At 38.9% G+C, this 140,883-nt stretch overlaps 11 protein-coding genes and 1 pseudogene across 23 annotated transcripts in view; 4 read left to right on the top strand and 8 right to left on the bottom strand.

The window, feature by feature from the left end:
- LOC113687079 (polycystin-1-like protein 2) overlaps nt 1-1,382 on the bottom strand; it is a 14,122-nt gene extending 12,740 nt beyond the window's left edge. The window contains 2 exon segments of the mRNA XM_089193848.1: nt 1-690; nt 1,358-1,382. The exon segment at nt 1-690 is cut by the window's left edge and continues 73 nt beyond it. Coding sequence (XP_089049974.1) covers nt 1-690; nt 1,358-1,382 — 715 coding nt within the window.
- A 904-nt stretch (nt 1,383-2,286) lies between these two features.
- On the bottom strand, nt 2,287-5,148 carry LOC149034163 (uncharacterized). The gene is made up of 2 exons (XM_089193847.1): nt 5,080-5,148; nt 2,287-3,174 (listed from the first exon to the last, which is right to left on the bottom strand). Exons 1-2 carry the CDS (start codon nt 5,146-5,148, stop codon nt 2,287-2,289), a joined length of 957 nt encoding a protein of 318 aa, XP_089049973.1.
- A 15,166-nt stretch (nt 5,149-20,314) lies between these two features.
- LOC149034162 (uncharacterized) lies at nt 20,315-26,088 on the top strand. Of its 2 annotated transcripts, none has more exons than XM_089193120.1 (6): nt 20,315-20,430; nt 21,452-21,507; nt 22,505-22,758; nt 23,275-23,419; nt 24,296-24,420; nt 25,046-26,088. In XM_089193120.1, exons 1-6 carry the CDS (start codon nt 20,387-20,389, stop codon nt 25,250-25,252), a joined length of 831 nt encoding a protein of 276 aa, XP_089049246.1. In that variant the 5' UTR covers nt 20,315-20,386; the 3' UTR covers nt 25,253-26,088. The 2 variants fall into 2 exon arrangements, with proteins under 2 accessions (XP_089049246.1, XP_089049247.1); XM_089193121.1 differs by lacking the exon at nt 20,315-20,430 and adding an exon at nt 21,119-21,309.
- A 606-nt stretch (nt 26,089-26,694) lies between these two features.
- LOC149034161 (uncharacterized) lies at nt 26,695-27,231 on the bottom strand (annotated as a pseudogene).
- Nucleotides 27,232-36,943: 9,712 nt separating this feature from the next.
- Nucleotides 36,944-59,118, bottom strand: LOC149034160 (uncharacterized). The gene is made up of 18 exons (XM_089193115.1): nt 59,008-59,118; nt 52,188-56,900; nt 51,765-51,874; nt 51,114-51,169; nt 50,426-50,568; nt 49,096-49,858; nt 48,201-48,603; nt 47,655-47,852; nt 46,842-47,012; nt 46,258-46,383; nt 45,871-46,068; nt 45,276-45,530; nt 44,653-44,922; nt 43,719-44,168; nt 42,950-43,186; nt 40,805-42,229; nt 40,167-40,335; nt 36,944-39,798 (listed from the first exon to the last, which is right to left on the bottom strand). Exons 2-18 carry the CDS (start codon nt 56,860-56,862, stop codon nt 37,946-37,948), a joined length of 11,502 nt encoding a protein of 3,833 aa, XP_089049241.1. The 5' UTR covers nt 56,863-56,900; nt 59,008-59,118; the 3' UTR covers nt 36,944-37,945.
- A 2,159-nt stretch (nt 59,119-61,277) lies between these two features.
- LOC113687084 (uncharacterized) lies at nt 61,278-66,705 on the top strand. 2 transcript variants are annotated; one of them, XM_089193117.1, is made up of 5 exons: nt 61,278-61,403; nt 64,004-64,263; nt 64,821-64,965; nt 65,633-65,757; nt 66,372-66,705. In XM_089193117.1, exons 2-5 carry the CDS (start codon nt 64,006-64,008, stop codon nt 66,564-66,566), a joined length of 723 nt encoding a protein of 240 aa, XP_089049243.1. In that variant the 5' UTR covers nt 61,278-61,403; nt 64,004-64,005; the 3' UTR covers nt 66,567-66,705. The 2 variants fall into 2 exon arrangements, with proteins under 2 accessions (XP_089049243.1, XP_089049244.1); XM_089193118.1 differs by having other exon boundaries at nt 61,363-61,412.
- A 4,599-nt stretch (nt 66,706-71,304) lies between these two features.
- LOC149034159 (uncharacterized) lies at nt 71,305-72,759 on the bottom strand. Its single transcript, XM_089193119.1, has 3 exons — nt 72,612-72,759; nt 72,050-72,170; nt 71,305-71,618 (listed from the first exon to the last, which is right to left on the bottom strand). Exons 2-3 carry the CDS (start codon nt 72,144-72,146, stop codon nt 71,377-71,379), a joined length of 339 nt encoding a protein of 112 aa, XP_089049245.1. The 5' UTR covers nt 72,147-72,170; nt 72,612-72,759; the 3' UTR covers nt 71,305-71,376.
- Nucleotides 72,760-74,315: 1,556 nt separating this feature from the next.
- Nucleotides 74,316-94,782, bottom strand: LOC113687080 (polycystin family receptor for egg jelly). The gene is made up of 18 exons (XM_089193116.1): nt 94,681-94,782; nt 89,340-92,519; nt 88,897-89,006; nt 88,153-88,208; nt 87,477-87,619; nt 86,135-86,897; nt 85,183-85,585; nt 84,363-84,560; nt 83,533-83,703; nt 82,965-83,090; nt 82,630-82,827; nt 82,052-82,306; nt 81,431-81,700; nt 80,435-80,884; nt 79,657-79,893; nt 77,485-78,909; nt 76,849-77,017; nt 74,316-76,505 (listed from the first exon to the last, which is right to left on the bottom strand). Exons 2-18 carry the CDS (start codon nt 92,428-92,430, stop codon nt 74,653-74,655), a joined length of 9,918 nt encoding a protein of 3,305 aa, XP_089049242.1. The 5' UTR covers nt 92,431-92,519; nt 94,681-94,782; the 3' UTR covers nt 74,316-74,652.
- Nucleotides 94,783-96,078: 1,296 nt separating this feature from the next.
- LOC113687085 (endoplasmic reticulum lectin 1) lies at nt 96,079-117,315 on the top strand. Its single transcript, XM_089193114.1, has 17 exons — nt 96,079-96,293; nt 98,128-98,229; nt 98,691-98,768; nt 99,089-99,166; nt 99,989-100,055; nt 100,922-100,977; nt 101,622-101,762; nt 107,862-107,944; nt 108,719-108,775; nt 109,536-109,593; nt 112,035-112,151; nt 113,027-113,092; nt 113,699-113,746; nt 114,080-114,120; nt 114,775-114,852; nt 115,834-115,909; nt 116,646-117,315. Exons 1-17 carry the CDS (start codon nt 96,153-96,155, stop codon nt 116,718-116,720), a joined length of 1,362 nt encoding a protein of 453 aa, XP_089049240.1. The 5' UTR covers nt 96,079-96,152; the 3' UTR covers nt 116,721-117,315.
- LOC113687086 (ATP-sensitive inward rectifier potassium channel 11) lies at nt 102,508-106,680 on the bottom strand. Of its 4 annotated transcripts, XM_089193113.1 has the most exons (5): nt 106,241-106,680; nt 105,999-106,116; nt 105,381-105,446; nt 104,586-104,932; nt 102,508-103,493 (listed from the first exon to the last, which is right to left on the bottom strand). In XM_089193113.1, the coding sequence occupies exons 3-5, from the start codon at nt 105,442-105,444 to the stop codon at nt 102,675-102,677; spliced, it is 1,230 nt and encodes a 409-aa protein (XP_089049239.1). In that variant the 5' UTR covers nt 105,445-105,446; nt 105,999-106,116; nt 106,241-106,680; the 3' UTR covers nt 102,508-102,674. The 4 variants fall into 4 exon arrangements, with proteins under 4 accessions (XP_089049239.1, XP_089049238.1, XP_027060594.2 ...); XM_089193112.1 differs by lacking the exon at nt 105,999-106,116 and having other exon boundaries at nt 106,241-106,631; XM_027204793.2 differs by having other exon boundaries at nt 105,999-106,352.
- A 1,936-nt stretch (nt 117,316-119,251) lies between the features above and the next one.
- On the top strand, nt 119,252-125,619 carry LOC113687091 (von Willebrand factor A domain-containing protein 7). The gene is made up of 5 exons (XM_027204798.2): nt 119,252-119,569; nt 120,320-120,435; nt 121,735-122,032; nt 122,605-123,423; nt 124,139-125,619. Exons 1-5 carry the CDS (start codon nt 119,350-119,352, stop codon nt 124,753-124,755), a joined length of 2,070 nt encoding a protein of 689 aa, XP_027060599.2. The 5' UTR covers nt 119,252-119,349; the 3' UTR covers nt 124,756-125,619.
- A 394-nt stretch (nt 125,620-126,013) lies between these two features.
- Nucleotides 126,014-139,357, bottom strand: LOC113687081 (REST corepressor 1). 8 transcript variants are annotated; one of them, XM_027204789.2, is made up of 17 exons: nt 138,911-139,357; nt 137,900-137,935; nt 137,365-137,424; nt 135,771-135,857; nt 135,153-135,205; nt 134,932-135,010; nt 134,169-134,251; nt 133,845-133,966; nt 132,955-133,012; nt 132,192-132,245; nt 131,548-131,663; nt 131,057-131,201; nt 130,514-130,693; nt 129,370-129,427; nt 128,695-128,964; nt 127,841-128,004; nt 126,014-127,170 (listed from the first exon to the last, which is right to left on the bottom strand). In XM_027204789.2, the coding sequence occupies exons 1-17, from the start codon at nt 138,918-138,920 to the stop codon at nt 127,000-127,002; spliced, it is 1,746 nt and encodes a 581-aa protein (XP_027060590.2). In that variant the 5' UTR covers nt 138,921-139,357; the 3' UTR covers nt 126,014-126,999. The 8 variants fall into 8 exon arrangements, with proteins under 8 accessions (XP_027060590.2, XP_089050083.1, XP_089050084.1 ...); XM_089193957.1 differs by having other exon boundaries at nt 131,078-131,201; nt 138,911-139,345; XM_089193958.1 differs by having other exon boundaries at nt 131,057-131,144; nt 138,911-139,345.
- Nucleotides 139,358-140,883: the final 1,526 nt, after the last annotated feature.

The raw sequence follows: 140,883 nt of genomic DNA, 5'->3' as shown, positions 1-140,883 counted from the left end.
TTGTAACGATGAGCTTGACGTCATACATCTCACCAACAGTCATCTGACTCGTGTCCAATTTCACTATTGAACCATTGGAACTTAGTTTTCCAACACCGGTTCCAAAACATCCACCACTACCAGGACCCAGAGAGTTGTTAATCACTGGTAGCGAGTGCAACGAACCATTGGGAAAGTGCTCTTGACGTTTCTTGCACAGCCACGTGAAATGCATCGATGCATGGTTACCAGGCTCTACGTCTGGATCTCTAGAGGCTGATCCGTCCAATGAAATGGGATTTCCCTTTCCTCTTGTGACTTTGTTCCCTCCTGCAATGTCGGCTATAAGTTGAGACTTACTAATTGTAAAAAATCCTAAAGCACTGCTAATCACAGAAGGTTGGTTTGAGTAAGTTGCTCTAACATCCACGTAGTACTGCCCGTAATCAAGCATCCGTTTCTGCAAGGTCCACTCTGTAATTCTTGAATCCAAGAGAACTGTCTCCTGTATCTGGACCTTTCCTGAAGCTCTTACCTCAAATTTAAATAGATACCACGCAAATTGTAGTGCTTGTGAAGAGTTACACTCCGCCTTTCCGACATAAGCCTGGATAATAAAATCTTTGGAACGCAAGATGGAAACAGCAGATTCTCTCGCTCTTCTCTCTGGTAAATTAGTTATTTTGACTTCTGGAGGACTGCAAGATTTATCTGTGAAATAATAAGGTATGCTAAAGAGTTTTTAAATATTTAATGTGTGGTTAAAAGGTTACGAGCAATTTATATTGTAACAGCAACAGACACTTCACAACAACATCTCTGGGTGAAAGGGGGTGCTCCTTTACATAATATATGTGAAATCAGCTGCCCAATAAGGTCTAATCCTTGCGTCGTCTTTTGACTGGAAACAGGTTCAGTGCACATATTTTGGCCATAATGGCTACTACTACAAATCATGTTTGGTTCTCAAATGAACGAGAAGAGATCGTTGAATTAACGGTTAAACTTCGCCAAATTTGACTTAGCATTGGTCTCCAACATAGAAGGGGTTTCAGAGGCCGGCTCTGAACGCAGATGTGGAAAACAGCATGCCTTGGTTGAAAACAAGATCCTGATTGAGAAGTCCGGGGATCGAATTTCTTCTAGAGATTCTTCAGAATCCCTGCACAAAGGAACCACTCGAGCACGTCAGTAACGCATAACTGTATTAGCATTGACCGAGACTAACACTGATATCCCCAAATGATAGACACTGACGCAAGATCGTGATCGTTCTCTACAGTTCAATTAGCTGAAAAGCCTAGGTCATCCTACTAATCAGTTTAATAAGGATTGGCTTAATTTACTTAGTCAGTTACCCATAAAACGATTTTATTACCTTTTATTGGCCTGAATGCACGCATGTTTATACCATCGGTTCACACCATTAACGCTTTGTAGCGATAATTAAAGAAAAAGCTTTGAAGCACTGTTTGAAATACCAGCCCCAATCCTTTGAAATTTCTATCAGAAATAACGCATAGCATGAAATTTTATTCATCTTATGCCTAAGGGAAAAAGAAGTCAACAAACCACATCCCTAACTGTCCTCATCTATCTTTATGACCTCCTCAGAACCTAGACATGGGCGATATAATTAACGTCAACGTGACGTACAAAAAAACAAAGAGAGATATTTCCTATAAAAAAGACGAAGATTTAAGGGACTTTGCCGTCTTTTTCTGAAAGTCTTCTCCGATGTGTTATTAGGCCAGGTAACGCTAATACAAGTCAAGTTTCTACAGTGCGATGACAAAATGGGTCCGGAAGACTACCAGGAACTTCAAAATAGCGATAAACTTGATGGTAAGAAGAAACTCCTAGCATTCATATGGAAAGAGGAAGAGATAATGAAGGTAAAAATACAGAGACGGTGTCTTCAGCTGTCAAGTGTTTCGATCGACAGTAAAAATTGTTAATATGGAAATTTGTTGACTTGAAATTCTACTCTTATGTTTTTCGTATATATTTGTTTTTTTTTCTCTTTATCACTACGGGATCAAAATCGAGAATTACTCATGTAAACATTTTAAGTCCCAAAAATAGAATGCCGAGTCATCGTGAAATCACGATCCGGTAGTGATGACTGACGTTTCGATAACCTGAGCGGAAGTCATCATCAGAGTCAAGTGAAAGTTTATTGTCAGTCGAATGTACTTAGTCCGGTTTGTGTACACCGATTGGTCAGTTTTGCCGTGATGTTATTGGCTGTAAGACTCAAGTGGCGTAGGTCAGTCGTGATTGGTCGGTTTGGATCCATTAGTGAAGTTAGGTCGTTCTGTTCGGTTCGTTTGTAATGTTAATGTCGTGGATGAGTCGTTTGTATGGTGCCGGTAGTAGTTGACACCTGTTGATGGGAGTCTGTTCCAAGTTAGTAAACCAGCTTTCCAGGGTCAGTCGTTGAAAGTAGTTGGTGCTGTAAGTTAGGCATTGCGTAGAGTCCCAGTCAATAGTGTGGTTCGTAAGTCGGTGATGTTGAGCAATGTGATTGTTGACATCGTCTTTCCTCGTCGCTCGTTTGTGTTCAGTCAGTCTAGTTGCGAGGTTTCTGCCAGTCTCACCGATATAGGAGGCGTGGCAGTCGGAGCAATTGATCTTATATACTGCTCCTTGTCTGTTCCTCGGTTCGTCTCTGTCTTTGATGTTAGTCATTAACTGACGTAGTGTGACAATAGGTTTGTGAGCGACGCGGATATTGAATGGTTGTAAGATGCGTGAGATGTTCTCAGATATGCCCTTTATATATGGTATAGTAGCTGTGGTCGTAGGAGTTGCCTTGTCGTTAGCTTCGGTAGTAGTAGTAGGTCTGTGAGTGTTACGTTGGATGAAGTCTTCGTTGTAATTGTTCTTTGAAAAAACACGGTTAAGGTACTTGTTCTCGTCGGATAAGCTGTCTGTCGTATTACATACTAATTGCGCCCGTCGGGTAAGAGTCCTGATAGTAGTGGCTTTGTGTGTTGTCGGGTTGTAGGATGACTCGTCCAGTAATCTGTCGGTATGTGTCGGTCTCCTGTAAACTGTTGTCCGTAGTGAATTGTCGTCACGGCTTACCAAGCAGTCTAGAAAAGGTAGTTTACCATTACCATCACTGTTGTTACCTTTACTATCATCATAATAGGAATTACTCTTGTGCTTAGGGTGTAAGAAATCTGACGTCTAAGTAATTATCACCGTGAGATTAATAAAGTTAGAAAAACTCATTCATTTTATAAACGGCTACGGTATTAATCCTAGAAACACTTGGAGTGGCTTGCATCAAATTCTCCATACTCTATCAAGCCAGAATCACACATTAGGGTCATGAGAATTAAGGAACTGATCACCAACTAAAGAAAAAAAATACATGTTGATATTAAGATGTAAAGATTTATACAAGGATTTCCTGCCCTGGGAAAAGCCAGAACAACACACGCGAAAAAGATAATACGATAATTTTTGACGTGTCTTTGATATAGCCAATCAGCTGCTGGCATGTGACTGCTGACACGACTTTCAAATCGGGTGATGGCGGACATCGCGAGAGTCCTGGATCGAGTTGCATGAAAACGAGGCCAGAGAGGCCACACTATCGCGTCCCTCTTCGTTTGTTATGGCGAGCACTTCGAATATTTCAAAATGCGAAATTTCTTACGGAAAACGATATACCTGGCGCGTCTCTTCTCAGAAGAAAACCTGAGGAGTTAAAAACCTCAAAGATTAAATTTTGGCTTAAATGTTGTGGAGACGCGGTGAAGCGAGTGCATGACTACATACGAAACTTAGTTTCTGGGCCGAACAAGGGCGGAAACTGCTTTCTTATTACCTTGAATATTTTATTAAGTTCGCGTAAGCAAAGCTTTTCAATTGAAATTGTCTGGCAAATAACAACAATGATTGTGAAGTCTTGTGAACAGATACATCTGGTTGACCCTGTCATCCACAGTTTTCCTGCAAAAGCTATTTTGCTATGACATCTCCGTTTTTTATCAACGGAATTGATAATACCATGCTTCTACATTCAAATATTCTTAATTGTCGTGAATTTACTTGTTGACTGGCAATTAATACCTTAGATGAATAAATTCTTATTGTTTTGTAGCTTTAATTTGTTGTGGGTTGAAATTTTTCCAACCAGTTTGATTTTTAATCTCCTTTGTTTCAAAGTATGCTAAAGAATACAAAGGAAAATTAAAACCAAACTGGTTTAAACATTTTGCACCAAAGATAATTTAAATACAACATAGACAACATGGTCTTTACAGACAGAAAAGAAGTCACTCAATTATGATGTAAACCTTACAATAAATAGTCAGAACAGAGGGGAAAATGTTGCCTTTATCTGAATGACTAATTTGTAGCCCCTTACAATCTAGGGAGAGAAGAGATTTGTAGACAATTTATGGGTTAAAGAATTCATTCATGCCTCACATGAATGTGATATTTTGATATTATGTTAGGTTGTGCATTACAACAGAATGCACACACTGCCCACATGTGGTTTTCAACTATTCCCATTTGATGTAGTGGAACAACTCTGTCCCAGATGTGAAAATTCTTAATCTTGTTAAAGGCAGGTTCAACATGTATCCGTAAAATTGCAATTTCCTGTGTTTTTACCACATCTTCTACAGCTATCTGAGAAGATGCTCCAAGAAAGGGTAGCAAATTTAAACTGACTCCCAAAGGCAACAAATCCTAAACTATGAATCCCTTATCTGCCATAATGGAGTCTTTGTCATCAAATGGTAGATTTAAGAATCCACTCCATCTCACAATTTCCCGATCAGAGATAGAACCTGTATACAGTTGACTTCTGAATGTCACTGCTCCACTGGGAGAAATACCAACGAAACCTTTCAAAGTTGTGTGATTTTTGTAAGCTCTGAAAAGTTGTCAATTCAACTGCAAGCTGTTTGGGATTTGACATCTAACCTCAGTACAGTCAATTATGACTCAAGTAGATTTGTACCTTCCCTTAAAAGATTTGGGCATTGTATCAATTACTTTTCTGGTGGGCCAAATGTTTATTTGTCCAAACTTAAAGGACACAAAATTGACCCATGTGACAAATATTCTTCTTACTGTGGATGCTGATACATTAAATAATTGAGCCAGATAGTCCTCTGGGAATCCTTGCCTTAGTCTACACATGACTATAAAAAATTCATCAAGGGGCCTTAAAGATCTAGCTCTCCCCTTTTTTGTTAGTAGTCTGCTTTCACTGTAATCAGACTCAGTGATGTTGTCAGTTTTTGACCGCCAGTAGGAAATGATAAAGATACTCAAAAACAGCCATTAAAGTCTCCCAGCTTTGAAATCCAGTATATAAAGCAGCATTGGAATCTTTTGACTTACAGTTTTCAAAGTTAAACAATCTTTTATTGAGAGCATCACGTTGCCGCTGGGTATCTTGCATTTGGTGCTTAAGTTCCTAAATTTCCTGTTCGAGTTTATGAATCTTCTCGTTATTGTTGTCAATAATTTCTCTCAAGTAGGCCTCCTGGTCGGTAAAATCGGTCTGTGTTTCGTCTTCGACTTTTAAGCTACAATCTGGTAGATCTAGAACCATTTCGTTTGATAATTCGTTTGACGATTCATTTGATAATTCTTCAAGAACAACAGCTGGGGTAGACAATTTTCGTGATGCACTTTTCGAAGCTGTCAGCTCGAAGTTTCTTTCCGCCGGCTCCTTTCCCTTGCGTGGCGATGTTCGAATCCATGAAAACACAGAAGGGACAACTCCATCTCTTAATTCATTTTTGACTACGTGACATTTCTAATATAACCTTTCCTGAAATGCTGGGAGCATATCTTTGTATTTTCAGTTACCTTGAAGTGCTTTCCTTCTTCTCTTCTTATCGCGTAGAGGCATTTCTTCTTAACGGGTTCTCGGTCGGAAATTAAAAATAAGACTCTTTTGTCCCATCATCTATCCGGTAGCATTTCTTCGTACATTCTGGAACACAACAATGAGTCGGCATTTCCTCTTCTTGTAAATAATTCGACCGAATCGAGTCAAAACAGATCACCTATTCAATCCTAGTAGACCTTTTGTTTACAGTGATGTCCTGAAGTGTGGCCTTTCTGACCTCGGTTTTATGTTTAGGAGTGTTTGTCAGTAAAAATCAAACATATCACGGCAAGGGTGGAAAATTCGATTTCTTTCTTATTTTAATGTTAGATAGGTTAGACTATAACTAAAATCACCGGATACTTTTTTTGGCAAAATATCTTTTTATTTCAGAGAAAAATACAAATAACGAAGTTCCGTTAAAATCGTCATTTTTAGCAGCAAATTATTGCACTAGTTTGAGAGCTTCGCGTGCAAAAACGAATCACTTTCTCGTCTTTTAAACACTCAAATCTTCTTTTTCGATCTCATAAGACCTCACAAAATGATTTTTGTAAACATTGCGCTCTTCTCTGCCCTTAAAATAATTTAATTTCGAAAGCATGCATTTCTCTTCAGTAAAAATACTTCGTGAATAAAATTAATTTTCACCATGTGCTAAACCTTCAAATGGATTAAGCTTTTGGTGATTGAATTTCGAAAAGATGTTCTCAATATTACTGTAAAAATTTGTTTGGGCAATTGATTGAAAGCGATACAAAAGCTTTTCAAAGTCCGTTAAAATGCAGTTCTTTGACCTTTTGCGGTCAACATTCCAGTCGCGAGTCACACATATTTTAATATGTTTCAACCCATATGAGGCCGAAAAATGTACATAGAAAGATATTTCCAAATGCTCTGACCTCATTTGCCGCAGAAGACCGATCCAGAGACCATTTTAGTGTGATTCTCTTGTCGTTCGTCGTATTCTGTCATCATCATTTAACCATCAACCCTGTCGAACACCATCTTGGGTAAGTACTAAAACAAGGAACGACCTAAAACCACCTGAAACCACCTAAAACCACCTAAAACCACCTAAAACCACCTAAAACCACCTAAAACCACCTAAAACCACCTAAAACCACCTAAAACCACCTAAAACCACCTACAACCATCTACAACCACCTCAAAAGTTTCAACAACCACCTGTTGTGTTGTCGAAATTGTTATAGTTTGTACTTTGTACCGAGTCACGTGACTGGGAGTAAAAAAGGCACTTGAAGTTCTTGAATGAATGGCGTCGTTTGGATCTTTTACGCTCGCCGATAAATAACACAACATGGTGTCAGAAGTGGGATTCTGAGTCCCTTGGCGAGAAGAATAACTGGATAGTCGAGGCCTTTAGAGGAAAATACAGGAGAGTTCTTCGAGGTCACTCGAGCGAAGCTAAATATTGACAAAAGAGAAATTGTTCGCCGCGACAGCAGAAGAAACCCGGGAAGTAAGCGTACTACTGTTCTGGAGGAATCATGGCTAACAAGATTACTGCACCCGAAATGTTCGATTTCAAAAAGCCAGACGAGTGGGAGAAATGGATTCGTCGGTTTGGTCGGTATCGGATGGCGTGTGATCTACACAGAAAAAGCGAAGAAATCCAAGTAAACACGTTGCTATACGCGATGGGCGATGCCGCCGACGATGTTATGACTACATTTGTGTTTGGCGATGAGGGAGACCGGCTAAAATACGACAAAGTAAAGGAAAAGTTCGACCAGTATTTCCTAGTCAGGAGAAATGTCATTTACGAACGAGCGAAATTCAACCAGCGAACCCAGGCTGACGAAACTGCCGAGGAATTCATCACATCGCTTCATTGCTTGGCCGAGCATTGCAATTTTGGCGCCCTGAAAGAAGAGATGATTCGGGATCGTATTGTGGTGGGAGTTAAAGATGCTACACTAAGTGAAAAGATGCAGTTGGAATCGACTTTGACTCTTGAAAAAGCTGTGAAAATGGCCAGGGAAAGCGAGTCAGTCAAGAAACAACAAGAAGTCATTAGGAGTGGTCAGCGGTCGACATCCACCGAAATCGATGAGATTGGAGCCAAATTCAGAGCACAGTTGCAGAAGTTTCCACCAAAGAAACGTGGAGGTGTCGTTGGTGCTAGAGATAAGTCAAACCCCAGTGGCTGTTTACGATGTGGATTATCTGCAAATCACACCAGAGGGAATTGCCCTGCACTTAATTCTGTTTGTCATAAATGTTCCAAGAAAGGTCATTATGCCCGAGTATGCATGTCCCAACAGGTTGAAGAAGTTGTAACCGAGGATCAGTTTTCTGAGGATCCAGATTCCAGTGTGTTTCTTGGAGAAATTGGTGTTGACAGCATGCATGCACATCCGTGGAAAGCTGAAATCCTGGTAAATGGTTGCCCAGTTAGTTTCAAGCTTGATAGTGGGGCTGATGTTTCTGTCATATCAGAAAAGACTTTTGGTCTTTTGTCAATTCAGGAAAAGCTCCTTCCACCCGATAAGAAATTGTATGGCCCATGCAAAGTACCACTGTTTTGCAAAGGTAAATTTACAGCATCCCTTACGCATAACCTGCAATGCTGTGCTGACGAAATTTATGTGGTTCCTGGCCTTGAGCAGTCCTTGTTGGGAAGAAGCGCGTGTAGCCGGCTCGGGACAATTGCTAGAATCTCTGGTGTTGACTCAAAGGACAGCAACTATGAGAAGAGATTCCCCAGCTTGTTTCAGGGGTTAGGATGCATGGATGGTGTTTACGAGATCAAGCTGGATGAATCAGTCACTCCATTTAATCTGTGTACCCCAAGGCGTATTCCTATTCCTTTACTACCTCAAGTGAAGAAGGAGCTTGAGCGCATGGAGCAAATGGGAGTGATAGAACAGGTCGATCAACCTACCCAGTGGTGTTCTCCGATTGTTGTTGTGCCCAAAAGGAATGGCAGTGTCAGAATTTGTGGTGACTTTGTCCAGTTAAATAAGGCTGTTCAGAGAGAGGTCCACCAAATGCCAACAACTGAACAAACTCTAGCCAAACTGTCTGGCGCAAAGATTATGTCTAAGCTGGATGCAAATAGTGGATTTTGGCAGAGGAAGTTAGGTGAGAATTCAAAGCTGTTTACCACTTTTATCACACCATGGGGAAGGTACTGTTTCACAAGACTACCCTTCGGTATTTCTTCAGCACCCGAGCACTTCCAGAAAGCGATGCAGAGGATCCTAGAAGGTCTCGATGGGGTGGAGTGTCAAGTTGATGACATCTTAGTATTTGGAGAGACCCAAGAGCAGCATGATAAGAGGTTGATTGCAGTACTGGAGCGGTTAGCAGATGCTAATGTTACCCTTAACCTGGAGAAGTGCAAGTTCTCAACAGATAAAGTGGAATTTCTGGGGCACGTGATCGGCAAAGATGGAGTGCAAATCGACCCCACTAAGGTGGAAGCTGTCGCACAGATGGGGGAACCAACTGACATTGCACAATTAAGGCGGTTCCTGGGCATGGTCAATCAAGTAGGGAAGTACATTCCTAACCTGGCGGACATGACAAAGCCACTGAGGGATCTTCTGAGTAAGAACAATGCATGGCTCTGGACTGGGGCTCAGCAGGAAGCATTCAATGCCGTAAAGAAGGCCCTAGTCTCTACGCCAACACTAGCCCTCTATGATCCAGCCAAAGAGACAAGGGTATCATCGGACGCTTCCTCGTTTGGTCTTGGAGCGGTTCTCACCCAAGCCCAAGAGGATGGCGGTTGGAAACCCGTTGCATTCATATCCAGGGCATTGACGCCAACAGAACAGAGGTACGCCCAAGTAGAGAAGGAGGCCCTAGCAGTGACATGGGCATGCGAAAGGTTATCGGACTACCTCATCGGTAAGCCATTTCATATTGAAACGGACCACAAACCATTAGTTCCCCTCCTGGGGTCAAAGAACTTAAATGAGATGCCCCCAAGAATTCAGCGTTTACGAATGAGGCTGCTCAGATTCCAGTATTCCATCTCACACGTTCCAGGCAAGAGTTTGACAACAGCAGATGCTCTCTCAAGAGCTCCGATAAACCAAGAGCAGCAGTCAGGCTTACAAGAAGAAGAAATAGCCCTGTATGCGCACAGTGTTTTGAGTGAAATTCCAGCCAGCGACAGACGTCTGGAAGAGATAAGGGAACGCCAAGAGGAGGATGAAGTATGCCGACAACTTACAGCCTACTGCCAACTTGGCTGGCCAGAAAAAGATAGAGTTCCGGAGGCACTAAAAGGGTACTGGAGTGAGAGAGGAGAAATTACCTTAGTTCGTGGATTACTTCTGAAGGCTTCCAGAGTCATCATACCGTCCTGCATGAGGATAGAGATTCTTGATCGCTTGCATGAAGGCCATCAGGGCATCACAAAATGTCGCAGCCGTGCCAAGATGTCTGTGTGGTGGCCAGGCCTTAGTAGGCAGATTGAGGATATGGTTCAGGGATGCCGCAAATGCGCAGAACACCGATCTTTCCGAGCAGAACCCCTTATTCCTTCAGTGGTTCCAAACAGGCCATGGCAGATCATCGGAACAGATTTGCTTCAGCTAAAGGGCCGCACCTATTTGCTGGTCGTAGATTACTTCAGCCGATACATTGAGCTGGCCTTGCTTTCATCATCCCAGACTTCGCAAGATGTCATTCAGGCGCTGAAATCTATGTTTGCGAGACATGGAATTCCAGACTCTGTCAGATCTGACAATGGTCCTCAGTATAGTTCAGCTGAATTCATCAAATTTGCAAAGGAATGGGGATTTGCAAGTGTGACAAGTAGTCCAAAGTACCCCCAATCAAATGGGATGGCTGAACGGGCGGTGCAGACCGCAAAGTATGTCCTGAAGAAGGAGGATGATCCTGCTAAGGCGTTGCTTGCATATCGCTCAACACCATTAGAGAATGGTTACAGTCCAGCTGAGCTTCTGTTTGGTCGAAAGATAAGATCCAGAGTTCCAATTGCTGCGGTGGAGCTGAAACCCGGTTGGCCTGATTTGTCTATAGTCCGAGGTAGAGAGGAAGTTCGAAAGCAAGAGCAAAAGGCTTACTTTGATTCTCATCATGGCGCAAGAGATCAAAAGAAGATTCCTGTGGGAACCGAGGTTTGGATTCGAGACATGAAAGTTCCAGCGACCGTGACTCAAGAGGCTGAGACACCTCGTTCATACATTGTTAGCAGCCCCAGAGGAACTATCAGACGGAACCGGAAGGACCTTACTCCGCTGTACCCTAGCAGTCCTGATCTGAGCAAGCAAGGTCCTAGCTTTCCTGATTCGAGCAAGCAAATTCCAGAGGCGATCAAGTTGGATGTTCCGGCAGCTGCTTGTGCAGCTGGTGCAACCACAACTAGATCTGGGCGAGTAGTCAGTGCTCCCAGAAGATTGGACTTGTGACTGTGTGGGATAAATTTATGAATTGAACAGTCCGATCTCTATGTTTTATGTTATAAGTTAAATCAAACTTTATTACGTTCATGTTTAGTAGTTTTGGCTTCTCCCCGTAGATTTTAAAGGGGGAGATGTTGTGTTGTCGAAATTGTTATAGTTTGTACTTTGTACCGAGTCACGTGACTGGGAGTAAAAAAGGCACTTGAAGTTCTTGAATGAATGGCGTCGTTTGGATCTTTTACGCTCGCCGATAAATAACACAACACCACCTACAACCACCTCAAAAACATCTACAACCACTCGCAAACTATCTAAAACCATCTAAAACAAGGCATAAATGTCTAAAATAAGGCGAAACGACAACATGTCACGTACACGAAATACGAGAATCGAACGAAACCTCTACCTCCCACTGAAATCTTACTCTCCCTGGTCCCATGTATAATCAACCATCTCACGAAATGAAATGCGATAGCATGCTAATTATTGTATATTCCCTCAGCAAAAGACTTAAAGAATTTTACGAAATGAACTAACAAGTTACAAAAAATAATAAATAGGAAATAATACATTGGCGCGCGTAGATATGGGATTAATCTTCGAGTGTTTAACTCGATAGCTCACGAGTGAGCGCAGTGAACGAGTGAGATGTCGAGTTGAACACGAGAAGAGAAATTCCATATCTACAAGCAACCATGTATTATTTTGTTTATCATGTAAACACAATAGCCCTTTTCTGGGAAGAAACTCCGACCTCATTAATGAATGCAAATAAATGAATCGACAATCCTCGAACAACAATCGTAGAGTGCGTTGGCGCTGACTCTTAAGATGGAAAATGCTTTGAATCATGATTACAAAAACTTCCATATATACGCGCGCCTATGTATGATTCCCAATTCAACGGTTCAGTTGACTGCGAGTATAGCTCAGTTTACAATGCACTAAAAAATTACATCTGACAGTCTCATTCAATGCTAAACTGAGTTGACTACAAACATGTACGCCCTTTGAGTATTTGGGGTGTCACGCAATACCGGTGACAAAGGAACTTTAGGGGGTAGGTGAAGGGCAAAACTCCATATAATTAGGCACTATCAGAATTGAATTCTTGGAACCTACAAAATATTTTATTCTGTAAACATTTTTGTAATAGTGTCATCTTTGTCTGGTGACAAACAGTAAAATATATTTATTTATTGCAGGGAATAATTCTTGTTTTTTTGGCGCTGTGTGCCTGTCGTACTTATTAGGGGTGTTTTTCTTTCGTCTAAAATTGCAAGGAATACCCTAATAGCATGAAAGTGAACCTTTTGTACATTTTTACAACACCATGCTACAAAACGCAGTGGTGGGGATGTGTGACTTATGTGAGGCTGGGGTGCTATGCTCCATGGCCAATGGGTGAGGCTTGCATAAGGGAGTGGTATTATTAACCGCTGTTAACAGACCCAACTACCGTTTAAAACCATAAACTACAGAGGGGCCGACATATGTGCGCTCGGCACAAAATAAGGTCGATCTCATCTTCAGGACCGGTAAATTTGAAAGCCGACTGATGACTGGCGATATTCTTGGTGCATGAAAGTAAAGGAACAATTTCCGTTTCACGCATTCGATCTCTAGTGTTGTAACCACAAACTCCGTCAATAAGCAACTTAAACGAACAACAACCTCCCATTTTTTTTATGTAATAAAGTTGACTGTATAAGTTAGTGTATTTGTGAAAAACAAAGTCCGAAGCCCCGCCTCTAAGCGAACAATAGGTATCGTGTAATTACCATAAACCAGGTTTTGTTTACTTAGGCTTACTATATTTAGCAGGTACTAAATTAAGCTTTCCAACGAGTATTAGCCAAAGGCCCGATCTCCGCGACTTACATGTAAGATATTTCGATGTTCACAACAACAAAAAAGCTTAGCAGCAGAGTGACGTCTTTTTTACTTTCCCCTCCCCCTACCCCCTAAAAAATAACTTTCCATTGTATCATTTGCATTGCGTGACGACTCTCCGTAAACAAAACTACGTTGACTGCAACATATGTGTAGTGCCACTTTTAAAAGCATCGATCAGATCTACTGCACCCCAAACCGAGCAACACTCACAGTCCACTGAACCGCTGGATAAGATGCCACAGTGCAGAAAGATGTCAAACGTTTTACAACGAAGGTTGGTGACAGTTTGCAGATTGACAGGCAGTTTCATCGGATGTTATAAATACGACGAGCGACAAGATAACCAAAGTAAAATTGTCTTTGGATCTTTCTTCTGCGGCAAATGAGGTTAAAGCATCTGGAAATGTGTACCCATGTACATTTTCCGGCCTCATATGGGTTGAATCATATTAAAGTAGATGTGCGACTCGCAACTGGAATGTTGACCGCGAAAGGTCAAATAACTGCATTTTAACGGACTTTGAAAAGCTTTCGTATCGCTCTCAATCATTTGTCCAAAGAAATTTTTATAGTAATATTGAGAACATATTTTCGTAATTCTACCGCCCAAAGCTTAATCCATTTGAAGGTTTAGCACATGCTTAAAATTAACTTTACTCACAAAGTACTTTTAGTGAAGAGAAATGTATACTTTCGAAATTAAACTATTTTACACGCAAAGAGGAACACAGTGTTTACAAAAATCGTTTTGTGAGGTCTTATGAGGTTGAAAAAGAAGATTTGAGTGTTAAAAAGACGAGATTGTGATTCGTTTTTGAATGCGAAGCCCTCAAACTTGTGCAATAATTTGCTGCTAAAAATGACGATTTTAACGGAATTTTTTTAGTGATTTTAGTTATAGTTTAGCCTATCTAATATTAAAATAAGAGAGAAATAGAATTTTTCACCCTTGCCGCGAAATTTAGAATTTGTCTGATTTTTACAGACAAGCGCTATTAAGTAATTACCAATCTCGCGCTCCGCGGCCATTATGAAAGTCGTGTATGTTGCTTAATGAATGGCAAAGTCTTCGCTATTCTCAATTGGAGGTGGTTTTTGAAATAATCCTGGATTATGACTGCTAAAGGCCGGTTACTATTTTTGTAGTAGATGGGGGTAGGGGTAGGGATAAAGGAAGTGGCGGGGGGGGGGTGGTTAAGGCTATTTCAGATTGGCAAGAATTAAGAAAAGAAACTGACAAATTTTTATAAAGAAGTTGAGAGGGGCATTAGCAAGTTGAGGTACAGTTTGAGAGTGGTCCATCGCCCAAGGTGGGTAAAACAGTTAAGAGGCGATCTCTGTAAGAGCGGTCCCGGGCATTTCACATCGGAAAAAAGTTTTCCCTCAAACTTTGCCCAATAAACTATTTTTGGTAACAACTAAATAAAACCACATTAGTTTCTGGAAATACCTCAAAATAAAATTTTTAGAGCTCTCAAAAGTCAAAGCTGCAAAAGGCCCTTTTTTGATCTCTAGCGACATCGAAAATTTCAAAAGTTGAATAGCCCTGTCCTCGTATCACACCGCATGCAACAACAAAAAATTTTGTATTCTTAAAGTGTGTGATATATAAGGTGTATAAAATGCATTTCAATTTTGATATTCGTTTATTTAGAGGCTCGTCATAATTTATTTAAAAACACTCGTTGGACAGCTTTCTGAAATTGGTTAAAAGTACTCTTTCTTTCTCGATTGATATTGCTCAAGTCCAGACCAGACCATTAAAAACTCCGCTTTATTTCTGCTAATAAGATGTTTGGCTGCAGAAAAATATAAAAACATCTTGCACTTATTGATTTTCTTCGCCGAGGTGACTTCGAACTTTTAGCGATATTGCTAGCGTGACAGCCGATTATGCAAATTAGTTCATTGAGCAAACTCCGACCGTTTTATGTGAGTAGCTCAATAAATCTTAGATTTCAACCATTTTAAGTAGAAAATATAGTAGGACAGAGCTTTAAAACCACACCGATTAATACCTTAAGTATTTTAAAAAGCCAAAATTTGACAAATTTTATTATCTCGTGACGAAAGACGTCAACAACAACGTATCGAATATCATAATTTGATTAGCGCTCGCAAACTCTTTTTTACAAATTTGGCTTCTGTTATTTCATATTTGAGTTCTGATGGCTTACGCTATTCAAACCTATATGAACATTTCAAAATTAAACTACAGGATTCTATTTAGTGTAACCGGCGATAACAGCACACACCGAAATACGCCGTGACCAGTGACTCTGTCACGTAATTCCATCGTGTAATTGTCCTGAATACTTCTCACGTCTAAATAAAGCAGCGATTTCTCGGATTTCTAGCTGAAAGGGAAAAAATTATATTTGGTCGTCACATCTGTCTGCATAACAGTCTCTGTTCATAAGTTTGAAGAGTTCTTGTAAAAAAAGATATCGCATTCGCATAACGGGTGGACGTCATAACTAGATTGCATAACAACTGCACTCCGAAATCATTTCCTCCATTTTTGCAAGAGGTGCTGCATTTGTATCTTGCATTTTGAATGCGAGCTCAAAATGTTCGCATATGTCTCTTAGCATCTTGACTTTGAGACTAGACAACCTTGGTTCTCTTGCCAACGAGCACACATCATAGATATCAAACATGATTGGATGTTTCAATCTATCTCATCCATTACTGTGTTCCTCGCCTCTCTCAAACACCCTTCGTCTACATCAGACGCGGATGCTTCTATCAAGTGGTCGTCTGCGTCGGTGGCATCATCCGATTCTTGTTGTATTTTCGATCGCTGTTTAAGGCACAATCTCGAGAAGAAACCCTGAATCTGTATGTTGGATAAGCACTCTGTTCTATCGAACATTCTCTCTCCATCTATTGTGCAAGCAGTTCGCATATCCTTTGCTACTTTCTCTGGGTTTGGTTTCTGCCAGTGTCTCATCCGATATTAAATTTCTGTTTCAAGTACTGCCTGAAGTTTTGCGAAAGCCGTTCACTTGCACCTCTCTTATGAAGAGCCCATCCCATGGGAAGCTTTGATGTAATATATCAAACACGAGGAAGAGTGTTTCATCCGATATCCAAAGACCGAGAAGTGGTTGAGAAAACGAGGCGCAGCCGAGTTTTTTTTTAACCAACTTCAAGGTGTTTGGATATCGGATGAAACACCCTTTCGAATGTTTGATATAGCTTCTCAAACCATTAATAATTCTTGGAGAAAATCAAAGCAAAAGTTCACCAGATTTTATGATAATTAAGATCACATATCCAAACCTCCTTCACGGTTGTAATTTCCTTTGTTTTATCAGCATGAATTATTAATGAGTTTGAGAAGTACTTGTCAAGGGTTCTGTGGCCACTGCAACCAGTTCAGTCGAACTTTCACCCTCTAATGACAATGGCTGAAAGTAATGAACCCACTACCTCTTCACTTTGTCATAAAGACTTTAAGTCATGCTCGCAGGCACAGGACTTACATGATGAACTAACTAGATCATATGGAAGTCAAGGTCGGCCTGGGTCTTAAAATCTTCATCGCAACCAGGTTCAGGGCATTGATAGGAACGTCGTTGCCATAATTGCTTTCTCCTGCTGATGCAGTTCGTCAAGCAGTAGTGGGGAAAAATGGAATCTCCTCCACCAGATCCATCATTTTTTCTGTGGAAAAATTGCAATTTTAATTTTACCGAATAAACTTTCCAGGCTCAACATTAAACGCTCTCCAAACGCGCAGTCCCTCTTGTGTAAGTTGCTGAAAGTGGTAATCTTGATGTCCGAGCCCTCGTAGAGATGATACCAGCTTACTGTTGTGATAGCAACCTGTTTCATCCGATCTTAGAAATGCCTTTTTTATTCCTGAATTTCGTAACTTTATGGTGACAAAGAGATTTTCTAGGGCTGACAGCACTGAAAACCAGTCTTTTTCTACAGCTGTTAAGAAGGTGTACGTATCAGGTTACTTCCAGGCTTTCCTCCAGTCTTACAACTACGCTACTCACATGCCAATTGATTTCTCTCTTGGGAAACCATTCTGCTTGCTTTTCCCGGAACTTCATCGCTATGAACTTCACTTTCCAGTCAACTATTATAAATGCTTCATCTCCCTCCAAAGTATCGACAATTTGCTCTGAGGATATGCCCTCTCCATTCAAAGATCTTAGCGGCAGCATTTTTTGCTCCATACAGATATTCTTCCACTTGAAACCTACCCAATTGCATTGTGTACTCAGAAATAGCGCCTTTTACTTCTTCAAGAACACTCTTCAGCATCTCACAATCCTCACACTTCACGTTGTGACTGTGACTGCATACTTTCTGAACGTCAGTGTCACCAGCATGGCTCAGTGCAAAGACCCTACAGTGATCGGCACATTTGCTATCGTCCTCTTCGCAGTGATTACGGTATGTAGTCTTCAAATACAACTTGCTCTCCTGAAGCCTCTTCCAAACTTCTTTACACTAGTCCTTTTCTGCTCCCGCGCTTTCCAATTCGTCTATAATTTGGAGAAAATCCTTGAAACCATCCGCTCCCTCAGCTGCAGTATCGTGTAAACCTCTATAGAACGCCATACATCTTAGAAATAGCCTTTGACATTTGCAAATTGACAGAATGCCGGCTCTTTATCCCTTTGGAATCGCTACCAGGGTGTGTCGGATACTGGCACGCTGAACTTTGGCGCCAGAACTTCCATAAGTGTGCCTATGCTTTGCGCAGACCCACATTTTGCCATAACTGAGTCTTCTACATCGAACAGGCCAGCCCTTGCAAAAGATAAGCTCTCCTTCTGTGAAACTCTCTTTTGACAAATGGATTAAGCAGAGATGACTCTTTATTGAGTCAGTACTATGAGGCAAGTTAAACAAACCGGAAACTCCTCGTGAGTCTCCGAACGAAGTTTCTGAGGAACGCGACTGAAAACAGGACTTCTTTTGGCGAATACCGCTTCAAGAATTTAAAGTTATTAATCCCAAGCAAACCAGTACCGAAGGAGACATATGAATTACAGCTAATACAATTACGCACTTTACAGTATAGATATAGCTAATTGTTGGAAAAATGAGGTCACACGTAACGTAATAATTTATTTCCTCAAAAATCGCGAGGTCCTTTTCCACAAGAACTCCCTAGAGTTCTGAATAGAAACTTTCATAACGACAGGTGTGCAGACAAAATTTCTTTTATTCCTGCCGACCAGAATTCGGATCCAAAAGGCGATGTTATCGCTGCTTTATTAAGAGGGGAGAAGCAAGTGAGGATAATTACACATGTACAATTGAATTATGTGACAGTAGTCACGGTGTATTTCAGTGTGTGCTGTTATCGCCGGTTACACTAAATAGAATCCTGTAGTTTGGTTTTGAAATGTTCATACAGGTTTGAATAGCGTAAGCCATCAGAACTCAAATATGAAATAACAGAAGCCAAATTTTTAAAAAGGGGTTTGCGAGCGCTAATCAAATTATGATATTCGATACGTTGTTGTTGACGTCTTTCGTCACGAGATAATAAAATATGTCAAATTTTGGCGTTTTAAAATGTTTAAGGTATTAATCGGTGTGGTCTTAAAGCTCTGTGCACTATATTTTCTACTATATTTTCTACTTAAAATGGTTAAAATCTATGATTTACTGAGCTACTCGCATAAAACGGTCTGAGTTTGCTCGATGAACTAATTTGCATAATCGGCTGTCACGCTTGCAATATCGCTAAAAGTTCGAAGTCACCTCGGCGAAGAAAATCAATAAGTGCAAGATGTTTTTATATTTTTCTGCAGCCAAACATCTTATTAGTGGAAGTCAAGCGAAGTTTTTAATGGTCTGGTCTGGACTTGAGCAATATCAATCGAGAAATAAAGAGTACTTTCAACCAATTTCAGAAAGCTGTCCAACGAGTGTTTTTAAATAAATTATGACGAGCCTCTAAATAATCGAATATCAAAATTGAAATGCATTTTATACACCTTATATATCACACACTTTAAGAATACAAAATATATTTTGTTGCATGCGGTGTGATACGAGAACCGGGCTATTCAACTTTTGAAATTTTCGATGTCGCAAGAGATCAAAAAAGGGCCTTTTGCAGCTTTGACTTTTGAGAGCTCTAAAAATTTTATTTTGAGGTATTTCCAAAAACTAATGTGGTTTTATTTACTTGTTACCAAAGATAGTTTATTGGGCAAAGTTTGAGGGAAAACTTTTTTCCGATGCGAAATGCCCGGGACCGCTCTTACAGAGATCGCCTCTTAAATAGTAGATTGTAACAATATCTCTGAAACAGCAATGTGAAATTGTACAATTTTGTGTCAATTCTACCTTTTTTTTTGGTTTAATCACCGCTCAGTTTTGTACAACTTAGTGATTTTTAATGACTGTAGATATCTGAAAATTATTTATGGTGTGATTTAATTGTTAACTCAAATTTTAGTTATTAAAGAATCCAGACCCACCGGTTTTGATGAGTTAAACATGATATAACGAGAAGAGAGAAGTACTGATACAACTGTCGGAAAATCATTGGAAAATTATAATTTTACTTGGTTATTATACATATTCGTTCACCATAGAGGCATAATTTGTAATTATCTGACAATTTTCCAAAGTCAAGAAATAATTTCCTATATTTAAGAAAATATCGCTCTCGGTAATTTCATAATACTGGTATCATCAAAAGATGTCAAGAATTTGACGACAAACTGGTCACCTAATCTACACAATTTTCCGAGTTTTTAATTTAGTAGGTGAGTTCGCTGTTATGCAAAGTAATCATCTTATGGTTAAAAGTGACATGAATTATAATAATTACAAGGCATGTAAGATAAACTTGTCACTAAATATTCACGATACGCCGATTTTTTTAAAGTTAATTGGTTGATTCCGTTGTTATGCAAAATCATCTTATGTTTGTATGTGAAATGAATTATAAAAGTTACCAAGCATGTAAGAAGAGATATCAGGTGACGGGGGAGGGATATTGAATAAAGAAGAGAAGGGGAGTCACTTGCTATTTACAGAAATCTTGATCTTGCCAAAATATCCCCCCCCCCTCTCTTCCCCGTTCCTCTACGTAACTAATGACCGGTCTCTAAAATACTGAAAAATTCTTATAGCCTATAGACAGTGACGCTAAAAATTTCGTAGAAGACAAAGAAAACGAGTGAGCGCAGCGAACGAGTAAGATGTCGAGTTGAATACGAGAAGAGGATTTCCATATCTTCAGGCACGCATGTATTATTCTCTATTTAGCGAAGTTTTCAAGCTGAGATTATGGTAATTATGTGCAAGTTGTATTGCAATTTTTTAAATTTCCGTCATATAATATATCCGACTGTGCCCTATATATTTTTCCTGTTCTGTGCAGGATTTAAATGATTGTATGCAATTCATTGCATCAACAGCTTTCTGTTAAGAATTATCAATTATTTTTCTTTCTTTTCTTTTTATAACCTACCAACACTCTTTCAAATTCATTGTGAAAAAAATGCATATATTCCCAAATAACGTGCATATATACATGCGCTATGGCTCATATCAAGACAATCCAAGCTAATACCGGGCCTTAGTTTGGTTTTGGCATTAGTCCATTGCGCAAACCATTCTAGAAAATGGCAGGAAACGTAAAAAGCTTTTTTTTAGAACAAAACATTTAATTTACAGAGAGAATTAAATGGTGGAAATTTGCCCAAAGGATTAAAGTCTCGTACAGGACTTAACTAGAATAAGTTCGCGTGCGTTGTTTGTTCCTATCCAAGCTAATACTGAGGCTCATCTTAGTTTTGGCATTAGTCCATTGCGCTAACCATTCTAGAAAATGGCAGGAAACATAAAAAGTAATTTGTTAGAACAAAACGTTTAATCTACAAAGAGAATCGAATGGTGGAAATTTGCCCAATGGATTTAAGTCTCGAACAGGACTTAACAAGAATAAGTTCGTGTGCGTTTTTTTCCCTTTCTTTACGCGTGTTGAATAGAATAACCTCTTAATTCGAAAGAATAATATACTTAAAAGGACTGAAGCCCATGCAATAATTCTTTTACTTCAAACGTGACCCTAAGTTACGTTTGGCAAAAGCAAAAGCAATCCAACAGGCACGAAATATCAATTCAAAGTTGACTGGAATTTTCCTATTTTAGACATTATTATCATAGGTTTGTTTATTCCTGTTATTAGCAGAGTTAAGATGCTTTTTGTGAGAGCGATGCAAGCGATGACAACTTCACTGCTGTGTCAGAACATGTGGAAGTACTTACTGTTATAAATACTTGTGTCTTTGATTCCTTCCATAAACAGTTTTTGTCTTCCAGCAGAGGTGTATTTGCAAGAGCTTAGAATTGGGCAAAGCGAAGGTGAGCAGGCATTGCCTTTAGTTAATCTTTAAGGAGCAGTTTTCCACAACATTAGGAATCCTTTACAATTCAGAGAATTGCTTTTGAGGTTAAAGCCAAAGAAAACTTTGCTTTTTTTGATAGAGCTAGAGCGTAAAACTCAAAAGGAAAAGGCAAAAATTTAGACGGTCAGATTTTGAGTAGACTGAATTAACACACAATTATGTGTCTCCGTTCCGCCCTCGTAGACATATGTTTACCTTTTCTCGAAAAATCCTCGTCTGGTGATGGATATTTCCGTTTCTAACATAGGGTCAACAAGCATTCAGTTTCCGTTGTAGCCGCCAGCTTCACCATAAACTTATTTCCTCACACAATTTCAATATCACAGTATCAAACAGACGGGTTGTGAGGTAAATTGCCTACACTAGACAAGCTGGCATGGCATAGGATTTGATATAACATCACGTTTTTAGCTAACAGAGTCACTATAAGGAAATAATTGCAGAAAGTCTGGACAATATTTAGTTCTCAGCAGATAAAGATTTAGAAACCATGTCACGCAACACGTTAACAGTTTAGAATCATTTGGAACCATCTATACTAATGTCGGCAGGGTTCATTAAGAAAGAGCTAAATGCATTTATCTGAATAAGTAATTTCTTTACTGAAATGAGAGGCATAGTATTCCTACGAGGTCAGTTTATAATAAAATACAACAAAAATTTTAGTTTATTATCGCTATAAGAAAAGGGTTGGAGATGAAATAGTCTTTATGGACAAAAATCCAGGTACAGCTTAAAACTCGTATTTGCATCGAAACAGTTTCAATTACTGGACCATTCCCTGAAAGAAAAAAACATGAAAAACAACATCACTTGTGATGACCATAGGAACCTTGCAGTTTAACCCTGTAAAAGTACAATATTTGATCTAATACATGACAAATGACGACACCATGTAACATAATTACCGTCATGATGCACTGATATATTCTTCTCAATTTTCCAAATTCTAGAGATGGCCGATCAGATTAATATCCATGTGACCTACGAGGTTACGAAGCGAGTCATTCCCTGTCCAAAAGGAGAAGTTGTCCAGGGTTTTGCCATTCTTTTTCTCCAGGCCTTCTCCGATGTGTTACCGCGTGAGGTGGAGCCAAGTGATGTCAAGTTCCAGCTTTACGATGAAAAATCTGGTCACTATAGGGACCTCCAGGGCAACGAACCGCTTAAAGATGGCATGAAACTTCGAGCTCTAATTCTACGACAGGTTAAAAAGGCACTTTCTATTAAGTAACGAGCTTAAAGTGGCTTATTTTTGATTAATGATAAGTCTCGCATGCACGTGTGTTACACAAGTAATACCTCAATGCGAGTAATCGGCAACGCCCGAACAAATTTAAATGTTGGCAAAGTTGTAGTGTAACAACGATCTGTGGAAGCAGCGAGTGTTGCGTATCAAAGTACGAACGCTTGATAAAGAATGAACGAAAAGATAAAAGCACACAGAAAAGGAATCCGATTCTTGTTCTTCTTGCTCTTTGGCTTCGAAGTAAAACTAACATCTTCTATCGTTAAGTGCTGCACACTCATGTTTTTTATTTATTTATTTATATATACATTTTCTTTTTTTTCACTTGCGATAAGATCGCAAATGAACGAATGAGAGGTTCAAGATACCAAGAAATAAGTACCAGAAACGCCAAACGCTAATTCGCCTCAAATAAAAAGAGTGTTAGTGGTATCTACAAATTTCACACATCAATTTTTGTGTGATTTTTTTCAGCCACCTTCCAAGCCTCATCCCATCCATCCAAACACCATTTATCGACTGTGGAGCCCCGTCAGCAAAAAGAATGATGGTGTTATGATGAGGAATCCAAGCACTAACATTGTGAAATGCGATGGAACTTTTATCTCCGGTGATGACAGTACGTACATCATTCTGTGAATTTGAAAAATAATGTGGGCTGTTTGCAGTTTCTACCCAAATTTCCCTGAATAACTGAAAGCTTCGCAATGTCAGTGTATGTTTTTTTGACAATTCCTGTCCATTCCCCCTCATCTCATCATGACCGTCTTCCATCTCCGTCTCATTGACACGACTACTGTGCAGCTGATATTAACCCTTTGCCTCCCTTGAGTGACCGAGACAGAATTTCTCCTTACAATATCAATACAATATCAAGCATCGAAGTAATGAGAATAACGTAAAATATCACATTAGGGGTTATTAGTCGATCCAATGCCAAATTCTGCTAGTTTACATCGCAAGAATTGTATATCAGGTAATGAAGAGAATTGCTAGTGAGATCTTGGGAGTGAAACGGTTACCCTTCACGTAGAAACAACTCTCATTAACTGACCTTACTGTTCATAGCAGATTGAAACAAGAGGCGTTTTCCATAAGAAAGCGGCGAGATGAAATTACTTTAGCATACTAACAATGATCAAAGTAAGGAGCATATTTTTGTTATTTCTCATAAATGCCAAATGACGCGTCCCATCCAACAGTCCAAAATTTAAAGTGGATGAGAAATTCCCCAAATTTTGTACCTAAGCTAACAGTCTACTAATTAAGTAATTTTAGCAATTTGATTAGAATCTCCTAAACATTAATGATTTCGCAGCGCCCTGGGAGCGTTGATAAAATTACTAAAAATTGCTAAAACGTTTGTGAGTTAAGTAACCGGTGTGACTTCAGCTGGTTGATTTAGGAACTCGTTTAAGATGACCGGCCCCCTGGACCCTTATCATAGGAATTGAAATATCATCTAACACTAAAGCTACTTTATGTCCCTTTTAAGCCCTTATGGAGACCATTGATGAAACAGATGGTCAGACGCCAGCATTTTCCCTTTTTTTCAAAGATGGAGCAAGCACAAAGCTAGCACTGACTGCACATGGAAAAGGAAATGCTGTCACAGCCAATGTAACTAATGGCATATTCTGTCTTACTGACCTCTCTCTACTTCATTTGCCAGTTCCTTTATCTTTTTTATCTAGTAATTAATACACATAGAATCGTTCTCATTCAATTGCTTTCAAATTTGTCATAATCAATTTATTCTTTTTATTGTTTCATCCATATATTTTTCCCAGGGTCCTTTTTAAATAATTGATTTCTCCAACTAAAAAGTATTTTCCTCCAACGCCAAAATTAATACGTGCTCTAGGGAAAGCTTGTCTCTCTAACTCGAAAGTGACTTAAACCACTCTTTGATTGAGTGCTGTAGCTAAAACCAAGACTAGCTGAAAGCCGGGAATCGCAACGGAAGGGACCAAATCATGATTGGTTTTAGTTTTGCATCTGTTGGTTGAGAGAGTGGCGCGAGTTTTCTGGACCAATCACAGAGCTGAAGCAAAACTTGAGCAATTCCGGATTAGTTTCGACACTCAATAAAAAATTGTTCAATAAAGGGACTACTATAAATTACCTGAAAAATGTCAATTGTGTCTAAGGTTGTAGCTAGGAAAAGTAGCAAGGGAAAATAGCGTTATTTAGCCATGAGGAAAAAAAAAACATTATTGTTAATTCAAAGCTATTTTTGATTAAGGTAATAGCACCTCCAGTGAAGACCCCAGATGATTCCATCTTTGAACCTGAATACTTCTGGAGCTACACGATGTTCAAACAACGTAACAGTGACTACTACCTGGGATGTGATGCTTCTGGAACTCTGACTTTGGTTGAAAATTGGAACCTCGCGTATCCGAATCCTCAAGCTCTTTTTATTGCTAACAAACCTAAAAAGTCCACTTAAGATGGCAAAAGTTTCATTGACTTTTCCTTGTTGATACTTTGCTTTTAAGAAATACGAGCAATTTTTTTTTAATTCAGAACACAAATAAAGATAGAAAGAGTTGGAAAAGCATTGAATTTTCGTATGCTTTTTCAACAGTAATCAACGCATTAAACTCCAATAATCCGAGGCTTTTCAAGTCATTTCTTGCATTGCAGAAATAATTTATCGATAATTTTTGGATGTTTGTCGTACGCCATCGTATGTAAAGCAACTTAGAACGGATAATCAGTCCGGGATGGTTATCAGTATGATAATACCAATATCCCTTGCTGATGAGGTTGGCGTGCAAGTTAGCTGCCTCAATACTTTGCTTTTTTAGAAATACGAGTATATTTTAATCTTCATAGAATTAGAAAACCCTCAAAGAATCGGAAAAATATTTACTTTTCGTAAGTTTTTCAAATGGTATTTAGTACATTAGCTACATGTAATCTCCTTTAAATAACAGCAGTGAGAGGCTCAAGTAAAACAGTTTTTATGCATTGAGAAGAATGGAATTTGACAATGACTTCTTGATGTTACAATTAATTTTACCTCGTCATCTTGTTGCAGCAAGGAAGAACAGATGATATATTCAATTTGTTGATCATTGAAAAAATGATTTCTCCAGTGAATGAAGCCAATATCAGTAGATAGCTTTTAACTCTTAAAATTGTTCGAGCCCTGACCTGACAGCTTATTATCATTTTTTTTCAAATTTCTGCATTTTAGTCGATAAAATCTTAACAGGTGTATAAGAGCTGTAATAACCTTTGAAGTCTCTAATTAAGCCATTAAATATTTTAAGATGTTCAGTTTTTGTCCATTTCTGTATCATAGGTTAAATGACTAAAACTACAATTCCTATTCTATTCAAGGAGTAGAAGCGAAAATATAGTTCGACGGATTAAAATCTGAGATAAGGTCACTTTTCTTCCCGAACACAAATGCTCTTATATTCAGGAGGTGATATATGCGCAAATATTCATTTATGTGATTCTTATTAATGTCGGACTGCTAAGTGGTCACTCTCCTTAGTAGTCAAAAGTGTAAAAAGCCGATGTCCGCACACACGTTGACAGACTAAACACAACTAAACTTATGGTGAATATGAAGCCAAACATTGATAAGGTGACTTGGAAAACTGTGGCCTCCGTCATTGAATGAAAAAAAAAATGTTTTTGAATTTAATTATGCGTCGACAGAGCACAAAAGTTAGCATTCATTTATACACACAACGCTATCTAAGGGAAAAATAATACGACAGACATTGAAGAAAAACTCACTTTTTACACAATGTCCTAACTGAGAATAGAATAAACAACTCCTCGGGATGGTAACTTAAATTAATGTTTTTAATGTTCATTGAAACGTTGTCTTTCCACGTACTTTTCTGTGTTAAGCTCAAAAAACCTGCCAGTACATTTGCTACACAATCTGCATGTTATATCTTTCTGAGTTGATGCTCCAGTCCTGAACGCCTAGAAGACTTAATAGGGATAAGCTGTTCATATAACTCTATAACACCAGCAGTGCAGTAGATTGGAGCACTCATCCACTTACTTAGATGGTTCTTTATCTGCTGTCCCTCGATCCTTGTCTCAGGCTCTTGCGTAGGACAGCACGATGGTTCACGGGAGCTAAGTTTGAAGTTATCCGAAATTTCCAAACTTGTCCGCACCACTAATAAGCGAGGAAAACCTTTTGTCTACAGCTCGTTCTTCAAATTGTCGGACTGTTCTTATCATTGGGTCCGCATTGCTGTACAGCTAGATGGCAGACCTACTCTTGATAAGTTTGCACTCTTCCTGAACGGAAAGTAGACCACGTCCTCCCGTTTCTCTTGCTAAGTACAGAATGGGCTTGTAGCTAAGTGGGTGTCTTCCTCCTTTCTCGCTGATGACCTTTCTAGTCTCTCTGTCGATGTTGTGTAACTTATGAGCGGCCAATGCACATAGGATATGTATTCCACATAGGATATGTAATCACCGATAAGGCAAACTGGCTAGTAGCGGTCATGTAGTTGAAACAAGGAGAAAATGTACTTCCAAACGTTCATCCAGTTTCACGGCGTTTTCTTTTCCTTTCTCTTCTGTTCTTTTCTCTATCTTTTTTTTTAACCAAGTGATTTTAGAGACTACGTATTTTTGAAAGGAATTTAGCCCCTGTCGTTTGACTATCCCAAATGATTTCCATATGGAATTGAAGAAGCCTCCGAAGATTCCTCCAAGCGTGTTTCTTGGTAATTATTGTGTGCGTGTGTCGTTTTTGAGGGATGCTCTTTGCATCCCTTGCTGGTTGTGGGGCTGTTGGATGTTTTTCTTTCATCTCTGCTTCTTCTGCTTCTCTTGTACCGAAAAGATTAGCAAGTCAAAAGGGATTTTTCTCTTTCGGGAAGAGATTTCAAAGATATGCATAGGTGATCGAGCGCTTTCTACTGGGTTTACCGGTGTTATAACCAGTGTAATATGTTAGCATAATTCTCAGAAACATTGCCAGTCGCTAAAGATCTTTTGGAGCTTTTCCTCAGCATCTCTGGAGGGTTACTATGCTAGTGCACCTGCGACATTTGCGCTCTATTGTTATAAGATAGTTATGAATTTACCGCAACAATGGAAGGCATTTTTTATCATTACTTTTTTTAATCATTTCAAATGTAGACATTTTTAAATCTCACTGGGACGATTTTTCACTTCTCAATTCCGATTATTTCTTGCACTTTATTTTAGAACAAATGACGAGAAGAGTTTTAATTCTGGATGGCATCACGAATACCACTAGTTTTAGATAAATGTAAGGAAATAATATTTCAAGACCGAAATGCAACGCCATTTTATTTCCCTCTTTTCATACTTGCACACTGAATTTTTCTGACAATAAATTCGACTTAATCCTTTTCACCAAGATGTTTAAAGGCACAATCACTTCTGTCCATATCTTCTAAATTCACATTTTTGTGCAAAAATCTGCAGAAGAATCCGCTCATTGTGGAACATTCCCGTGATCCCTTGCAAGCAACAAAGGGACAGTTACACCCTACTTTGGTAGGGAAGTTTTCACAGTTATTCCACTCGCCCCTGTACTTGACTCTGTCATATATTTTTGATAAAGTTTCTGTATCTACAAGAAATTGAAATGATGAATAAAGTTCTTGTTAACGATAGTTGGCAAAGCATATCGTAGTTTGCACAAGCATAAACTATTTTCTTCAAACTCTGGACGTACAAATGTGCAATGTATGACACGTCGCCAAAAAAAGAAAAAGATAGAACCAATAAACAATGAAGGGAGTAGGTTACTACAGAAACGTTGGGGCTTCATTGGCAGAGAGTATTGCCAAATAACATGGTTTTATCAAGTGATTTTACAATGTAAATTGGCCACCATAAAGAGCTTCCAAAGTTGACGTTTCGAGTGTTAGCCCCTCGTCAGAGCGGAGAAAATAGGAGCACGTCCTTTCGTTTTCAGAAAATTCTAAGGCTTTAAGGCCAGATTAAAACTGGTTAACATAATTAAGTAACTCAAATCGAAATCAGAGGTTTTAGAATACTTTATCTTGTATCTCGCTTTTGTCTTTCTTGAAGTGTTTGGCAGAAGCCAAAAGAAATGCCAAAGACAAAAGCAAAACAACACTTGTGAGTTCGAAACTCATCTTAGAAATAGAACACACTGGAAACTGAAAGAAAAGCAAACAAGAAACTAAAAAAATCAACGAGAGTAAGAAATTGTTACTTAACAACAAAGATTAAATGAAAAACTAAATAAAAATATACGAGCACGGTTGTCCCATTGGGCAAACTCTTTGCAAGGCGAGTGTATCACTGTTCTTTTAACTCATAGTTCACATTACACAAAAGGCTTTTGTAGAACTTCTTCTCGCATGATGCAATAGAAAAAAGTCAAACTTTCACTTGAAAAAGCGTGGAGTTCATGATGAAATCCATACACAAAGATAACCAGCGGCACACAGGAGAACAAAACGAAAGAAGAGAAACTGTTATACAGTCAAATATTAGAAACATTTGTTAAAGAAAAATGTAATATAATTTTTTACATTATACTAAATACCACAAAAATAGCAAATTTTGTGTGATTTCTCTACTTGTGAATTTGAAACTCATCTTAGAGATAGAACACACTGGAGACTAAAAGAGGAGCAAACAAGAAACTAAAATGAATCACCAGGAGTAAGAAATTGTTACTTAATAATAAAGTTTAAAATGACAAAATGAGTGAAAATATACGCCTAATATAGGGGTGTGTATCACCGTTCTTTTAACTCATAGTTCACATTACACAAAAAGCTTTTGTAGAAGTTCTTCTTGTATGATGCAATAGAAAAAACGTCCAACTTTCATTTCTAAAAAGCGTGGACCTCATGATGAAATCCACAGACAAAGATAACCAACACCACACCCGATAATAAAACGAAAGAAAAGAAGCGGTTATACGTCAAATATTAGGGACATTTGTTAAAGAAAAATGTAATGCAATTTTTTTGTTTAATTATGTACCTTAAAAATCGGAAAGTTTACGTGATTTCTCTTCTGCTTAAAGGAAAGGATAAAAGGATACCTTATAATTATGAGCTTTGAGTGAGAAAAAAGAAATTCAAGAATATACAAAAAAAGTTTTAAGTACGACAGGACTGTACATGTAATGTTACAACTATTGCAACGACGTAGTATCACGATGGTCAAGAAATCTGTTTTCTTTATTTGTAAATCTCAGAAGAACATCGCTCACTTTGTGACGTCATAATTACATAATTTATGACACGATTATTTGGAAGTGGTAGTTTCTCTCCAAAAATAAAACGAATTTCTAACACATTTGCTATCTTATGTCTAAGGGAAAAAGAAGTCAACAAACCACAAGTCCTAACTGTCCTCATCTATCTTTATGAACAAAAGATAGATGAGGACGGTGAGGACATCCATCTTTACGTCAACGTTACGTACAACAAAACAAAGAGACTTATTTCCGATCAAAAAGACGGAGATGTTCAGGGATTTTGTCGTCTTTTTCTGACCGTCTTTTCCAATGTGTTACAAGGCAAGGTAACGCCAATACAAGTCAAATTTCTATAGTGCTATGACAAAATGGGTCCGGAAGACTACCAGGAACTTCAAAATAACGATAACCTTGATGATAAAAAGAGACTCCGAGCATTCATATGGAAAGAGGAAGAGATAATGAAAGTAAAAATACCGAGGTGTTCTCTTCAGCTGTCAAGCGTTTCGATCGACAGTAAAAATGTGATAAAGGTTGTAGTCTTTTAGAACGTCGCACAAGGCAGTCTGTCCTCTGCATTCTGGTTGCTTGCTGAACTTGAACTGAAGCTATTGATTGAACAAGACAGAAAACGTTTTATGTAGCCTTAATGTTTGAAGACACTAACGCACCGAAGAATTATATATTGACTGGAACTGGCGAAGGAAACCAAGTTAAAACCAATGTAAGAAACGCTATTTTTCACCCATTCATCCGTTCGTTATTCTTCCTTTCTTTCTTTTGTTTATAATCGTTCATTGTTACCACCCACTAACTGATTAAATCCAGTATTTCTTTGTTTTCTTCACAGTTTGATTATTTCGTCATTTGCTAATAATAAAATGATTACTTTATTTAAGTTAACTTCTCTAGGATGTATGATTCAGAAGGCTAACGTCTTCCCGTAATTTTAGTGTAATAAAGCCTATTAGAGAAACTATCCTAAGCTACCCTGTTATACTCTTCCACCAACGCAGCACCAAAGTCTATTTAGAAACATACCCCCTTTATTTATTTATCTGATACATTGTTACATTATTTCTAAATCAAAGTTGTTTATATTTAGGAAGTGCCGGTGTCAGGAATTATTTCGGACGTAAGTGTCTTTGAGCCTCTGTACTTCTGGAGCTATACAATGTTCAGAAATTGTTTCTACAACAACTATTACCTGGGATACGACCAAACTGGAAAAACAACTTTGGTTGAAAATTGGGACCTCAGCTATCCGGACCCTCAAGCACTCTTCATCCTTAATACGTTTTACTTTGACAGGCCAAATGGCGAAGGAGAATGTTGGCTACTTGCTCAAATTATTCTTACCATCATTCCTATAAACTTTGTAAAACATTATTTTTAAATTGGGTTTATTATGATCAGCCTAATGCTTACTATAATTCGTTTTTCAAAGATAATCATTGGTGCGATCATTAATCTTTCGTGGGATGATACTTTAGACTTTTTACTACCATCTTAGTCAGCGTGCCAAATGTCTCAAAGTCCAGGGAAAAGGCTATGGAATTTTTTAGATAACCGCTGCAGAAGATATCTGTTGAGCTGTATTCTCTTGCTGATTTAAGGGAGAAGGAAGGTCGTCTGTGATCATAAAAGTTGCTTTGATGAAACATCTGGTCAGACGGCTTCATTTGCCCTGCTAGGAAATCCTGTCAAAGCCAAGGTAACTAATGGCATATTCTGTCTTATCACCTCTCTCTACTTCATTCGCCAGTTCCTTTACCTTTTTTATCTAATAATTAATACACATAGAATCGTTCTCATTCAAAAGCTTTCAATTTTTTTATAATCAATTTATTCTTTTTATTGTTCTATTTATATATTTTCCCCAGGGTCCTTTGAAAATAATTGATTTCTCCAACTGAAATGTCTTTTCTTCCAACGACAAAATAACTAAGTGCTTTAGGGCTTGTCTTTCAAACTCGAAGGTGACTTAGAGCAATCTTCGATTGAGTGCCGTAATTAAAATCACAACTAACTGAAAACCGGGAATCACAACGGAAGGACCAAATCGTAATGATTTTAGTTTTGCATCTGTTGGTTGAGAGAGTGGCGCAAGGTTTCTGGACCAATCACAGAGCGAAAGCAAACCTTGAACAACTACGGATTACTTTCGACACTCAATAGAAAATTGTTCGAGAAAGGGACTTCAATAAATCGCCTGAAAAATGTCAATTTTTTCCAAGGTTGTAGCTAAGAAAAGCAGCAAAGCATTCAAAGCTTTTAATTCAAAGCTATTTTTAATTAAGGTAATAGCAGTTGCAGTAATTACTCCAGATGAATCCGCGTGCGCAAATGTTCATTTGTGTGTTTCTTATCAATGTCAGACTGCTGAGTAATCACCCTCCTGAGAAGTCAAAAGTGTAATAAGCCGATGTTCGCACACACCTTGACTAAACTTAAAAGTTATCATTCATTTATACACACAGCGTTACCCAAGAGGAAAAATAACACAACAGACATTGACAGAAGAAAAACTCACTTTTTCCACAATGCCCTGAGTGAAATTAGAATAAACAACTCCTTGGGATGGTTACTTAAATTAATGTTCTTCACCTTGATATTTACAAGTCACACTGGTCTCATGAGCTCTCATTAGAACCGTCATTGCAGCGTTGTCTTTCCAAGTACTCTGTCTGTGTTAGGCGTGAAAAACCTTCCAGTACATGTGCCAAACTTTCTGAGGATTTACTAAATAATCTGCGTGTTACATCATTCTAAGTTGATGTTCCAGTCTTGAAGGCCAAGTGGACTTCAATAGGGGTAAGCTGTTCACATAACTCCAAAACACCAGCAATGCAGTGGATTGTAGCATTCACCCACACACTCAGCCATGTGAAACAACTCTTATTATAAAGTTGGGTCACCATCTTGTCAATGATGAGGATGTCTGTGGTTGCATTAAATCTGGTCTTCGCCCCCCTCCGTTCCCCTTTTGTCACGTCATTTGTGTTAAGGTGGATGTCACGTGGGATCTGCATGCACGATGTGAACCATTCATAGATGTTGTGAAGACTAATGATAGGTCTTTAGTTCTCACTCGAGAAGTCTCCTGGTTTGGGTATGAAGTCTCCTGGTTTCTGAGTATTATTATCATCACCGTCGTCACCATCGTCAACATCGTCACCATCGTCACCATCGTCACTATCGTCACCATCGTCACCATCGTCACCATCGTCACCATCGTCACCATCGTCACCATCGTTATCATCGTTATTATCGTTCAGTGACAATCAAAGCGTGAGAGCCTAAAAGGTATAAACGCACCACGACAGTCAAATCTATATGAATCCTCTTTAGGAGCGAGGGAAGTATAGAAAAAGACAGAAAAGGGCATAAATACTTGCTTTTACAGGCTAAATTATCTTGAATATAAACGCGGTATGAAATTAATTTCGTTTTGGAACGACTTGATATGTGTCACGCTTGTCATGCAACTAATATAATAAGATGGAGAAGATATATAAACCGGAACTCAAATCTGGCTAGAATGTCGTATAGCATTACGTGATCATCGAAACAGCTAATAAAATCATAAATAAACAAGAGTATTATGTTAGATTTTTTTAAAAATTGTAATGATTTATGCTCGTAAACGGTGGCGACAAGTAGGCATACCATGTATATTTCGTAGTCGCTTGCAAGTAAATTTTGCCGGACTTTGAGTTCGTCTCAAGACAGAACAACACAAATTCACAAGGAAATTTTTACAGTAACTTTATAGCCATCTTTTTGTCTTTTAAAAAGCTCTCTGCTACTTTTCGACAAAGAAAGAGGATCTCGGAGAAAAATATTTAGCAAAAAAATTAATATTTCTTTACCAGCTTCAATAATGACAGGGGATTAAGTTTAGATGATAAAACAAAGTATTGTGTGGACAGAAATCCTGGAGCTCAGGTAAATTCGTTACATGAGGTCACACAAGTCGGGTAATATTCACGGTGAAAAGTTGCATTTGTCAGCGGTCGAACGAAAAGAATCATTTCTCGAAAACTGAAATATATTTTCACAAAAAATTACACTATAACCATTAGGACACATTTGGCTACAAAATATGAAAGTAGGAGTAACAGCAAATTTAGGGTGACTTGCCGCTGTTTGTCCCATGCATGTTGTCATTAACTATTAAAATCTCACTTAGACGATTTTTCACTTCTCACTTCCCATTTTTTTCGCAATATAATATAGATAAAATGACGAAAAAAAATTTAATTTTGGATGGCATTACGAGTACTATAAATGTAAGAAAATAATATTTCAAGACTGAAATGCAACGCCATTTTATTTCCCTCTTTTCATAGTTGCACACTGGATTTTTCTGATTATTAGTTCGATTTAATCCTTTTAATCAAGATATTTACAGGCAGAATCACTTCTGTCCATATCTTCTACATTCACATTTGTGAGCAAAAATCTGTAGAAGAATCCGCTCACTGGAGTGCATTCCTGTGATCCCGTGCAAGCAACAAAGGGACAGTTGCACCAGTTTCTAAAATCATCTTTGGCATGGAAGTTGTCCCAGTTTTTCCACTCGCAAAGTAAAGTTTCTGTATCTACAAGAAACCTTAGGGCTGCCTTGGTAGAGGGTATTGCAAAATAACATAGTTTTATCACGTGATTTAACAATGTAAATTGGCCACCGTAAAGAGCTTCCAAAGTTGACTTTTCTAGTGTCAGAGCGGAGAAAATAGGAGCACATCTTTTCGTTTTAAAAATTCTAAGGGTTAAAGGCCAGATTTAAACTGGTTAACAGAATTAAGTAAGTCAAATTCAAATCAGAGGTTTTAGAATTTTTTTTTACCTTGTATCTTGCTTTTGTCTTTTTTAAAGTGTTTGGCAGGAGCCAAAAGAAATGCCAAAGACAAAAGCAAAACAACACTTGTGAGTTTGAAACTCATCTTAGAGATAGACCACACTGGAGACTAAATGAAGAGCAAACAAGAAACTAAAATAAATCACCAAGAGTAAGAAATTGTTACTTAATAAAAAAAGTTTAAAATGACAAAATAAGTAAGAAAATACTAGGACGGTTGTCCCATTGAGCTACTCTCTGCAAGGCGAGTGTATCACCGTTCTTTTAACTCATAGTTCACATTACACAAAAGGCTATTGTAGAAGATCACTATGCATGATGCAATAGAAAAAATGTCAAACTTTTACTTCTAAAAAGCGTGGACTTCATGATAAAATCCATAGACAAAGATAACCAACATTACACCGGAGAATAAAACAAAAGAAAAGAAGCTGTTATACGGTCAAATACTAGAGACATTTGTTAAAGAATAATGTAATGCAATTTTTGTTGTATAATTATATACCATAAAAATCGTAAATTTTATGTGATTTCTCTTCTTCTGAAAGGATCCCTCGTAATTATGAGCTTTGAGTGAGAAAAAAGAAGTTCAAGAATGTACAAAAGAGGTTTCAAGTACGACAGGACTGTACCTCAAAACTTATTAATCAACGGAGCTTTTGGTTCCGATTGCATTGGAGAATTAATACGTCTTTGCGCTGCTCAAAAAAAGTGTTTCACGGAACAAATCAACCAAACTTCGACCAAGCTGCAAACTGAAAAAAACAGTTGAAAAAGTTAGGTGAGCTTGGTGGTATATTGAAGGTACAATCTGACAAACAATCTATTCTAGATATATTCATCACTTGAATAAGTGGTGTATTTTCAAAGGCGACTGGCTTTGTGCATTGTTTGATTTTCTTTTATTTCTTTTCTTGATGTACTTATTTTTAGCCCTTCCTAAAGCGCCTTTGTTGCCTTTAAGAAAAACAAGAAAATAACCGGAAATTGTTTATAAAAAAGGAAGAAGCTCGTTTTAAAACTTCCGACTGGCAAACCAGAGACTGATTTGTTTCTCTATTTTATAGCCGCGTCTTAAAAGAAAGGTCAAGATTTTCCCATCTAGACCGAGAGGAAAGGAAATGGCCGATCCTTGTCCATAATACCAAATGGAAGAGAAAAAGGGAAAGCATTAGCAAATTCAAGTTCAGTTACGAGCAAAGGCAATGTCCAAATTGAAATATTTCTGCAAGCGGAGAAATCCAAAAACACTAAATGTAAGAACGGGAGTGACTGAAAAGCATAGAAGTAGTTTTATCACCCACTAAAAAAAATGAGGTTCATTGAAAATATACCTGCCTATGAGCTGGAGCCCCCTTTGTTCCAGTGTTTTCTTAATTATCATTACTTTATCTCCGTTCGTTAACAAATGGTATCAAGTACAAGCCGTGTACAGTTTTTTAAGCTGCTTGCATGAAAGCCCGAGAGAAAGGATGCTCTTCCACTACAACGCATCTAAATGTCCTCAAGTTATGTTACAGCGTGAACGGTGATACACTTGAAGACTGTGCATACAAGATCAACGTTTTCTGCAGTGATTAGTAGAAGCTCGCAGTGCTTTTTTTTTTTAATCAAGCGTGTACAAGAATACGGCAATTTTTTAATTATTAACCAAGTTTGTCTAAGCCTAGCCTTTGAACAGTTATTTTAGTCCTATATGAACTGGAGTCAAATTACAGAATCAACGGAAAGGAAGAGCGAAGTAGAAATTTAGTTGCGTATGGTATGGATGCCAGGGAAGGTTCAAACCATCGGATTTAAATGGTGTCGTGATCGAGCCAGTCAGAGGATTGTAACATAAAACTATAACTACATTCGAAACGGTAAGGTGCGAAGTTTACGAACAAAATTCTTGGAAACATTGTGCCGGCAAAGAAAAAAGTTCGTAATATTGACTGCTTAATACCGGGCGACTGAGTTATTTCCAGCGTTAACTCTTTCATCGTAACTCGTAACTCGTCAGTTAAGAAATCGTTTGGAGTTATAACACCATTCAAAATTTGTAGTAAATGTCAGCAAAGGATCGGAAAAGGTTCATGCAAAATCTTTTTTAATTGTCATACATTGAATGCATCTGCTAACGCTGTTACTGTAGATAAACTTGTTCTCTTTTCTCGTCTTGAACAACTACTTAAAGAAAGTCAGTCTTTACGAAAAAAGTGTTAAATCGTCATAAGGATACACAAAGCAAGTTTCTTTCAAAACAATGAGATTTCTCCAATTATGGGTGGCTGATACATCTTGAAATATAGTTTTTTGAGAATTAATTTATGAGTACGTCGATAAATCCTGTATAATCTTTCTATATAGTCACTGTCGATGACGATGATCAAGATGATAGTATTCATGATAACGATGTTAATAGTGATGATGATAGTGATGATGACGTGATGATCAGTTAAAAATGTACTTTCTGCATTTAGATACGACCCTGTACCTCTGCTTCTGTAGACGCGTGAACAGTGGGTAAAAAAAAGTTTGGTGAAAGGGATTTTTAGGTGGAGACTCGAATGCAAGAGCGGATTTTCACCATCATTAACATATTCCCATAAGGATAGAAAAAATATATATGAATGGTCTAAATAACAGACAAAATCCTCCGTTTCCTGGCAGCAACTGAGTTAGATGTTCAACTCTGATTTGCAGCTAAGGAATATTACAATGACCTGTTACATTACAGAAGACAAGCAAGGAATTCCCCTTCTGAGTCTTTGATTTGAGTATCTTTGATTACTTTGATCGTAAGTGCTGATCGTGACTAGCATAATTACATTCAATCGAAATCATTCTTCGCTCTCTGAAACGAAAAATGGAAATTTAGTTCAAGCAAAACTGGTTTACAAAAGAGGCACTGTACCAATCCCAACACTTGTGCTCATAGTAACAATGTTGAGAAATTGGTGGTTTAATTCGGAGAACCTTTCGCTCATATGTTTAAGGACTTTGTTAATGGGGCTCATATTGAGGTGGTCCTAAGCTAAAAGTATATCCAGGAAAAACACAAGTTTACAGAAGAATTGATATACTTATTTTTCTCATTTAGCACCAGTTCGATTATTTTGAGGCTGATGGTAAAAACTTCCAGCTTTTAAGTGGATTGGTAGCTCGCGAGTTGATCTGCGTCTAATAAAGTTCATAATTTCATCTTCTGAAGAAATTTTTGACTCACTGCTCCTGTTACATTCAATGTTGTCTTGTAAAGTGGTTGTTGCAGGGGAAGACTCTTCGATCCGATATAGTATTGATGAAGTTCCTTCACATGAAATTTCACGATTATTTCTAAGAGACAATTGGCTGATCACATAGAGCAATTTTACATCTAGTCGTTCATCTTCCCTTGCGAGATCACCGGCCAACACACCGATCCTTTCAAACAACTGTACTAATGAAGAATCCAAATCGAGCTCAGTTGAAGAAACTTTTTCGGGTGTTTCGGGCGTTCTTTTTAAAGATTTTGGATTAATCGATTCCCCCAACTCCAACTTGGTTGCCGAATGCTGTGATGGGGATTTTGTAATGGGTGTCTGATTTGCCGAGTTTTCGTTAGATTTTGAGCCGCCGTCCTCGGACGTTTGTTTAAGAGGGAAATCGAAGTTGTCCAGGGAATTGGTTGAAGCTATGTCATCCTCTCTCACTAAGTCATTATGACCCGCATCTTTCCCTCGCTGGTTAATTCTTAACATCTCACACACTCTCTCGAGTATAAAATCAGTCATCTCAAATTCTTTGGATTGTTTATCAGTTTTGCTTTTGACGTCTTCGAAAGAATTGTTCAAAATTGCCACGAAAAAGTTCATAAAAATGAAAGACATCAGGGCAAGAAAGGAAATACCGTATAAAGGACCCAAAAAGCGATGAACTCCTGTTAACTCATGAAATCTCATTTGGCCGCCAAGGCACACGATGACTTCTGAAAACAATGCATTGTAGACTGATGAGTAACCATGAATGTGGTTGCCGAACGCCAGCTTCCCCATCTGAGCGTATGAGACGAAAATAATGATAAAAATCACAGAATAGGACAACAATAAACTCTTAGAAACGCGAAAAGAGGACATCATTATGGAGACCTGCTGATTAAAGCGAATTACGTGTAGAAGTTTCAAGGTTGTGAAGAAAGCTGCAATGGCTAAAGCAGTGGTTTCTGAGTGGCTCCAGGTAACAGCTTCTCCAAAACTTACGGTGGCGAATGGGTTTTCCTTCACAATAGCAGCGAGTTTAAGTATCAGCTTGGACTTTAATATGTAGAATACCACGACCAGTACCGACAAAAATATTCGTAGAATTTCCACCCAGTTCCACACATCTCTTAAATAGGTCCACGTGGCTCGATATAGCTTGTACATCTCGATAATGAAAAATACGAATGCCATCATGATAAATAAGAACTGACAAATCAGGTAAAACTCGTAAAAGCCTGTTTCAGTACTTGTCAGCAGAAGAGTGTCTATCTTTGGAAAAGGATAGCCATACCCTGTCGGCAATATTTCAAAATGGTACGCTGAAATGATAAGGTAGCCCGTGTTAGGGTTATAGATAGTGAACTCAAGTAGGACGACGCGGGTCTGCCGGTCGATCCAACCGTATTCTATCAAGTCGGAGATGACTGCCTGAGCTGTACTGCTATTGTAGCCTAGATCTGCAACATAGCCACCTCCGTCATAGAAATTGAAGTAACCCCAGCTCGGTGAGCTGCGGAGTTCCTCGTTTGGCACATATTGCCATGGCAGTGGGCATAGCTCGGAAAAATTTGCCCATTCTACAGAACCACTGAAGGGCCTCCAGCCTGGAAGGTTTGCAGGAGTTTTATCCTCTTCATCGAAATCATAGAGGTCGTAGCAGCCCCTGTTTATGATGCCTCGCACTATCCTTGGAACAATGCAAGAATCTGACGAAAAAAAACATGTAAACTAATGTCTAAAAATATTCTTCACAACCTTAATTGCTTTGTGTACTATTCTTTCTTGTTGCTGGGGCGAAGATTTCATTGTCATAATCAGAGGAATCTACCCTTCCTTTATTCTTTTATTTCTTTTCGTATCCAATGTTTTCCTTTATTCCCACTCTTTCTTTTCTTCTCTATCGTTAATTTTAGGTTCTAACATTTGCTATATATGCACTAAAAACAGGACAGTATTGTGAAGTTTATTATAGATAATCACCACAATTTTCTTGCTCCTAGTTTCACCGCCGACGAGGATTTTCACCAATTTTACATTTATAAGATTGAACATACCTAAATAATGTTATACTTACCTTTCTGTATCCTTAGTTGTCGCAAGCGAGGCATTCCTAAGAGAAGAGACATCTTGTTGCCAATGTACTCTTGCTTTTTGATTTTGTCGTTGTTGTACCAGTTGCTGCTGTAGACACCGTCCACAAACTGAGCATCAAGCCATTCCCAGAAATACCGTGGATCGTGAGCCTAGGCAAGAAAAAACGTTATGAAATGTGCAATGACAACGAATCAAAAGGGACACATACCGGGGTCTCTTAAAGGAGGAAGAGTAACATGCTGCGTCATTATAACGCGATAAATTTAAAATTGAATGTGAGTGGTTACAAGTGTTTAAGAGCAGCTAAGTAACAGCCACCTCCGAAATAAACTTCGACTTTCGTATAGGGGATTTTCAGTAGTTAAATCTTGCTTTAAAATGAAATATTACAGTATTATATCGAGTATAGTTATATTTAAATGTGCTTGGTGGAACTCTCGGAGTAATGACAAAAATCCAACAACGTCTCATATCATCTACACTAAGCAAACCCAGGCCCTGGCCGAGGAATACGATTGATCTCATCACTGCCTCATTTCCGTCTCCCTATGACTCTCAAATAGGGACGCTTAAATTTAACAGAATCAGTCAGTTACCCTAAGATTTAGAGCTACTCACCAAAGAAAAGTCTAGAAGGGTATCTTTTAGATCCGTAGTCATGAGATATCCATGATAACTTCTGCTTCCGTAACACACAATTATAAACAAAAAGAGAAACAGAAGATATCCCAGAAGCTCTCTCAAAAAGGAAAACATCTTTGCCTCCTTTGTCCTGTACTCTCTTGCAAGTATAAGGTCACCCTCTTTTGGCATCTCTACTTCAACACTCTGATTTTCGCTGACAGATTTTATTTCTGATTGCAGTTTCCCTTCACTATTGTGGCTGACAGTTTCAGTTTCATTATTATTGCGAAACAAAGAAGCAGTTAACACCATAATAATCAATATCTTCATAGGCTGGAGGACAAATAGGTCTTGGGCGAAAGATACAAACATCGAGGAAAGCCACTGGTTCGAAATATCCTTTCCCCACTGCAAACTAAAGAGGAACGTAAAGACGGCACACACAGAAACAGTAACAAGGACCAAAAACCAAGCAACGTGGATAAAGAAGTGAGGGAGCATAAATTTCTTCTTGGCATCAGCCTGACTTTGGGGTTTTTTATTAGAATATAACCTCTTTTCATTTAGCGTGACATCAACGTCGTGAATATCCCCTGAACTGGTAGTTGACGACTTGCCACATAAGGGAGCAGGACTGCTTTTCGGTTTTTCTACGTCGACTTTATTCGGAGTTTTCCCGCCACTCCTCTTGAAAAATGTCATAATCATCAAGTTTACTGGAGTTATTATCAGGGCGCTTTCAATTCCCACCATTATTTGTCTCCAGCTGAATTTTAACGGACCAATTTGTAAGGTAGGATCTGGCTCTTTGTCCGTCCGGTAGAATAGGGCATTTGCTAACATCGCAGAAAACAATATACAAAGGCAGCATGTTGCCCTTTGGACACGTGAGAATTGACTCCTCGGTGGCTTAGTAACAACCGAAAGCCAAACGTGTCCATCGGAAAAACCTCTGGAGCCTTGCGATCTCAAAGAATAACTAAACTTCTGCATCTCCTGCGAACCTACAGGGGTTAGAATTCTGTTTATTTTACCGTCCCCTTTCTCAACCGCAAACCAATCGTTGCAAAAAAATGTCAATTTTCTACCCGTCTGGAGATCCATGACAATCGCATGGCTAAGAAACCATGAAGGATCTTTTCCAGAATTATCGTGCCATATGTGAATGTATTCAATTTCACCCAGTGACATCGGCAGGTGAATCCTGAATGTATCCTCGTTTCCACGCGCCAGTAACGTCCTTGAGTCTATCGTGTTCTTGTGCAACATTAGAGGTTCACTTTGCGCCTCGTTTCCATGAATGGTGATAACGATACGAGCATCAGTCCCAGAATTCTTCCATACTCCCGTGGCCAATGTCAATTGGTAATTAAATTCGTTTGCGTCGTGAGAAGAAGGTAGATGGAAAACAGGACCACTCTGAGAATAAAAAAAATGCGGTGACCTGCTTAGATCAGTTTGATTTACCAATATATTCAACTCATATCATTACCGTGTGGCAGAAAGTGACGCAGCTTTGCAGGATTTGCATTTGAAGGTTATAAAATCTAGTAAAAAAGTAAACAAGAAACAATGAAGCAGTAAAGGAACACGATTTGTTCAGGATAAAGGGACGAAACCAAATTGCAAATGAGATGGTTCTTTAATGGGGCAAAAATTCCGTAGGGACTGTCAAATCTGTTACAAAATAATGAAGCTGCAATGTTGCATCGCCTAGTTGTTTCAATTTTTCTACTTTTTGACCTTGTGCTGATTTTTTTTTGGAACTAACTTCCCATACTGCTTAGCATCTGTCTGTGATAGACCTCCCCTAAGATCATGCTTAAAAGTATGTGTAGAAAAGCATTACTGTTATCATCATTTCTGATGCGACCACTTGTGCATCGAACCTTCGAGACCATGTTCTTCTCCAATTTTGGGTAATAATGATAATAAATTGACTGATTTTTTCCCACAAAATGAAAAATCCTTCTTTGTTCATATTTACATCAATGTATTAGTCATTCTTACTTTCACTTGATTGGTGGTTGCTACGCTTTTAATTTTATTACTTTTCTTAATTTGACAGCTGAATGTATTTCATTCCTTTAAAGTCTGTCCTTAATTTAATAAAAAATATAAGTTCTACCTTTTCCATACCTTGGCCCTATCTTTTCTATCATATTTCCTTGCAAATACTACCACTAAAAAGTACAATAGCAGTACTGCAATTATTGTGACAAGGACGGCAACATTTCCAGTCTCATGGAGGCGCGTGAGTTCATAGAAGACTACATCAAAATCTAGCTTGTTCGGCATCATTAGGACACCTCCACCAAATGACGTCAGATGATTACACAAACAATGTAAGGATGACACCTCTGACCCTGGGCCTACCTGCAAAAGATCAAACGGTCAAAGGATAAGAGGGTGAAATTATTTTCATATCGAAAAGATAGGAATAACTCGAACTCCTTAAAACCGAAATCCCGTCGTAATATAGTAATGTGAGGCAAGGAACAGTTGAAAAAAGATAATTTTTTGCACTAGTTTTTTCAGAGATTGCATTTTTGAAGAGGATTTAATATCAGCATTTTGTTTTTCAGTGATTACAAACTTAAACTTTGCTTAAGCAAATCAGTCACTATGGTAAATAAACTGTGACGTCACATGGAACACAGGACGATCTACACTAACCTTCCTTTCAGAAATTACTGTTACTGTGGAATTTCAAGATGGCATATTTTTTATACCCAAAAATTGTCTTTTCCCATTATTTTAACCCACCCTATGAAATATGTCATAAGTATCTTTCAACATCTCTCCTCCTCCCATTCAATTTTTGAGACAACTCATGTTTGGTCAGTTAAGAGGTGCAAAAAAGTGAGGGTGATGCTTGTTGGGTTTAAGCAATATTAGACAAACCTACTTTGCAACCTCTTGATAACCAACGTTCTTCTTTACTGTCCCAAAACAGACAGTTTTCTTTCACCAGACTCAATGAATAATTCACGTCTGTCTTTGGGTCGTAAACTGGCTTTACAGTGATGTTCTCAGGTCTTGGTGCTTCCTTAACCTCCACACATGATCTCTTTTGGCGGCCCCCTCCGGAACATGACCGTTTCTTACGTCGACTCTGAAGTTCTCCTTCACCATTTTCGTACAGTATGCCAATATAGTATTTTCCTGGTTTGTTCACCTTGTCAGGTAACAATAGGACGTCGTACGCATCATTTCTGCAATGGCTGTAAGAATCTTGGGAGGACTTCAAGCACGAAGGATGCGGAATTTGCCTCGATACATCATGCTCTGTGACAGTTGGTCGCTGGCCATATCGCACGAATACTTTAAAGATGACTTTGCCTTCACTTGGTGTTATCTGAAAGAATAGTGATTTGATGAGCAACCATTTTATCCTCAGGCAGTTTTCAATTGAGCATCAAAGGTGTCCCAGGGTTGCACTGCTTTTAATCACTTCATTATGGACTGGTGTAAAATAATGATACCGCCCCTTTAACTGGTCACTTGCAAAACTAGAGCTAGTCCCCTTATCTTGGTCACCCGCTTTTTTCTGCGCCTCTGGCCGTTGGCTTAACATTAAGTCTCTTTTTAGTCCTTTTTGCTATTCTCTTTTCTTCGGATTTTCGCTATGATCACTATGGTTCGGGTTCATGAAACTTATCGAATAAGTTTTACAGCGGGTAAATCCAAATTAAACAACACCTATCCAATTTTCGCCTCCACTTGCTGCCCTCTGAAAGATATTTCTCATAAGCTGAACACATTCTCCCTTTAAAGGAAGGTGTCCTCGTATTCTCTCCTCCATAATCAGTTTCTTGTTAATTTTAAGTCATAATACTTACTCTAAATCTTACAGCGCCACCGTCCGCATGCTGCAAGCTCACTACATGGTACTGCATCTTTCCTTCACTACTGGGTTTAGTAAAATACAAGCCACTTCCTTCGGGCTGAAAATTGCCCTCACGTGGAATCTTCATCTCGATATATTCGTCACTATCTTTCACTGATAAAGTCTGACCCTCGTGGTTTTTGATGGTCAAGCTGAGGACGTTAGAATCAACACGGGATGCACTGTCGTCCCACGTAAAAGGATTGAATGTACTCAGAGTCATCTGATAGAAAAATAAGAAAATTAACTTTGTGTTTTATAGTAGAATTTTGCGTCGATGCCGTCACAGAAGTGATGCATAGAACCCTTGATACATATATTGTAAAAGCAACGGCCAAAAAGTAGCCAGTCAGTTAAAGTTTCGCAAAGAAATCCTTTAAGAACTGGGTAAGAGAAATGCATGTTTTGGAAAGACTGATGAAAGTTTTTGTGTGATAGTTTCTTTAATAAGAGGGGAGAGGTATCCGAAATATGTCTGACGAATCATTTGTTTTTCCTACGAAACTAAGAAGTAAACCATACATAACAACAAATTTAAAATCATTCAAATCTCCTGGGAAAGCTCACTTTGCTTACCACACTGTCTATGTACTCAGCATCTTTCGCTCTCTCGTCGGTTATGGCGTTAATGGAGAATTTGAACTCTCCTGCATAAGGATCGTCTGTAAAATTTGTCGCTGTTCCCAGTGATCTAGGACTAAGTCTGTTGAGCACCATGCTCAAGGACTGTGTTTGCACGCGGTTGGGTTCCTGGTCCACTAACATTTTTGATAGGAGAGCAACGCTTACATCATCGATAAGCTTCGCTGTGTCTTTCGAGACATTTTCGCTCTGTTAAAAACGAAAAAAAAAAAACACGGAACTGAGGGAGTATATATTTGTATTTGATTTTAGTGTCGGACCTCGCGTTGAAGAGACACATGCACCGCCAGAAAGAGAAAAATGGAGAGTGAAAGAGGAGATGAAAACGAAGGGTTCAATGAAAGAAGAAATGAACTGATGAATGAATAAGTGGATGGATAAATGGATGGAAACTGTCTAAATGAATGAACAAACTGATGAAAACACCAAGAAGAACTCGCAAAGAAACAGGGAAAGAGCCAACGAATTAATGAGGGCTTGGACACATTCAGAATAGAATACTCAGAAAACAATGAAGCAAGGTATTCACCTTGGACCGTATTTCCGATGTCTCTGCTGTTCTTTCGATCACACTTGCCTTCTGAGAAGCAGAGTTGAGAATGTTACCCAGACTCAGTACCAGGTTCTCCCCGCCTTGTTCAACTAGGACAGACTCTGAACCGTAATCTTCTTTGGTCTTGCTTCGTAACAATGACGTCATAGATCTTAAAGTTTGAAGAGCAAGATCCTAAAAGATAGATGGAAGATTGTTTTCAAGTCTCGCAGTCAATGAACGTCAAATGTTAGAAGAATATTCGGCTACCCCTTTTCTTTGAGGTAATCATGTAATTGAGACAATGAGACCTCTCGATGAAGAGAGTTCAGCATTTATCGGTGGAGCATCGCTCCGAATTCGATGTGTAAGCGCTGCACATACCTGTGTATCAAATGTCACCTCACTCGGTTCCAGTGTGGCTCGTGCGATCACTGACGTCACTTGAGTCAAGGATTGTAAATTATTCACTTGAATATTTGACACACTTCGCACAATGGAGTCTTTGATCTGAAATACCAATAAACCTATTAGCGTAACGTTGAATAACACCCTTACTAAGGATCATTTAACCCCTTTCCCTCCTCCCCCGTGCCACTTCAGCACCTTTTAAAGGGAAAAATTGGTAACAAAATATGGTGTTGTAGGCAAAACGAGGTCAAGACATTTTTCTTTCCTTCTTTGGTTGAAAAAATGGAAAGGAAAAAAAAGGGAGAGGAGAAAAATGTTTTTTTAACATGCAGTTGTAAAATTTGATTCAATTATGTATACTGCTATATTTTTTGTAGTAATTCCAAATTTTTTAATTCAATCTATTCTGAGCGAGAAGTTGACTTTAGATGACTTGCAGTCGAGCTTGTGAAACGTCAGGTAGTACAACCCATGGCTGTCTTTCTAAGGGTCACCCTGACCTAGACGTTACGAATGCATAGTCACAGATAGCTTGTGAGGATGATAAGTACAAATACCTCTATCTTGTCTTCGGTGGACGTAGAATTTGATTCCTCGACTGTTCCTAACACAGCATTTGCTAGTTGTGTAGCACCTACAACATTCCCTGACTTGACCAAAATGTTAAACTGGCTATTGTTTCCAACTGCAAGTCCACTGAGACTGTCATTAGCAGGCGGCGGCTCGACCTAAAAACACGGAAAGGTAACATAGGTTTCCCATAAACTAACAACTAACTTTCCCCTTTATCAAGTATCACACTGGGGCGAAGTTACGGGCGAGGGGTCCTGGGATGCCCATGACCCCGGCCCCCCTTCCTCCTTGGTCAAGCTTTTTTAAAGGCAAACAACCTACAATATTCAGTTTGCGAAAACTGTTGAGTACCCTCTTTTTGACACAGTGTGGCCCCCTTTCACGTCATTGTGACATGACACGATAGAGCAGCGTTAAGTGACTCGCAAGGGGTTTTGCTGATAGGCAAAAAGAAATTAACAGACAAACAGGCAAGCAATAAAAACAAAAATTAACAAAAAATCAACCAAAATCACAGAATGTTTGCAAATTGCAAAACTTACAAATTGCACCCAGTTTGGAAATTACATAGTTTACTTGTTTATATTTCAGGGAAATATCCTAATTATGTTCTATTACCTGCCCTTCCTTAAGAGTTCGAGTTGCTAGTAATTCGAATTTTCAAAAGTTTTCAAGTTTTTCCGTGGAAAATTTACATCTTACTCTGATCATCGTATCCTTTGAACTCAAATAATGGTAAACATTTTTCTATACTATTTGGAATTTCAGACAGAGCTAGCAAGTATTAAAAAAATCACCTTTAGGTGGAGAACATAGTTGCTGGAAGCCGACAGACTGTCTGTTATCAAAATTTCAAAATCAATGATAAATCCAGCATTTCTCTTTCCTGAGGGAAGCACTGTTGACACGTGATCAGTAGACCCGTATTGCACGACGGTATACAAGCCATGGTCCGTTTTGTAATGAAACTGATACGTCAGAGGTTGATGTGGATCCTTAAAAATATAAGAAATGTATAATCTTTGTAGAATGTTTGAAACCGGCGGTCAATGATGATATGAACTAATCGACTGATTACTTTTATTAATTCATGTCTGAACTTAGAATAAAAAGCCTGAAAGTGTGAAGGAGGAAACTGCAGGAAGAAAAACGTACCAACACTGAAAGATCAGATTTGGTTAGAAACTCCTGGCTTTCATGTGAAGTCGCATGTCAAAGGATTGCTAAATAGGTTGGCAAGGTTTGCTCTTTGTGTTTTTGGTCGTCGTACAAGAGAATTCTGTCAGGAACAAGCAATTTTATTTGTTACCTGCCTGTCAGGAACAGGAGATTTTATTTCTCACCTGCCAACCAGTGCATAAAATTGAAAATGCCGTCTTCAATGCCTGTCCACTCTTCGGAGTCACAGTGCAATTTCCGGGAATTGGCGGAGCGTTCACTCTGAACTGATAAGCTGCATTTCCAGCTGGTCCGTGGTCTTGCGAGACCCAGACTTTCAATCGATAAATCCACTCACTGTTAATGAGTGGAGGCAGTTGATTTGCTTTGATGATAATACCAGGAAGATCCATATCCGTCTCTGTCATGTTACGGGTCAGGATATTTCCTGGGAGCTCATGTCCAATGGAATTCACAATGACAAGCTGCCAGCTGTAGGTTGCTGTCTGACACGCTAATCCCTCGCACGTAGTTACAATGCTGATTCTTGTAGAGGCGCTTGCCATCTTCTCACAGTTAATTAGGCATCTATGATATAATAGAGATGAAGTTGCGAAAGGAAGTGGTATCGCAGTTGTTGTTGTTTTTATTGTTGCTTATCTAAATCTATACAACACACGATACTTACGCCATTCTCAACCAATAATTTGCACAAACTCATTGCACGCATGCATTGCTAGTATACGTTGTACGCTAACTTTTGAGCAGTCAGGCTTTTAAAATATTTCTGAAGGTAACCGCTTAGAGTAAATTAAAATGACAGTTCAGAGGAAGTAGCCATGAAAATTCATGTTGGGAAGAGGCAATTTGTTCACTAAAAATGCAAATGGTTTATTTATATAAATTCCTGTGAAATCGATTTACTAACAGTTATTCTCAGAATTACGGTTCAAAAATTTGACAATAAGTTAGATGAATGATTTTTCATCATCAAACGACACCAATTCATTAAAAAATTCGTTTCGACTGGCCAAAATATTTCAAAATAGAATTAAGTTATTAATTCTTATAGGTACTTACCGGATAGTCACTTGTGGTGGATTACCGCTGACAATCTTAATTTCTTGAATGAAGTCGTCTATTCTGTTATCCTTTGTAACGATGAGCTTGACGTCATACATCTCACCAACAGTCATCTGACTTGTGTCCAATTTCACTATTGAACCATTGGAGCTTAGTTTTCCAACACCGGTTCCAAAACATCCACCACTACCAGGACCCAGAGAGTTGTTAATCACTGGTAGCGAGTGCAACGAACCATTGGGAAAGTACTCTTGACGTTTCTTGCACAGCCACGTGAAATGCATCGATGCATGGTTACCAGGCTCTACGTCTGGATCTCTAGAGGCTGATCCGTCCAATGAAATGGGATTTCCCTTTCCTCTTGTGACTTTGTTCCCTCCTGCAATGTCGGCTATAAGTTGAGACTTACTAATTGTAAAAAATCCTAAAGCACTGCTAATCACAGAAGGTTGGTTTGAGTAAGTTGCTCTAACATCCACGTAGTACTGCCCGTAATCAAGCATCCGTTTCTGCAAGGTCCACTCTGTAATTCTTGAATCCAAGAGAACTGTCTCCTGTATCTGGACCTTTCCTGAAGCTCTTACCTCAAATTTAAATAGATACCACGCAAATTGTAGTGCTTGTGAAGAGTTACACTCCGCCCTTCCGACATAAGCCTGGATAATAAAATCTTTGGAACGCGAGATGGAAACAGCAGATTCTCTCGCTCTTCTCTCTGGTAAATTAGTTATTTTGACTTCTGGAGGACTGCAAGATTTATCTGTGAAATAATAAGGTATGCTAAAGAGTTTTTAAATATTTAACGTGTGGTTAAAAGGTTACGAGCAGTTTATATTGTAACAGCAACAGACACTTCACAACAACATCTCCGGGTGAAAGGGGGTGCTCCTTTACATAATATATGTGAAATCAGCTGCCCAATAAGGTCTAATCCTTGCGTCGTCTTTTGACTGAAAACGGGTTCAGTGCACAAATTTTGGCCATAATGGCTACTACTACAAATCATGTTTGGTTCTCAAATGAACGAGAAGAGATCGTTGAATTAACGGTTAAACTTCGCCAAATTTGACTTAGCATTGGTCTCCAACATAGAAGGGGTTTCAGAGGCCGGCTCTGAACGCAGATATGGAAAACAGCATGCTTTGGTTGAAAACAAGATCCTGATTGAGAAGTCCGGGGATCGAATTTCTTTTAGAGATTCTTCAGAATCCCTGCACAAAGGAACCACTCGAGCACGTCAGTAACGCATAACTGTATTAGCATTGACCTAGACTAACACTGATATCCTCGTTGACACATCACTGCATTAAAGGAATTAGTGACGTACCTTCCACACCCCAGTAAAGCGCAGTCAAAGTTATCTTCCCCATTTTACCGGTCTTGTTTAACTTGTTTAATTCCTCTTGAACCTTTGGTGTGTCGTGTTCATTTTCAAGGTTTAAAACAGCGGTTACTTCTACGCTTCCGGGTCTGTTAGATCAAGAAAACAGAATGGAATACACAAACAGATAGAAATTGACCGATCAAAACTGACGTTTCTTAAAGCTTTCGACTAACAACGATATGGCAAATTGATCAATCAGTTTCTTCGAGCCAGTTCCAAGGCATTCAACCGTGATGATGACTTGTGCTTAAATTTTCGAAACATAAATGAATGCCATCCATCATCAACAGTCTTTTTAAAATTTTTGACCATGAAAGTGACTAAATATTGACTTCTCCTTACAACATAACCCTGAATCAAATAGTAAGGTTACGAGATTAAGGGAAAGATTACCAAATGAAGATGCTCTCAGTTGTTTTTTAAACAAATTCTCCGTGTCAGCGTCTTATGCAATTTATTCAGAGAACAGTGGAAAATGTGCCTACTGATATTAGGGCTTTGAGACTACAAATACTTTTAACGAAAAAAGTGAACACCTAACATAATAATTATGTCACATATTCGAAACACTCCACTCTGAAAAACTTCTGGTCTCAATGTAAATACATGCAAGAAAGACAGTTGCTCTTACTTCATAGAGAGAATCTTGACGGTTGTGACACCATGTGACCCAAGACGTGATAAAATCTGTATATACATCACAGTAGAAATGAACATAAGTAAAATCGTGATTTTGTAGTGCGCACACCGCGTACTTTTTCAGGGCGTTTTCCATTTATCATAAGAACTGACACAACATGTTCTGATAGCCCAAGGGACTGCACAAAAATGCGTACGCATATTTCAGACGATACGACAGGAAAACAATCGAAACCACGCTACTTCCGTTACCGAAGCAGGGAGGTTTCGATTGCTTCTACGGTGTAAAATCAGGGGGATTAGTGTTTCGATTCTTATATATATATATGCAGGAGCCACTTCCTGTTCAAGATCAGCTAGATCTGATAAATGAAGTAATTCAAGTGGCAATAAATTAAAATATTTTTTCGATATGAAGTTTAATAACGGAAGAATGCAATCTTCCTGATATTGCTATTTCTTTACGTTAGAGCGACTTTTCAGTCATTTTGATCTTCCGTTGAGCAATCCGCTTGGATTTTTTACCTAAGTCAAAGTGTATTGAATTACTCAAAATAAAACAAAATGCAGAATAAATTGCCCACCCAAAACTAGCGTTAGTTGAGATTGTCTTCTACTCTTCTAGAAACCAATCTTGCCTTACCTCACTTGTTACGTTTGCCTCTAAACGTTTATAGGTTGCAGAGGAGTCGTTAAAAAGGTCGAAGTCAAAATTGAAGCTTGTCAGCAAAAAGACAAATCGCAAAGTTGTCACTAAAGGAAAATAGATATTTAAGCACTAATGCATTTTTGCTCATTTAGTAAATCATTAACCGAATTATTACTTCTAAAAGAACCAGAAAGCTTGGAGAAGGGAAAAAAGTCGTGAGGAAGCTAGGTGGATCACTCCTAACAGAAGTTAGGTTTCGCGGTATCGAAGGCATGAATTCGAAGTAATTGAGAGTTTTTCTTCCCTGGGCGAGCGCTCCCCCCTTCCCTGCATTAACTAGGTTGCTTTAAAGTCTGTTGGAACAACAGCTTAGTATTCGATATGTTTTTCTTCCTCTCTGTTCTAGCAACTTCTTACCTTTTCGTAACAGTGGCAATGTAATTACTGTTGATTGTTGAGTTGAATAAAATTGACTTGAAGTTGCTGTTGTTTGGACAGTGAAGCTGGTTGAATTTCTCTCCTGTAAAGATGAATGAACGCTAAGTTTTGTCGTTTTAAATTTGTGCTCGGAAGAATTAATTTCAGGCAGAAAAGTAGAAGGTTTCGGAGTAGACTCGTCGTCAAGTGCGGACGTCGGTGTAAGCTTTTGCTGAAGGGTGGAGTTTACAACAAGTACAGGTGTTGCAAAAAGCCTAGAAGAGTTCTTGTTTGGCAGTCTTAGTATCGTCGAGTTATCTTGGCGTATAATTGATGAATTTTGCTCCACAGTGTGTTTATGAGCCAATGTTGTTCGTAATGAATTTGATTGTACAGAAGCTGATACCGTCATCAACTGTTCTGCTGAATATTTTTGGGAAACAAGATTTGTTGGTTGCAATGCTGTTGTAAATTTTTGTTCTACGGTTAAATTTGCCAGAGGAAGGGCTGATGGCGGCATTTCAGTGAGAATGGAACTGTTTTGAGGAATAAAAATTGTCAGTTGCACAAAGGAGTTCGCTTGAGATTCGGCGGATGTTGGCTTCAGGCTAAAAGGACTGTCTTGAGAAAGCAATTTCACAGCTGATTTTGTTTGATTAACAGGTGATGATGGTTGTTCAGCAGAATTGCCTTGGAGAATCAACGACGAAAGTTTAATCGAAAGATTCTGCTGAGCTGCAGAAGTTGAAATCTGCTCAGTATTGCCACTGTAAGGTATTAGAGTTGCATTTTGTACCTTTGAGCCAACGTCAAATAAATCAGTTGTTGGTTTTCCACTATATATCAGCGATGTAGGTTGCTGCTTATAAGTTATATTTCCCTGGTGCGTAATGGATAGTAGCTGCTCAGTGTAGTTATCTTTTGTAATCAAAGATGCTAACTTTATAGTAGAATACGGCCTAGTTGAAGTTGTTGCTAACTGTTCAGCAGAATCATTTTGAAACATTGAAGGCAGTGATAGTAGTTTTGGAGTTGAGTTTACGTAAGGTTCGTATGTTTTTGTCTGTTCCAAAATGCTGTTTTGAGGTTTCCTTGAAGAAAATTGGGCAAAGGAAGTAGTGTGAGATGAAACAGTTGTTGGCTGTCCATTGGAACCATTTTGAGCCAGAAATGTGAAATTTGGTTTTTGTATAGGTAAAGTTAGCTTTTCCACTGATAATAATGATCTAAGAGAAGAACTGTTTGAAGAAACCATAGTCTGAGCCTTGGCAGGGGCACCTTCGAAGGATTTAACAGTCACTGATTGCTCATGGTATTTACTCTGAGCGAGAGAAGTGTAATTGTGTAGTTCCTGTGCTGAAGTCACCCGATCAACCACCGATGATGGCTGAGTAGATTGTTGAATTGAATAAAATTGACTCGAAGTTGCTGTTGTTTGGACAGTGAAGCTGGTTGAATTTCTCTCCTGTAAAGATGAATGAACGCTAAGTTTTGTCGTTTTAAATTTTTGTTTGGAAGAACTGATTTCAGGCAGTAAAGTAGAAGGTTTCGGAGTAGACTCGTCGTCAAGTGTAGACGTCGGTGTAAGCTTTTGCTGAAGGGTGGAGTTTACAACAAGTACAGGTGTTGCAAAAAGCCTAGAAGAGTTCTTGTTTGGCGGTCTTAGTATCGTCGAGTTATCTTGGTGTATAATTGATGAATTTTGCTCCACAGTGTGTTTATGAGCCAATGTTGTTCGCAATGAATCTGATTGTACAGAAGCTGATACCGTCATCAACTGTTCTCCAGAATATTTTTGGGAAACAAGATTTGTTGGTTGCAATACTGTTGTAAATTTTTGTTCTACGGTTAAATTTGCCAGAGGAAGGGCTGATGGCGGTATTTCAGTGAGAATGGAACTGTTTTGAGGAATAAAAATTGTCAGTTGCACAAAGGAGTTCGCTTGAGATTCGGCGGATGTTGGCTTCAGGCTAAAAGGACTGTCTTGAGAAAGCAATTTCACAGCTGATTTTGTTTGATTAACAGGTGATGATGGTCGTTCAGAAGAATTGCCTTGGAGAATCAACGACGAAAGTTTAATCGAAAGATTCTGCTGAGCTGCAGAAGTTGAAATCTGCTCAGTATTGCCACTGTAAGGTATTAGAGTTGCATTTTGTACCTTTGAGCCAACGTCAAATAGATCAGTTGTTGGTTTTCCACTATATATCAGCGATGTAAGTTGCTGCTTAGAAGTTATATTTCCCTGGTGCGTAATGGATAGTAGCTGCTCAGTGTAGTTATCTTTTTTAATCAAAGATGCCAACTTTATAGTAGGATACGGCCAAGTTGAAGTTGTTGCTAACTGTCCAGCAGAATCACTTTGAAACATTGAAGGCAGTGATAGTAGTTTTGGAGTTGAGTTTACGTAAGGTTCGTATGTTTTTGTCTGTTCCAAAATGCTGTTTTGAGGTTTCCTTGAAGAAAATTGGGCAAAGGAAGTAGTGTGAGATGAAACAGTTGTTGGCTGTCCATTGGAACCATTTTGAACCAGAAATGTGAACTTTGGTTTTTGTATAGGTAAAGTTAGCTTTTCCACTGATAATAATGATCGAAGAGAAGAACTGTTTGAAGAAACCATAGTCTGAACCTTGGCAGGGGCAGTTTCGTAGGAATTCACTGATTGCTCATGGTATTTACTCTGAGTGAGAGAAGCGTTATTGTGTAGTTCCTGTGCTGAAGTCACCTGATCCACTACCGATGATGGCTGAGCAGTTGAATTGTTTTGAAGTTTCAAAGATGGAATATTTGCAGAGGAACCTTTGATTGTAGTAACGGTTATTGGCTGACTGTACTGAGTACTATTTTGAACCAGAGAAGTGCTATTTTTTTGTACCAGAGTTGAATGTAGTTGCACCACTGGTGATAATGTGCGACTAGGGTAACTGTTTTTAGATATCGAGGACTGAAGCTCAGTGTTATTGTGTAGTTTCTGTGCTGAAGTCACCTGATCTGCTACCGATGATGGCTGAGTAGTTGAATTGTTTTGAAGTGTCAGAGATGGAATATTTGCAGAGGAACTTTTGAGTGGAGTAACGGTTATTGGCTGACTGTACTGAGTACTATTTTGAACCAGAGAAGTGCTATTTTTTTGTACCAGAGTTGAATGTAGTTGCACCACTGGTGATAATATGCGACTAGGGTAACTGTTTTTAGATATCGAGGACTGAAGCTCAGTGTTATTGTGTAGTTTCTGTGCTGAAGTCACCTGATCTGCTACCGATGATGGCTGAGTAGTTGAATTGTTTTGAAGTGTCAAAGATGGAATATTTGCAGAGGAACTTTTGAGTGGAGTAACGGTTATTGGCTGACCGTACTGGGTACTATTTTGAACCAAAGAAGTGCTATTTTTTTGTACCAGAGTTGAATGTAGTTGCACCACTGGTGATAATATGCGACTAGGGTAACTGTTTTTAGATATCGAGGACTGAAGCTCAGTGTTATTGTGTAGTTTCTGTGCTGAAGTCACCTGATCTGCTACCGATGATGGCTGAGTAGTTGAATTGTTTTGAAGTGTCAAAGATGGAATATTTGCAGAGGAACTTTTGAGTGGAGTAACGGTTATTGGTTGACCGTACTGGGTACTATTTTGAACCAAAGAAGTGCTATTTTTTTGTACCAGAGTTGAATGTAGCTGCACCACTGGTGATAATATGCGACTAGGGTAACTGTTTTGAGATAACGAGGACTGAAGCTCTGACGGGGAACCTCTGAAGGATGTAAGGGTTATCGGTTGTCCAAAGGACGTATTTTGAGCTAGAGAAATGGTGTTTTGATGTCTCAAAGATGCTACTGATTGGTCCAATGATGATGTTTTCTGACCAATGGAAGTATTTTGAGGTAGCAAAGACGGGATTTGGTTAAAGAAACCTTGATGAGGTGTACTAGTTGTTGGCCATGGCTGCCCATAGGATGTGGTATTTTGTTGCTTCTGAGTTAAATTTACCTGGTCTACTGATGATAATGGCTCACCAGCAATCAATGACGCATTCTGTGGAGAGGGATTCAGCTGAGACTCAACTGTCTTTGACTGTTCTGTAGAAAAGTTTTGAGGATGTAAAGGTAATGATTGTACTACATTCGTCATTCCATATTGTGGAGTTGAAAGCGTGCTAGGTACAGCCGTTCCTTGCACTCCAGCAGTGCTTGAAGGCGTAGGTATCTGCTCTTCATGGGAGCTATTTTCTGGCGCCGTTGTTGATGTATGCCCAGAAGAACTCGTTTGAGAAATCAAAGATGCACGCTGCTCTTTTGAACTCTTGTGAGACTGTAAACTAGCTTGCTGTTGATTTCCGGTGGAACTGTTTTCAGAAGCAACTTTAAACGTTTCTAGAGATGCAATATGATTGTGTGTAGCCAGAGTTGTGCTACTTGTATCGAGCACAAGTGTTGCTGGTTGATATCGCCATTGCTGGTCTACCTGTGAAGCTACATCTGGAGATCGAGCCGTAACTGATTCCTTAGTAGATGCGTCCAATGCCTTTGATACAGTTGAGTCGGATTGCAGAGCTGTAAAAACTTGATGTGCAGTTGTTGTTGGATGCTCAGTGTAAGTTACTTGACGTTCTAAACTTGTCGTTGCTTGCACAATCAGCCATGTTGAAATCAGTTGAAGTCTTGTAAACAAGAGCATCGTCATCAGAACGATGAGAACTTAAAGTATGTAAATTAGGCACGCTAGGACCGAAAAAAAAATAAGTTGCTAGACATTAGTAGTGACCATTCTGCAACGAAAAAAAAAGCACTCAGAAGTTAGATTTCTAAGGAGGTTTCGGCTTTCAGTACAAAACCGTGCGTGACTAAAATATAAAAGCGCTTGATAAAGAATATGTGTGAATTAAATTGACAACGTAAAACTTAATCAAGGGATCGACAAGGAACAAATGTGCGAAATTAAAAGAAAACAGTATCGTTTCGGCAACAGCTCGGAGTTATTGTTTTCTTTTCGTGGACAAATCGTTGGCAATAATTCTAAAGTTGTGTATACATTTTTTTTGGCCAGCTGTCCTTAGCGCAATATTTGCAATGGTTCTTAAGGATGTCTCTGGCTGTCAAGCAACCTAACCGCTCGGGGCCACACAGAACTTTTATTAAGTCTTGTAAGGTAACTGCTAGCGACCTACAGCGCGTTACCGCATTCGAAATCCATTGTCGTCATTTCCTGACTTGACTAAACACATACCCCGGAAATATTTTCAACTTATTACCCAAAAATGTTCTCAAAAGGCGTAAGAATGTCAAGATAGATTAAGATTTCACCATGTTTCGTTGGGTAAACGATTGTGGAAAATATATGTGCACCTTTCGATTCCGAACCCAGGGCAAGCCGTCTTCTGAACATGGATGTGAAAGGCTTCTCGCAATTAAATTATGTTTTTACGGGATACGTCCTACGGTTTTTGTTTAGTCTTCGGCAATGTTAATTAATCTTTTCTTCTTACCGAAGTAATGACCAACAAAACAAAAGGAACCTGAAATTCAATCAATGCTTACAGCTTTGACCACTCCAAGAAGTTCAAAGAACTATTTTGAACTGTTAGTCACCTTTAATATCTTATTTGAACTGTGAATCATAAAAGCTGTTCGAGTTGCTGTACCACTAACTAAATACATGCGTAGTTATATTTAAAGTTGAGATAAGGCATGGTTGTAGGCAGGACACGGCCAAATTATCCATTCTCAAAGGGCAATCGACTGGAAATTTTAATCAATTATTCAAAATTAACTGTTTGTGAACCTGGATTAGCCATGAATATTTTAAACGAAATGTAGCATGACCGTCCTAAAACATGGTCATCCCGATTTATATCCCATGGTCATCCCGATTTATTTTCCTCTTGATATGCGTTTTTCTACTAAAAGAAAGATATACACTGTTCTTGAGTGGTTTTTGAAGTGGCCGTTAATGATCGAGAATTAGAATAAATTTCGTTCCGTCGCGAAGCAGTGTAATTTCTCGTAACTTTCTTCAAGTTGTTCGCTTTTTCTTTAAGCAGTTCCACTTGCGTATGACCGAAGCCATCCCAGATAAACAGTTGAAACATAAAGAGCTCATCATGAGTAAAAAGAAAACACGACGAATTAATGCTTTAAACTGGCTAGAACATTCTCGATAATTTAATCAACGCAAAATTTCTCACTACAGTAACAGCAGAACACACCCGGAACATTCTATCTTTGCAAGAAAAGAGACATATTTCGCACGGTGCCGTTTCGTTCTATCTTGCCAGAATAATATGGGCGAAATGTTCACAATTCTTGTAAGATAGATTGCATTTTTTTGCACGGCATGTGTCATATCAACTTCGATATCCTAACGACCCTTACGCTAACGGCAAAAATGGAACATATTTCCGTCAGATACCAGCCTTCGTAACTTACCTTTGCTGTTTCGAACGTTGGCCCCTCGTCAGAGCAATGAAGAAGGGCTAACGCTCGAAACGTCATCTTTCAAACTTCCTTTGGTGGCCAATTTACTAAATTACCCTATAATATTCTCCCACCGACGCAGCACCACAGTTTCTTTAGAAACTTACCCCATTTCTGAAAGCATTTACTCGGAATAATAATATTTTCCAACTGGAGTAAAACATAAGTTACCCGAGGCAAAATTTATTTTCGCCGTTATTTTTGACGTCAAAACGACGTGCTTGAACCTTCTCCACTAAAGTAAAGTCTTGACTTCACAGAAGTTGTGTTTTATGAAAATCAAAAATTCTACCTAACCCAGCCCCATTGTAGATGAATCTAGAAGAATCATGATTATAAGTTATTTGCTCAATACCTTGAACATTGAGTGATCTTTCGCGACTTTTGAGCACACTTTGTTATCCATTAAAATCTGTAATTATGCATGATGGCCAAGTTTGCGCCTGGTCGAGTTCGTAAACAAAACACCTATTTTGGTCATCAAGAAAAGATGTTCCTGTTAGATCTTTATCGCATGGAATGATGACAATTGATGTCTGAAGCCCTCAGGCAACCAGCAAATACTCTGTAAGAAAGTGTTCAGTAGAGAGTCATCACTAACTACATTTAGAATAAAAAATAGTGCCGCTTTTGCTAACAGCCGACCAGGGGAGTAAAATTTACTCTAATGCTGTATAAACTTAAATATAATTATTGGAAAGGGAACGGTTCTTGAGATCGCCCATGTCTAATCTTTTTGCACGTTAAAGAATTCATTTAAAAACAAGATATTTTTTAATTTAAAAATGTGGCCGAATGGATGTCGCTGACTCGAAGCATATGAACGTGAACTACATCTCCGTGACGCCAGTAAACGTTATCACTTACACAGTAGTCTATTTATTCGATGACGCACCGCAGCCATCATTTAAGGGTATCGCTTGAAGTTTGATAAGTGTCACTTTTCAGAAAATGATAACAAGGAAAAGTCAACAGTAAACAGAAAGAACTTTCAAAACGCTTTACCCCGGCGTCTGTTTTAGTGGGAGAAATTGGCTTACTCTCTGCAAATATTCCGAAATTTTACCTTCTCCTCTCTGATTCGAGTAAAAAACTGCGTTGTTATTGAGAGGAAAACATTCTTATCGATATTAACCTATCCCGACAACCCCCGCGCCTATAGGTGGAATTCCACCCATCATTTCCAGTTGTCTCGTCGAATATTGCGTTACTCCCGATTCCTTCCAAATTTGGTGTGTATGACGTTAAAAGGTTAAGGCCTTGTAGTATTCCAAAGACCCACCCCTCTCCATTCTCTCAGAAAATATGCGATCCCTTAAACTCTGCAACGTTTTCGACAATAAGTTAGACGACCGATTTTCTAGTAAATATACGCATAAGTATTCAAAAAAGAATATCTCAGTCAGTGAAAAAACTATTTGCAAGTTAAATACAATTTATTGTATTGTAATGTTTTTCTAACCTTAAATTGAATTAAAGGTGATGCTTAACCTTCGAAGATGAGTTTTTCAATAAAATTATTACTACGCTGTGTGAAGGAATACCTCCATCCGTGTTAACTGATGGAGAGAATTTACAAATGATTTCATGACTCAGGAAAATCATGAACAATATAAAGGTCTACCAGGTGTCGTTGTTTTCCGAGTAGAAAGCCAATGAGGCATAAGATTATTATGCCGCAATCAGTGATGGTAATTAGTTTGCGGTTTTGAATTTTTTAAGAATTCTATTGCAGCATTGACCTGTCAGAATCAAATCAAAGTGTTCAAGATTTTCAGAGTCCTACCACTCGACCGTCGACAAAAATATCGATAACTTACAATTTGACGTAACGTGAATCTTTTTAGATATCTCCACCCCATTCGCCGGAATTCGACCAGGGGAGCCCATTTACATTGCACATTAACTGATAACTCTACCCTGCACTGCTGGTGAAAGATATTATGTTGACTTAGTCGACATCCTTTTAATTGGACAGTGTAATAGAACAGTAAAAAGACAGTTAACAATCATGCCTGTCTGGGTGGACAGAACGCATCAAGTCCGCGCGCTGTCGTCTCAGATTTCACCGAGTTTTTTTGTTTTGGTTTTGTCTTTCTTGTGAAAACGTACAATCGATGTCTAGATTATTTCGAAAATTTTGTCCTAGTTTTGATTAATTGTTAACAGGACTTCGTGTCGCCAAAATCTATCTTTAATCATACTCGACATTGACAAATCGGACTCCCGCTTCGCGGTCTTTTGTTTTTGTTAATCACTAGAATAATTACAGACCGAATTGGACTCCACTTAGTCCTATTACCATTATTTATGAGCATTTAGCTTGACGATAACAGGGGAAAACTTTAAATTTCATCTTGTTATTTTTGTTTTGTTTTTGTTTGTTTTTTATATTTTTTACAAAAAGCATAATTTCAAGCGCACTTCAGATAAAGCATATGCTAAAAAAATATCATTGCTCGAGTTACTTTCCAAAGTAAATGCGGCATCCAAGCCTTGACACGATTAATCAAAAACTGCGTCATATTCCGGAGGGACACGAGTAAATGAGAAAGGGACCATGCTAATAACCCCTCACCTTTCCCCCCTGCGTCTTGGTTTTAACGCTACTTGTTTTGGCAACCACCAATCCAGCGGAAACGAACTTTGGACTGAAGAAAAGGCGAGGTCGGTCACCTGACAAATACACTTTCCTTTCGCTTCAGCTTTTCTTTCAACTTTAGGAACGTCAACAAGTTAGTGAGCGTCAAGGTAAGAAAGGTATTGAAATATTAAATCATTAACCTACGTATTCACTATTAATCTTCAGTGCTGACTAAAACGTCTGACAGACGGATTCGATGACGAGTATCACAGACGACCAGATTGAGGTTCATTGCTTTCCCATCCTCACTGATTTGTGCAAGGAATTTACTAGATGCATTAGATAGGCCAGATAAAGCTTTTAGCCTTTTCCAGTCTTTCTGGATTGTCTCATCGCTCGCTATTACGTATTTCAAAGGAAAAAAGGGGTTCAATTTTTACCTAAATGGTGACTTATTTGAGTTGATTGAGGTATTCTACGACTCTTCTTTGATTGAATTGTACCTGTTGGCCTACATTAGTTTTGGAGCGAAACACACACATCGATCGAGAACGAATTTTTAGGAATACATCATAGTGGATTTGAAATTTTGTTTCTTCTCCTAAGGTATAACATGTATCGAATATAGCTGGATCATAAAAGCTCGTATTTTGTTTATCAACAGAGGATCTCGAGCGTATAAAATTTGTTTTATTTTTTAAGCACCAGAACGTCGACAATTTGACGCTGTCTGCAAATATATTGATTCTTGGTCAGTTGGAGCGACATGATCAAGTAAAAGGCTTTCTTCAACATAAAATGATGATAGTTTCCAAAATTCTCATATGTAATGGAAAAATATTGGCTTCTACACAGTTAGTTTCCGTTCTTACTCGACTGCAATAGTAGGCCCAATATGCAGTAAATAATTATCCGCATAAACTAATAGCATGGTTACGAATGCATTCAGTGGTATTTGTTACTAAACGAGTAGCATTTGAATTTTGGTGAATGTGGCATATAAAAGCCATATAAACTTCTACAAGCCTTAAATGCGATAAGAGTAATATCTTAAACTAGATTTTTTTAACATCCATTTTGACACTTTCACAGTTTGCAACGTTATTCGAACACGATATCAACCTTGCGTTCAGGTCAATACAACCACACAAACGACGTGTCGAACAATTGTTATTCTAAAGACCACTTAAAAAAGTTGAATTCCGCAATTAGTTGAGTTGTAATTAGCTTTTGTTGACTGGCAAGTATGTATGGGTGTTTTTCGGTATCTAAGGCCTATCGTCAATCATTAGACTACTTTGCCCAACCCATTGTTTGTTCTTAGTAGCACTGAACTAACTCAGTGGTCCAATACTATCCAGTTTGCTCTTAGGGGCAAGAGAAGGGGGAAGGGGTCTGTATATTATAATATAGGGTATTGCCCTTTTGATGTTTGATTTTGAAATCTCGCAATCAATCAAAAATATTAAAATGTAAAATTTTAAGACTCCCATAGTACTTTAAGAGACGAAAAGATACGGATCCTTTTAAACGAATGGTATAATTACGGAAACCCTTTCTCCTGAACGGCCATGAAATAGTGAAGTCAGTTCAATGAAGTGACGATATTCGCGTGTTACCTTCTCCTGCATGTACCTTCTCAGTTCCGCCATCGACGAATTATGGCAGCAGAGGACTCAAACGGATGAAAGTGAGTTGCTATTCGTCAATCTCTGAGATCTCTTTCAAAATATCGTAAGTTCTGGGCTTTAAAAAGTCGTGGTATTTTGTTTTAGCCTTGCTCAGTCCTTTAGCAAAACATCAAGAGTTATCAACAGATCTATCTAGGTCGCGTTTGATTCGAATTCAGTTTGTTCGTCCACTATTACCCGATGCAGCTTAATGGAAAATTTACCTGGCTGACAGAGTAACACTGACATTTACAGCTTAGCATAGTTGAATACCGCAAGCATATCTGGATGTTTCTGGGTGTCTAAGGCCTGACGACAGTATTTAGGCAAAGCGAAGGTGAACAGGCATTGCCTTTAGTTAATCTTTAAGGAACAGTTTACCACAACATTAAGAATCCTTTACAATTCAGAGAATTGCTTTTGAGGTTAAATCCAAAGAAAACTTTGCTTTTTTGATAGAGCTAGAGCGTAAAACTCAAACGGAAAAGGCAAAAATTTAGACGGTCAGATTTTGAGTAGACTGAATTAACACACAATTGTGTGTCTCCGTTTCACCCTCGTAGACATATGTTTACCTTTTCTCGAAAAATCCTCGTCTGGTGATGAATATTTCCGTTTCTAACATAGGATCAACAAGCATTCAGTTTCCGTTGTAGCCGCCAGCCTCACCATAAACTTATTTCCTCACACAATTTCAATATCACAGTATCAAACGGACGGGTTGTGAAGTAAATTGCGTACACTGGACAAGCTGGCATGTCATAGGATTTGATATAACATCACGTTTTTAGCTAACAGAGTCACTATAGGGAAATAATGGCAGAAAGTCTGGACAATATTTAGTTCTTAGCAGATAAAGATTTAGAAACCATGCCACGCAACACGTTAACAGTTTAGAATCATTTGGAACAATTGATTGGCGTTTGAGGAATGTAAAAACATCAACAACAACATCACTTGTGATGACCATAGGAACCATGCAGTTTGACCCTGTAAAAGTACAATATTTGATCTACTATATGACAAATGAAGACACCATGTATCAGAATTACCGTCATGATGCACTGATATATCCTCCTGAATTTTCCAAATTCTAGAGATGGCCGATCAGATTGATATCCATGTGACCTACAAGGATTCAAAGCGCATCATTTCCTTTCCAAAAGGAGAAGTTGTCGAGGACTTTGCCATTCGTTTTCTTGAAGCCTTCGCCGATGTGTTACCGCGCGAGGTGGAGCCAAGTGATGTCAAGTTTCAGCTTCACGTTGAAAAATTTGACGACTATGTGGATCTGCAGAGCAACGAACTGCTTAAAGATGGTAGTAAACTTCGAGTTCGAATTCCAGAGAGGGGACAGGTTGAAGAAGCAATTTCTATTAAGTAATTAACTTAAAGTGGCTTATTTTTGAGTAATGATAAGTCTCGCATGCGCGTGTGTTACACAAGTAATACCTCGATGTGAGTATTCGGCAAAGTATAAACAAATTTGAATTTTGGCACTCTACAGATTAGGTCTATAAACTGCAAGGAAAGTTTCATTGTAACAACGATCCGTGAAATCAGTGAGTGTTGCGTATCTTGCGGAACCAACGCTCGATAAAGAATGAAAGAAAAAATTAAAAACCAAATGGAAAAGCAATCTGATAATTTACTCCATGCTCTGTTGCTGCCGGGTAAAACTAAAGTCTTCTTCTATAGTAAAGTGCTGGAGAAATAATCTGCGCACTCGTGTTTTTCATTTATTCATATATGAAATTTTTCCGCTTCCGATGAGATTGTAAGTGATCGAGTGAGAGGTTCAGAATACCCAGAAATAAACGCCTCAAACGCTAATTTGCCTCAAATAAAACAATCCACGATTGTTAGTGGTATCTACAAAATTTCACCCATCAATTTTTATGTGATTTTTTTCAGTCACCTATTAAGCCTCATCCCATCCAGCCCAACACCATTTATCGACTGTGGAGCCCCGTTAGCAGAAAGAATGAGGGTGTTGTAATGAGGAATCCAAGCACTAACATTGTGACTTGCAGTGGAACTTTTAGCTCCGGTGGTGACAGTACGTATATCATTTAGTTAATTTAAAGAATAACGTGGGCTGTATGCAATTTCTACCCAAATGTCCCTGTATAAATGAAAGCTTCGCAATGTCAATGTATGTGTTTTTTACAGTTCCTACCCATTCCCCCTCATCTCATCATGACCGTCTTCCCTCTCAGTCTCATTAACACTTCTATTGCGCTGCTCATGTTAACCTTCAGGCAGAAACAACCTTCATCAACTGACCTCAATAGTAATAGCAGATGGAAACAAGAGGCGTTTTCCATAACAAAGCAGCGAGAAGAAATTACCCTAGCATACTAACATTTATCAAAATAAGGATCAATTTTTTGTTATCTCTCATAAATGCCAAATGACGCCTCCCATCCAACAGTTCAAAATTTAAGGTGGATGAAAAATTCACCAAATTTTGTAACCTAAACAAGCAGTCTACTAATTAAGTAATATAAGCAATTTTATTTGAACCTCCGAATATGAGTGATATCGCAGCGCCCAGGGAACGTTGATAAAATTACCAGAAATTGCCAAAACTTTTGTGAGTCAGGTAACTGGTATGACTTCAGCTGGTTGATTGAGGAACTCGTTTAACATGACCGGCTTCCTGGACCCTTATCATAGGAATTGAAATATCATCTAACACTACATCTACTCTATGTCCCTTTTAGCTCTTATGGAGACCATTGATGAAACAAATGGTCAGACGGCTTCATTTGCCCTGCAATTCAAAGATGGAGCAAACAAAGCGTTAGCACTGACCGGAGATGGTAAAGGAAAGCCTGTCGAAGCCAAGGTAACTAATGGCATATTCTGTCTTATCACCTCTCTCTACTTCATTCGCCATTTCCTTTACCTTTTTTATCCAATAATTAATACACATAGAATCGTTCTCATTCAATAGCTTTCAAATTTTTTATAATCAATTTATTCTTTTTATTGTTCTATTTATATATTTTCTCCAGGGTCCTTTTAAAATAACTAATTTCTCCAACTGAAATGTCTTTTCCTCCAACGCTAAGTGCTACAGGGAAAGCTTGTCTTTCTAACTCGAAGGTGACTTAAAGCAATCTTCGATTGAGTGCCGTAATTAAAACAAAAACGAGCTGAAAGCCGGGAATCGCAACGGAAGGACCAAATCGTAATGATTTTAGTTTTGCATCTGTTGGTTCAAAGAGTGGCAAAAGTTTTTTTGGACCAATCACAGAGCGAAAGCAAACCTTGAGCAATTCCGGATTACTTTTGACACTCAATAGAAAATTGTTCAAGAAAGGGACTTCAATAAATCGCCTGAAAAATGGCAATTGTTTCCAAGGTTGTGGCTAAGAAAATTGGCAAGGGAAAAGAGCGTTATTTAACCATGAGAAAATATAATTCAAAGCTTTTAATTCAAAACTATTTTCAATTAAGGTAATAGCAGGTGCAGAAGAATCCATCTTTGAGCCTGAATACTTCTGGAGCTATACGATGTTCAAACAACGTGGCAGTGGCTACTATCTGGGATGTGATGATTCTGGAACTCTGACTTTGGTTGAAAATTGGAATCTTGAGTATCCGAATCCTCAAGCTCTTTTTATTGTTAACAAACCTAATAAGTCCACCTGAGATGGCCAAAGATTCATTGACTTTTGCTTATTAATACTTTGCTTTTTCAAATTTCTGCATTTGAGTCAATAAAGTCTTAACAGGTGTATTAGAGCTGCAATAACCTTTCAGGTCTCTAATAAACCATTAAATATTTTGAGATGTTCAGTTGTGGTCCATTTCTATATCATGGGTTAAAATGACTAATACTACAATTCCTATACTACTCAAGGAGTGAAAGCGAAACGATAGTTCGACCGATCAAAATCTGAGACAAGGTTACTTTTCTTCCCGAACACAGATGCTCTCATATTCAGAAAGGGATGTATGCGCACATGTTCATTTGTTTGTTCCTTATCAATGTCAGACTGCTGAGTGATCACCCTCCTGAGAAGTCAAAAGTGTAATAAGCCGATGTTCGCACACACCTTGACAGACTAGACACAGCCAAACTTATGGTGAAAATAATGCCAAACATTGATAAAGTGAGATGGCAAACTGTGACCTCCCCATGGAAAGAAAAAAAGTGTTTTTAAACAGAATTATGCGTCGACAGAGCGCAAAAGTTAGCATTCATTTATACACACAGCGCTACCCAGAGGAAAAATAGCATAACAGACATTGGCAGAAGAAAAACTCACTTTTTCCACAATGTCCCAAGTGAAGTTAGAATAAATAACTCCTTGGGATGGTTACTTAAATTCATGTTTTTCACCTTAATATTTACAATTCACGCTGCTCTCATGGGCTCTCATTGGCACCTTCATTGCAGCGTTGTCTTTCCAAGTACTTTGTCTGTGTTTCGCGTGAAAAACCTAACAGTACATGTGCCAAACTTTTCTGAGGATTTGCTAAACAATCTGCGTGTTACATCGTTCTGAGTTGATGTTCCAGTCTTGAACGCCAAGTAGACTTCAATAGTACATAACTCCAAAACACCAGCAATGCAGTGGGTTAGAGCATTCATCCACTCACTCAGCCGTGTGAAATAACTCTTATTATAGAGCTGGGTCAACATCTTGTCAATGATGAGGATGTCTGTGGTTGCATTAAATCCAGTCTTCGCCCTCCTCTGTTCCCCTTCCATCACGTCATTTGCGTTAAGGTGGATGTCACGTGGGATCTGTTAAGACTAGTGATAGGTCTTTTGTTCTCACTCGAGAAGTCTCCTGGTTTGGGAATGGGCTGTGTTTTACCCTTTGCAAACCATAACAGGGAGGCCTCGTTGACTTCAGAAATGGCCTTAAATGCTCGCATAATCGCTTCGTGACACCTTGCTCGCTTCCACCAGAAGTTGACTAATCTCTCCGGACCAGGTGCACTAAAGTTTCTCTTCTTGAGAACGACCTTTACGAGTACCGTGGTTTCTAGCATCCAGTCCTGATCTGTAAAGGACTGTACCTTTCTGGAAATTGCTTGCTACCAGTCCCTCTTGTTTCCCATAGGCTCTTCCAAAAGATACTCGCATCTTCAATGTTCTCGAATACATCAGTGTTACCATAAGAAGCGTTCTTAGTTTTTTTTTTTCTACGTAGGTCGATCTTATGTTCCATCACACATGAATAAAAACAAAGAGTAGAACCGCCTTGTATCTTGTTTAAATTGTTGTCAAGCGATTTTGCCTTATGTTTTTTTTTAAGTTTCCTGCTGTCCCTTGTCTCTCCAGCTCTGCCTTCGCAATAGATATTCCCTTGCCGAGTTCAGCCGCTTCATCTTCAAAAACTTACTTCTTTCTGGTAGAATTCTTAGTTCCACTGTGACTCGTGCCTATCTTCTAGCCTTTCGGCAATAGAAAGGCAACAACGGTTAAGTAGAGAGCGCAGTTATCGGGCCACAAATAGCCAAAATGGTTTTCAGATGACGATACGCGGTGCCGGTTCATAAATTCCATCACACTCTCCTTTATGTGTTATCATTGTTATTATCTCTTCCATCACAGTCTTAACTGGAGTTTTTCTTTTTGAGCATCAGCCGGGTGCAAACCATGCACCTAGGGCATCAGTCACTCAAGTCAATCATTCTGTTCATACCCCAAGCACTTTTTGGAAGATTCGCGCAGATCCCATGTGCTTCTGACACTTTCTTTATGTCTTCCACCATCCTCTTCTTTTCTGTAGCAAGCGCACCAACAACCACAGGGATCACCACGGTTTTCATAATGCCACATTCTCTGTATTTCCGATTCTAAGTACTTTTACTTGCTTTTCTTCTCCATTTCCTTCAGAGCGATGTTTCTTTCTTATGGAACAGTCATATCAATCAGTTTCCAGATGGAATCCACTGGATCTCTAACTACGATATCTGGTATGTTCGCTGTAAGTTATAGTTCACTCAGTATTGACCGTTATGTCCCATATGATAGTGATGTTGTTGTCGTTATTGTGCATCACAGTCTCTGGCTCGTGTTGGTATCATTTGTCTGTAGTCTCGATATCATGATCTTAACAGATGCTCCAACGGAGTTGGAGTCTTGAACAAGTGTTTCAGGACCTTAGCATTTTCCGAGGCCAAATTATCTTCTCTGTTCTCAAGCTCTGGCATTGTTACTTCCCTTTTGAACTTAGAATCAGTCTTGGTTATTGAATTTTTGGCTTTAGATCTTTCATGTTCCAGCACCTGCTTTGGATATTGCCCTCCTTGTGCCTCAGATAATGATTAAGCGCTATTGTTACTGTTTTGAATGCCGTTTCTACATCAATCAGGCCCCTTCCTCCATCTTTTTTTGGGATGTACAGCCTTTCCACATCTGCTTTAAGATGTAACATCTTATGCATTTTCAATAGTTTGCGTGTTTTTGTGTCAATCTCCTTCAGTTCGGAGATTTTCCAGTCTATTTGACACAACTGGGACTGCAAGAGTATTGATAGCTTCTACTTGGATTCTTCCATTGAGCTCAGTTTTTAGGATCATTTTGACTCTCCTATTGTATATATTCGTTTCTTATCTTCTCTTTCAATTTGCTTTGCTGGATACCATCACTCTCATCTACACCCAGGCATTTGTATATCCTTTCCTGGTCCAACTCTTGCAATTCTGTGTCCTCATCTATTACTATGTTTCCAGCTGAGGTCAGTTTACCTTTCTTCATAGAGGCTTTGGCGCATATACCAAGGAGTTTGCATATAATTTGCTGTTGCATATAGGCCAAATACCATACCGATATCATCAGTGAATTGTTTCACTATTTTCAGTTCTCCAACTTGTTCCTGCTCCTTCTTGCTGTATAATTTTAGATCATCAATATAATACAGATAAACTGATGTTAAAGACACAAGGGCTAGGCAAAGTAGCAGAGGTGAGAATGAATCTCCTTGAAAGATTACCCGTTTGATCTTGATCTGATCCGTTGTGATGCATCCATTATTGTAAAGCAGCTTCATTGTAGTTTTCCATTTGCTCATTAAGGTTTCCACTAACTTGATTAGTTTTTCATTTCTGCTGAATTCTTCAAGATGGAACGCCGAAATGTTTCTGTTGCTTCTTTCTGGTTGTTTTTCAACTTATGTCTGTTCTTTACCAAGGTTTCTAAAGAATATTTTCTTTTGTTTGCAAACATCTGGTTTTGCCTGAATTGTTTTCTTCTTTTTACATATCTCCTGAGTTTTTGGGCTTTTGCTTGAATTTTGATGGATTCTCTTACTGTTTGCAGTTCTTGATTATCATTGTTATTATTATTATTATTATTATTATTATTATTATTATTATTATTATGATCATTATTATCATTCAGTGAGAATCAAAGTGTGAGAGCCTAAAAGTTATAAACACACTACGATACTCAAATCTATATGAATCCTCTTGAGGAGCAAGGGAAGCCCAGAAAAAGACAGAAAAGGGCACAAATACTTGCTTTTACAGGTTAAATTATCTCGCATGTAAACGTGGTATGAAATTAATTTCGTTCCGGAACGATTTGATATGTGTCACGCTTGTCATGCAACTGATATAACAAGATAGAGAAGATATGTAAAACGGAACTCCAATCTGGCTAGGATGTCGTATAGCATAACGTGATCATCGAAACAGCAAATAAAATCATAAATAAACAAGATAAGAGTGTTATGTTGGAACTTTTTGCAAATTGTAGTGATGTATGCCAGTAAACGGTGGCGACAAGTAGGCACGCCATGTATATTTCATAGTCGCTGGCAGGTAAATTTGCCAAACTTTGAGTTCGTCTCAAGATAGAACAACACAAATACACAAGTAGATTTTTACAATAACTTTTTAACCATCCTTTAGTCTTTTAAAAAGCTTGATGCTACTTTTCGAAAAAGTATCTGGGACAAAAATATTCGCCAATAAATAAATATTTCTTCACCAGCTTCAACAATAAAAGGGGATTAAGTTTAGGTAATAAAACAAAGGATTGTGAGGACAGAAAAAACAGAGGTCAAGTAAATTCGTTACATGAGGTCACACAACTCGGGTAATATTCATGGTGAAAAGTTGCATATTTGAGCGGTCGAACGAAAAAATTATTCCTCGAAAACTGAAATACATTTCCACAATCATTAGAACATATTGGGCTACAAAATATGAAAGCAGGAGTAAAAGCAAACTTATGGTGACTTGCCGCTGTTTGTCTCATGCATGTTGACATTAGCTCTTAAAATCTCACTTGGACGATTTTTCACTTCTCACTTCCGATTTTTTTCGCACTATATTTTCGATCAAATGACGAGAAAAAGTTTAATTCTGGATGGCCTTACGAGTGCTATTAGTTTTAGATAAATGTAAAAAAATAATATTTCAGGACTGAAATGCAACGCCATTTTATTTCCTTCTTTTCTATAGTTGCATACTGGATTTTTCTGATTATTAATTCGATTTAATTCTTTTCATCAAGATATTTACAGGCACAATCACTTCTGTCCATATCTTCTACATTCACATTATCGTGCAAAAATCTGCAGAAGAATCCGCCCCTTGTGGTGCATGACTGTGATTCCGTGCAAGCAACAAAGGGACAGTTGCAATAGCTTCCAGAATCATTTACGGTATGGAAGTAGCTACAGTTAAACGAACGGCCTCTGTACCAGACTGTTTCATGTATCATTGGTAAAGAATGATCTACAAGAAATGGAAATAATGAATAAAGTTCTTATTAACGATAGTAAACAAAATATGTCATAGTTTGCACAAGCCTAAACTATTCTCTTTAATCTCTAGACGTACTGATGTGCAATGTATGACACGTCACCAACATTAAGGGGAGTACGTTTCTACAGAAACTTTGGGGCTGCGTTGGTAGAGGGTATTGCAAAATAAAATGGTTTTATAATGTGATTTGACAATGTTAATTGGCCACCGTAAAGAGCGTCTAAAGCTGACGTTTCGAGTGTTAGCCCCTCGTCAGAGCAGAGAAAATAGGAGCACAATTGAGATATAGCATCCTTTCCTCGTCTTTCGTTTTTAAAATTCTAATAGTTTAAGGCCAGATTAAAACTGGTTAACAGAATTAAATAATTCAAATTGAAAGCAGAGGTTTTAGAATACTTTACCTTGTATCTTGGTTTTGTGTTTTTTCAAGTGTTTGGCAGGAGCCAAAAGAAATGCCAAAGACAAAAGCAAAACAACACTTGTGAGTTTGAAACTCATCTTAGAGATAGAACACACTGGAAACTGAAAGAAAAGCAAACAGGAAACTCACAACATCACCAGGAGTAAGAAATTGTTACTTAACAACAAAGATTTAATGACAAAATAAGTACAAATGTAGGAGCACGGTTGTCCCGTTGAGCACACCGTCTGCAAGGCGAGTGTATCACCGTTCTTTTAACTCATAGTTCATATTAAAAAAGGCTTTTGTTGAACTTCTTCTTGCATGATGCAATTACAAAAGGTCGAACTTTCACTTATAAAAAGCGCGAAGTTCACGATGAAATACATACACAAAGATAACCAACACCACGCAGGAGAATAAAATGCAAGAAAAGAAGCTGCTATACGGTCAAATATCAGAGACAATTGTTAAAGACCATAAAAATTGTAAATTTTACGTGCTAAAAGATACCATATAATGACGAGCTTTGAAAAAAGGTTTGAAATATGAAGAGACTTTACCTCAAGACTTACGGATCAACACACCCCTTGGTTGCGTTTGGATTGGAGAACTGAAACGTGATTGCCCTGCTCCTTAGATAAAGTTTTCACAGTGATTGCGTCGGACAAATGTAACAAAGCAAGCACACTGCAACCAGACAAAAACAGGTGGAATATTGAAGGTACAATCTAATAAACTATGAGGTTTATATATATTTATTACCTGAACAAGTACTGTATTTTGAAAAGGGTGATTGGCATGGTGCTTTGTTTGTTTTTCATTAGATTCTTTGTTTTATTTTTAGCCCTTTCTAAAGCGCCTTTGTTGCTTTTAAGAAAAATAAGAAGATGACCGGAAATTTTTGAAAAATATAACAAACGTGTTTTAAAACTTCCGACTAGTAAACCAAAGAGACAGATGCATCTGTTTATTATATGTCCGCTTCTCAAAAGGACTAGAAACTGTCCAATTATATTATTGATCTAGTCAATATTTGCCCATTTACACCGATATTTTTGGCTTTTTCCCCACCAAGTTACAATAGGACAGAAAATGCCCGATCCTTATCCATAATAGTAAATGGGACAGAAAAAGGGAAGGCATTGGCAACTTCAAATCAAGTTACGAGTAAAGGCAACGTCGAAATTGAAATGTTTTTACAAGCGCAAAAATATAAAAGCATTAAATGTAATACTAAGAGCGACTGAAAAGCATGGAAGTAGTTTTGAGAGTCACCAAAAGAATGAGGTTTTTTTGAAAACATACCTGCCTTTGTGCTGGAGCCCCCTTTGTTTAAGTGTTTTTTCAATTATCATTATTTTTGTCTCCGTTCGTCCACAAGATGGTGCCAAGTACGATCTATGCACAGTTTTTTTAAGCTGCCTGCATGAAAGCCCGAGATTAAGGATGCACTTCCACTACAACGCAGCAAAATGACTTCAAGTTTTGTCAGAGCGTGCACAGTGACGAGCTTGAAGATTGTATATACAACATCAACGTTTTCTGTGGTGATTAGTCTAAGATCGCAATGCTGAACTGACGAGAACTGATCGAGCCACAGACAGGCGTCAAATTCACTGCATTTTCTTTATCGAGCGTGTACTAGAATAACGGCCATTTTTTTTCTTCATTAACCAAATTTGTCTCAGGCTGGCCTTTCAGCAGCTATTTCAGCCCTGTTTCAACTGGAGTCAAATGACAGAATCGATGGAAAGGAAGAGTGAGCCATAAAAACTGATAAAATAACTGGCTGGGGAAATTTAGTTGCATGTGGTATGGATCCTAAGGAGAGTCCAAGCCATCGGAGTTACATTGTGTCGCCATCGAGCCAGTCAGAAGATTGTTACATAAAACTATAACTACATTTCGAAACGGTAAGGTACGAAGCTCCAAAAAAAAAAAAAAAAATGCCCAGAAACATTCTGCCGGTAAGAAAAAAGTTCGTAATATTGACTGCTTAATGCGTTGACTCTGTTATCTTAACTCGTAACTCGTCAGATAAGACATCGTTTGGAGTCCTTACACCATTCAAAATTAATAGCAAATGTCAGCAAAGGATCGAAAAAAGTTTATGCAAAATCTGTTTTATGTGTCATACATAAAATGCATCTGCCAGCGCTTTCACTGCAGATGAACTTGTTCGCTGCTCTCGTCTTGAACGGCTATTCAACGAAAGTCAGTCATTACGAAAAAGAAAATTTCCCCAATTGCGGAGGGTTGTTACATCTTGAAATATGGTTTTATTAGAATTTATTAATTGGTGCGTCGATAAATCCTATACAATCTTTCTGCATAGTCATAATATAATTAACAAAATTCCCCCTCTTAGACGAAAAATGGAAAATGTAGTTCAAGCGAGACTGGTTTTCAAAAGAGGCACTGTACTGATCCTTACGCTTGTGCACTCAGAATAGATGTTGAGAAATTAATGGTTTAATTCTTATAACTTTCGTTCATACGTTTAACACCTTTGTTAATGGAGCTCTTCTTGAGATGGAGATAAGCTAAATATGTATCCATGAAAAACACAATTTTACAGCAGAATTGATTAGCCTATTTTTCTTATTTACCACCGGTTCGATTATTTTGAGGCTGATGGTAAAAACCTCCGACTTTTAAGTGGATTGGTAGCTCGCGAGTTGATCTGCGTCTAATAAATTTCATAATTTCTTCCTCGGAAGAATTCTTTGACGCACTGCTCCTGTTATATTCAGTGTTGTCTTGTGAAGTGATTGGTACCGAGTAAGGCTCTTCGATCTGACGTAGTTTAGATGACGTTCTTTGGCATGGAATTTCATGATTGTTTCTAAGGATCTGGCTGATCACATTGAGCAATTTTGCATCCTGTTGTTCATCTTCCATAGCGAGATCACTGGCCAACACACCAATCCTTTCAAACAGCTGTTCTAATGAAGAATCCAAATCAAGCTCACTTGAAGAAACCTTTTCGGGTGTTTCGGGCGTTCTTTTTAAAGATTTTGGACTAATCGGTCTCTCGAACTCTAACTTGGTTGCCAAATGCTGTGATGGGGATTTTTTAATGGATGTCTGCTTAACTTTGGCGCTCAAGTTTTCGTTAGGTTTTGAGCCGCTTTCCTCGGACGTTTCTCTTAGAGGAAAATCGAAGTTATCCTGGGGATTGGTAGAAGCTGCGTCATCCTCCCTCACTGAGGCATTCTGACCCGCATCTTTCCCTCGCTTGCTAATTCCTAACATATCACACACTCTCTCTAGAATAAAATCAGCCATCTCAAATTCTTTGGATTGTTTATCAGTGTTGCTTTTGACGTCTTCAAAAGAATCGTTCAAAATTGCCACGAAAAAGTTCATAAAAATGAAGGACATCAGAGCAAGGAAGGAAATACCGTATAAAGGACCCAAAAAGCGATGAACTCCTATTAACTCATGAAATCTCATTTGGCCGCCAAGGCACATGATAACTTCAGAAAACAATGCATTGTAGACTGATGAGTAACCATGAATGTGGTCGCCGAATGCCAGCTTCCCCATCTGAGCGTATGAGACAAAAATAATGATAAAAATCACAGAATAGGACAACAATAAACTCCTAGAAACGCAAAATGAGGACATCATTATGGAGACGTGCTGATTAAAGCGAATTATGTGTAGAAGTTTCAAGGTTGTGAGGAAAGCTGCAATGGCTAAAGCAGTGGTTTCTGCATGGCTCCAGGTAACGGCTTCTCCAAAGCTAACGGTGGCAAATGGGTTTTCCTTCACAATAGCAGCGAGTTTAAGCATCAGCTTTGACTTAATTATGTAGAATACCACGACCAGTACCGACAAAAATATTCGTAGAATTTCCACCCAGTTCCACACATCTCCTAAATAAGTCCACTTAGCTAGATATAGCTTGTACATCTCTACGATGAAAAAGACGAATGCCATCATGATAAATAAGAACTGACAAATCAGATAAAACTCGTAAAAGCCTGTTTCAGTACTTGTCAGCAGAAGAGTGTCTATCTTTGGAAAAGGATAGCCATACCCTGTGGGCAATATTTCAAAATGATAAGCTGAAATGATTAGGTAGCCCGTATTAGGGTTATAGATAGTGAACTCAAGTAGGACGGCGCGGGTCTGCCGGTCGATCCAACCGTATTCTATCAATTCGGAGATGACTGCCTGAGCTGTACTGCTATTGTAGCCTAGATCTGCAACATAACCACCTCCGTCATAAACATCGAAGTAACCCCAGCTCGGTGATAGTTCCTCGTTTGGCACATATTGCCATGGTACCGGGCATAGCTGGGAAAAATTTGCCCATTTTACAGAACCACTGAAGGGTTCCCAGCCTGGAAGGTTTGCAGGAGTTTTATCCTCTTCATCAAAATTATAGAGGTCGTAGCAGCCCCTGTTTATGATGTCTCGTACTATCCTTGGAACAATGCAAGAATCTGTTAAAAAAAAAAGTAAATTACTGTCGAATACAGTCCTCACAACCTTGATTGCCTTGTGTACTTCTCTTTCCGGTTGCCGGAGCAAGATTTCATTGTTATAATCAGAGGAATCTGCCCTCTCTTTATTCTTTTATTTCTTTTATTATCCAATTTTTCTCCTTATTCTCTCTCTTTCTTTTCTTCTCCATGATTTAGGTTCTAATATTTGCTATATTTGCAATAAAAACAGAAAAAAAGTTGCGAACTTTTTTTTAAATAATCACCACAATTAACAACAACGATGATTTTTACCAGTTCTACGTTTATAGGATTGAAAGTTCTCAAATAATGTCATACTTACCTTTCTTTATTCTTAGTTGTCTCAAGCGAGGCATTCCTAAGAGAATAGACATCTTGTTACCAATGTACTCTTGCTTTTTGATTTTGTCGTTGTTGTACCAGTTGCTGCCGTAGACACCATCCACAAACTGAATGTGGAGCCATTTCCAGAAATACGGAGGATCGTAAGCCTAGGCAGGAAAAAAACGTTCTAAAATGTGCAGTGACCACGAACCAAAAGACACACATGCCAGGAAGGAAGAGAAATATTCTGCGTAATTATAACGTGATAAATTAAAAGTTGAATGTGTGTGGTTCCAGGTGTTTAAGTGTAGCTAAGTAATAGCCACCTCCGAAATAAACTTCGCCTTCCGTATAGGGAATTTTCAGTAGTTAAATCTCGCTTTGAAATAGAATATAACAGTATCATATCGCGTTTAGCTAAGTTTAAATGCGCTTGGTGGAACTTTCGGAGTAATGAAAAAAATTCAAAAACGTCCCATATCTTCATCTATTCTAAGCAAACCCAGGCCCCGGCCGTGGAATGCTATTGATCGTATCACTGCCTCATTCCTGTCTCCCTATCACCATGACGTTCGAATAGGGACGTTTACACTGACCGGGTCAGTCGGTTACCCTAAGATTCAGAGCTACTTACCAAAGAAAAGTTGCCAAGTGTATCTTTTAGATCCATAGTCATGAGATATCCGTGATAACTTCTGCTACCGTAACACACAATTATAAGCAAAAAGAGAAACAGAAGATATCCAAGAAGCTCTCTCAAAAAGGAAAACATCTTTGCCTCCTTTGTGCTGTTCTCTCTTGCAAGTATAAGGTCATCCTCTTTTGGCATCTCTACTTTAACACTCTGATTGCCGCCGTGAGATTTTATTTGTGATTGCAGTTTCTCTTCACTATTGTAGCTGACAGTTTCAGTTTCATTGTTATCGCGAAACAAAGAAGCTGTAAACACCATGATAAGCAATATCTTCAAAGGCTGTAGGACAAATAGGTCTTGGGTGAAAGATACAAACATTGAGGAAAGCCACTGGTTCGAAATATCTTTTCCCCACTGCAAGCTGAAGAAGAACGTAAAAACGGCACACACAGAAACAGTAACAAGGACCAAAAACCAAGCAACGTAGATAAAGAAGTGAGGGAGCATAAATTTCTTCTTGGCATCAGTCTGACTTTGGGAGTTTTTATCCAAGTAAGACCTCTTTTCGTTTAGCGTGACATCAATGTCGTGAATATACCCTGAACTGGTAGTTGACAACTTGTCACAAAAGGGAGCAGGACTGTTTTTCGGTTTTTCCACGTCGACTTTATTTGGAGTTTTCTCGCCACTCCTCTTGAAAAATGTCATAATCATTAAGTTTACTGGAGTTATTATCAGGGCGCTTTCAATTCCCACCATTATTTGTCTCCAGCTGAATTTTAACGGACCAATTTGTAGAGTTGGATCTGGCTCTTTGTCCGTCCGGTAGAACAGGGCATTTGCTAACATCGCAGACAACAGTATGCAAAGGCAACAAGAAGCTCTTTGGACACGTGAGAATTTACTCCTCGGTGGCTTAGTAACAACCGAAAGCCAAATGTGTCCTTCGGAAAAACCTCTGGAGCCTTGCGATCGCAAAGAATAACTAAACGTCTGCATCTCCTGCGAACCAACAGGAGTTAAAATTCTGTTTATTTTACCGTCCCCTTTCTCCAGCGCAAACCAATCGTTGCAAAAAAATGTCCATTTTCTACCCGTCTGAATATCCAGGAGAATCGCATGGCTTAGAAACCATGAAGGATCTTTTCCCGAATTATCATGCCATATGCGAATGTATTCAATTTCACCCAGTGACATTGGCAGGTGAATCCTAAATGTATCCTCGTTTCCACGCGCCAACAACGTCCTTGAGTCTATTGTGCTCTTGTGCAATATCAGAGGTTCATTCTGCGCCTCGTTCCCATGAATGATGATAACGATACGAGCATCAGTCCCAGAATTCTTCCACACTCCCGTGGCCAATGTCAGTTGGTACTCAAAGTCATTTGCCTCATGACAAGAAAGTAGATGGATAACTGGACCACTCTGAGAATAAAACAAATGCGGCGACTCGTTAAGATCAGTTTGAATTAGCAATATATTTAACTCATATCATCACCGTAAATATTAGCAGAAAGTGAAATAGCTTTGCAAGATTTGCATTTGAAGGTTGTAAAATCTTCCTTCGATAGGGAAGTAAAAATGAAAACAAGAAACAAAGAAGCAATAAGGAATACAATTTGTTGAGGATAAAGGGAAGAAACCAAATTGCAAATGAGTTAGGTTTTTAATGATGCGGAAATTCCGTAGGGACTGTCAGATCTGTCACAAAATAGTGAAGCTGCAATGTTGCATCGCTTAGTTGTACCAATGTTTCTACGATTCGACCTTTTGCTGATGTGTTTTTCTTTTTTTTTTTTTTTGGACCTAACTTCCCATACAGCTTAGCATCTGTCTGTGATCGACCTCCGTTAAAATCGTGCTGAGAAGTATATATAGAAAAGCATTACTATTATCATCATTCCTGATGTGATGGCATCGAACCGTCGAGACCATGTTCTTCTCCAATTTTGGGTAATCATGGTAACAAATTGACTGATTTGTGCTAATAAAATGAAAACTCTTTCTTTGTTCCTATCATCATTAATGTATCAATCATTCTTACTTCCGCTTGATTGGTTTTTGTTACGTTTCTGATTTTATGGCTTTTGTTAATTTGACAGCTGATTATATTTCATTCTTTTTAATTCTGTCCCTATTTCATACAAAATGTAGGTTCTGTCTTTTACATACTTTGGCCTTATCTTGTCTATCATATTTCCTTGCAAATACTACCACTAAAAAGTACAATAGCAGTACTGCAATTATTGTGACAAGGACGGCAACATTTCCAGTCTCATGGAGGCGCGTGAGTTCATAGAAGACTACATCAAAATCTAGCTTGTTCGGCATCACTAGGACACCTCCACCAAATGACGTCAGATGATTACACAAACAATGTAAAGATGAAACCTCTGAACCTGGGCCTACCTGCAAAAGATCAAAGGGTAAAAGGATGAAATCATTTTCATATCGAAAAGATAGGAATAACTCGAATTCCTTAGAACCAAAATCCCGTCGTAATATAATATTTGTGAGGGAAGGAACAGTTGAAAAGGAAATAATTTTTGCACCAGTCTTCAGAGATTGCATTTTTGAACAGGATTATCGTCATTATAATAAATAGGCTACGACTTCATGTGTAACACGACGCAAGACAATTTACAACATAATTGATTTTTAGGTTTTATCAACCGATGTTTTGGAAAACAGGATGATTTGCAATAACCTTCATTTAAGAAATTACTTTTGCTATGGAATTTCAAGATGGCATATCTTTTATATCCAAACATCTTCTTTTCCCATTATTTTAAACCACACCCTATGAAATATGTCATAAGTATCTTTCAACATCTCTCCTTCTCCCATTCAAATTTTGAGACAACTCATGTTTGGTCAGTTAAGAGGTGCAAAAAAAAGGGGATGATGCTTGTCTATGTAATTGGGTTTAAACAATAGTAGATAAACTTACTTTGCATCCCCTTGATAACCAGCGTTCTTCTATACTGTCCCAAAACAGACAGTTTTCTTCCACCAGATTCAACGAGTAGTTTACGTCTGTCTTTGGGTCATAAACTGGCTTTACCGTGATGTTCTCAGGTCTTGGTGCTTCTTTAACCTCCACGCATGATCTCTTTTGGCGGCCCCCTCCGGAACATGATCGCTTCTTTCGTCGACTCTGAAGTTCTCCTTCATCATTTTCGTACAGTATGCCAATATAGTATTTTCCTGGTTTTTTCACCTTGTCAGGTAACAAAAGGACGTCGTACGCATCATTTCTGCAATGGCTGTAAGAATCTTGGGAGGACTTCAAGCACGAAGGATGCGGAATTTGCCTCGATACATCATGCTCTGTGACAGTTGGTCGCCAGCCATATCGCACGAATACTTTGAAGATGACTTTGCCTTCACTTGGTTTGATCTGAAAGAATAGTGATTTGACGAATAACCATTTTAGTCTCAAGAAATTCCCAATTGAGCATCAAAGGTGTTCCTGGGTTACGCTGCATTTAATCACTATATTATGGACTGGTGTAGAAGAAAAATACCGCTCCTTTAACCACTCAGTTGCAAAACGAGAGCTAGTCTCCTAGTCTTGATCACTCGCTCTGTCCTAACCCTCTGGCTGCTTGCTTGATATAAGCCTCATATAAGTCTTTTTTGCAATTCTCTATTCTTGGGATTTTCGCTATGATCACTTTGGTTCGGGTTCACAAACTTCTCGAATGCACTATAGAGCGGTAAATCCCAATGTGCACCCTTTATCCTTACAGCATCTTAAAAAGAAAACATTTCAGCCTCCTTAAGCATCTCTTCTAATCAACCAACACATATCCAGTTTTCGCCTCCACTTTCTGCTCTCTGAAAGATATTGCTCATAAGCTGAACGCACCCTCCCTCTAAAGAAAGATGTCTTCGTATTCTCTCCTCCACAATCAGTTGTTCATTTTAAAGTCATAATACTTACTCGAAATCTCACAGCGTTACCGTCCGCATGCTGCAAACTCACTACATGGTATTGCATCTTTCCTTCACTGCTGGGTTTAGTAAAATACAAGCCACTTCCTTCGGGCAGAAAATTGCCCTCACGTGGAATCTTCATCTCGATATATTCGTTACTATCTTTCACTGATAAAGTCTGACCTTCGTGGTTTTTGATGGTCAAGCTGAGGACGTTAGAATTAACACGGGCTGCACTGTCGTCCCACGTGAAAGGATTGAATGTACTCAGAGTCATCTGATAGAAAAATAAGAAAAACCAACTTTGTGTTTTATAGCAGCATTTTGCGTCGATTCGGGCTTAAAGGTGGTACATAGTACCCTTGAGACATATATTGTAAAAGCAACCGCCAAAAAGTAGCCAGTCAGATAAGTTTCGCAAAGAAATCCTTAAAGAACTGGGTAAGAGAAATGCATGTTTTGGAAAGACTGATAAAAATTCTTGTGTGATAGTCTCTTTGATAAGAAGGGAATGGTATCCGAAATATATCTGACAAACCAATTTTCTCCTACGAAACTAAGAAGTAAACTATACATAACTACAAATTTAAAATCATTCAAAACTCTCAGAGAAACTCAATTTGCTTACCACACTGTCGATGTACTCAGCATCTCTCGCTCTCTCGTCGGTTATGGCGTTAAAAGAAAATTTGAACTCTCCTGAATAAGGATCGTCAGTAAAATTTGTCGCTGTTTCCAGTGATTTGGGACTAAGTCTGTTGAGCACCATGCTCAAGGACTGTGTTTGCACGCGGTTGGGTTCCTGGTCCACTAACATTTTTGATAGGAGAGCAACGCTTACATCATCGATAAGCTTCGCTGTGTCTTTCGAGACATTTTCACTCTGTTAAAAACGAAAAAAAAAACATGGAAAGGTGGTATATATTTGTGTTTGGTTTAAGTGTCGGACCTCGTGTTGAAGAGACACATGCACCGTGAGAATGAGAAAAATGGAAAGTGAAGGAGGAGGTGAGAATGAAGGGTTAAATGAAAGAGGAAATGAACTAATGGATGGACAAATGGATGGAAACTGTCTAAATGAATGAACAAACTGACGAAAACACCAAGAAGAACGCACAAAGAAACAGGGAAAGAGCCAACAAATCAATCAGCGATTGGACACATTCAGCAAAGAATGCTCAGAAAAAAATGAAACGAGGTATTCACCTTGGATCGTATTTCCGATGTCTCCGCTGTCCTTTCGATCACACTTGCCTTCTGAGCAGCAGAGTTAAGAATGTTACCCAGACTCAGTACCAGGTTCTCCCCGCCTTGTTCAACTAAGACAGACTCTGAACCGTAATCTTCTTTGGTCTTGCTTCGTAACAATGACGTCATGGATCTTAAGGTTTGCAGAGCAAGATCCTAAAAGATAGATGAAAGATTGTTTTCAGAAGTCTCACAGTCGATGAACGTCAAACGTTAGAATAATATTCAGCTACCCCTTTTCTTTGAGACAATCATATAATTGAGACAATAAGACCTTTAAGAGCTGTAAATACCTGTGTATCAAATGTCACCTCACTCGGTTCCAGTGTGGCTCGTGCGATCACAGACGTCACTTGAGTCAAGGATTGTAGATTGTTTACTTGAATATTTGACACACTTCGCACAATAGAGTCTTTAATCTGAAATACCGATAGAACCTTTAGCCTAACGTTGAATAACACCTTTACTAAGGATCATTTAACCCCCTTCCCCGTGCCACTTCAGTACTTCTTAAAGAGAAAAACTGGTAACAAAATACGGTGCTGTTCGTCAAACGAAGTCAAAACATTTTTCAAATCAACAGCCTTTCTCCTTCTTTGGTAAAAAAAAAAGGAAAAAAAGGAAGAGGAGAGAAATGTCTTTAAACCCGCAGTTGTAAAATTTGATTCAGTTAAATAGTATTCCTATATTTTTTGTAGTAATTCTAAATTTTTGAAAATTCAACCCATTCTGAGCGAGAAGTTGACTTTAGATGACTTCCGGTCAAGCTTGGAAACGTCAGGCAGTACTACCCATGACCCTGACCCAAACGTTGCGAATACACGGTCACAAATAGCTTGAGAGGATAATAGGCACAGATACCTCTATCTTGTCCTCGGTCGACGTAGAATTTGATTCCTCGACTGTTCCTAGCACAGCATTTGCTAGTTGTGTAGCACCTATAATATTCCCTGATTTGACCAAAGTGTTAAACTGACTATTGTTTCCAACTGCGAGTCCACTGAGACTGTCGTTAGCAGGCGGTGGCTCGACCTAAGAACACGATACGGCAATATAGGGTTCCTGTGAACTAAAGCTAATTTTCCCCTTGATCAACTATCACACTGGGGCTAAGTTGGGGACGAGGGGTCCTGGGATGCCCGTGACCCCGGGCCCCCTTCCTTCTTTGTAAAGCTCTTTTAAAGGCAAACAACCTACAATATTCAGGTTGCAAAAACTGTTGAGTATCCTCTTTTTGACACAGTTTGGCCCCCCTCCCCCCCCCCTCCCCTCCTCCCCCCACGCCATTGTGACCTGACACGATAGAGTAGCGCAAAGTGATTCGAAAGGGGTTTCGCTGATAGACAAGAAACTGAGAGATTAACAGAAAAACAGGCAAGCAATAAAAACGAAAAATAAACAAAACACAAATAAAAATCATTAAACAGAATGTTTGCAAATTGCATCCAGTTTGGAAATTACACAGTTTACTTGTTTATGTTTCAGGGAAATATCCTAATTATGTTTTATTACCTGACCTTCCTTAAGAGTTCGAGTTGCTAGTAATTCGAATTTTCAAAAGTTTTCAAGTTTTTCCGTGGAAAATTTACATCTTACTCTGATTATCGTATCCTTTGAACTCAAACAATGGTAAACATTTTCTACAATACTTTGTAACTTCAGACAGAGCTAGCAAGTACTAAAACAATCACCTTTACGTGGAGAACATAGTTGCTGGAAGCCGACAGACTGTCTGTTATCAAAATTTCAAAATCAATGATATATCCACCATTTCTCTTTCCCGAGGGAAGCACTGTTGACACGTGATCAGTAGACCCGTATTGCACGACGGTGTACAAGCCATGGTCCGTTTTGTAATGAAACTGATACGTCAGAGGTTGGTGTGGATCCTTAAAAAAATAACTAATGTATAATCTTTGTATAATGTTTCAAACCGGGGATCAATGATCATTTGTGCCAGGATTTCTCCTCAGTTTATCCCTGTTTAGCCTGGGGTATTGATTTCAGCTCTTTGTTCATGAGACGTGGGAATTCCTCATTCATTTTGATGGCGAGGGACTTGATAGAGAAGTAGAGGTATTGGTATGGTGTCTTTACATAAAAGTGACATCTAGCACTACACAACATGAATCATTCACACGGAAACTCTATCGCATAGAACTTCCATTAGTCTCTCTAATGCCATCACTTTCTTCGGTTTACTTTTTTTCATTTAACTTATGAAAGAATCGATTGACTACTTTTATTGATTCATTTCTTAACTTAGAATGAAAGCCTGAAAGTGTGCAGGAGGAAACTGCGGGAAGAAAAATTTACCAACAATGAAAGATCAGATTTGGTTAGGAATTCCTGGTGAAGTGTGGCTTTCATGTGAAGTCGCATGTCAAAGGATTGCTTGAAAGGTTGGTAAGTTTTGCTCTTTATGTTTTTGGTCGTCGTGCAAGAGAAGTCTGTCAGGAACAGGCAATTTCATTTTTATCTGCCCTCAGGAATAGGCAATTTATTTCTCACCTGCCAACTAGAGCATAAAAATGAAAATGCCGTCTTCAACGCCTGTCCACTCTTCGGAGTCACAGTGCAATTTCCGGAGCTTGGCGGAGCGTTCACTCTGAATTGATAAGCTGCATTTCCAGCGGGTCCGTGGTCTTGCGAGACCCAGACTTTCAGTCGATAAAACCACTCACTGTCAACGAGTGGAGGCAGTTGATTTGCTTTAATAATGATACCAGGAAGATCCATATCAGTCTCTGTCATGTTACGGGTCAGGATATTTCCTGGGAGCTCATGTCCAATGGCATTTACAATGACAAGCTGCCAGCTGTAGGTTGCTGTCTGACACGCTAATCCCTTGCACGTAGTTGCGATGCTGATTCTTGTAGAGGCGCTTGCCATCTTCTCGCAGTTAATTAAGCATCTATGATATAATGGGAATGAAGTTGCAAAAGAATGTGGTATCGCAGTTGTTGTTGTTGTTGTTGTTTTTGTTGTTGCTTATCTAAATCTATACAACACACAATACTTACGCCTTTCTCAACCACCAATTTGCACAAATGCATTGCACGCATGCATTGCTAGTATACATTGTAAGCTTGCTTTGAGCAGTCAGGCTTTTAAAATATTTAGAGGGCAACCGCCCAGCCTTTAAAATGACAGTTCCAAAGATGGAGCAATAAAATTTTTTTAAGGAATGTGGCAATATGTTCACTAAAACTGCAAGTGGCATATATATATATATATATATATATATATATATATATATATATATATATATATATATATATATATAAATTCCTGTGAAATCGATTTCCCGACAGTTATGCTCAGGATTATGGTTAAAAAATTTGACAATGAGTTAGCAGAATGAATTCTCATCGTCAAACGACACCAATTCATTAAAAATTCGTTTCGAATGGCCAAAACATTTCAAAATAGAATAAAGGTATTAATTCTTATACGTGCTTACCTGATAGTCACTTGTGGTGGATTACCGATGACAATCTTAATTTCTTGAGTGAAGTCGTCTATTCTGTTATCCTTCGTAACGATGAGCTTGACGTCGTACATCTCACCAACAGTCATCTGACTCGTGTCCAATTCCACTATTGAACTATTGGAGTTTAGTTTTCCAACACCGGTTCCAAAACATCCACCACTACCAGGGCCCAGAGAGTTGTTAATCACTGGTGGTGAGTCCAACGAACCATTGGGAAAGTGCTCTTGACGTTTCTTACACAGCCACGTGAAATGCATCGATGCATGGTTACCAGACTCTACGTCTGGATCTCTGGAGGCTGATCCGTCTAATAAAATGGGATTTACCTTTCCTCTCGTGACTTTGTTCCCTCCTGCAACGTCGGCGATAAGTTTAGACTTGCTAATTTTGAAAAATCCTAAAGAACTGCTTATTACAGAAGGTTGGTTTGAGTAAGTTGCTCTAATATCCACGTAGTACTGCCCGTAATCAAGTGTCCGTTTTTGTAAGGTCCACTCTGTAATTCTTGAATCCAAGAGAACTGTATCCTGTATCTGAACCTTTCCTGAAGCTTTAACCTTATATTTGAATAGATACCATGCAAACTGTAGTGCTTGTGAAGAGTTACACTCCGCCTTTCCGACAGTAGCCTGGATGATAAAATCTTTGGAACGCAAAATGGAAACAGCAGATTGTCTCGCTCTTCTCTCTGGTAAATTAGTTATTCTGACTTCTGGAGGAATGCAAGATTTATCTGTGAGAGAATAAGGCATGCTAAAGAGTTTTTAAATATTTAGTGTCTGGTTACAAGGTTACGGGCAGTTTAAATTGTAACAGCAAACAACACTTCACAAAAACATCTCTGAGTGATTGGGGGTGCTCCTTTACAGAATCTATGCTGGAATGAGCTGCCCAGTAATGTCTGGTTTTTGCGTCGTCTTTTGCCCGGAAACGGGTTCAGTGCAGAGATTTTAGCCATTGTGACTACTTTGGTCTTAAATCGTTTGGTTCTCAAGTGAACGAAAATAGATCATTGAGTTAACGGTTGAACTTCGCCAAATTTGACTCAGCATTGGTGTCAGGTCTCCAAAATAGAAGGGGTTTTAGAGGCAGGTTCTAAAAGTAGGTGTGGAAAACGGCATGCTTTGGTTTAAAACAGGCTCCAGATTGGGATAACCGTGGGGCATCGAATCCTTTCTAGAGACTCTTCAGAATCCCTCCACAAAGGAACGACTCGACAACATCAGTAATGCATAGTTGCATTAGCATTGACCTAGGCTAGCGTTGACATCCTCATTGACACATCACTGCATTAAAGAAATTAGTGACGCACCTTCCACACCCCAGTAAAGCGCAGTCCAAGTTATCTTCCCCAATTTACTGGTCTTGTTTAACTTGTTTAATTGTTCTTGAACCTTTGGTGTGTCGTATTCATTTTCAAGAATTAAGACCGCGGTTACTTCCACGCTTCCGGGTCTGTTAGATCAAGGAAACAGAATGGAATATGAAGCTTTCGACTAACAGCGTATTGGCAAATTGACTAATCAGTTTCTTCGAGCCACTTCCAAGACACTCAATTATGGTAATGACTTGTGCTCAAGTTTCAAAACATAAATGAATTTAATCATCGACAGTCTTTTTAAAAATTTTACCCTTAAGAGTGAACCCTGAATCAAACATTCAGGTTACGAGAATAAAGGAAATGATTACCGAGTGAAGAAGCTCGTGATAGAGAACAGTTTGGAGAATATGCATACTGATATTAGGGTTTTGAGTATTACAGATTTACTTTCATCCAGACCACAGCTTTAAACCATCAGCTGTTACTCTGAAGCTTAAACTGTTCAATATAAAGCAGAGTATGTCACTTATTCCCCCTGAGACTGCGAATATTTTTAACGAAAAAGCCAACACCAAACATGATAATTACGTCACATATTCGAAACATTCCACTCTGAAAAACTTCTGGTCTCAATATAGATACATGCAAGAAAGGCAGCTGCTCTTACTTCATAGAGAGAATCTTGAAGGTCGTGACACCATGTGACCCAAGACGTGATAAAATCTGTAAAAACATCACGGTAGAAATGAACATATGTAAAATCGTGGCTCTGTCGTACGCATACCGCGTACTTTTTCTCGGAGTTTTCCTTTTATGATATGAACTGACACAACAAGTTCTGATGGCCCAGGGGACTGCGCAGAAAATGCGTGCGCATATTTCAGACGGTATGACAGGAAAACAATCGAAACTGCGCAGCTTCCGTCACGGAAGCGTAGCGGTTTCGATTGTTTCCACAGCGAAAAATCAGGGGATTGATGTTTCGATTCTTGTTTATACTTGCAAGGTCGAACCACTTTCTGTTGAAGATCAGCTAGATCTGATAACTGAAGCAATTCAAGTGACATGAAAATAAAATGTCTCTTCGATACAAAGTTTAATAACGCAGGATGCAATCTTCCTAAAATTTGATATTTCTTTACGTCAAAGCGACTTTTGAGTCATTTTGATCTTCTGTTGAGCAATCCGCTTGGATTATTTACGTAAGTCAGAATATGTTGAGTTACTCAAAATAAAACAAAATACAGAACACATTGACCACCCAAAGTAGAGCTGATCCCTGTATTTCGAACACACGCTTTAAGAATGCTCTTACTTCAAGTGTCAGTTAAGGATGAGCTAATTTATGAGCTTCATAGAGCAATCTGACTAAGGTTGTCCTATCCTCTTCAAGAAACCAATCTTGTCTTACCTCATTTGTTACGTTTGCCTCTAAACTTTCATAGGTTGCAGAGGAGTCGTCGAAAAGGTCAAAGTCAAAATCAACGTTTTTCAACAAAAAGACAAATCGCAAAGTTGTCACTAAAGGAAAATAGAAAATTATACTCATTTAATAAATCGTTAACTGAGATATTACTTCTAGAAGAACTAAAAAGCTTGGACAAGGGCAAAAAGTCATGAGTAAGCTGAGTGGATCGCTCCTGACAGAAGTTAAGTTTCATGGTCTGGGAGGCATGAATTCAAAGGAGTTTAGAGTTTTTCTTCCCCAGGCGAGCGCTTCCGCTTCCCTGCATTGACTAGGTTCTTTTAAAGTTTGTTGGAACAAGAGTGATCCACCACGATAAAAAAAAATACTTCTTCCTAAGCATATTATTCAATATTTTTTTCTTTCTCTTTGTTTTAGCAACTTCTTACCTTTTCGTAACAGTGGCAATGTAATTGCTGTTGATTGTTGAGTTGAGTAAAATTGACTTGAAGCTGCTGTTGTTTGGACAGTGAAGCTGGTTGAATTTTTCTCTTGTAAAGATGAATGAACACTAAATTTTGTCCTTTTAAATTTGTGCTCTGAAGAACTGATTTCAGGCAGTAAAGTAAAAGGTTTCGGAGTAGACTCGTCGTCATTTGTGGACGTCGACGTAAACTTTTGCTGAAGGGTGGAATTTACAACAAGTACAGGTGAGGCAAAAAGCCAAGAAGAGTTCTTATTTGGCGATCTTAGTATCGTCGAATTATCTTGATGGATAACTGATGAATTTTGCTCAACAGTGTGTTTATGAGCCAACGTTGTTCGCAGGGAATTTGATTGTATAGAAGCTGACACCGTCATCGACTGTTCCGCAGAATATTTTTGGGAGACAAGATTTGTTGGTTGCAATGCAGTTGTGACTTTCTGCTCCACGGTTAACTTTGTCTGATGAAGGGCTGATGGTGGTATTTCAATGGGAATGGAATTGTTTTGAGGAATAAAAATTGTCAGTTGCACAAAGGAGTTCGCTTGAGATTCGGCAGATGTTGGCTTCAGGCCAAAAGGACTGTCCTGAGAAAGGGATTTCTCAGCTAATTTTGTTTGATGAACAGGTGGTGACGGTTGTTCAGCGGAATTGCTTTGGAGAATCAACGAATAAAGTTTGATCGAAAGATTTTGCCGAGACGCAGAAGTTGAAATATGTTCAGTATTGCCATTGTAAGGTATCAGAGTTGCATTTTGTACCTTTGAGCCAACGTCAAATAAATCGGTTGTTGGTTTTCCACCATATATCAGCGCTGTAGGTTGCTGCTCATAAGTTGTATTTCCCTGGTGCATAATGGATAGTGGCTGCTCAGTGTAATTATCTTTTGTAATCAAAGATGCTAACTTTATAGTAGAATACGGCTTAGTTGAAGTCGTTGCTAACTGTTCAGCAGAATCATTTTGAAACAGTGAAGGCAGTGGTTGTAGTTTTGGAGTTGAGTTTACGTAAGGTTCATTTGTCTGTTCCAAAATGCTGTTTTGACGTTTCCTTGAAGAAAGTTGGGCAGAGGAAGTATAGTGAGATGAAACAGTTGTTGGCTGTCCATTGGAACCATTTTGAACCATAAATGTGAAATTTTGTTTTTGTATAGGTAAAGTTAGCTTTTCCACTGATAATAATGGTTGTAGAGAGGAACTGTTTGAAGAAACCATGGTCTGAACCTTGGCAAGGGTACTTTCGTAGGGTTTAACTGTCACTGATTGCCCATGGTATTTAGTCTGAGTGAGAGAGGTGTTATTGCGTTGTTCCTGTGCTGAAGTCACCTGATCCACTACCGATGATGGCTGAGTAGTTGAATTGTTTTGAAGTGTCAAAGATGGAAGATTGGCAGAAGAACCTTTGAGTGGAGTAACGGTTATTGGCTTGCCGTACTGGGTACTATTTTGAACCAGAGAAGTGCTATTTTTTTGTTCCAGAGTTGAATGTAGCTGCACCACTGGTGATAATGGGCGACTAGGGTAAATGTTTTGAGATATAGAGGAATGAATCTCTAAAGGGTAACCGTTGAAGGATGTAAGGGTTTTGGGTTGTTCAAAGGACTTATTTTGAGCTAGAGAAATGGTGTTTTGATGTCTCAAGGATGTGGCTGGCTGGTCCAATGATGATATTTTCTGCCCAATGGAAGTATTTTGGGGTAACAAAGATGAGATTTGGTTAAAGGAAACTTCATGAGGTGTACTAGTTGTTGGCCTTGGTTGCCCATAGGATGTGATATTTAGTTGTTCCTGAGTTAAATTTACCTGGTCCACTGACGATAATGGCTCACCAGCAATCAAAGACGCAATCTGTGGAGATGGATTCAGCTGAGACTCAAACATCTTTGACTGTTCTGTATAACTGTTTCGAGGATGTAAAGGTAATGATTGTACTATATTCGTCGTTTGATATTGTGGAGTTGGATGTACGTTAGTCACAGAAGTTGCTTGCACTTCAGCAGTGCTCGAATGAATAGATTTATGTTCTTCAACGGAACTAACAACAGAACCCTCAGTTGTTATTGGCTCTGGTGCTCGAAGGATAACAGCTGGTAAGGGGACCGGTTGGAAATCTACTTGGAACTGTGGTTGTGCTTCTGTTGTTGTCTGCTGCTTAGTTCGGTGTACTGATGCCAAGGTTGTTGATGTTCCAAAAACTGATGTTAATAATTTTTCAGCGTAACTGTTGTGTGAAACTGGATTTGTCGTTTGATATTGTGGAGTTGAAAGCGCGTTAGGCACAGCCGTTCCTTGCTCTTCAGCGGTGCTTGAAGGCGTAGGTATCTGCTCTTCATAGGAGCTATTCTTTGGCAAACTATTTATATTTTGATGATCCAGGATTGCATGTGCCTGTTGTATTAGGGATATCAGCCTTGGAGTGTCGTCGTCTTGAACATGCTCAGTGGTAGAATTCACCGCTGTATTGGTCGCAATAGCGTAGGATGAAACTGTTGTTTGTAACTGAGTTGTATTTTTAAGAGTCAATAAAGTTGTTGGTTGTATTCTAGGGGCCAAATACATATCAGGTACGACCGTTGTCTTCTGTTCTGTCGCTCTTAAAATGGACGTTTCTTGATCTGCTTCTTTTCTTGATTGTCCACTGGGACTATCTAAGGACGCTGATGCAGGCTGCTCTTTAGAACTCTTGTGAGACTGTAAACTTACTAGCTGTTGTTTTCCGGTGGAGTTGTTTTCAGACACAACATTAAACGTTTCTATAGATGCAGTCTGATTGTGTGTAGCCACAGTTGTGTTACTTGTATCGACCACAAGTATTGCTGGTTGATATCGCCGTTGCTGGTCTACCTGTGAAGCTACATCTGGAGATCGAGCCGTTACTGGTTCCTTCATAGACGCGTCCAATGCTTTTGATACAGTTGAGTAGGATTGCAGAGCTGTAAAAACTTGATGTGCGGTTGTTGTTGGATGCTCGGTGTAAGTTACTTGACGTTCTAAACTTGTCGTTGCTTGCACAATCAGCCATGCTGAAATAAGTTGAAGTCTTGTAAACAAGAACATGGTTATCAGAAAGATGAGAACGTAACGTCTGCCAATCAGGTACGCCACGACCCAAAAACAAATCAGTTGCTCGACATTAGTTGACCGTTCTGTAACGAAAACAATCACTTGGCAGTTAGATTTCTGAGGAGCTTCGGCTTTCAGTACAAAGCTGTGTAAGACTGAAATGTAACAGCGCTTGATAGAGAATATGTGCTAATTAAATTGACAAAGTAAAACGCAATCAAGGGATAGATAAGGGACAAACCTGCGAAATTAAAAGAAAAGAGTATTGTTTCGGCAACAGCTCGGAGTTATTGTTTGCTTTTTCACGGACAAATATTTGGCAATAATTCTAAAGTTGTGTATACAATTTTTTTCTCCAACTGTCTTTGGCGCTATATGTGCAGTAGTGCTCGAGGGTGTCTCCAGCCGTTAAGCAACTTAGCCACTGGGGCTACACAGAACTTTTATGAAGTTCTGTAAGGTAACTGCTAGCGACCTACAACGCGTTACCCCATTCGAAACCCATTGTTGGGGTTAAATTAGATGATAGAAGGAATCATTTCCTTACTTGTCTCAACACAAACCCCCGAAAAATTTTCAACTTTTTTATACTTACCCAAAAAATGTTCTCAAAAGACGAAAGAATGTCAAGGTAGACTGAGATTTCACGATGTTTCGTTGGGTAAACGATAGTGGAAAATATATGTACACCTTTCGATTCCGAACCCAGGGCGAGCCGTCTTCTGAACATGGATGTTAAAGGCTTCTCGTAATGAAATTATGTTTTTACGGCATACGTCCTACGGTTTTTGTTTAATCTTAGGCGATGTTAATTGATCTTTTCTTCGTACCGAAGTTATTATGACTGACAAACAAAAGGAACCTGAAAGTCAATCAATGCTTACAGCTTTGACCATTCCAAGAAGTTCAAACAACTATTTTGAACTGTTAGTCACCTTAAATTGCTTATTTGAACCGTGAATCATAAAAGTTGTTCGAGCTGTTAACCACTAAATGAATTGACGCGTATTTATATTTACAGTTGAGACAAAGCCTGGTCGCAAGCAGGACACGGCCAAATTATCCATTCTAAAAGGGTAATCGACTGGAAATTTTAATCAATTATTCAAAATTAACTGTTTGTGAGCCTGGATTAGCCATGAACATATGAAACAAATATAGAATGACCGTACAGAAAAATGGTCACACCAGGCTTAGAACTCATCCCGACTTAAATTCCTCATGATATGTACTTTTCTACTTACGTACCATTTTTTTCATCCGTAAAGCATTCGAAAATAAGATATATTGTTTATGAGTAACGAGTGGTTTTTTAAATGGCCGTTAATGACCGAGAGTAAGAATTATTTTCGTTCTGTCGCGAAGCAGTATAATTTCTCGTAACTTTCTTCAAGTTATCGCTTTTTCGTTAAGCAGTTCCACTTTCGCATGACCTAAGCCATCCTAGCTAGATAAACAATTGAAACATTAAGAGTTTATCATGAGTGAAAGAAAACACGTACGATGAGCCTATGCTTATTACTGGCTAGAACATTCTAAATAATTTATTCAATACAATATTTCTCATTACAGTTACAGCAGAACACACCTAAGACATTTACCTATCTCTGCAAGGAGAGAGACGCATTTCGCACGGTCCCGTTTCGTTTTGTCTTGCCAGAATAATAGGGGAAAAATGTTCACACTTGATATGAGAAATATTGTAATTTTGCTGCATGACACGTGTCATATCAACTCCTATATCCAGACGACCTCTACGCTAACGGTAAAAATGGAACATATTACCGTCAGATACCGGCCTTTTTAACGCACCTTTGAAAGCATTCCGTAAAGAGTTTCAAGCTGACGTTTCGAGTGATAGCCCTTCGTCAGAGCGATGAAGGTTTAATGCTCGAAACGTCAGCTTTGAAAATTTTTACGGTGGCCAATTTACTAAATTACCCTGTTATATTCTCCCACCGACGCAGCACCACAGTTTCTCTAGTAACTTGCCCTCTTTATGAAAGCATTTACTCGGAATAAGAATATTTTCCAACTGGAGTAAAACATAAGTTACCCGAGGCGAAGTTTATTTTTGCCGTTTTTTTTTTTTGACGTCAAAACGACGTGCTTGAACCAACCTCACTGAGGTAAAATTTTGACTTCATAGAATTTGTGTTTTATGGAAGTTAAAAATACTACCTAACCCAGCCCCATTGTAGATTAATCTAATAGAGTAGATATAAGTTATTTGCTTCATAATACCTTGATCATTGAGTGAACTTTCGCGACTCTTGTGCACACTTTGTTATCCATTAAAATCTGTAATCATGCATGATGGCCGAGTCTGCGCCTGGTCGAGTTCGTAAACAAAACACCTATTTAGGTCATCAAGAAAAGATTTTCCTGTTAGATCTGTATCACATGGAATGATGACAATTGTTGTGTGAAGCCCTCAGGCACCCCGCATAAACTCTGTAAGAAACTGTTCAGTAGGGCGTCATCACTAACTACATTTAGCATAAAAATAGTTCCGCTTTTGTTAACAGCCGACAAGGGGAGCAAAATTTACCTTAATGTTGCATAAACCTTAATCTGATCATTGGAAAGGGGAGATTCTTGAGATTACCCGTGACTAATTCTTTTTTTATGTTAAGTAATTTATTTCAAAACAAGGTATCTTTAATTTAAAAATGTGGCCTAATGGATGTCGCTGACTAAAGCACACGGGCTCAAATTCCCAACCACCTGCTGATAAGCCGGTTGAATGTGAACACATCTCCGTGACGTCAGTAAACATTACTTCTAACATAGTAGTCCATTTATTCGATGACGCACCGCATCATTCAAAGGTATCGCTTGAAGTTTAATAAGTATCATTTTTCAGAAAATGATAACAAGGAAAAGTCCACCGTAAACAGGAAAAATGTTCAAAATGCTTTACATCGTCTGTTTCGATAGGAGAAATTGGCTCACAATTTGCAAATATAAAAAAAATTACAGCTTCTCTTTTGATATTCGAGTACATTCGTGTGCGTTGTTATTAATGCGAGGAAAACATTTTTGTTGATATGGATATGAATTGATCAACAAGCCTGTTTTAAGGCCCAGTCAAACGTACGCAATATTTCAACGCGGCATGTTGCAGCCTTGTTGGATCGTGTTGTAAATATTGCTACAAAAATGATATTTTAGCATTTTCAAACATCTCGCAACAGTTTGCAAACGGGAGGTCAAGCGCATGTCGCGCATAACACGCTGCGCGAATCATTGTGGCAGGATAATGGGTTGAAATGTTGAGTGCATTTGACTGAGCCTCGAGAAAAAATTTTCCCGCTCAGGTTACTTTTATTTCACACGCGTTATTGAAAACCCCCCAAAATACACCAGCTTCGCCGGTTATACTTCAATTCACCCCCCAAAAGGCTTTCCATAATTTGAAGAGTGTGTAGATCCCTCTTTCCAGAGGGATGTGTGCACCATATGATAACTTTTTTGTTATTCAGTAGTGATCCCAGTTCTTTGAACTTGTCTAGAACACAGAGAGTATGAGATTTTTAAAGATTTACACGGCTCTAGGTTTCCTTGATCTGTCAGGAACGAAAGTGAAATTTTACGAATGGAATGAACAAATGAGATGGGAATGGGACCAGAAGAGGACTGGGCACCAATGTATCGCTCGGCCGACACGTTGCTTCAAAACATTGCTTCGTCGTCGGTCTGATGAGTGTAGCGATATGCGGCAACGAACTCAAACATCAGTAATTTCTTTAGTTTTTCTTTTTATCTGCGTTAGATGTTTTAATCCTTTTGACGAGGGGCAATATGATATTAATTGGGGTGGACCGGTATCATTGCGAGAAGGACAAGTGACAACGGTGAGTTGGCATGATAAATGCTCACTACTGTAAATCGCTTGTTCTGTATAACAATTGAGCAACTGTTTTGTAATATTTGCCACAAAATCTGCTACCTTTTGTCAAGATCATGAAGTGAATTCCTGTAAGCAACAGTTCCGGCCTAGTTCATTGAACAGTTAGAAATATTTACCGAAAGAGCCTAAGTTTTAGAATATCAGATGGAAACGGTGTTCTGTATATTTTTTAAGCTTTGGATCTGAGCTTAAATAATATCCTACCGGCACAGAAACGTTATGAATGGAATCTTTTATCATTTTGTAAATCCTAGGAGATAGTCTTTGGCATCAAATTGCTTCAAATAATTAGATGGAAGAGAAGACCTGCCAAAAGTCAGGAAGAATCTTCCAAACGACGCATTCAAAATTGTCCCAAAAATTCTTATTCTTAGCTTGAAATACACAGATTGGAAAATGTTGTCATGTCCCATTGTGTATTTGTTTGTAGCAGAAGATATTCTTTGATACATTGATTATCAAATTTATATACAAGTATATAATCTATCTACAATTCATAAAATCAACAGTAAAATTGAATATAAATTTTCTGATATCAACCAATGTCAATTGGATTTAAACTAAAATCTATAGCATGGTTGAACAAATACATGCATTGAAATGTTTTAATGGGGTTTGCCATTCATCACATCAGTAGGAAGAAATTTAACTTTGTCTCTGTGGCTGTAAGATACCATGTACCAGGACTGTAGATAGGAAATGGGGCTGCTGGCTAATATTTCAAATGAGGCAGCTTAAAGAAGGAACTTTGCAGCTTCTATTGTTATGCCTTACCGAGCAATCACTGGCAAAAATCAAGCTGGAGATTGCTGCTTTTTCGTTCAGTCAATTTAGGTGGCAGCTAGGGCTTAGCAACAATCTTGCTTTTACACTCATGAAATGAGCCAGTTTATCGATATTTCTTTCCTTGTGCCAGTTTAAACATTCTCATACTCCCCAAGCTCATATTCTTAGCTAAATGGCAGCCAGGGCATAGAAACAATCTTGCCTGTACACTTATGAAATGAGCCAGTTTTTCTTGTACTGCACATTGCTTTGCCTGCCAAGCCACATGCATTGGGCATGTGCAACATTCCTGTGGATCAAAAACATCATCACAGGTACACAGGAAAATTTCACATGCATGAATCGGGTGAAAGAAATTTTTCAAACTGGTCGAGCAATCCTTCTACCTGTGTAATTTTCCACAATTTATTACTGACACAGCGATAAGAGGTACCACAGGCAGTCTATTTGACTGATTATTGTCGTTAAAGGAGAGTTCTAACATATTACTTTTTGCTAAGTGAAAATAACGACTTACCCATAGATAGTTAAATGAGGTCTCACCTAAACTGCCATTTTACACAAGCAGTGGGCTGCAGGTATTCTTTATGAGAGGGTTGATTTAATGAAATAGTCATGTTCCTTCCACTCTTAGCTTTTGGCCCTCTTGAAACTAGTCACAAAAAGAAATGTTCAGATTAAAGGTTCAGCTAAATTCAAGATAGTTAAGAATGTGGTTTTGTTAAGCAATGGCTAAACTTTGTTTAAATAGCTGGCTCATAACAGGGCTCGAACTTAACTTTTTTGTCTACTAGCAAAGTTTTGCCAGTAAGATTTTTTTTACTAGCAAAAGAAGGAACCTAACTAGCAAATGTTTGCTAGAGGATATTTTTTAGACTTGCAACTTCGAAAAACCACTAGCATTTCGTGAGTTTGCGAGTGCTAATTTCGAGCCCTGCTCAATTGTTTGAATGAATGAAAAATTAATTGAAGGAATATCTCATTGCTTTCAGAATGGTGAGGATTTCTTAAGCAGTAGAGAGTCAGTGGTAATGATAACAAAGGATAATGAAAAATACAGATGTATACTACCCAAAGATGAAACACTTAATGAGGTAAGTTGATTTAACATTGGACTACCTGTTGCTAATTTCTGAACCACGTGATGTGATTATACTGAAGAGAATTTGGTTTTATCAACTGGGTTGATAATGTAAATTGACCTTGGTAAAAGGGTTTCTAAAATGATTTTTTAAGAGTCATTTTCTTTGACATAGAGCTAAATAATGGTTATTAACCCTTTACACCCTAACATCAATATACTTATTCTCCATACTGTTCTTTATACATTTCCTAAGGTGTTGACAAGGAGAATTTGTTTACCAATCAAATGCTTGTTGGTGATCGTTTCCTTTATTCTCATGACCCAATGTGTGATTCAGGGGTGATACTGTAAGGAGAAATTTCATGCTGATCGCTCTTAGGGGTCACGGGGTTGAATTGTTCAAAGAGTGAGCTTTTCTGTAGGAGATTCAGCCAAACTATATGTTGACTTTTTAATTTGCATTATTTGTAGAAAAAATATTTGTACAATGAACCAGATCCAGAGATACTTTTAGAGTCTCTTTTAAGGAGAGGAGAGTGCTCATACAGGGTGAGTTCTGCCCTCTAGCTGTTACACATTACCTTGTCAATTAGTACATAGAATTTGTTCATAGATCATGATAACAACTTCTACCTGTCAGGTAAATAAGTTATAAGTTTGAGTAATTTCTCATGTACAATGGTGTACATCAGTCATAAGAGTTACAGGGTTAAATTTGTGACTAAAATTTTACTGCTGGCAATCATTTCCTCCCACCAAGGTTCCAAAAGGAAATAAAGATTTTTTTTTTAACTCAGGCTCTACTTCTAATGATTTTTGTTTAGATTTGTTTTTTTTTTGGTTTTTTTTTTTTTGCTTTTGCTTTGTAGTTAGATTCATATTGGACATATGAACTCTGTCATGGAAGACATGTCAAACAGTTCCATGAGCTTAAAGCTGGTGTACAGGTTTGTAAAATCTTTCTTTCTCATAGAAAATTTTTGAACATTTTCTGAGTTTAAGTAGACATTCTCTATGATTATTTTTGAAAGAGAAGTATGCTTTTGACTAGTTTTCATTTCTGCCATTTAATACCATAATGAAATTATGATGGGCTTCATTTTGAGATTCAAAGGAGTAGCCTTATCTGTTGAAAATTTTTTCTTCAAGTGTGCTAAAAATTTTGACTACTGTTACTATCATTTTAATTTTGCTCTGCTGTCTGACTCCTCATTTATGAAGCAACCAAGGCTTCCTTTTTTTCCATCTCATCCAATCAATCTGTTCTCATAAATAAGACCCATCCAAATGGCATTCTTGCTTCAAATGATGAATTTTTTTTTCAATGACCAGTGCCAATGTCATTCCTACTATTTTTGATGTAAGGCTCGTAATGCCAGGTCACTAAGTTGATTTCATAATGGACTCTTCCAAGTTTTATTTCTGAATGGTCATGCTCAAAATGCACCTTAACTTTCTATACCTTATCATGAGTATGCATTTCTCCATTCTGGTCTCTTTGCATTTTCTCAGTTACTGACCAAGATAATATGTTTAACAATCAAGAGCCTCTTTATTTGGTGATCATTTCCTTTATTCTCCTGACCTTGATGTTTGATTAAGGGGTGATATTGTGAGGAGAAATTAGAACTCTTAGGGGTCAAAGAGGACAATCTCATAGAAACCCAGCCAAGAGGAAGGCTGACTGTTATTCTTTTTCCATCTACCTGTCATGTATTGCATGGTTTTCTTTGTACTGTATGCATGACCTAGAGCACTTTACTTTTTAGGATTCAAAAGCGCAGGAGTATTACTTAGGAAAACTTGAACCCAAGATCTTAGACAAGAAGTCCTCAGGTACAAACATGTGTGGATGTAATAATTTTATCCCAGTAAATTGGCCATGTGTGAGTCCCTAAGATCCTCATCTTAAAATTCAAGCTAAATGCAAACCTTTTCTTGTGAGTTTGGTTGATTTAACCCTTAACTGACCACCAGAAGTGATTAACATGTTACTTCTCCCAACATTATCCAGCCATTATCCAGCAAACAGATGACGAGAATACTAAAACTTGTCAGACCTGTACAAGTTGCTATCTTGATCTAACACCAAATTTTTGTAAAATGAAGAGTGTCTCAGCAAGATGGGAGAATTAACTATTACATCATGGGAGTTAAAGGGTGAAAAGCAAGGCTTTGGTAATCTTCAATATGGCATAATGTGGACTGCCTCATTTTATTTTGTTATCTCAAATTTGTTTGTTTGTGTTAGGGTAGGAACAAACAGGTGAGCCTGTTTTTTTTAACCCTTCCTCCCCTCCCTCCCCTCCCTCCCCTCCCTTTCCCACCCCATCCCCCAATGTAAACTATGTTTTCCATACAAACCCATAGCTTGATTTGGCATTGTGGTGTTCGCCTGGCTCAGAACTGTCGCTTTTGTTCAATTGTTTTGACTTACTCTGACTTCTGAATAAAGGGGGTAAGTTTTTTTAAAAACTTTGGTGCTGCGTCGGTGGGAGAGTATAGCAAGTAATTTAGTGTTAATAACTGAGTTGAAAACGTAAATGGGCCACCGCAAAGAGTGAATAGGCTGACGTTTCGAGCTGACGAAGGGCTAACTCTCGAAACGTCAGTCTGACACTGACTTCTGTTCTTGAGTATGAGTTTTGTGTTTATATTTTCATCTGTTGGATTGAAAATAATGTTGGATGCTTGTCTTTCAGGTGATCCCAAACCTTTAGATTCGCCTCCTATGGAAGCAGAAGATCCTAGCAAGATTGTAAGTTAGGATTGTGCCATACTAAAGCAACTAGTTGAGGTTTGCTTTCATGCTCAATTTAAGTGTGGACAGCTAAAATAAGTGCATTGTCACAATTTCTTAATAAAATCAGTTTCATTTCACTTTTGAATGAAATTCGAGCGAAGAAATGCTCCTCACAGGTGGACTGCAATTTTAGAAGTTGTAGAAAAGAAGCCTGAAAAAATCCAGGCTTCGACGGAATTCGAACCCGTGCCTCCTCGATATTAGTTGAGCGCTACAACCAACCGAACTACGAAGTCACGCTGGCAGAGTGGCAAATCTCAGAGGGTTTGTCTTTCTCGTAAAGAAATCTTATCGCAATTTCTCCAGGCTTTTCGAATTTCTTATCTAGCGGATAAGTGTTAACAAAATGTACTGCGCTTTCCATCAGAAAGAAATTTGTCCAGTGGATAGTGTGAACCAACCTTCAAACAACTGGGGCCTGATCTGCCACGTTCTGTGGATCTCACTGTTTTACTTTAGTTAATAGGGCTGTTTAGATCAGAGAACTCTCTGATGCCAATGGCGAACTATCTCACTGGCGTCAACAATGACCTCGTAATGGACGAACTGATCATACTACTCGGTCACTGATTGATTTACTTTTTCATCACTATTGCCAGGTTCCAACTCGTAAGATCAATGGTCAAGTGTTTCCTTACTACAAAGTGATCATGGATAATGGCACCGCTTGTGATCTGCTTGGCAATAAACCTCGAACAACAAATATAATTTACATGTGTGCACCGAGGTCAAGTAACGAGGTAAGACATTATGAGGCAAATTTGTCCAGACTACGCTGGATGCATTTGAAAACGAATTTTCTTTCTTTTTTTCCGATAGACGCGATTGAGTGTCTTAGGTTCTTGCTATTATCATTAATTACGATTAGTTTTACAGTTGGTGAAAATGAATTGCGATTGTAAATGAGAACCCATTTTCCTGAATGAGAACGAAGCAAAATAGCAGAAGGGGCCAGTGATAGATAAACACGAAAAGTGATTGCCCGAAGGGCGGGAAAACGCGGGTGACCAAGTCGCGATCACTGATTTACATCTGATTGGCTGAGAGGATGACGCGAGTTGTCAAGGCCAATCACAGACCATGGTGACGCTTACTCGAAAACTGATGTGAAATGGTTTTCTTGGTTCAGCGTACCAGTAAGCTAAAAATAGCTTGGGTTGAGGACTGAAAATGACCGTAATTGTAGATCAAAGGAAATAAATAGAGGGAAAAAAAAAACAGAAGGAAGTAGAAAACAGAAAACCATGGGTGCTCTGTTTCAGTTCCAAAGATTTTTTTTTTTCTAAACTTTATTTACAAATTAGGACTCTTTTTCAAAAGTTGTCAGTTAAGCGAATTATCATGTTGTATTTATCAACGCACACTTTTCTTTGGAACCGATTACTTGGTGCTGGTTTATTGTCCCGATGGATCTTCGTGGCTCTTTTTATTATTTTATTTATTGTTTATCGCAGTTCATGGCATGTCAATGTGCGCGTTGGAACCTTTTTTTTCTTTTTCTATCTTTTATTTTTTTGTAAATTAACGGCTTAGTACCTTGTGATCTTTGCCATGGCTGCCTGTCCTCAACAAAACCACATGTGCTTAAAAAAGGTTTTTTTTTAAATTTTGGTCAGTATAGAATAAAGGACATCGGAACATATCTTATAACTTTAAACGGTTACGCAATTGCATTTAGTTTTGCAACAATTGTAGAATCTCTGAGTAGACGATGCTGTATTTGGTTCAATGTAGATTTTGCAATCGCCATTTTCAGTAGTCTTCTCTTCACTATCTGATGTCACAGTCTCGTCTTCCTGAACTTCTGTTTGTGTTCGTTTCGATTGTTCGTATTCCTCAGCAGACATTTCAGGTGTTGGCTTTGGTGTTGTTTTGTCAAAGGACGATAAGTCCGTCTTTATCGCGTCGTAGAGGGAAATGTCGCAAAACTTCTGACCCCAAAGAATTTCGTCCGCCAAGTAAGAAGTTTTGGCCTGGATAACACTACCCGTTGATTCCACTACACCCTCTAACACAACGATGAATTCCATCCGGGAATTCGCCAGCTGTTGAGGCCCAATTTTGTACAGCGGACTTTGCTTGTCAATGACATGCACTACTGTCAGAGGTATCAGCAGAAACGGCTTGATGAGCTCGTCGCTCTCCTGTTCATGCTCGATAGTGATCGGAATTTTTCTTTGAGACTTCAACACTTCGTGTCCATTTTCGTCGGTCTTAAAGCGAAAGCAGTGGAGAGAGATTGTCACGTCTATCAGTTGGCTCTTACGTGCGTCAGCAACCCGAAACATTAATGCCAACTGGTCGTTGTGTAGCTTCACGACTGCACACTCCGAGAACAGGACCATTTTGCTCCTGGGATTAGCGCGGGAGAGTTTTGCGAAAAAAAAGCCAAGGAGCGACGTAGTTAAGAGGAAGCCAGCGAGAGACTGGAGAAGAAGGCAGACCACGGCCTCAGGGCATTGAGGGGTTATCTGAAGTAAAACAAGAAAAGAAGAGAAAAGTTAAAAAAATATATTTATTCGCGTAAGTTTCACTTGTTTGCGGAATGTGTTTTTCACGACTTTGTCGATTGCGAGACAACACTGCATGGCTCAATATCTTGTTTTAGATATTAAGTAGGACGAATTTTATAAAGAGTGGAAAAAGTCCTTGATTCTCAATTTAATTAAAATGGCCAGAAAGTTTTATTGTTTAAAATTTAAAACTATGTAGACCCTCATCTTGAATTAAAACAGGACAGCTCTACGGGCTCGCTAAGTTACGGAGACCTTCGAGAAATGGTTCCCTGGCCGGGTCAAATTGTTGTGTTGTTGGGCAAAACGTTTTACTATCCCATACCTCTCTCCACCAAGGAGTATAAATGGGTATCGGAATCGTGATGAAATGCTGGGGAGTTACTTTGTGAGCATGCTTCACGGGTGGGGAAAGGGAGCAAGGATACTCCCAGTCACTTCATGCTTCAGAAACTGGGTTATACTCCGACTGGATGTGTCGCTAGGCTCGAGTACAGACTGATTGTGACTTGTAGACCTTTTACAACAAGAGAATTATGCAGTGTGTTTGTAGTGGTTTTTCGACCAATACCGGACGAAGATGAGCAAAACAAAAGCAATCCTGGTCCACTTTTGACACTGAATGGGATGATACTTTTCATCACTTACAGTCCGCTTTTTGTTTCAACAGGTTCATCAGAGTACTTAAAAAGGACACTTAAGTTTTAAGTTTAACCTCGGTGGATCCTCGGATTGGCGCATGAAACGCTTATTTAAAATTCTCATTTCATTTGTCCAAATCGTGGTAAGATATAATATTTGTTGTTGTTGTTGTCGTTTTTATATATTTTTTTTAATTGTTTCTTCCTTTTCGGATTGCAAAATTTGCGCGTAAACAGCGACATAAACTTTGTGTTCATACACAACGCTTATCGTAAGCACACGCGATGGGCGGGGGGGGGGAGTGCTGCTCCCCTCGGGTATGTCTCGCCCCTCTTGTTCGCCTCGCGCCTGCTTCAATTCGCATGAAAAATGCAGGAAAGAGGAAGGGGAAGAACAAGAGCGCCATACCTGTCGACCGCCATAACCAATAGTAGTCTGCGTTTCCACAGACAGTAAGAAAGCAGAGGTCCATGAATCAACATTGTCCACGCAAATGACCCCACTATCGAACCGAAACCGGAGCCAAAAGATCGCAAACCAAACTGTGCCGAAAAATGCCCAGCTGAAGATGAAAACAACCAAGTACATCCCAATCACCAAACACCAATTGGCCTCGACGAAGGTCGTGAAAAAATCACTCATGGTGAGCTTTTTCTTCTGAGGTACTCTGGAGGGCTGCAGAGTCACTTTGCCACTTTTTTGCACCAACCGATTGGCCTTTGATGGGAGAGTGTAACTCTTTGTTAGCGAGAAATCTGAAAAGATAGGGTAAAAAGTTTTGTAATTTTTTAGAATTGTTTCTGGAAGAAATGCTCGCCGAAGTTGGGCTGGGTCTGCATGCCACTTATCTCTCCAAAATGCCTCAAACCTCTTGCTCTTCTTCAAGTTGCACAATTGAAAGTATTCCTAGTTGAACTCATGAGAAGGAAAGAAAAGAAGAGAAAAGAAAGACCCAATGATAAGAAAAATAAAAAAAAGGAAAACGACTTTATTTGCGTTTTTCCGAATAATTTTCCTTGAGACGTTTCCGGGAGGACTCGCTTTCATGTACTCAATCCAGGTCCACTGGCAAGCGTCCAAACACATTAAAGGTTGACTTGCCAGACATTTCACTCTATTTCCTGCTATTAACAACTCTCTCACTGATTCAACTCACCTCCTCTCGCACATGCTACATTACTATGAGAGAATTGTTTTTCTTACCTGGATAACTGAGATCACGACAATCCAATTTTCTTTTGGGTATCGGTTTCATAATGTACGCCATAACTGCAGAAAAATTATACCGTATTTATATTACCTCAAAATTGTCTTTATATTATCGTTGTTTCAGAAATTTTAAAATCCTAGACTGTCATCTATTACAGTTTTGTTGACAGTAAAGCAGGCAAGGAAAGTTAAGGTTCTCTTCCGTCGAGGAATTAACGTTAAACGTTTTCGTTAAACTTACTGATGCTATACAGCCATTGAAGCAGTTAAAAGTGAAAGAGAACTTTAAGCTTGACATTGTGGGTACAATTCCAGCATGAAGTCAAAATGAAGTAGTGAGCTAAGATCTTGGCCACATCTGTACACTTCTACTGGCTAAACGTATGTAGTTTTTCCTTTGAAGAGGTGCACTTTATTGTACTCGAGTCGTGAGTTACAGTTTATCAATACGGTAAAACCGCCCTTTGCAATAGATTTCCATAAAAGTCGGTTATTAGCGGTCTACCGCCGTCTGTTTAGCCTGCGAACTGCCTCTCTCGCTGGGGTTTCGCCTTATGGCCACTATTATGGCACAGTCGCCTATCATACCTTCGACAACCATTGAACCCCTACCTTTGGGGAGACGTGCAACCGAGTGCTTCAAGAATACGTTACTCGCAATCCGGCGATCCTGACTTTGACTCCTTCGCTATGCTCGTAAAGAACAAACTGGTGCTCCTCCTACCTGTTACTTTAAAGCCAAATATTTATCATTGAAAGTTTTGCTCAGCCTAACGAGCGTTTATGTTATGAATGCTGCCGATGTAAACGCCGGGATTACTTACTTGAATTTACCGTTCAGAAGTTCGACTTACCACGTTAAACGAGAAGATGACCGCTTCACTTTGATGACGATCAGAGAAAAAAAATATTTGCTTGTAGATGTAGGACTGCTGCTGCTTTTAGGAGAGAGTAAAGTTGAATAATAGAGTCATTTCAAGCAAGGTCGTACTTTAAAAGCGTTTGTGATCCGAAAGTGGAAGAAAGTTAAACTCCGCTGTCAAGTAATGTTGAATACAGAATTAGATGGAATCAACGTGGTCGGAATTTTACGGTGAATAACAGTGAAATCCCGATCTAGCGCCGGATGTGACGACAGACTTTAACAAATACGTTTGTGCCTTATTAACAACTCAAAGAAGTTCTTGTGTTGGAAGACCTGAGTAATTTTTTTCTATATATACACGATTAAGCTGAGCCAAACATGGATTAAATTTTTACTGAACCCTTTAACACCAAATAATGACTAGCATCTAATTTCTCCTTACAATATCACCCCTGAATCAAATATAAAGGTCATGAGAGTAAAGGAAATGATCATTTACTAAAAAAAGCTGTTGATTGTTAAACAAATTCTCCTTGTCATCGCCAAATAAAACATTAGTTTGTCCGTGTTAAGTTTCAGCGTGTGCGTTTTTCTGACGTTTAAGTAAATCCCACGTGTTTCTTTTTCGGGTGTATTATTCCCTCGTTCACGTTCATGTCGAAACCGAAAAACTTAGTGGTGTAATCTTTCGAAATTCAGAAGCTTAGAACAATGCCTTTTTTGTAAAGTCGAACAAATAAATTGTGAACGCAAGTGGTTGAGGCGTTTGTTTATATTTTGTGTTGCAAAACATATTTTCGAATAGTTATAGAGCGCCTCTGAGAGCTGTCAACTTCTATTCCCGTCATCTGCGTTGTAACCTTCCCCTCAAGCTACTCTACAGCTCTTTGAGAATGAATAATGTTAATGTTAAATTAAGATAACACCCCAAAGCTGATAAGTTTGTATTTTGTAATGATCCGTTCGCAGGTTGTGTTAACATTTTAAACACACGGTTTTTTCTAAAATTCTCCTCCAAGAATTGTAAGGCTGAAAATAGAAAAAAATTGCTTTATCAACTGAGTTGGTAATGTAAATTGGCTACTGAAAAGAGTTCAGCTCTAAAGCTGACGGTTCGAGCGTTCATTGTTTCGATTCTTTCTGACGAAGAGCCAACTCTCGAAACGTCAGCGTTTGAAACTCTTTACGGTGGCCAATTTACGTTATCAACTAAGTTATAAAAACCAATTAGGCCATTTTACAGTTGGGCACTTACTCGCGAAGCCTTTGATTTGGAGTGGGGCTGAAGGTGACTTTGTTGTGATAAAGGTCAGTATCTAGTTAGCATGATAACAAAGTAATTTACATTTGAAAAGCAGCAAGGTTTGTATCATAACAAGGTCACCCTTAGCCTCACTCCTATTCAAAGGCATGGCAACCAAGCACACGACTGTAAAATGGACTATTGTCTTGTAACACACCCTCCCCTCCCCCCTAATCGACGCATCACCATAGTTGTTTTTAGAAATTTACCCCTCTTTAAAAATAGAGTCCAACCTCTGGAGTCCTTATGTGGAAGTTCTGCACCGCAACATAACAATACTAAATCATGTTCTTGTTTCGATCATCAGATTATTTCTGTCAAAGAGATCCATACTTGTCACTATGAGGTTGAAGTGTTCACGCCACTTATTTGTGCCAACCCAGCATACAGGTTTGTTTCTACTTTATCTTTCGAATGAGACTCCGATGGTCTGTATCACGAAAGTCTCAATAACCTAATAGACTCGAAGCGTAGTTTTGAAATTGTTAGAGAACGGTCATTATTTATCGCGCAAGGGGGTAGGGGAGGGGGAGGGGGAAAGGATTTTGGTTGTATCACGATAACATTTGCCCGACAAAGCTCTGTAATATTTTTAAAATTCCCACCCATGATTGGCAGTTAATTTTCGGTTGTTCCTTCTTTGGCTTTGAATAGGAAAAAAAATGATAAAAAGATGAAACAAGATCAGTAAAATTATAATTTGCGAAGTAAGAAAAACACAAGAGGTACAAGGTTACCAGAATGAAACGGGAATGGTTAACCCTAGGACCTTGAGAGTGGCTGGCGTCTAATTTCTCCATACAATATCACTCTTGAATCAAGCTTAAAGGTGATGGGAGTAATAGAAATGATCACCTATTTAGGAAGCTTTTATTTTATCACAGTCTCTTTGTCAATACCTCAGGAATTGTAAAGAGATTAGTGTGGAGAATATGAAGGCTTATGTTAGGGTGTAAAGGGTTAAGAACCAAGAAGACGAGCGCAGATTGCACATTGAATGCGCAAGTCATTACGTAGCTGCTGGTAGATATGTGCAAAAATATCGCCGACTCGTTTTATTGAGATACAACTATGGCACTGCTCCATCAGTACTGTTTTAAGCAAGTGGAAAGTGATGTTTGTCGTTGCTGTATATAATTCTAAGTTCCTCTTTATTTTTTTCAGTTATCGTGAAAAGCCTGTGCATCATATAAGTTGTCACTCGATGGAGGGTTCACCAGAGTGAGTAACCGTTGTTCTTAACATCTCTAATCAGAAGAATTTTCAATTCGATATCTTAAAGCGAAAGAAAGAAATCGCGGAGGTCCATCAGAAAAATCTCAAATGGAGCAATTTTTATTTGAATTTCGAAAGTTATCCATGTGTTCCTTAAGTTTTGCTTAACTCCGCTCTGTGATTGGCCTAGAACACTCGCGCCACTCTCTAAGCCAATAAGATTTAAAAGTAAATCTAACTCGCGTTTTCCCGCCCTTCAGGCAGATTGCTTTGAGTTCTTAGTGGCCCCTTCTGATATTTTTCTTTACTCTGAGTGGCTGTTTTGATCAGCATGATTTTGGTATTTGGATACTGTAATTATAAACTAATCAAGAGTCGAAGTAGAAAATAACCGAAACTGCCGGAAGCTGAACGAAACGGGAGTCACGAAGTTGCGCTTAACATAGTGCTGTGTGTTTTCTTCCCGTTCAAACGGGGGTAAATTTTAAACGCTGTAGATTTTTAAAGTAGGAAAAATACATGATGACGCGGCAAATGACAAATCAAAAATTTATGGCACTCAATTTTCAGGCAAATTTTGTGGAGCTAATTCCTATCGTAGCCACCGATTTTCATCATGACATCATTGATTAGTAGTGTAACGTTTATGGAAAGAAAGATGAATGTCCCTTCAAGTTCCTTCTCAAGATTAGGCCAGCTCTGTGTTCGCTAAAGTTCTCAGGCCCTAGAAATGGTATCAATTACGGTTCTTTAATTCTATTTGTAGTGAGCCCAGAAGTTATTCTGAATTGATGGAGGAGAAATTTAGTGTTGAGGGATTCTTGGTAAGAAAACTGATTATAATTAGCCAGTTATTAGTGTTCACCAAGTGTTGCCGCGTATAGGTGTTTCAAATGTTTGAAAAAATTCGTAGTGAGATTTGTTTGTTTAATCCTCCTATAACTTGTTAAAAGATGTTTCCGTTTTTTTATGACCCATTTAACAAGTGAAACAAATATTCGGCGGTTTTCCCTTTTCCGTCAAGGTCCAAAGTCTTTCACTGACCTGTTTTACTCCTGAGATCGCTGGCCCAACTACTAACAGAGAACTCCTGTCCAGAGATGGAACACCTCTGGTTAGAGATTCTCAGCCGAAACAAGTACAGCAAATCGTTGGTGGGCGTGATTTATAATTCTGAACGTATTCTAAATCCATCTAGCTGGTTAGATAGCCTCAAGAGTTTGCTAGGTCATCTCACAGTGTCATGGGATGGCATGCTAATCCTTACTGGCGATGTCAATATCGACATGCTTAGTCCTCTCCACTACCTTACAAAAAGGTACCAGACCATCCTTGACGTCTTTGGATTAACGCAAGTAGTGACGCATCCAACAAGAATTACAAAGACAGCGGAAATTCTTATAGATCACCTCATCAAAAACTACCCACAGAAGGTTACGGACACAGGTATAGTACCTTATTCCATAATAAGTGATCGTGACGCCATCTACGCTTGCATCAATGTCCGTTTGCCCCGCTTTCAACCGTGGTTTAATCGCAAACGGGATATGAAAAACTTCAAAGAGGAGTCTTTTGTAGAGGATTTCTCTACGCTTCCCATGTGCATCATATCATATTCGAACGATCCTGACGAACAATTAGAGACCATCAACTCCCTAATTCGAGAATGCATAGAAAGACACGCCCCGTTAAAAAGGATACGTGTTACTGGGCCACCAGTGCCTTGGACGAAATGTTCCAACATTAGAGACCTACAAAAGGAGAGAGACACTGCCAGATATGAGGCCCACAGTACCCCTTCTGTTACAAAGTGGGACTACTTTCGTTCAGTAAGGAACAAACTGAAAGCTGCTATCCGAACTGCCTGTAAAGCTTTTATTGAGAAAGCGCTTTACTCAAGCAAGTCAAGTGAAGTATGGTAGGTCATCCACAGAATTCTTAGGCCTAGCCCAAAGCCTTTGTGCTTCAACCCTGATGAGCTGAATGGTCATTTCACGTCTACAGCGCAAAGAACTCTTAGCGTAAATGCGACCTCCTACGTTGAGCTGACGGAACTGATCGAAAATCTCCCCGATGTATATAATTCTACTAGAGAAGAGGTACTCAAAGCGATTAAAACCTTAAGGTCCGATTGTTCCTCGGGAGCTGATCAGATTCTAACTACATTCATAAAGCTAGTGGCTGACCACTTGGCGGGCCCCTTCACTTGGATCATTAACGGTTGTATAACTGGAGCATACTTCCCAAAGCTTTGGAAGATCGCCAGGGTGTCGCTTATATCCAAGGTAGACAACCCAACGACCAATAACGAACTAAGACCAATCTCGATATTACCGGTGCTGTCTAAGGTGTGCGAAAGGTTGGTCGGCTGGCAGACGTCGGAGCTCGCAAAAAAGCGCCTCTCTTCTTCGTGATAACATTTCCAGTTTCTGTAAAGAGCACTCTACCACTACTGCCCTTCTTGGAGTAAGAGATGACATAAAGCGCGCTATGAAAAGGAGAGAGGTCACCTCGATGGTTCTCGCCGATTTTTCTAAGGCTTTTGGTACGGGTACGGTTTGTTTCAAGACGACGCTAAAGAAATTCAACAAACTCGGCTTCTCCAAAAACTATTTAAAATGGCACCTTTTTATTGCGCGGGGTTAACATCCACATCTGCTTCAGCATATTCAGTTTTCCGCTGCCAGCTTTGTCACGGGTCACTATATGAAGTCTGTGAATACTCTATTTAAATTAGGCTGGTTACCAATGAGAGAGCGTCGGGACTGGCATTTAATTAAAGAAGCACACAAAGCCTTGTATGATGAACATTGGCCCAGGAATCTGAGGCTTGAAGCAGTACAACACGGCAGATGCTTACGTTCCAGCGAAACTATTCACCTTAAAATACCACTGGAGGCAGGCACATTTCAAGACTGTGCCGCTAAGCCTTTTAACTCCCTCCCAGCTGCAGTGAAATCCTGCCCGGACTTTAATACCTTTTCAAAAGAAACTCATAAAATTTCAAAAGCCGTAGTAGATATTTCGTAGAGATACGCATGTCTATATTATTATAAGTAATCCTGATTTATAGCATTTTTTATTTTATTTTATTGTTATACCTAATTTTATGTTTGTATATTTCTTTGAGAAATATCTCGTGTCGTGACCATCATGATTATTTGTTCCTCAAGTATTACAGTCACGTGGCGCTAGGTGATATGGCGTAATTACCTTAGCAGCTAAACTGAAATGACTTAATTCTTTGGTTTTATTTCCTTGAAAGCCTCCAGAAGACGATGACAAGTCACCAGTGCCAGCAGATGAACACAGAAAAATTTTACCCCAGCCTGACAATCTGCTGACTGCATCATTTCTAAGTGGAGATTACTGTCTTGTTGGTGTGAGTACAAAGCAGACATACCTGAGTGAGCTTTGCAGATACGTACAGGAAGGCCCTCATTATTAGTGTTACAGGACGCGCTTTTCTCCGCCCGCAGGAAGATCTGAGACTAGTCGGGGTACTTTCCCAATGGTGACGAGACGCTCGTGCTGAAGAGCTAATAATTAGGGCCGTCCCGTTTTCTACTCTTTACGAGAAGTGCGTGGGTTCTTTAGTGTCCCCTGCTAACCAGTACAGAGAAGTAGGGGACTGGGCCTACGGCTTATCGTCCTTACTCGCGAAGGCTAGAAAGTCTAACCTTTTTGCAAATGTCATAGCGAAGGTAGCATATTCCCATCAGTTATTTTAAGACCTTGTGTGTTAGTCCAGTGTGGGACGAATTTTGGTCGTCTGTTCATATAAAAAAATTACAGCCCAATTTACCTGTGAACTGAGAAATAACAGCGAGTCATTTAGAAGTCAAATTGAACACACGTAACTTACTTTAAACTTAGGAATATGTGAGAGATCAAGTCGCAACAAGTTTTGCACCTGATTGCCGGAAGGGGCGGGTTGTTTACTCAGAGCCACTTGAAGCAAAAGCAATGCACTCCCAGATTGCCTTAACCCCTCCACTATTACGAGTGACTAGCATCTAATTTCTCTCTATTACCACTACGTAACAAAACATAAAGGTCACGAGAATATAGGAAATTACCACCCATTCATGAAGCTCTTCATGGTGAAACAAATTCTCCTTTTAATACCGTAGGAACTGTACAGAGAATAGTATGGAGAATGTGCATACTGATGCATACTGATGCATACTGATGCATACTGATGCATACTGATGCACACTGATGTTAGGGTGTTTTTCGCTTGGTGTTTCTTTTCAGGGAGGGTCTGGCTGGTGGAAATATGAGTTTTGTTACGGCAAACAAGTGACGCAGTTTCACCAAGAGGTAGGGAACGTTTTTGACACAAACTAAGCGGAGAGATATTGCAGCATTTTTAAAACATTTCTTCTGCCTTTTTGGAGGTCGTGTGGATAGGGTGTTAGGCCAGTAATCTGATGGCTCTAGGTTCATTCCTTTTATCCTGCTACTTATTTATAATTGTATTTTGTTCTCGTTTGCACCAAGTTCAACTCCTTGGCTTTATGTAGCCTAATGGTCTACCTCCTGCCAGTTGGGATTTTTATAATACACGATGGTCTGACCATTTATGTAAACTTTAGCCGTTGTTCAACAACACTACGTTCTAAACTGTGTACAATTTAGCTGAACCTTTTATCTGAACATTTATTTTTGTGAACCGTGTCAATAGAGCCGAAGGCTACACTGGAAGGACATTTAGTTAATTAAATCAATCCTCTTATAAAGAATACCTGAGGCCCGTTGCTTACATAAAAACCTTACTCTGGGTTGAACCTCGTGTAAATAGCCGGCAATGTTGGGTTCCAGTTTGTTTGTATTGGCTCTGAACTGAAAAGCCCCATTGGGGGAGAGGCCAATTAGGTATACATACGTTGTGAATTGATGAATGACTCATTTTATTTTATTTTGTAGGCAAATGGTCCCAGAATAAATATACTTCTAGGAAAATGGGTGGAAAATGTATGTTGTGGTCTTGAAATGTTTAACTTGTACAGTTTGCATTGGCTAATTAAGCATGAATGAAATTCCAGTCATTTAGGGCAATTTATTATATGCAAAATAAAAAAAAAAGCAAATAGAATATCTGTACTACCCTGAAACAAACTTAGACGTAATCCTTACAAGAGTCCTCCCCAATTGATCACTCCTATTTAATAATCCGTTCACCGTCTTAAATAAGATGCATGCCTTAGGCTGTGCTAACGGCTCGACCTTTTGCATATCGATTCCCCTCTTTCACTCGTTCCAATGCCTTGCATATCCACCGGTAAAAAGATCTGTTTTGAATTACAGGCTCATATCAGCTGGAAGAAAGATAAATGGGCAGGTGACGGGTAAGATATACCAGTTACATCTTCAAAAGTAAATAACAATTATTCACTGAAGTGGAGGCAAATATCCACCACTTTCACCGACACTGCGAGAAATAATGTTTTTATTATTTTTTTTTAAGTTATTTTTTAACGGAATACACCACACAGGAAGCACCGAAATTAGTGTACTTCTTTTAATAAACCAGTGATTTTGTCTCTTCGGCTGCTGGGAGTTGAATGATACCTGTTACTCACTCCCGAACTGTTCAATCCGCGTGCGCTAACAGCACTATTCGCTCGTGTGGTATATACTAATCATAATTAGTAGTACATGAGGGCTGAGCCAGTTTACTAGTTAGTCCGCTGGATTGTTGACTTTTATTTGTCTTTGGGTTTTTTTTTTCTCTGTTTTAGTGTTTTGTTTTGTTTGTTTGTTTGTTTTTTAATGGTTATACTAGTCACGGACGCAAGGGAGACCTTTTTTTAGGTAACGCTGCTTGAATTTGATGCTCTAAAGCTCTCATTTGAATGGTCACACCCAATGGTCTGTCCAGCGGAGATCATTATAATCGTAAAACTAGAAAGCCAAGCTAGCACATGTCGTTAAGTTAACGATGGAGTCGTATTTGTAGGGTTAAAACATTTCTGGCGCTGTGTCGCATATTCTGTTTTCAGGTACATTGATCATTTTTACAGTGGAGGGGACGTTTGCGACTTAACTGGAAAACCAAGGAGTGTCGTAGTTAGATTAAAGTAGGTATAAAGCCTTCAAAGAGCCATTGAACGATTGTATGATGCATCGTAAGTCTTTTTAAGATGGGACAATAGAGACGCTACGGCGTTTCTTTTCGTCCTAAAGGAGCAAAGAGGTTTTCATATCGGTAGAGCTTTCGGTTAAATTTTTTTTAGCAGTTATTGTGAAAGGGTCAGTGGATCATGCGCAAAGGACCAATAGGTATAGAAACAAACATGATCAAAGAGACAGACAGACAGACAGACACGATTGAAGGACGTAAGGCAGCTTTTCAAGGAGTTCAGTCAGTAACACGGGGCGAAATAGCAAACAGAGTGATGGTAGCAGAAGAGCAAGTGAAAAAACCGAGGAAAGTCTGGGTCACGTGGGATTCATTACGCGACTCGAGCTAAACCTCCCTCGGTTTTTCACTTCTCTGCTTCTCTAGTTAATAATTATTCACCGAAGTGGAGGTGAATAGTGAAATATCCACCACTTTCACCGACACTTAAATGAATAATTGTCTTAGTATATACAACACAGATACCGAAAAAATATATAGCGAAAAGTAGTCGTAAATTAGACGCTCGATTTTGTCTCGTCGGCTGCTCGGAAGTGAATATTACTTGCTATTCAATTCCGAATTAGCCAATCAATGCAGGCGAAAAGCATTTTCACTTGTGTGGTATATACTAATACTGTTTACTTTTGCGCTTCGTTTTACTAACTGAACGCTCGGAACAGAGTAGACGAGCAGACGTAACGACGGACGAGCCGGCGGACAAACAAACGTGTACGGAGAGACTATTAGTTTGAAGATCTGACAGGCAGACCGAGAGACAGCACTGGAACATATCAGCTAAGTTTATGGTATAACTAAGCAACAAGGTCTGGTAGTTAAAAGTAGCATTCGACCGCACGATCGAAACTGGCTTGAGTTGGAACCCCCACAAACGTGACAATTGTGCAACATCTTACAATTTGACACATACTTGTTGCAGATGCAAGGAGTCGACACATCTTCAAGAAGTTGCCCTTTCGCTAACGGAGCCAAGCACGTGTGAATATATTCTAAGGGTAAGATCGATAAACATAAGGAAAAAAAATACCTGATTCAATTTTTAAGATGCCAGGTGTCAGTTGTCTGTAACCTCATTTCAGGTGACCGCTTAATACGATTTATAACTCAGGGGCCGGTTTTTCAAAAGGTGGTTAGCGGTAATCCAGGATTCAAAAAATTGATTTAACCTGTATTTCTCGTTAAATTTGGGGTATATAACGGCTCACGTTTTCAAGAGTTTAACAATAGTGTATAACAAAACTGAGGAAAAAAAGTACAAATTGTTTTAACTGTCTGTAAAGCAACAAGACTGAATCAAATATTGTTGGGTGACCCTCGGTTAGCTTAATCTTGCTTTGAACAACCCGGCCCAGGCCTTTATATTCAAGTGTAAAGTGGAAGACGCAATGGCCTATTGGTTGGACTCTGGGTCGAGAGGTCTGGGTTCGAGATCTGGCTGAGTCATTGTGTTGTGTTCTTAGACAAAACACTTGACTCTCCCTCAGTTTCTCTTCACCCGTGAGTATAAACGGATAGTGCCGAATTTTCGGGGAAGCCGGATTAAATGCTGAGGGGTAACCTCGTGATGGACACTGGCATGCCAACCAGGGGGGAGTAGTGACGATCTTTGTCTCTCATGCCATGGAATCCGGGTTAAGCTCCGGCTGGGTGAGACACTGGGCTTGAGTGCAGGCTTTACCTTACCATCTCGAGTGAAAAATTATGTTTGTCCTTATTTTACGTCCACTACAGGTTGAATCTCCAATTATTTGTCCTCTCTTGGAAAAGATGGATGAACATGGATTATTTGTAGTGGAAAATTTGTGAAAAAAAAACCGTCTGCCGATGAACGTCTTCATCCGGAAATACCAGCAAATCTCTTTTTGTGAAAATATGAGTGAGAAAGACAGTGTTTATCTATGAAAATCAGAACACCCTGTTTTCTGGGCTTAAGTATCAATTAATTAAAACTATTGAATTAGGGTCAGCCAAAGAAGCATATGTAAATGAGGAACCAACTCTGGATGAACTCCGACGCTCCGCTTTGTTGGCTTCGCTGACCTCACTTTTAAGAACCATCACAAAACTGCTAGCCTGAAAGGTTACATAATGGTTCTATATCGTAAGGTATTTTCACGAAATTTGCTGAAACTTACGTTGGGCGGGTTTTCTCGCCAAGTTTCCCATGAACCGTTGCATTGCTCGGCTCTTTTGTTAAGAGAACAGAATCGTGTTCTGCTTGGTTTCTACGTTTCCTGTCTCAATAGCCTAAGTCCTTTTTTTATCGCTGTGAAAAAACTATCGCAATTATGCAAGGGGTTGCAAAATATTACAAAGACAAGATAGCGCATCAAAAAGGCAGTGGTATTAAGAGGAAGGAGTGATTGTTAAGGACAGAGAGGATTAAATCGGTGAACAAATACTTAGCCTCATTAGGTTTGGGTATTTTGTTTTCGTTTTGTTGTATTATTATTATTATTATTATTATTATTATTATTTTATTTATCTATTTTGTGCGCGCGCGTGTGTGTGTGTGTATGTCTGTCGTGCAATAACCGTGAACCTCAATATCGTAGTTGAAGACACTTTCTCTAAACTGACATCGCTGGAAATAGTTTTGAAACGAGCAAAAGAAAAAAAAAATTAGGAAAAGAAGACGAAGAAGAAACTGAGGGCGCTCGCCTTACATAAGAACTGGCCGGCCATTCCGGTTTATCAGAAAAGAGAATTCCTCTGTAGATCAGAGGTGTGCGGCTACATTTTTAATTCCTATATTCCTATAACCTTTACAGTGTACTGTTGCGTTTTTATAGGGGAACACTCCACTAAGAGACATTTTTATTTGCCATGTGTCGTTTTGGCCCGTGATTTCTGTAAAATAAGTGCCCCATTGTTTAGAATGCTCTCGTGCTGTTCTTTCAGTACGATTTGCTACGGTTTGTAATTAAGATATTTTTACAAATTTGAAAGGAAACAATTTATGTAGGGTAATTATATTTTATGCGAAAGTCTAATGAAAAAGGTAAAAATCAGAGAAAAAAAACCATGGGGCTTTTGTTTGTGTTTTATTAACGTCGTTTTAAAACATGATTCAGCTGTCTAAAAAAAATCCTTTCAATTGGTAACACAATAGTGAATTGTGTTGAAATTGGAGGAAAGATTGTGGATTGCAGTTTCCGTTGCGGCCGTGCTTTGGGCTGAATCAATACCCTTCCCTTCCACCCCCACTCATTGTAAATAAAAACAAATTTCGGCAGCGCTTCCTAGGCCGGGACACAGTTGAATTTTTCTAGTCATTACCACTTCGCTGCTTGCCATCATTTTACTACAAACCCTAAGAGAGGTTTAAATATGAAAATTTATGAAAGTTTTGCTGATATTGCTGAAAGGAGACCAGAAGCGTTTTTCTCAGAATCTGAAACAACCACAAGACAACAAAGGTACGTGCGGAAGGAAGTGTTCGTTCTGAATCAACACAATTCATTTTGTTACACCCAGTCCCTGTTCAGGGAAGGATTGAATTTATGTCTCAGTTTGTCAGGCCTTTGAGGCGATTTTAATATTTGAAGCAATTGGGTTCCCTGAAGCATATCCTTCATGTAATTGAGGAGTTTAGTAACAGTTTGTGAATCGTAAATTTACTGTGAATCTTCAAAGCCCATAAATTGCAATCCGTAACAGTCTGCTCCATCCTTGACAACTGGTGCCCTTCCTTTGTGACAATTTTCTATCACACCGAAAATTAATTTAATTCTTCCAGATTATTTTCTTTTGTTCAAGCTTTCCTTCTCGCTGAAAGTAATTTTCACCTTACTCAAATTATCTCACCGCGGAAGTTGTTTTCTTCCGCTTACTCTGCAGTAGAAAGGGGGAAATTACAGTGGATGGAAATCGGAGTAACAGTATACGAAAGAAATAGTCATTTGTCGTTTATGAATTCAAATTGGTGCATAGGTTTAGCGACACTGGAATCGAAATACCATGTTTCAAGGGAAGGATTTAGACAAAAACAGGAAACCGAACGTAACACCCGTTTGACTTCGAGAAACGCTTCAGTGACAGTTTCCGCTATGATGAGGTGAAGCACTTTGCGTAATTACTGAAATTACAGGACTGATTAGATTAATGAGCTCATTCGAAGAAGAGGAAATAGCGAAATACTTAGATGTATGGAGACATTAGTGACGTTAAATGAATAAGTAAAGATTGGGTAAACTAAATTGGAATTCTTTTTGAGTTCACAATGCCTCTACTTCTCAAGTTCATCTTGCAAACAGCCCATACGTGGGCGAATGCCGTCGCCAAACATTAGAAGATCGATGACAACATTAATTGACCTCTGAAATCTCATCCACTTCCGTTCAAACTCTATTAAAAAACCGCCGTCAGCGCACGAGACGTTATTCTTCATCAACTTACCTACCTTGTTTCAACAGGTAGTTTAACCCTCCTAGCCATGAAGAAAGCAACTTTGCTGCCCTTTACGGTGCTCGTTGCCTTAGTACTTTCACTTGATTTTTCTGAAAGCGCTGGGGATTTTTTTTCGATCTTAGACCAAGAAACGGCAGAGTATCTAACCAAAGATGGCACAGTTAAACTTCATCGAAGCAGTTCTGGTGCAGTTCCAGCGCCTAGGAATAACAAATATTTGGAAGCATCGATGCAGATCATCAGGGGTAAGATCGTACAAACTGAGATAAGTTGTACACCTCTGCGATTTGTATGTCGTAACGAATTTTTCAAACACTTTGCTCTCAGGTAATATATTATGACTGCTGACTCTCAGGCTTGCAGAACGCTTTTTTATTTCTGACGCCAGCTACGTCTGCGAATTAATCGCTCGCGCCTTGAAGCGGAAAATTTGTGGCACAATAGCCTTCACTGACACATTTCCACATTTCCTCGATGCAAGAAGAAGAGTTTATATGAATTATCATATTTTTTTTAAATTTGCGATCTCTTTTAGGAGAGTACTGGACACAAGGCTTAGTCTGATTTCGGAAACTTTCGCAAAGTCTCCTGAGCGATTGCGAGAAATGACCTAAAACAGAATTCGTCCCTTTAAACTCCCATTTCCCCGCGTGAATATGCTTGTTTAGAAATGTTAGTTTAGTAAAAACTTCGACTTTAGGCTCGCGGTTTTTTGTTGCTCTCAGGTCTCTTTCTCTCTCGCATAAAACATTTGCAATTAATGAGGACTAAGAATAGTTTGTAAAAACAACAGAATTTTAATCAGCAGCGTGTAAATGTAATGTAATTTTGTAATTGCGTTATTACACGGCAGGAGTGCGTGAGTAGAATCGGTCCATGGGCACCATGTATTTCGATCGTCACAAGCAGTATAAATGTTCGGATTTTTCTCTTTTTTTTTCCATATTGTTTTGAAATTTCCGCTTAACCGATTTCGGATTTTTCTCTTCTGCCAGGTATGGCCGAGGCAAAGGTGACGACAAGAGGAAGAAGTATGGATTTGGATTCCACCATCAAGAAAGCTGTCAAGAACAAAGAGATTCCAAAGGCACGACAGATGATAGGTCACCTGGTGAGATGGTCATTTTCAAAACAATTCAGTCATTTAAAACAATCCAGTCGTGTTATAGAAAATGTTTTTGTTCACCGTGGTTCTAGAGATAAATGTGTATTTAATCGTGTTTCACGATGCAAGAGTCAGACTAATCAGTTGTAGTAATCGCAACGTTTCGATTGCTAGTCTTCGTCAGGCGACGAGGTCAAAATTGTACATGTCGCTCATGACCGTGGCGTGTTATGGCACGCTGTCATTGTTGCATTTCGTTCCTCATAATTATTCCGACTATAAGATCCTGTTCCCATCATGCCCCGACTCGTCACTCCTGCTTTTTTCCTGCATCGTTCATTTCCGAATTTACTCATTCTTGTTTGCGTTCATTCCTGCATGTTTGAGTTTCCTTGTGTTCTTTCTCCGCAAATGTTAATCCCTGTCTTTGTTCATACCTGTGTGTGTTCATGATAGTATAAAGTTAGCAAACAGTTTATACGTATCGCCAACGTTGATGTGTGACGCATGAATTTTACAGAAAGGCGTGCGTGATTCGTTAATATATGAACCAGCGTGAGGCGTGATTGGCCTCCTGAAATATACGTGACCCATGAATCTTTAATTTCGGGAAAACCTTAAGATTTCCCTGAATCGTCGCATACATGTGGAGTGATTTGAAGTTTCCCTTTACATACGTGACGCATGTTTTTTTTTCTAAAAATTTGCGCATGAAACGGGATTAGGACATTACTTTGCCACCCTCTAGGAAATATCCGTCATTTCATACGGTTCTTCATTTGATGACCCATGATCCATGGAGTTGTCTACATTATACCGGCCTGATTTTCAGCATAATAATGAGGCAAAAAAATCCAGCATTATGCTGGAATAAAAAAATAAAAAAAAAAAGAATTTCATATACATTTCTTTGATTTGACTCTTTGCGTTTTATAAAAAAAATTGACAAAACCATAAGATTTTTCTATGAGACACCAGTCCTTTTACCGCTTTGTTTAAACATTTTTACACCACGCTGGTGACAAATAATTAACCAGGTATTGCATTTCAAGATTAGGCTTGGTTACAAATTAGCAAAAAGAAAAACATGGCTCCCAGTACTTCAAGCATTTCAGGAGTTCTTATTCAAATTATAATGGAGCATAACAGTGATGTGATTTGAGCATAATTGTGACATCTAATTTCTAAGTATAAATAATTAGCGTTACATGAAGCATCGAGATTTATCGTTCGAAAATATCCGTTAACCTAAATTTTAATTGTTTGTTGTTGTTGTTGTTGTTGTTGTTGTTTCAATCAAAACAGTTTGAGTGCCACTGTCCACCGGAGCAAGGAAAATGCCGGAAAGAAGACCTGCCGCGCCACTGTAGAAAGAAGAACAAATCGCATGAAAATGTTTTCAAAAAGCTTCGTAAAGTTTTAAGCAAAACAGAATTTGACATTCTGCTGGGAATCACTGGCGATGTATCACTTGTTTTCGTCATTGATACAACAGGAAGTATGGGTGACGAGATTGAAGCCGCAAAGACAATCGTTAAGGCTATTGCAGCTCATCCGAGGGATTCTTCGGTAGATTTTATCCTGTCGCCATTCAGTGATCCAAGTAAGTGTACAGGTTTGAGGTGTGAATAAACTAAAATGAGGACTACTTTGTCACACTTCTGCTAGCAGCGTCTGTAAATTTAATTGCAGTTGTAATTACAACTGCATTAATTGCAGAGGGTATGATCAGACTTAGGATCCCATAGAATCTCTTTGTTTTATATGAGTAACCCTTTAACTCCCAAGATCTCAATAGTTATTCTCCTTACTGTCTGCCATACAGTTCTTGTGATGTTAGTTTGGAGAATTTAGTATTGGATCAACTCATAATCCACTGACTGATGTTTTTCTTTATTCTCACTCTTGTCTGCTTGATATTGTATTCATATTGTGAGGAGAAATTCTGTCTTGGTCACTCATGGGAGTAAAAGGATTAAGAGGCGAAAGGTTGATAATAATGACTTCATCTACTTGAGCATAAGAAAGATCCAATCAGAGAAGACGTGTATAATTTAGCTAAGTGTATAACGGTTTTTGACCAATCGGAGCACAATCGTACTCACTTTATGATTTAATAGCGACCGCCTTCATACCCCCTAATTTATTTTGTGAAACCAATTTCATCTTCAACAGCCTGGGGAAACACACAGAGATTTTCTGATGAACAGTCGTTCGTGCAAGCCCTGGACCAGCTGACGGCTAAGGGAGGTGGGGATTGCCCTGAGTTGACTTTCAACGGGGTCATCGACGCCATAGAGAATGGAGACCCCTATGTCGGCTCGCCCATGTTCGTATTCACCGATGCTGGCGCCAAAGACGGTGAGAGGCCTAAGTACACCCAGGAAAACTCTATTGGCCTCGCCCTGCAGTACATGATACCTGTGAACTTCTTCTATAGTACCGAATCTGGGCGTTGTGGTTCCTTTCGCAACCACGACAGCCTCATTGATCTCATGGACAGTACTGGAGGCTTTGGACTGCAGTTCAATTCCTCCGGACAGATATCGAAGATGGGTAATGTTGTATCTGCAGCTTTGGACGGTACAACAACTATCGACGAGGGCCGATCAAGCTTGGGAGAAGTACGATCTTTACGTTCCTCTCCGCGTCGCAACTCCAATATAGAGAAAAGATACACAATTCCAGTTGACAACACTGTTGAATCGTTAATTGTTACATACTTCGCCTCAGCTAGAGCCAATCTGGTCGAGCTCCGCTCTCCTAAAGGGGTTGCTCAACCTCGAACGGAAAACCTTTCCCAGGGAGGGTTGTGGATGATCGAGAGCCCCACCTTAGGGACGTGGGAGCTGTTTGTGCCAGCTGCAGTCGGGACGCATTCTTTCAAGGTCAAAGCGACCAGCAGGCTGAACTTGGAATTTGATTTCTTCTTCCTTCTAAGAAAGAGGCTTGGAAGGCGGTGGTACGAGTATCCAATAGATTACCCATTATTAAGTAAGTAACTTGCGGAACGTTTTGTTAAATGGCAGTGTTCGTGAATGCTGAAATGATGCACAAAGTTAATCCACCGACATAGACCCTGCAATCTGATTTTGCCTAACTAAACTTGTAATGACTTAAAATTTGACATAGAAAAAATATTACAAATTCGCAAGCGTTTAGGACAGCTAGAGAACACTGATAAACAGTTTTCTATCTCTTGTTCCCAGTAATACTATTATACCTAAGAGTACTAACTAACGCGAGCATAAAGTAAGCGAGGTAGGTCTTTGAGGCTGTGGGAAAACACGCCATTATTTAGTCAGGTAGCCATTCATTCAGTCAGTCACTAAATAATTCAGTCAGTCAGTCAATGCGTCAGGCAGGCTGACACTAACAGCCAGTCAGCCTGCAGGTCCTGCAGTCAGTCAGCCACGCAGGCCATTTCGTTGGACAATTCGTCAGATAGTTTGGTCGTTATACAAACAGTAAGACTAGCAGTTTGGGGTTGAGGCGAGAAGTAAAAGAAGCCAGGCAGAGAGGTAGACAATCAATCATTTAGTCTGTTAGAAAAAAAAGAAAGCAGCTACACATTCAGTCCGTCAAGTTGTACCAGCTGCACCGCTATGAAGGCAGGCAAGCGTCAAGGAGGTTAGGTAGTGGCGACAATATATATTTATAAATACATACACGTGTCATTCTTACAGCTTTGCGTCACCTTAAATTCCAGATCAAAGGTCAACTCTAAGCCTGGTAATTCCACTACAAAAACGCTTAAAACGTTCATCCCTCCAACTGTCCCTCGTCGATGGATCAGGACGCGTCATTCAGAACGCCAACCTAGCCACACCTAGTCTGGTAGGTACATTTGTTCCCCCTGCAGTGCCCTTCAAACTCAAGCTGTCTGGGACAACAAAGGCCGGTCGGCCTTTCCAAAGGATCTCTCGTAAATTCATAAACGCAAAAAACCTTTTGCTTCAGCTGCAAAACACACAGCAGTATGATACTTTAGAGTGTGGCAAAACCTTACGACTCTATTTTGTGATCGACTACACTGGCGTTGCAGGCGAGGTATTTGATGTCATGGTAAACTCGACCCTGAAAGATTCCAACACATCGACAAAAGCAATTGAAGTTAAGTACAGAAAGACGGTGCAGAATGTTTGGACTGGTAATAGAGTTTACCTGGCTGTACATCTGAAGACACCTCTGGATGTCGAGGAACATATTGGCAAGTGGGATACTATTCAAGTCACTGTAAAGAAGAATCCGGTCACCAGTGAAGCTGACGTTGCATACTTCACCGAGCACTTCAAGATAACATGCTCCGAAGAATTTAAACCTTAATAGACAGAACGTAAAACGTTAGACATTTTTGTGTAGAGTAATTTTCGTTAGCGCCAAAAGCATGAGAGCAATTTACAATTGTGTGTCAAATGTAATCCGAGACTGATTTGATTTTGCTCGTGCCAATTTTTCAGCCAATCAGATTCAAAACTGAAATCAATCGTGACTTGGTCACTCGCGTTTTCCCGCGCTTTAGACAGTTTACTTGTTTTTACCTCGAGTTCTCATTGGCTCCTCGTGATATTTTCCTTCCTATGATTGGCTATTGTGATTGCTTTGTTCTTTTATTTTACAAACTCAATCGAAAGGCGCCCCATGGCACAGGGTGTTTTGATTTTACTTCACGACGTTTTGTTTTGGCTCACTGGGAGCGCTCTTGTCATCTTCTAAAACAGCCAAAGACAAACCTAAAAACCAATCACAATTTGGCCAATTGCGTTTTCTAGCCCCTAGGACAGTTTAACCGTATTAACATGCTTCTGTTTCATGTCAATGATCCCTTTTTAAGGCTGTAGTGATTGATTTTGTTTTGGTTTCACGATGCTTCTATCAAAATACGCTAAACTCAGGGTCTGAATTCGTATAAGTAGTTGCTACTGAAGTCGCCACGAGTTAGGGAGTTGGTAGAATAATAGGCGCAGCTTAGAGGAAATGAAGGCATTTTTCTCGTGAAAGATTTTGCAATATTCTCTCACTTGTTAGGAAATTACAGGGACATTTATAAGCTCTGTTAACGAATTATATTTTCCGTTTTTCAACCTGTATACCGAAATCATGGAGAAAGGAACACTTGTATGATGGAGAGATGTCATAAAATATATTTCGCTTCTTAGTGTGGCAAATAAACGAAAGTTTTATGAACAATCTTTCATATGGTGCTTTAGAAACGTGAGAGGAGATTGAATCTTTATTTATCTTGGAAAAGCTATCAGTATTGAAAGAATGCAGAATGAAAATTTATAATGACGAGTTTCTATCGTGGAGCTCCCTTCTGCTAATAAATCAACCTTCCAGCTGCGTGAAAATGTCAGATTGACTTTCTCTAGGCTTGATTTCCACTGCTTGTCTTATGGTCTTATATCCAGTCTTCGGAAGGGGGGGGGGGGGGGGGGAAAGGAGGCGTTCTGAGTTAGTACAAGCGTGAACATACGTGTGGTCGATGTACGAACTACAGTGTAGCTCTAAAGTAATGGATGGTAAGGATTGGGAATCAGTAAGACCCTTCGGAAAAATTCCAGGAAAAGACTCCAAGCAGAACTTATACAAGGTACTGTTTATTTCAAGCTGTACAAGATGTTTCAACTTAATAGTCTGTTGGTGAATCGCTTAACTGTGACAATAAAATGAAAGGGGAGAGAAGAGCTCTGATCTTTAACAAAACGCAAGTAGTCAACAAAGCATAACATTTTAACGCAGTCACTTTAAGAGTAACACGGTTTTGTTTATCATCACTGATTGTCCTCGGGTCTCCTCCGGAGACAACACGAGGCCTCAGGAAAAGTATTATGATATTTTTAGAGCACGGTGATATTTCGTCGGCCCACGAAATTGAATCAAACGTTAGTTAGAGATTGGTCAGATTGTGAGAATAAGGAGAAAACTGAAATTTCAATTTGTTCTGAACTCAGTTAGTCATGATATATTGTGAAGTTTTCGCAATTTCCTGCGCTCCCAGTGGTTTGACTGCTATAAATTCGAGATAAGATTAGCTCCTAGGGATATTTTCTTTGTTTTAATTGCCGTTTAGTTGTTCTTAGAAAAGCATTCTTCTGAGGGGAACTTTTGGAGTATAGCCTTTGGAATAGAGCACTTTTCAACTGAGTGTTGAGGGTGGGTTTTGCTCACGTCGCTGTATGATTGGCCCAGAAAACCCGTGCCACTTTTTCGACCAATCAGATTTAAAACCAAAACTAAATGCTGCTTGGTCACTCGCTTTTCCCGCTCTTAAGGCAGCTTGCTTGTTCTTTTACCACGAGTTCTCACTGACTCCTGGTGTATTTTCCTTACTATGGTTGGCTGTTGTCGACACTCAATCGAAAAGCGCTCAAAACGGTTTCTAACTCAATTGCTTCAGCCGCTCGCATACCACTACAAAAACTTCAACACTCCTACAATGCAATTCAATCACTTACATGAAACAGGATTCAAACTTAAAAACCCTAACGTTTTTTTTTTCAGCAGAAAAATATATATACTTTCACCTAACTAGTGTGAATTCCAATTCCCGACTTTTAAACATTAGTATCACATGCCAGAGCGTGTCTGCCGCAAGGGAGGGGTACCAGAGGCACTATGCGGTGATTCAGATCTACCGACAGGACCACCGAGGGGTTTTTGCTCCATCATTTGTTGAATTAGATGTGAGTGAGCTGGCGGGGATTGCCGCATCATTGGGTTCGCTTGAGGATGAAGTGGCTGAAAATAAATCAGTAAATAAGTAAAACGAATGGAAATCTAAGACCTCCGGCACAGTTTTTCCCCAATACGGACCTCCCGTCTGGTGAATAACATATATGTATGTACACAGCCATTACTGAATGAGGACGCGACTTTTTCAAGGGTTATATAACTTTTCTCTTGCTCTTACGCACAGCAAGCGGAAACGTACATCGCAGTTTCACTGGCCCCGATTCTACCACACCAAGTCAACTCCATACCGCTTTTCAAGATCTTCCCCGAGCGTACTTAACTGTAGTCAATCTTCAGCTACCGAAGGTTCCTTGAGCAGGATTTCACAGCGCAGTTGAACTTATTATTATGTATTCTCTACGTCCTACATGTTAATGTCAATGTTTGATTAGTGTCAAAAGGTCTTAGTAGGCCTACAAGTCCGTGAGGCGTGGTAGATCCGTCCCAAACTTCTCGCCGCTTTGACACTCGCTATTACGTTTTGACGCCGCTTGATGCTTCAACTATGCAAGCAGTTTTTTTTTTCTTTAAGTTTTCAAAGATTTCCGAACAAAACCTATCACTTTCCAACCCCTACTCCCCCTCCAAAAAAGAAAAAAAAAAACGTAACAAGAAAAAGCAAAACGAAGTACCCCCTTTATTATATTATGAGAATAAACATCGTCACGATCGTCACCTGTGGTCGTATAGGTGGGACCATTGGTTTTATCAGTGGAGGCGGGCCCTGCAGACCCCCCTGACTGGTTCGTGGGACTCCGACCTGAGCTTGCAAGGGGGGAGGATGACGTTGAGCTTGTGATCCAGACGGCTTTAGAAGAGGCGGCGGCTGACTGGGGAGGCCTGGAATGGGATGCAAATCAAAAGTTTTGCTTTTCAGCGTAAACTCACCACAGGGAACTTTTTCAGGGCACATTTCCAGCGCGTATCGTTTAAGCAAAACCAAAGTAAAAACAAAATTCTCAGGAAGCCGATGTGAACTCAACCTCACAAAAAAAAAACAAAACAAAACAAAACAAGCAAACTGCCTTAGCTAGTCACGATCGGCTTAAGTTTTGAGTCCTATTGGTTGGAAAAGTATCGCGAGTTTCTGGACCAATCCCAGAGCAAAGTTAAGCAAAACTATTTAAACTAATCTCTGACTACTCTCCACAGTAATAAAAATTTCTCTGAGAGTCCAAGGTAATTCAGAACGATCATCTGGGAATGCAGTGGTTTAGGTTCACTGCACTATGTGACCGGTCTGGGAACGCGACTCATCCTCTCAAAAAATCAGAAGCACATTCGTGTTTCCCCAGTGCATCAAGCAGCCTTTTTTCACTGCTTCTGGAATATTTACCTTTTCCCTGATTATCGACTTATGTGACTGATGATTCTAGCTATATCGAAATCCCATCAAAACTCTAACCAGGAACCAACAGAATAAAACTGCAACAAGCATATCGCCTCCACTAGCAGAATTATGTAAGCAGCAGTATTCAATTTTGTTCCATACATGTACGTTTGAAAATTGCACAGAAGACAAATACTTACCCTGATTGGGAATGGACGGAGAGGACCTGTCTTGTTGATTGGGAGATGAGTTTCCACTGCTTCCGGGAGATCCTGACATGTGCAGAACCTGCAAGTCATCGTCTTTTCTGTCACTGCTTGTGATTCCTTGTTCCGCTTCATACTCTTCCAGAACTTGTTGAAGATTGAAGCGTCTTCGGTAGTTTACGAAGAAATTTCGGCACTGGCTGACACTCTTATTGCCCAAGACTTCAGCCATGGCTTGGAAGTCTTTCCCATAGCGTCTAACGGCTATGCAGAAAATACGCAAACATCAAACCTCCTCGAAGCAACCACACTTAAATTTGATATCAAGCCTTCATCCGAGTTTTCAAGTAGAGCAATTTTCATCTCCGTATCGAAGCATTCATGATCTGCACTACTTTTCTTAGCAAACGTTGTTGTGTTTTATCACTAAACGGAAATCGAAATTTCTGACGCCTACCTTCTACTGTCAGCACACACTACTAGTTAAGAATAAGATACTTTTCCGCCTCTTCCTTCCCAGTTAATTCAAGGAGCAGAGGAAGGGCGTGCAAAATCAGGGTTCCTGTTTGATATAAACCCATGCTGCGACCATCACATTGTCGCTTGGTGATCAAAAGTCAACCAGTCTCTGACTGAGGCAAGATAAAGAGGAACTAATTCCAAACTTACATTGCACCGCTAAGAGAAGCTCATCGTTTGACCATCTGGCATTGTTTTTGTTATTTTGCTAAAAAATATAAAATAAAACAAAAAAGCAATGGAAAAAAAAACATTCCACTACAAGAAAAAAACGTTTCTTCACGGTATACTTATCAAGTCTAAAGTTAAAGACAGTAAATTATATGTAACATTTTCATCACAAGTGGCGTGTAACTAGAGGTACAAAACAGGTCAAAATTCCTTGGGATGGTAACTGAACATGTCCCACATCCAAATATATGTAGAGTATTACAAAAGACCTCTTGTTGTTTCTTTATGGTATACTTATCAAGTCTGAAGTTAAAGACAGTAAATGATATGGATCATTTTCATCACAAGCGGCATGTAACTAGAGGTACAAAACAGGTCAAAATTCTTTGGGACAGTAACTGAACATGTCCCACATTTACATATATGTAGGGTATTACAAAAGACCACTTGTTGTTTCTTCATGGTATACTTATTAAGTCTAAAGCTAAAGACAGTAAATTGTATGTACAATTTTCATCACAAGTGCCGTGTAACTAGAGGTACAAAAGAGGTCAAAATTCCTTGGGATGGTAACTGAAAGCATATCCCACATTCAAATGTATGTAGGGTATTGCAAAAGACCACTTATTGCCAATTCAGGTGTGTACACAGAACTTCACCCCCCCCCCCCCCCCCCAACAATGATGGAGACCAGACAGTCACCATGCCTTGGTAAAGTTTATAAAGCACACAAAATTCAAAATACTTAGGGGGGGAGTAGGAGGATTAAACTTTCGTAACATCCCGTTCTATGTTTTAACCTCCCATTGTAGCTTTAGCATGGGTTGTGAACTGCCATCGGATCAATATCAGTATCTGGGCAACTCTCCACCTACCCCTCCCCCAACCCAACATTAATCTTAAATTGTTATCAATTGACTGTTGTAGAGTTAGGGGAGGGGTAGGTGGGTAGGACACTGTGACAGTGCTACTGCAGTTCTGCTCTGAATATGTCATATGATCTTAGAAAATAACCAACACACTTTTTTCTTTCAAACACAGTGTTCAAACCCCTATCGAAGTTTCTTACCACTGTTAAATCTCAATTGCAATTTCACTGCCTTTCATTATTTATTCAACTTACATCTCCTGGTCTCATAGTTTCTACACCACCATCCAGCATGTACTTGTGCTGACTTATCTCCTGCTTGTTTGTCTGGATCTGTCTCTTGAGGTTGACAATATCCACCTCCAAAGGTCGCACATGATTATCCCCAAGGGTACCAGACACAGACACAAGGTATTCCTGTGACAGAACCATTCCCTAGAGTGATTATGGACAGAATTCATTAATAATCCACAGGGTACATGTACTTCGTACAAATTCAATTAAAAAAGCTCAAGGGGAGAACTAACAATCAGATCTTTGGAATTAAAGGGTTAACCATTGACATCTATGGTTTCAGTTCTTGGTTAATTAAGGAAAATGCATTCTTAACCATGAATGAGAGTAACTAAGGACTGAACAAAGGAGAGGGAAATGAGTTGTCACAAGTCAAATTACAATATTCAGTAGTTCAAATAGTTGTAACAGAAATAATAACAAGAATCCTTGCAGAAAATAGTTGCCTTTGCACAGAAAAGGCAAGCTTAAATGCAATTGCTGTTGCATTTGTAATAACCCAACCTTAGGAGCTTTTCGTTTTACTTTGTTTCCTCGGTGGCCAGCTCTTGTCTCTCTTCCTTCATGCCTTGGTCGCAGAGTTCCTGTTCTCCTGTAAAATGAGGCCAGACTCAGAGTTGGTACTGCCAAATTGTGTTGTACTTTTTTACTAATGATATAAAGCAAAGGATTATCTTCACAATTTGTTAGTTTTGTGTTAGTGTAGTTTGTGACTTCAACCCTTTCACTCCCAAGATCTCATTAGTAATTCTCCTTACTGTCTGCCAAACAACTATCATGATGTTACTTCAGAGAATTTGATATTGGATCAACTAATAACCCCCTAATTGATATTTTCCCTTATTCTCATCACTTGTCTTCTTAACACTGTATTCGATATTGTAAGGAGAAATTCTGTCTTAGTTATTCATGGGAGTTTCAGGGTTAAAGCAGCTGTGAGTTGTATGTTTACATTAGTCTCATTTTTCCAGCTCCACAACATTGAAATAAAATACCTGTAGAACTGATAACATGCACTACACATGTTCCCCTTCTGGGTGGCATGCAGTTGATTAGCTTGTGTACGGCAATTTGCACAAGAACCAGAAATGTTTGTTGCCGTTGCTGCTCCCTGCATAAAAAAGGCAAAATACTTGATCACACATTAGTGTCTAAACAGTAATGATAACAGTTATAATGGTATTATTTCCATTGATAAAAGCAAAAACAACAACAGTGTTAACGATATGGAATGAAAACAAAAACGTAATAATACTACAAGTGGTCAAGCCTTGCAGTGAGGCTGGATTTTTTTTAGAGCACAACTTTGCACCACTGTAGTCAGTATTTTAAAATGCAAGTTATCAAAATTAAAAAAATTACATATTTTTTTTTGCACAATCATGTTACAACTCAAACTGAACTTGCAAGTTGTTCCTTACAAACTGCTGATTACAACACCAATGTAGTGTAACATGATTGCAAAGTCACATTAAGTCAATGCAATTAGAGTAATCATAAAACCATCCAAGCTGTTTACAAAACCAGCTCTGTTTCCTAAGTACAAAGTCCATGAAGGACACCAGACATAGATGTATATTGATAATGGTAACTGTTATATGATTGTGTAATCTAAATTGAAAATTGAAAATATACATACAATGGGCTGCTTGTTCATGATCTTTGGTTTGCTTTGACCATTTGCTTGTCTTGCCTATTACAGAGAAAAAAAATCAGAAAGATTTATCTAGTTTAAAGCACCAACGATCAAAGATATATTGAAAGTTATTAAGTAGTTAAGGAACAGACTTTCTATTCCTATTTGCTTCGATAAAGGGATAATGCACAAAATGTCAGCTTAAGAAACTCATTATGATGGCCAATTTACATTTAATTGTCAACTCAGTTGATAAAACCAACCTATCATGTTATACTCCCCACTGATGCAGAACCACTGTTTCTTTAGAAACTTACCCCCTTTACTTAACTTTCTATTGACTCATCAGTAACGGCTGATGCAGGGTAATGGGGATAAAGAGGCCAGTCAAGGTTAATTTGAGGAAAAACCATGAACCTTTTAACTCCCCAAAGTGATTTAAATGTAACTTCTCCCTAAAATATCCAAACACTATCCAACAAACAGGTAACAAGAGTACTCAAACTTATCAGTTAAAAGCTGTAATCATGATATAACACAGAATTCTTGTAACTAAATTACAAGGAAATCTGTAACAACTGGATGGGAGAATTACCAATCAGATCTTGGGAGTTAAAGGGTTAAAGGGTTAAAGAGCTGCCTTCATACTTCTACAAGGAATATCGATGTGCAACTAAACATACACACACAGGAAGAAAAAAAAAAAGAAAAAGGCTAAAACACTAAGAAAATGAAACCACTGCAATCAAGTATCGTTTCCAGTTACCTCTTTTTCTGGCTCAAAGTCACTGTCACTTGAGTCACTATTGTCACTCTCAGGGTCACTGTTTGAAAATGAAAAATTGTGCAATAAAGTTGATTCAGCAAACCCTTCTCATAAGATTTCTACATGCTGCAACCAAACAGACAAAATCTCAAAAGCTCTGAGAGATTCTGGGCTTCTATTATCAACCAGTTTAATAGAATTACTTGCAACAAGTGATAACAGAGATCTACTCACTCTGTTTGCCGGGGGACTAAGTTGCAGCTTACTGTAATTTTAAGACTTTACACCTTTAAACTCCCAGAAGTGATGAAAATGCAACTTCTCCTTTAAAATTCCATAAATTTTCTTGTAAAGAAGTGATGAGAACAGAGTAGCTTACCAGCCAGCATTTTTTTTTAAGTTAGTAGGGAAAATCACTGATTGGATCTTGGGAGTGAATGGCTCAAGATAAATAAAATGCAAAATGCCAATACTCAAAAAAGCTGCAACATAATCTTTTGAAGCCTTCCAAGAGACAAAATGAAGCAGAAGTTTTTAAATCATGTTTTTCACTTATTTTCTTGTTAGGGATATTTGAATTATTTCATCTCAATCAATCAATCAATCAATCAATCCTTTATTTAAACATGTGACACCTAGGAGTACAGAAGTACTCGTTTAAACGTGTACGTGTATTTCTATCCACCCAACCCAACTCAGGACTCGAACCTGGGCCGTCCGACCCAGAGTCCAGCGCTCTGACCACTGGGCCACTCACGCTCACGCACTCACTGGGCCACTCATCTGCTTGTTTATAATGGATAAGAGTAACTCTTGAATAGGGGAGCATCTCTTAACCTCCTCATTGCTCCCTGTCCCCATATTTTTTCAATTTAACTTTACTGACTTACTTGATGGGTTCCTTTTGAACAGCCATCTTCTTGGCTTGCCGATCAATCAAACTGGTTCGGCTTCTGGTTTTTTTCCAGGAGTAGTAATATTTCACTAGCGTGGCTACTGATTTGTCAGGCAACTAAGAGTTAAAACAATACAAATCCAATAACTTGCATTTCTGGTGTTAAACAATAAAAATGACACAACTCCTTACAGAGTTATCACAGAACAAACCAAGGTAAGGAGATCCATGTCCCAATAAATGCCAAGTTTCCACTATTACACATTACACTAAAAAATTCACAGTTGTACATGCAAGATCACATTGCATTCACACTCACAATTTGTTGAATCCTCTTGAAGCTTTTGCCATGAGAACTGTATGCTTGTTCAAACAGGATCTTATCTTCCATGCTCCACTCATCTGGTTAATGGTAATTCAAAATTATAAAAAGCCAAAAAAAGAGAGAAATTGAGTAATATATATATTACCAGCTGTGATCATAATGGTTTTCATGGCCAATATCATCAGCTGTGATCATCACCAGCTGTGATCATAATGGTTTTCATAGCCTATATCTGAACTTAGTACATATAACTAATGATTTAAGGCACAACATTATCTACCAAGTTTTTCTAAACAAAAGTGGTTTGGTGTCATGTATTGTAGTTTATATTTTTTTTCCCGATTGAATTACAAATTTATGATCACGCATTTGTGATTACAAAGGAGGGAAACATGGAAAAAAGACCAATGTTCTCCTTTTCAGGGGGTAACCAGTAAAATTTATTGCCTGCAATAACTCTAAATACTGCCTACAATTGCTTGGAATTCTTGAAAACTCCATCGGTAAAAGGATTACTTTACTATGTGTAGTTTAAAAATTTCTTCAGCCTATCCTGTTTAAAACAAGGGAGAATGCTGAAAGTCCTACTGGCACATTTCCACTGCAAAGTGTCCTGCATTCTCTTGCAAAATACAGTGAACGTTTGATATTGCATGGATTGTTACTTAGGCATTATTACAAACATCTTTTCAGTGATTAAAGAATCATCACACACATGGTTGGTGACATTTTACTAAAAACACAATTGAACCTATACCTGGGAAAGGTGTAAAGTTTGCCAAATCAGTCAGAGACTTATCTAGATTATGCTTGTGCCAGAACAGCATTCCAAGTGCCTGAGGTAAAAAAGAGAATGCTCAGAAAAAAGTGAACTCAAGAGACCAACAGATTCTTACCAGCAAACTGCAATTAAAGCAGTAAATACAGAAAGTAAACTAAGGTAAATGCAAAAACGCAAGTCCAAAAATGTGCCCATACCTGTTCAACATTGTATCCATGCTTGTCCTTTGCTACTGTTACATAATCATCCACTGAAAATTGAACAGAAAATAAACTTAAAAAGACATTTCATGAGCAATGTGAACTTAAAGACTAAGGTTCCATCAAATAACAGTTACAGAATCAATTGTGCAATTGTTTGAAAGACATGTATCTTGCACATTACAAATGTGTACCAGTATATTGCGTAAACATGAGAAAATGTCATTACTTGATTTGAAAAAGCACTGTTATAATCCAGATTAAGCATGTTGCTGTTCAAGTAAATACATGTCTTTACCATCAATAATCCAAACAAAAATGTTGTGCAATAAGATAATCCTCTCCAATCTTAAAAACACCTACTGTTGCAATAATTTTTTCAAGTGGCTTGTTGTTAATTTTTTTTAATAGTTAAAGATCATCTCAAGCAATTTTTTGACTGAAATTGAATCACTTGTATGTTTGCCTGAAGTTGAAAGGTTACATCAACCCTGAAAAAAAACTTATAATGGTTTTTGCTGGACGCAAAAATGGTTAATGCATGTTAACATAGTAAAAGAACAGTACAAAAGGTGATATTTTAGTGGGAAATTATGTGAAAGTTATTGTACTTACATTTTGAATTTGGAATATCTTCAACAGGGGCCCACACGAGAAGAGCATTATGGCGAAGAGTTGAGTCATGTTTAGCTTCCTCCTTGTCTGAATTTAGAATAATAAAAGAAAAAAAAGGCAAATTAAATGGACAGGAAAATTTTATTACACTAATTTATGCAGGGAAGCCTGATGAAATGATGGAGGCAGAGGGGCTAACTTTGAGACAGACTGGCATCCCATTTAGGGGGGGGAGTCGTGATACTCCTAATAGCTTCATGCCATGGACACTTAAATAAGCTTCAAATGGATGGGTGACATGAAGTAAGAACAGACTTTACCTTTAACCTTCCTCGTTCATGTACCTCTAAATCATGAGTCAACTGAAAATGTATTTCAGTGTGCTTAGTGCTACTTCTATTGAAAAATAGATAAAATGTTTGGTTGAACCTTCACTCCAAAACACAATGTTTGGTGGTACACCTACTACTTCTATTGCCCCTCTTTGTGTTGTTATGCTGTTCACAGTCTTTCTACTAGCTAGGCATGATAGATAAAATGAGACCATTATTTTGGTTAGGTGAAGCATTTCTAAAACTGTGCAAAACCCACTTCAATTTTAAGTCAGATTAGTAGGTTCACGACTGCACAATGTACACAGGTGTACTGTGTGTGTGGATTTTGATGATGCACAGCACAGTTTGAACTATTTTCAATCAAATACAAATCATTTGTAAATTGATCTCATGATACCTATGACAAATCATGAGATTTAAAGCAAATTATGCAACAAACACCCTTTGCCTTGAAAAACCAGCTGCAGGATAAAACACAGACTGGTTTAAACCAAGCATAAATAATTCATAGTGAAGAAACATCAAAATTTGAATGTTGGTAAAAGAGCCAAAGTATAAAACATTTTTTTGTCATCTATGAACAAAGAAACTAGAATTTTGGCATCCTTACTGTATTAACTGGTAAAAAAAAAGCGTTCTGGTTAAAAAATGGTGTTTTGAAAAGCTTTTCCCAAAACTTCGATTCCCATCCATTCACCTTCTCGTTGTCAGAACATCAAAGTAATTTTCCTGACTTAACGTTTTAAAACAGGAATTTTATGGAAGGTTTAAATGATAAATTGTAAATGCTGGTCTTAGCTAACAATTAAAAGATGCAAATGAGGGATCGACCGAACCGGAAACTCGATTTAGTCGGGAAAAAATCACGAAATTCTTATCACAAAGTACTTCATGTATTTCCAGTGCGACATAGTAACGCGAAATCCCTATTAAAGTTCCGAGTTTTAATTAGCTAAAACAAGTTGCACATAATCAGATCGATGCAAAGTTAAAGAAAAAAATACGTAAGTCATAAATGCGTTGAAATGCGGTGGAAAATACATCAAAAAGTTCAAACAATTAACGAAAGAAACCATCAAAGTTAAGTCAGAATTTGTGCAATTACAAGTCAGCGGGCCGGTGAAGTAAAAATCTTTCCGATTTTAAGGAATATCTCTATCAGGCCCTCTATCAGTTAAACAACTTCTTAATTGGATCATTTTTCGCCTTTCACAGCAAGAAATGTCCATCTTCATTTAACGTAAACACAGGAAACTTACTCTCGGTAACGAGCTCTGGTATGGAGGCTTGGTACTCCTCACCGACTCTCATCCCCGGCTCTGCGAAAACAAACATTTAAGAACAATTCATAAGTGTTTACGATTTCCAGGAAGAATTTGCACTTCTCCCGGGAAGGACATTGTGGTTTTGATTCTCTAACCGTGGTATTCCCCGTCACTATCGCTTTCTATCTTAGACACGTGTTGGTTGTTGTCAGTGTCTTTCTCTTCTCCTTTCTTCCCATCCACTCTCGAATGTGCCATGATTGAAGTTCGAGTCTCCGAAGCCATTGAAATCGTCTAAATGCTTTAAATCACTTCAGTGTACTTAATTAAGTTGTTTTCCGCCTCTTACTACCTCAAGAGACGAAACGCATGGAAATTAAAAGAAATATTAAGAGGTTTTCCCACTTTTCAGAGACGAAAGACGAAGCGAAGCCGACGTTAACAGGACAAAATCACGTGATGTGTTTTCATACTAACATATGATAATGTATTCATGACAATGCAAATAAATTATATAAGAATGCGTTACCTTTGTAAGAATGTCCATTTCCATTTTCCCTTTTATCTGTTCAAAAGAAAACAAATTAAAATCTTGATTTGATACACAGTAACAAAGGGTAGAGCCAATGAAAAAATCGTACAACGGTTCTTTAACTTTCATCAAGTTAGCATCATTGGTTATAGGATTAGTATCCGAAATAACAATATTTTATTTTAGTTTTTATATCTCGATGAGTGACTCTGGTGATTAGATCATGTCTTCTCCTGGTGTACCAGTTGCCTAGCGCCACAAATCAACCACATGGCTTTTTATTTCTGTCTGACAGAGTTTATCGCGGGCTGTAGTTTTCGTTCACTTTGTCGTCTGCACAGATTTAACTAGATTTGATTAGAGCTTGACAATATATATATCAAGTTAGTGATTTTTATTTCCTAGCAATCGTCGAAATACTATCTAAGGAACTCCGAGAACATATACACTATTGAATAATTCATAATTAGAGGATGTCTTGTGAAAGAAATCAAACGATAAAACGCCTGTAAACTCATCTGAAAAAACGAGATGCCTTATTTGATGGAATTTTTGAATAAAGAAGCTTGGAAATTGAGAGTTTCTGAAAATTTCCTTTCCTGCTCGTTCGATAAGAAATTGACCGGAAATGAGAAGGAAAAATATTTTCCACAATCATAGAATATATTTTAGCGGTACTTTTGGAATAAAGAAGGACATCTGAAAGCCCGGTTGATCGAACACTAGATCCAGAAGAAGAAGAGCTTTGTTTCGAGGTAAGAACCAAGTATTTGTTTCGTACCGAGCTAGACAACAGACGCTCAGAACTGGCAAGTCACGAAATTTTCAACACTTCGCTTGGTAAAAATTTGAAGCGAAAAGCGTTCGAGAAAGTCATTTCAAGCAAATGTCGAGAATGAAGAAATTAATGGGAACCGGGCAATGCATTGATAAGTGTAGCAGAATAATAGATTTTTAAAATGATGTGGGATTGGACTGCTAAGTTGTTAACAATGGCTATTTACTCACGGCCTTTCATATTTTCTCCAGGAAAATTTCGCCAACCCACTTATGCGACGTCTGACGCGTAGAAATCCTCTTCTCACTACCTCGAAATAGCTTTCTCTCGAGTTTCCGAAAGTTCGGCCGAAAATCTACGCTAACGGGTAACCAGCCGCTCTTGAATCATATTTATAAAGTCATATAGTTTCTGTCCACATGTCTGTATGTATGTTAATTTCTCGTGGTATTCAGGAGCAGTCAAGCATGGAAAATTATCACGTGTTGGATTTGCATGTGAATTTGCTGATTGGCGAACAACAATTCCGTGGAGATCTTTGCGACGAGGCCGACAGGTTTTCGATACGGAAACGAACTTTGGCAATTTTTCATCTAATATTTACTTCTCGTAGAGTCTTTAGGGAGATCTATCTTGTAGATGCTCAGCATGTATTTGATAGTCTGATAATAAATGCCAACTCAATATTTTGTTATCATGGACCTTGTTGACGTAAATGGGAAATGAAAAATGGGACTGAATGGAAAGAAAGAAGTCAACTATACGAAAGTGGTAGTAATTAGCTTGGAATTAATTGTCCTCGTTTAAGTCACATCAACGGTTTTCAGAGCCGAATTTGGTTTTTTTCATTTTGAGGAGCACTTCTTAAAGTCGACCTGTCAAGTCATTATACCGGGCTACGTGACGTGTGCGTTCCTGATATGAAAACTTCATACGCGCCGAGGGTCACACATTTGGTCAGTGATTTCCTGCTCTTCTGCCCTTTTTGAGCGTGTAAATACGCAAAACATTTACAGATCAGATAAGCGGATGTTAATTCACTCAACGAGAGTGCAGGGGCACGTGTTACCAGAAGAAAACGCGTGTTTGCGCCCAATATCAGAATGACACGCTTTCGAATTAACGCTTGCTACAATTCTCAAGTGCTAGTGACGCTAGTAATTATAAGCCGAAGAGTGAGACTTCGTTTAGATGATATATTATTTTACCACTTGGTGAACGCGCTTTTTAGAAAGAGGTTATCTAGTAATTAGTGGAGCGGGAAGATGGCGAAACGCTTCAGACTAATTGTATCATACGCCTATTCTAAGCAAGGAAGGCATCTGCCTTACAAGCTATTTGATTTCCAGAGTTAAGGGTCTGCGCCTGGACCCTGAATGCCTTGGGAGAGAACGTTCTGACGTCACGCGGCGTCCTATTTTTGACTTTTTCGGAAGGGTGGTTGATGATCTTTCTCATGCGACCTCCACTGATGAGAGTTGGATTTTGTTTCGTTTTCGTATGTGACAGAAGTATGAAACTAAGTTCAAGAAGGGCAAACCTCGTAACACTAATCCGTCTGTTTTGGGCTAGTATCCTCCCAAGCCGTGACGCATGCGAATTCTGATGGGGGACAGAGGACGTGTTGCATGACGGTTACTTGAGGGCCGGTTTCGCCTTTTTCCTTCTTTTTTATTTATTTATTTATTTATTTTTAACAAAACCGCGTTCTATGTCATCTTCAATTTAGCCGAAACTTTTATCGGTCTGAAAATTTATTTGTGTGGGTTGTGTCAAGATGACCGAAAGGAAACAGTGGAAGAACACGTATTTAATTAAATCAACTCTCTTACGTAGAATCCCTAAGGCCCACTACTTACGTAAAAACCGCGTCGTGTAAGTAATCAGCCCTAAGCCTAAATTCTTTCCTTCTTTCGGATTTGTTTCTTGCTTTCTTGCTGTGGTCTGATCGAATTTTTGTTTTTTTTGCTTTCCTGGTTTGTTTCTTTGCTCATGCACTTTTTTGTTTGTCTAATTGTCTATTTGTTTGTTGGTTTTCGTTTTTTTCCTTTTTTGGCCTTCAAAATGGAAATTTAAGTTCGCCAGATCGCTTGTTGAAATCACTCACGAACAATGCGCTTTCACAGCCGAGGGTTCAATTCCATCAAGGGAGTCATGATAACTTAAACAGCCGACTTCCTATAAAGTTCTGTTAAGGGAAGTT

This window comes from Pocillopora damicornis, chromosome 14, assembly GCF_964200805.1.
Source record: "Pocillopora damicornis chromosome 14, jaPocDami1.2, whole genome shotgun sequence".
In the NCBI taxonomy this organism is placed as follows: domain Eukaryota; kingdom Metazoa; phylum Cnidaria; class Anthozoa; order Scleractinia; family Pocilloporidae; genus Pocillopora; species Pocillopora damicornis.
The sequence above is the reverse complement of the archived record's forward strand: the minus strand, read 5'-3'. Positions and strand labels throughout refer to the sequence as shown.

What these genes read in the sequence shown, in the direction of transcription:
- LOC149034162 (XM_089193120.1), top strand. Translation starts at nt 20,387, where the DNA reads ATGTATTATTCTCTATTTAGCGAAGTTTTCAAGCTGAGATTATG. An exon ending in GAGCTCTAATTCTACGACAG is followed by an intron (nt 22,759 to 23,274) that starts GTTAAAAAGGCA and finishes GATTTTTTTCAG; the next exon opens with CCACCTTCCAAGCCTCATCC. An exon ending in TTTTATCTCCGGTGATGACA is followed by an intron (nt 23,420 to 24,295) that starts GTACGTACATCA and finishes GTCCCTTTTAAG; the next exon opens with CCCTTATGGAGACCATTGAT.
- LOC113687091 (XM_027204798.2), top strand. Translation starts at nt 119,350, where the DNA reads ATGAAGAAAGCAACTTTGCTGCCCTTTACGGTGCTCGTTGCCTTAGTA. An exon ending in ATCGATGCAGATCATCAGGG is followed by an intron (nt 119,570 to 120,319) that starts GTAAGATCGTAC and finishes CTCTTCTGCCAG; the next exon opens with GTATGGCCGAGGCAAAGGTG. An exon ending in GACAGATGATAGGTCACCTG is followed by an intron (nt 120,436 to 121,734) that starts GTGAGATGGTCA and finishes CAATCAAAACAG; the next exon opens with TTTGAGTGCCACTGTCCACC.
- LOC149034159 (XM_089193119.1), bottom strand. Translation starts at nt 72,146, where the DNA reads ATGAGTTTCAAACTCACAAGTGTTGTTTTGCTTTTGTCTTTGGCATTT. An exon ending in ACACAAAACCAAGATACAAG is followed by an intron (nt 71,619 to 72,049) that starts GTAAAGTATTCT and finishes CATTTCTTGTAG; the next exon opens with ATCATTCTTTACCAATGATA.
- LOC113687085 (XM_089193114.1), top strand. Translation starts at nt 96,153, where the DNA reads ATGCGGCAACGAACTCAAACATCAGTAATTTCTTTAGTTTTTCTTTTT. An exon ending in CTTAGACAAGAAGTCCTCAG is followed by an intron (nt 100,056 to 100,921) that starts GTACAAACATGT and finishes CTTGTCTTTCAG; the next exon opens with GTGATCCCAAACCTTTAGAT. An exon ending in GAGATTACTGTCTTGTTGGT is followed by an intron (nt 112,152 to 113,026) that starts GTGAGTACAAAG and finishes GTTTCTTTTCAG; the next exon opens with GGAGGGTCTGGCTGGTGGAA.
- LOC113687080 (XM_089193116.1), bottom strand. Translation starts at nt 92,430, where the DNA reads ATGTTCTTGTTTACAAGACTTCAACTTATTTCAGCATGGCTGATTGTG. An exon ending in GGTTATCAAGGGGATGCAAA is followed by an intron (nt 79,894 to 80,434) that starts GTAAGTTTATCT and finishes GATCTTTTGCAG; the next exon opens with GTAGGCCCAGGTTCAGAGGT. An exon ending in CACTTGGCAACTTTTCTTTG is followed by an intron (nt 77,018 to 77,484) that starts GTAAGTAGCTCT and finishes TTTCCTGCCTAG; the next exon opens with GCTTACGATCCTCCGTATTT.
- LOC113687084 (XM_089193117.1), top strand. Translation starts at nt 64,006, where the DNA reads ATGGCCGATCAGATTGATATCCATGTGACCTACAAGGATTCAAAGCGC. An exon ending in GAATTCCAGAGAGGGGACAG is followed by an intron (nt 64,264 to 64,820) that starts GTTGAAGAAGCA and finishes GATTTTTTTCAG; the next exon opens with TCACCTATTAAGCCTCATCC. An exon ending in TTTTAGCTCCGGTGGTGACA is followed by an intron (nt 64,966 to 65,632) that starts GTACGTATATCA and finishes TGTCCCTTTTAG; the next exon opens with CTCTTATGGAGACCATTGAT.
- LOC149034163 (XM_089193847.1), bottom strand. Translation starts at nt 5,148, where the DNA reads ATGTGTAGACTAAGGCAAGGATTCCCAGAGGACTATCTGGCTCAATTA. An exon ending in TTAATGTATCAGCATCCACA is followed by an intron (nt 3,175 to 5,079) that starts GTAAGAAGAATA and finishes ATAATTACTTAG; the next exon opens with ACGTCAGATTTCTTACACCC.
- LOC149034160 (XM_089193115.1), bottom strand. Translation starts at nt 56,862, where the DNA reads ATGACGATGCTCTTGTTTACAAGACTTCAACTGATTTCAACATGGCTG. An exon ending in GGTTATCAAGAGGTTGCAAA is followed by an intron (nt 43,187 to 43,718) that starts GTAGGTTTGTCT and finishes GATCTTTTGCAG; the next exon opens with GTAGGCCCAGGGTCAGAGGT. An exon ending in ACAACTAAGGATACAGAAAG is followed by an intron (nt 39,799 to 40,166) that starts GTAAGTATAACA and finishes TTTTTTCGTCAG; the next exon opens with ATTCTTGCATTGTTCCAAGG.
- LOC113687086 (XM_089193113.1), bottom strand. Translation starts at nt 105,444, where the DNA reads ATGGCGTACATTATGAAACCGATACCCAAAAGAAAATTGGATTGTCGT. An exon ending in TCGTGATCTCAGTTATCCAG is followed by an intron (nt 104,933 to 105,380) that starts GTAAGAAAAACA and finishes CTATCTTTTCAG; the next exon opens with ATTTCTCGCTAACAAAGAGT. An exon ending in TTGGTTATGGCGGTCGACAG is followed by an intron (nt 103,494 to 104,585) that starts GTATGGCGCTCT and finishes GTTTTACTTCAG; the next exon opens with ATAACCCCTCAATGCCCTGA.
- LOC113687081 (XM_027204785.2), bottom strand. Translation starts at nt 137,655, where the DNA reads ATGGCTTCGGAGACTCGAACTTCAATCATGGCACATTCGAGAGTGGAT. An exon ending in ACCAGAGCTCGTTACCGAGA is followed by an intron (nt 135,858 to 137,364) that starts GTAAGTTTCCTG and finishes TTCTAAATTCAG; the next exon opens with ACAAGGAGGAAGCTAAACAT. An exon ending in TAAAACGAAAAGCTCCTAAG is followed by an intron (nt 130,694 to 131,056) that starts GTTGGGTTATTA and finishes TAATCACTCTAG; the next exon opens with GGAATGGTTCTGTCACAGGA.